The following is a 142,195-nucleotide window of genomic DNA, read 5'->3' as shown; positions in this document are numbered from 1 at the left end:
AACAGACCCGACCTTAATGTTCTCTGTCCACTCAGCTGGGGCTGCCCTGTGATGCCTCCACTCTCTTCCTGCCCCTTCAATTCCAGGGAGTAGAGGCCTCAGGCTGTTCTGGCTGAAGCGAGCCAGACACATGGGACCGGATCACCATCTCTGAGACAAGAGCAAACTGGTCTAAGGCCGCATTTTCAGAAAGCTACTTTGGGGCACACCCAGCAATGCTCAAGTGTTGCTCCTGGTTCAGCCCTCAGGAATCACTTCTGGTAGGGCTCGGGGGACCATATAGGATGCTGGGGCATTGAGCCTAGGTTGGCTGCATGCATGACAAGTGTTCTACCTGCTGTTCCAACTATCCAGTCCCAAATCTACTTTCTTTACATGAACATCCCTCACCCCCTACAAACCAAATTGTACCTAAAACCACTGTATGAGTCATTTCAGTGTCCCTGGGGGAGGTCTGGCCCACTTCGGGAAACATTAGTTAGAAGACCAAAAGCATGACACTCCTCTGCACAGGAGGGATCAAGGTCAGGGGGGCGCCTGGAGACCAGACCAGCAAGACTGGTGTCTGGGGCTGGTAGGTCACCTGTGGGGCAATGAAGGAAATAAAGGCAGCTCCCTGCTTATTGAATGGTGCCGTCCATTCTCTCAGTCACTCTCTCAATCACTCATGGCCGCTTGTGGTTCTTGTTTTTGTTTTGTTTTGGGGCCACACCTGACTCAGCACTCAGAAATTACTACTGGCAGGCTCAGGGGATCAATAGGAAGCCAGGGATAGAACCCAAGTCAACTGCTTGCAAGGCAAATGCCCTAACTGCTGTGCCCCTCGTGTCTGTTTTATAGACAAGAAAACTGAGGCTGAGAAGACAATGCACAGAGTGATTATGTATGGCAGAACCTTGGGGCCCTCTGATGCTGCTGCCCTGGAGGTGTCTGGTCAGGGCCTACAGGCTGCTGCAGGGAGAAGTGCCTACATGCCAAGGCCAGGAAGCTGCCAGGGGTGCCCCCCTCCTTCCTGGCACCCTTCCCTCTGGGAACTCCTTCTGGTTGACTCTTTCCAAGCACTTAATTACAGCAGGAGATTACTTACCTGAAATGTCCACTACCTGGCCTAGACCAGATTAATGGAATTTCTAGAGTCTGGACATCTTAACTCAAATGAGCACAATCACAGCGGAAAAAAGGCTTTTAGCTCATTATATGTATTTGCACAATTACAATTCAATCCTTTAAGCTGGCCAACATGCCCCCAAATATGAAACCAGCAAGTATCTATCCCAGCTCTGATGTAAGGCAGACAAAGAAACCTTTCCCCACCCTGGAGGCCTGAGCTGGTCTGCCCCCATGTGCACAGGCATGATGCTGCTGTCATGAATGGATTCAGAATACATGTGGTTAGGAGCTATTGCTGAGGCTGGTGCACTTGCAGGAGGCCTGAGCACTGCTGGATGTGTGCCCACCCAAGCCATAAACAAACAAACAAACAAACAAATAAACACACAAGATCCCAGAGAGAGGGGCCGGGCGGTGGCGCTAGAGGTAAGGTGCCTGCCTTACCTGCGCTAGCCTTGGACGGACCGCGGTTCGATCCCCCGGCATCCCATATGGTCCCCCAAGCCAGGAGCGACTTTGGAGCGCATAGCCAGGAGTAACCCCTGAGCATCATCGGGCGTGGCCCAAAAACCAAAAAAAAAAAAAAAAAAAAAAAAAGATCCCAGAGAGATACAGCAGATAGGCTGCTGACCTCGCACACAGCTGGCCTACGTTCAATCCCCAGCATCCCATATGATCCCCTGAGTCCCGCCAAGAGTGATCCCCGAACACAGAGCCAGGAATAACCCCCGAGCACTGCCAGGTGTGGCCCCAAATCCTCTCCCTGCTGAATGCACCCAGGTTTGTTGATAGTTAAAAGGCTGGAGCACCTGTCTGCACACACAAGAGACCAAGTTTGATCTTTAGGCTCCCTAAGCACTGTGGGTGTGGCCCCAAAACCAAAATAAGAAGCAAAATAAAGGGCCCGGAGAGATAGCACAGCGGCGTTTGCCTTGCAAGCAGCCGATCCAGGACCAAAGGTGGTTGGTTCGAATCCCGGTGTCCCATAGGGTCCCCCGTACCTGCCAGGAGCTATTTCTGAGCAGACAGCCAGGAGGAACCCCTGAGCATCGCCGGGTGTGCCCCCCCCCCAAAAAAAGAAGCAAAATAAAAATAAAGAAAAAGAGACCAAGCAGGTCGAACACAACATGCATTTGCCCAGTTTGCAACCTTGTGTCTGGTCTGATCTCTACTTTCACAGCTTGTGCCCTAGCCTCTGAGGCTGGAGGTCAGACACACACCCTCAGTGGTGGAACTCCTCCTTCTCTTCCTCCTCCTCCTCCTTCATTTTTGGGCCACATCTGGCAGTGCCCAGGGGTTAGTCCTGGATCTGCACTCAGAAATTGCTCCTGGCAGGCCCGGGGGACCATATGGGATGCCAGGGATTGAACCCAAGTCCATCCCAGATCAGACGCAAGCAACTACCCTACCACTGTGCTATTGCTCTGGTCCCTACCCCTCTTGACCCTGTCCAGTTCCAGCCTGGACAGCACAAGTCCTCTCCCTGCCTCCCCTCCTTCCTGTTCCTCCCTGTTCCCCCACCCCAATCCCGGGGAGCTGCAGGTGTGTTTGCGTGATAGGCTGCTTCTAGAACAGTTGTGAGTCACCTCTATGCTCACTTCACTATGGAGGGAATAAATGCTGCCTGTTTAGAATTGTACCCCAGGCTTGGGAGGTGGGGCCAGTCACTTTCTGAGGCCCCCTAGGATGGTGCCTTGGCTGGCACCAGCCTGAAAAACTGGCAATGGTTGGTTTCGAAGCTAGACTCCCTGTGGGCATGGCTGGGGCATGGAGTTAGTTCAGCATGTTTGCTCAGATGTAACATTGAAAACCCAATGCAAGAACTTCTATATTAAAACGTCCCTGCTCCCAGTCTACAAGTTTAACAGGCATGATTCATGCCCTGTAGCAGCTGGCACCTCTCCCCATCACCCTCCATCCCTAACCAAGGTGGAGGCGCTTAGCTCAGGTAGGCTTGAGATTAAAGCCATACTTGCAGTCATCCTGTTCCCTAAAAGTAGGGAGTTGCAGAGAAGCTGCTTGCTGGACATCTGCTGGGTGCCAGTTCCGGTTACCTCCCCTTCTCTTCCTCTTTCACCGAGGAGGCTGGTGTCAGCAGCTTTACTGTTTGAGGTGAGAGTGACTTGGCCATACCTGTTGCCAGGCTCACCAGGGCTGAGGTAGCACTGGCAGAGAGGGGTTCTGGACCTCGCTTTCAGCTGCCCTCCTGCCTTTCTCCCGAACCTCCCCTCCAGAGCAAAATGTTCTGGCAAGGGTGGTACTGGGGTAGCACGAGGCTACCCAGTGTCAGAGGAGGAAGGAGCTATGGGGAAAAGTGGGGGGGGACACTTGGGGAGCTTGTTTTCATGTCGGACCCCCCCAGACTAGGCATTCTTCCAAATTCTATCTTTACTATTTTTACTATTTTCCCAAAGTCCCTTCTTAGTCTCTTTTAATTAGGGAGGAGGGTTTGGCTCACACCCCGCTGTGCTTGAGCCCCTACCTACCCCAGTTCGCTCCTTTGGTGCTTGGGGGGCATTTATGCTGGGGTTCAGGATCCAATTGTTCAAATTAGGGTGTACCACGTACAAGTAGATACCTAATCCCTGCATTCTCTCCCCGATTGATGTTTTCTGTACATGTGGGCCGCGGTCTCTATCTGTAGCAAACAGAAACTTGTTTCTTTGTTGGGTCCTGGCTGGAGCAGTCACATCTGGGAAGAGCCCAGATAGGTGTGGGCTAGCTGGGAGATTGGGGTCAAACCTCCTGCTTCCTCCTCATGCCAGGGGTATGGTTCTCCCCGCATTGAGTGTGGTACTACGATCTCTCCAGGGATGGTGGTCCACGAAGTCCTCCCTAGAACTCTGCGGGGCAGGGATGCTTATCATCAGATTTGATCAGGGAACAACAGGTGGATGGTGGGCAGCCAGATCTAGATGTGATGGGAGCAGAGATGTGCTAAGTGTCCAGCCCCAGAGGCTGTGCTCAGGGTCGAGTCCTGGGTCTTTTTGTTTTTAGTCTTTAGAATCCTGGACAGTACTCAGGGCTTACCTGTGCTCAGGGATCACTCCTGAAAGTGCTCATGGGAACCTCCGTGGTGCTGGAATCAAACTGAGGTTGGCCGTATGCAAGGCCAGCACCTTAAACCCTACACTGTCTCTCCCACCCAGAGGTCCTGGGTTTGATCCTGGTACTGCACATAAAAGTTTAAGTCCTGGCAGTTTTACTGGCTTGCTGCTGCTGTGAAGTATGCCCTGATTGTCCTAGGCTGCTCCAAACAGCCCTCTCCCTAGGTTCTGTTGAACACAAGTCCTAATCCAGCCTCCAATTCTTGCCGCTCTCCCCAGAGCATGCAGGTTCCCAGGAAGAGAAGAAAGTCCCATAGAAACTGTAGAGCTGTAGAGGATCTGGATGCCACCTAGTTTGCTTCGTCTTCTGTCCTATGGATAAGGGATGGGGTAGGGGGAGGGCAAATAGGACCCCAAATTCCTCATTCCAGTGCACACTCTTCTGCCGCCACTGATTTTCAAAGCAGTGTGGTCTTAGGAGATGTTACCAAGAGAGAACCAGCTAGGCCCCTTCTCATCCTCACTGCCTTTAACCCTCAACCCACGTGGGCTGAACATTCCCAGAACCTCCATTCTTCACAACCATTCAAAAAAAAATGGGGAGGGAGGACAGATTGGGGTGGGTGAGCCATTGACTTAAACGTTTAAATTAGCCTCACTTTAGTGAAAGCTGGGTGTCAGGATAAATCCATTCCTACAGTGTCATATATCTTTTCCTGAGTGGGAAGTTGGTGAATAAATGAATGCTCTTCATATATTATTATGTCCTGACACAGCCAGGCAGGGAGCTCGGCCCAGTGATTAACGAGCAGGCCTTGGCTAACCAGCCAGAGGTTGGGCTGTTGACCGAGGGCCTGTGTGTGAGACTCAGATAACTGAGGCTACTCCTTCCTCTGGCCAGCTCTCTGTCCTCTCCGTAGTCACTGTCCTCTCTTCTGGGAACTTGAAGTGACATCTGTGTCACTCAGGGTCTTCTGTAGAGCCCGTGTTGTGTTCTTAGATCAGAAAGTATCTGGAGGGCCAGAGAGATGGCTCAGTGGGCTGAGTCAGGCTTTGCACATAGGAGGCCTTGGTCTGATTCTCAGCACTACAAGGGCCCCCTGAGCAATCCTGGGTCTGGCCAAAACATTTAAAATACAAAAAAAACAAAAACAAAAACAAAAAACTTTGGGTTTGTGCAGGCCACAATATCCCTGTTGACCAGTGAGGAAACTGAGGCACAGAGCTAGAAAGGGATAGCCATAAATCCTGGGCTTGTACCCAGCCTCCACCCAAATGGTATATACCCCCAACTCAGGTCTGCCCTTCTCTGAGATGATGTGTCTCTGTGTCGGGATTGATGGTGTCTCCCGACCAGAGCCAAGCCCCTGGACAGACCCCAAGAAGATCTGTCTCGGGAGCTAAATAAATCTCTGCCTCAGACCCAGAGGGAGCTTGAGAACCAAAGCCTCCTGGAAGAGGTGCTCCTGAGCCAGAAACTCTGGTAGGGAATAGGGTGGGGTGTGGTCTAGGAGGACAGCTGGGGGCCTGGCATCTGCCCTGGCAAGGTACTGTATCACCCCTTCCAGGGTGCAGGAGCCCTGCCTGCCCCCAAGCCAAGGGCTGAAGGCTAGATAGGTACACCTAAATTGCAAAAATGTTTTAGTAGAATGTGTGCAAGGAGACTGTGTGGGGCAGGGAAGCCCCGGTGGAGGTCAGTGAGCACGGTTGCGCCAACCTGTGTGTCTGAGTCCACATGTGCGCACTTGAGAGGTGCTCTGCAAACATGTGTGTGAGGTCATGGTGCTCAGCAAATGTGTGTGTGACCATGGGTGTGGCTGGTCACCCTATGTATATGTGTGTAACCGTGTGATCAATAATCTGTGTGCCTGTGTGACCTTGTGTGTGACGGATATGTGGATGTGTGACCTTGTTTCTATGCATGTGACCATGGGCGAGTGTACATTCATGATGATTCTGGTACTGTGTACGTGAAAGGGGAGAGACAGACATGCCTCCACTCCTCACTCCTATGTTTCTTGTAGCCCCATGTAGCTTGCATGGACCATAGGGGTCCTTTGCTGTCCCCACAACAGGACACTCTTTGGGGTGCCAGGACCTCAATGCCCTTGGGATTACGGATCTTTCTTTCTCACACACATACTGATCTACTCCCTAGACAGGAGGCTACTTCCCCAACTCTGACCAGAGCTGAGCCAGAAACCTCCGCCATGTTGTGGGGGCAAGGCGAAGAAACAACCTCAGACATACTTGCTCTCTGTGTGTTTGCTTCTGATTGAAAGCTGCTCACCTTGGGGCCAGAGTTAGAGCACAGCTGGAGAGTGTTGCCTTGCATGTAGCTAACCCACATTCATTCCCTGTTATCTCATATGGTCTCCTGAGCATTTTGAGGAGTGATTCCTGAGTACAGAGCCAGGAGTAAGCCCTGATATTGCTGGTGTGAACATCCCTCACTTCGGGCACTGAAGCCTCATCCCTCCTTTCTTCCTAGGTAACTTGACCTTACCTGCAAGACCCCGCCCATTCCTGGGAGGGGTCTTGGAAAAGGTAGATAAGGCCTTTGACCCAGGGGATTATTCTCTCGCTCGCCTTTTGGTCTTTGGCCAGCATGGAGGTCAAAGGAAAGATGGCTGACAGGAGTTAAGACGCAGGGCTAGCTAAGAATGGCTGAGTGCTTGAAAGGTTATGATACAGGCCACACTTGTGGTGGATAGGGTATGAATGAAGCTGATACTTCCTGATGCCTGTCTCTGGATGAGTTTGATTCCGCCGTTCACCTAAGCCTGGGACCCGCAAGCTGAATGGGGATTGCGGAGCCACGTGGCCTGGGGTGGCAGAGAAATCCACCTCCATCCTTCTCAATCCAGCACCATCGCTAATTATTTAATTCTACAGGGCACCCTAACTGGGAGTCTGCAGTTCAGTGCCAGGAAGGGTGAAGGGGCAGGTCTGGGAGCACATTTGGGGGAGGGATGTGTGTGAATGCCCTGATGGAAAACAGAGGCCTCCATCCATGTCCTACTGGCCCAGGGCAGGCTTCTGCAGAAGCCCAAATGCTTCTAACACACAGCCTGTCTGCAGTCTCACTACCACTTGGGGCTCCAATTCACAGAAAAGGAGTTGGGGAGGATCCCAAGGTTCCCTGAGCTCCTGTCTTCTTCTGGAGTCACCCCCCCACTAGGGCTGGGAGGGGACCTAACCTCTGAGGGGACTGCAAGAAATGGGGGCAACTTGGAGGCTCCCTTGGCAAACCCCTCCACAGGAGCCCAGCATGTGCCCATGCTGGGCTGCTGCCCACAGAGCGTGCCAGAGCTGGCTGGGTGGTGCGGGCTGTGGCCCCATCCCAGGGAGGCGGGTGTGCCTAATGAATTAATTCATGTTGGCAGACCACTTGGAGATCTAGGCTGAAAGGTGCTCGATACATGCAAATCAGAGTGATTGTTATTGCCCGTAATTACTATCTGCTGGAGAAATGATGCAGAAGCGAACTGCGCCTGGGCCAGTGCAGGACCCTGCCAGAAACGCTCCTCCATAGCAGTGGGTCTCTCCCACTCCCTCCTACTCCTATTTACTCCCTCTTCCTCTTCCCTCCTTCCTCTCTTCTCCCTCCTCCTTTTTTCTTCCCTCCCTCCTCCTTCCTTTCTCCCTCCTTTTTCCTTCCACTATCTTTCTTTCTTCCTCCTTCCTTTGTTTCTCCCTCTCACCTTTCGCTTCCCTCCTGCTCTTATTTCCTCTTGCCTCCTTTCTTCCCCTTTCTTTCTCTCTCCTTCCTCCTTCCTTTTCCCTCCTTCCTTACTCCCTTCCTCTTTACTCTTCCTTCATTTTTCCTCTTCCATTCGCTCCCTCCTTTCCCTGACTCCTTCCCTCATTCCTCTCACCTTCCTACCACCCCTCCTCTTCCCTTACTTTCTATTGCCATTATTTCTTCCCTCACCTTCTTTCTCCCATGTCCTCCTTCCTTCTACCCATCTGATCCTTCCACCCTCACTCCCTCATCTCCCTCTTTTTTTTTCTTGGTTTTTTGGGCCACACCCGGCGGTGCTCAGGGGTTACTCCTGGCTGTCTGCTCAGAAATAGCTCCTCTCCTGGCAGGCACGGGGGACCATATGGGACACCGGGATTCAAACCAACCACCTTTGGTCCTGGATCAGCTGCTTGCAAGGCAAATGCCACTGTGCTATCTCTCCGGGCCCCCTCATCTCCCTCTTTCCCTTCTTCCCTTCCTCCTCCCTCCCATTTCTTCTCTCCTCCCCCTCCTTTCCTTCCTCATTCCTTTCTCCTCTGCCCTTTTTTTCCCATGCCCCCTTATTTCCTCCCTCCCTCATCCCTTCCTTATCCTCTCTCTCACCCCTCCATCCATCACTCCCTCTTCCTTCCTTTCTCCTCCCTTCTCCCTCTCCCCTATCTCAATTTGGGGCCCCTCACCTGCACTGTTGCATCAATTCCTTCTTTGTCTCCACTCTCGCTGTTTGGAGAAGGAAGCCATTGGCTAGCAGCCCCCACACCATGCTAGAAGTGTGATCTAGAAAATTTAGGAGATCTAGAAGGGATCTAGAAGAAGCCTCATTACCCTTCTATTAAATAGCAGAGGATTCCTGGTGTCCCAGGCAAAGGTTACACCTGGGAAGGTGCCCAGGGCTCTTGGTAAGGTGCTTCCATCGTCATTTCTGCAACCACGGGGCTGTGCACCTGGTGGTGTCCCTCCCCATCGGACTGTTACAGTGTGGTTCTGTGTGCTTGTCTAGATGTGAGTCCCTCAGTAGTGGAGCCTGCACCAGGCCGAGTATGTGCCTTATGTTGGTGCTCAGACCCAGCAACCCACATAGATTCTCTTCCTCAGACTCCCAACCAGCTTCCTCTGTCTTTCTTGCTCTCTAGTCTTGGGCTTCTTCCAGCCCCAGCAAGAACCACGCCCAGATTCAGCACCACGGGCAGTGCCGTGCACAGGCTTCTGCTGGTGCTGGATTTGGAAGGAAATTCTGAGGCTGTGAGAGGCTCGGAGAATCCTCTGGGGGCACATCTGACCTTAGAGCTGCCTGAGCCTGGCCTCCAGCCACAGTGTCCCCCCCTGCAACACATGTTCTTGTGTGTCAGCAAACACTCACCCAGCCTGTAATGGGGGAGATGGAGGTCCCCACTGTCCATCCTCAGCATGGTCACAATAGAGCTGGAATGGCAGATATTTCAGAGCTGCTTGCTGATTTTGTGGGGACTCTGCCAGGCACTCCCCAGAGGAAAGGTAGAAGACATCTCTTCAGAAGAGACAGCAAGGTTCCTTATGCCCCCTGCCAAAAACACGAGATGGCCGAGTGCCTGGAGCGGCAAAAAGGAAACAGTCTGGTCACCCAAGAGGAGACAAGCATGTACTTCCGTCTGTGCTGGGAGCCTATCCAGTGGGGCCGAGAGGGCCTAGGTAGGGCCAATGCCCTGTGGAGAGTTGACCTCTCCCTTGACATGGCGGGATCCTGCCCAGCCAGCACAGTGCACCCACCTCCTTACCAGGGCTGACTGGTCTCATCTGCATGTCACCACAGGCAGGCAAGCATGTAGCTTTTGCGCCTGAGCCCTGGGCCTATTATTTGCCCAATCCATCAGCAAGCAGGGGTCAGAGCCCCGGAGCTCAGCGGGGGGAGGCAGGTGAGAGCAGCCCCTCTCTGCCCATCAACTGGCACTGCTGCCAGCTGCCTGTGCATGTTTGCCGGACACCATATCTTTAGGATAATGAAGCAGTGTCCTTGCTGAGGGGAGGATGACTTCTGCTAAAGAGCTCTGTCGCCTGCATGGAGACACAGTCTTGGCTGTGGAGCTCAGGGATGGCTATGTGAGAGCCAGAGGGGCAGGTGGTTCACTATGAGGGGACAGCAGGAGAATAGGAGGGGCAAGGGCCATTGGATGAAGCCTCAGTGGTGCTGGCCCTTGGCCTCGTGCTCCCTTTGGGTGGAGGGCAAAGGCCTAGCGAACAATGGTTTGGTGGCCGTGTGGCTTAGGATCTTGTCCCCAGCCCTGCCCTGGTCTCTTAGAAGGAAGGTTTCTCTCCTGGGACTCTGGTGGTTGTATAGTCAGTTACTGGCTTCATTTGACAAGTAAGTCCTGGTGGTGGTAATTCCAGAATTCTATTTAGTCATCAGTGCCAGAGATTGAAGTCTGGGCCTCACACAGGCAAGGCAGTGCTTCATCACGACATCACATCCCAGTCCCTCTAAGGTTTTCTGAAGTCCTCATGCTTGACAGGAAAAATATGGAACTGTGCTACTCTTCTGGTCCCAAGTGGGCCAAGGTGAGGGGGCTGAAATGAAAAGACCCAAACCACTGCCCCCTCTTTCAGGAAGCCTTCCAGGGAGGCTTTCCTTCCCTCACAGCCCCCCTGACTTCCACAGTGCCACTTCCAGGGCATTCTCTGGCCCCTCTCCCATACCGCCCACTGTCACAAGTCTTGTCATCTCGGTCATCCTGCGTGTAGGTCTCTACGGACTGTTTCTCACTGTTCTTGTATCCATGACTCACCGACTGTGTAGGTGACGTGGGGGACATCATGGGCATTACTTCTTCTTGTACGGGCCACCGACAGACCCCATTCCAAGTGTTCTTCCCGCTTCCTTCCCTGCTGGACCTGAGATGGAGCTGCATCCCTTTGACAGGGTGGGAAATCAAATCTCAGGGCTTGGCATGGAGGCGGCAGCAACATGCTCAGGCCAGCTAAGGCTAAGGGTCACTGCTGGCATGAGAGCCCTGGGTGTGACACCTGTCTAGTGCAGAAAGGAGTGGCTTTGATGGATGGAGGGGACTTTGCCTGTGTAGCACTTGGCTCCCGACAACTACTTTGTGAATGGAAAACCAGGATCAGGGGCAAAGCTGTCAGGTGTCTGGTGTCTGGCTCCCAGGAGGGCGGAGGCTGTACGCCTGCCCGCCCAGGAAACCCAGTGGCAGTAGTTTCCAAGCTGGAAAGGCTCCCCCGGTGTGGAACCGGAAGAGGGGTTTGGGAGGGAGGTGCTGGAACTGGGGAGAAGAGGCGCAGGCGGGGAGGAGGCTGGTTCGCAGCTGGGGCCCTGACACCCACTTGGTGTGGAGCATGTGCGTGTGTGCGCACATGTGGGCGGGTGTGTGTGTGTAAAACAAATAACTGGAAAATGGATTTAATTATAAGGCACTTTTAATAGCTATTTATATTTAATCCTGCTAATTCTGTGTCTGGTGTAGCCAAACTGCTATTCGATGCCTCTTACTCATTTGCAAGTGAGAGTGGAAGGGGGAGAGAGAAAGACAGCACCCAGGAGGTTGGGGTTGGCCAGGAAGAAAAGGTTGGGGAAACTGCTTTGGGGAGCACCACCCCCTTTCTCTTCTCCACCTTTGAGGATGGTGGAGAGCTCAGCCTCAGGGTCACAGGCCAAGTTCAAATCCAGGTCCAAGCATTGTCTTCACTTCCTGCCGACTAATGCTTGTTCGTTGCCTTCCTAGCCCCCATCCCACCCCAGGCTGGCTGCTTCTCTGGCTTTCAACCTCTCTAAATGCTCCCAGAATGCCCTGCGTTCATTGGCACAGCAGAAGTGATTGGCTAACTCACTTGACCAATAAGTGACAGGCTCCTGTCCCCTTTCCAGATGGCTCTTTGTGATGATGCTGGGAATCAAGGCATGGAGAGTGAGTCGAAGGTGGGTTGGGATGGACTGTGGCAGAATTCCAGAGGTACTACGATAGCCTAACTGGACAGTGAGGTGGCCTGAACAGAGGCTCTGAAAGTAGATGAAGAGAGGTGCCCCTGGGGAGGGGCCCCAGAACTGGCCTGCCCAGGTAAGGTACATCATGAATATAGCTTTGGACAACCTGGGTCAGGGGACAGGAAGGTGGATTCCACCTATTCTGTGCTGTAGGGACCCTCACTGGCTTCTGCTTTCTCTCTGGATTCTGAGACCAGAATAGGGAGCTGAGAGAGAAGACGGAGGGAGGAATTGTGGGAGGGGTCTCCCTGGACCCAGCCTGGCTATGCCTCCTGTGAGCAGGTTGAGGTGTGCTGGAGTGGGCAGGTGGTGTGTGTGTGTGTGTGTGTGTGTGTGTGTGTGTGTGTGTGTGTGTGTGTGCCTGCGTGCGCTTGCATTTGTGTGTTGCGTGTGTATCTGTGCTTGCCCTGTCCTGCTTCAGTCCAGAACTGGGGCAGGGGGCTGTAACCGTGTCCTGGAATAGTGCTATTGGGAGTACAAGAAACTCAGTGGCCTCCTCCACCTGTTCCTTCTGTGTTCTCCTGGCTCAGGGAGCTCAGGGCCTTGGCTGCTAGGCTCAGCAGGAAGTCAGGATGGGTGGACATCCTCCCTGAGGGGCTTCCTCTAGGTGGCTCATAGCATTCCTGAGGAGTTTTTTTTGAGATGGGTATTATGCATGGGGAAATTGAGGCCCAGAGAGATTAAGGGATGTGACTAGAATTTTAGTTTTTTTTTTCTTAGCAGTGAGTTCTGCTGTCCAAGGGTGGCTGAGAAGAGCACTGGGTATAGAGTGGATAGGTACTGCCCATGGGACAGCACAGCTCCCTGTGTAGTCCTGGAGGGTCTCTTACCCTATTCCCTATGCTCATACCCACGGGCAAAACTCCTATCTGAGACCCTTCAGGGTGATGGAGCCAGGTAGGCTGCCACTCTCTAGCTTGTGGGGAGAAGAGGTTGGCTCTGGTCTTGACTACACCTGAGTTCCAGTACTGGCACAGGGCTGGAGAGATAGTAGAGGGGTTAAAGCACTTGCCTTGCACAAAGCTGGTCCAGGTTCCATCCCCAGCATCCCATATAGTTCCTTGATTCTCACCAGGAATGATCCCTGAGCAATGAACCAGTATTAGGCCCTGAGCACAGCCAGGTATGGCCACCAAACAAACATAAAAAAAAAAAAAAAAGCAGAACCGATCCTTGCAGATCTTGGGCCAGCCATCAAGCCACTTGACCCTGACAACCTGACAGAGTAGCTGATGTCATCAACAAGTACATCTGCCCTTAGCAGGTGCAGAGCTCCTACCCCACTTCCTCTGTGACTGACAGTGTGTGTTCTCCCTGGGATATTTCCACCTCAGCAGGAAGCTGGAATCCCTGTGAACCCAGCATGGAACTATGCTTCCCTGTCATGGTGACATTCTCGTGGTGGCCGCAGAGGGGAGAGGCTGGTATGGGGTAAACGCCTTGTTAACTTGATTGAGGGATTTGTTTCCAGCTTCCTCAAAGCCCGGAAGTGACTGGTGCTCTGATATGTGTGAGGCACTGGAGAGCCTGACCCTGGCTCTTTGGCACGCCAGTGGTCCCTGAATAATGATTGATGAGTAGGAGCACAGGAGCCTGATTAACCTGAGAGGGAAGAGGGAGATGTCAGGGACGCATCTTTGCTGTCCTTTACACCGACATCAGGACTGCCCGTCGTGGCCATGTTGTAGGAATAGAGGAAAGGAAGGACAGATGGACTTCCGGCTCTGGAGGTGTGGTTCTGATTGGGAAGAGGAGGGTATGAAGGAGCCTCAGAGATGTATAGCCTGAGGGTAGGACCATCTGGCTTCTAGTCTTGTTTCTTACTTGACCTTACTTAAGTCCCTGCTGACTCCAGGCCTCAGTCTTCCCATCTGGCCAATGGGAGTGTTGTCCTGGGTCAACTCCCCAGTGCATTCCTTTTCCATCCCTGGCTCAGAGAAAGTTTGCAGAAGGGGCTGATCCTGGGTCCTTGTGGGGTGGGAGGGGGTTCCTCATGCTGGCTAGGGGTGGGCTGCAGATATATGTGCTGCCAGATGCTGAGGCCGGCACATTCATTTAGCATCTTTAAGATGGATACACCCCCCCAGTTCACCTGGCGCCTGAGCCTCGGGATTTATTTCTTCCTGAATGGTACCATCCATCATGTTAGCGCTGCTGCCAGCCGCACGGCGGGCTTTTGCCGGATCCTCTGCAGGCTAGAGGGGCTTATTATCGTGCAGGCAGGTTCCCTACCCCTATGCCTGACTGCCCTTTACCCACTGGATCTCTCCTCTGGGTCTGCCTGGTCCCCAGCCAGGCTTTAGGGTGAGAGGCTGAGCAATCGGCTCTGGCTCCTGAAGGAGTTGTTCACACTGGGTCAGGCCCTGAAAGGCAGATGGAGAGAAGGGTGGTTGCCTTCAGCATTGGCGAGGAGTGGGAGACCAGGACATAAATCAGAGAGCTCCTCCCTGCTGCACCTGTCACTCAGGGAGGCCGTTACTGCCATCCACATCTCGGCCGCCCAGCTTGTTCTCTGCTCTTATCCTTTTAGTGGAGTCTGGGGGGCATATTGCAGACTCTCCACTGTCCTCAGGCAGCTCAGAGGTTTTCAATGGCCCCACATGGGTCTTTGTCAACACGGACCCCTATGTTCATCTCTGCTAGCGGCATGTGATTGTGGCAGATTCTGTCCCTAACCCGCTTAATGATCTCGGACAGGTCACTATCTTTTTTGAACCTAATACTCCTCAGTCCTAAAAGGGGTCACAGGTTTCATTGTGGAAAGTGCATTTGAGATGGTCTCATAGAATGAATAGAAATTGGGTGAGTAGGGGTCAGGTATGCTTGCCTTGCACATGGCCAACCTGATCTGACCTCAGGCATCCCCTATGGTCTCCCAAACTCCACCAAGAGTGATCCCTGGTGCAGAGCCAGGAGAACCCCCATAGCATCACTAGGTGTGGCTCAAAAAAAAAACACAAACAATAAAAGAAATAAGTTGAGTGGGTAGAGACAGGTTGGGGTGATTCTAGATTATAGTGGGGCCCTTGGTTGTTATTTATTTGTTTTGGAGACCACACTTGGTGGTGCTAAGGGATTGTTCTTGGCAGTGTTTGGGGTATACAGGGTACCAAGGATTGAACCGGGATGGCTGCATGAAAAACAAGCACCTTATCCACTTCTCTCTCTGTCTCTCTCTGACTCTATCTCTCTCTCTCCCCACCCCCTTGGAGTGGGACCCTGGGAACCCACTCAGGGTTTCTTGATAATGGTACAATGATTAAGAGACTGAACTCTGGAAATCCCCATTTGTGAATCTCAGTTGCGTCATATTTGCTGTGTGGCCTTGGGCAAAGCACCAAGCCTCTTTATGTCATGATACTCACCTCAAGTGTGCTCCTTCTTAAACGTACATGTAGTTAGTAGAACAATGCTGAGTACCAGTAACTGTTTAAGAATGATCTGATAATGTTATTTTTATTGAGGCTCAGAGAGACTAGGGTAGAGAACCATTATTTCGAAGGTAGGAGTATCCAGCCATGGTCTCTATTACTGTATACCTCTTCTTTCCTCCCAACTGGCACATTTCTGATGTCCCAATCAAAACCTGGAGGTCTCCATGGAGATGATGGTTGAGGTGCTGTTCCTGATGTGTTCTTGTCTGTCTCACTCATTAGAGTCCATGGGGTCTGGTGGAACTCTCAGGAAAAGAGCTGTAGAGATACTTCAGTGTTTGCCCTGTACATGTGAGGTTCTGGATTTTATATGCAGGATCCCATATATGCATAAATCTCAAGAATATTTTACTGGCCGGAGAGATAAATGGAGGTTAAAGCTCAGGCTGCACAGTCTCTCAGAACTGCAGGGCCCTTGCAACAAGGAATCCTTGGACTTCCATCTTGAACTGCTGGTCTGGTGAGCTGAGAGTCCCTAGGAGGGGTCTCTGGGCTCCTGAATACATTTTAAGATACCGCCCACCAGAATACCCCTCAAACTGTCCCCTATTACAGAGCCAGGAGTAGCTGTTGGCCTCAAACTCTAAGTAATGCTGGCTGACGGGGTCACTGTCCTCTCTATGCCTAGCTGCCCCCCAGCTCTATGTCCAGAGCTCCAGTTTCTCTCACCATTTCTGAGCCTGTTTGGCTCTCCTTCATCAGCACCCCTTCTGTCCCTGAGCTCACACCCTACTCCCTGCCATGCAGCTCTCCTCAGTGCTGTATGATCCCTTCGCTTATACCAATCCTCACCTTTGCTCAAGAAGATGAGAGTAACTGGGACTCAAGTCTTGCCCCCACTTTATATTGAACTAGAACTGAGTTGTCATGGGTTCTGGGAGGAGGCACAGGGAGGAGACCATTTCCCTGACCCACCAGGTCTCAGCTTTGTCTTCAGTGGAGGGGCAAAAACTGTCTGTCCATGCACGCTGGGCTCTGTCTGAAGCTGGGAACTCTGACAAGCCCAGCACCTGCTATGCATTCAGGAGACCCAGGTTTGCTTGCACACACAGAAGGGTCCTCTGAGCATCAGTAGGCGCCCTAGGAGGGATACAGTCAGGTTGGAGCCAGGATCAGTATCCTCTCCTCTTGGCTGTCTGCTCTGTCCTGTTGGCGGGGGGCAAAGATTTCCCTTCCGCAGGATGTGGTCCTGGGCTCTCTGGCCCTGCTAAAGGGGTACATTTGGCTGATGCCTGGGGGATTCTGGGATGGGGGCTCCCAAACCCCCAGCATGGGATTCCCATGGGAAGGCTGGGAAGATGAGGAAGACAGATAGGTGAGTTGGCCAGTATGGCTGAGGCAGCAGAGAATAGGGGAGACCTTTGCTCCCCAGCTCCCCACAGTTCCCAAAACCAGAGAGTCAGGGGTGGCTGGGCCACAGGACTCACCTGGGTGTCAAGATAGTTCTCCTTCTCCCACAGAACACCTTGGATACAAGCTGGTAGTAGGTTTGCCCCCTGTGTCTGGGACTCCTAATCTCTTTGGGCACCCTCAGCAGGTGCCTACTTTGTTGTGGTTATTTGATGTAGGCAGGTCCCACATTTTACTGGTTGGGTGTCAGGGTCATTCATTAGTGATTCAGGGCTTTCACTCAGGGGCCATGTGAGGTCATGTGAATCTCATACACTCACCCCTATGAGATGCCTGCTACTGTCCCCCGAGGTGAGAGCATGTGATTGATGTGCCCAGTGGCCGCATTCTGGCTGCACCCCAATCCCTCTGCCCCTTGCTATGGCCCCCTTAGCAACCTAAACCCTACCCTTTTCTCAGTCTCTCCTCTCTGGGTTTCCAGAACCCTGTGTCTGCACATCCTGGGTGGAGCTCTCTGCTCTCACCCCTCCCGTGCCCGAAGCGCTTGTAGCCTGGGGAAACTGAGGTTGGAAGCCACTTGCCCGTGCAGCACGAGTTTGGATGAGCTCTTTCCAGCAGTGGGGGTGCGAAGGAGAATCACTGGCCATGGTGTGTCTGTGGGGCTTAGATCCTGCTTCCAGTACAGCTCTGAGGGGCCCTAGAACTTGGGATGCTTACTCGGGCCTTCCCTGCTGTGCCTTTGGCCCAAAGGAGCTGTGGGCAGGTTATTGTACCTCCCAGGAAAATAACAAACAAGAGATGGGGATATCCCAGGGGTCCCTGATGCAGCCTCTTAGGAAAATGAGCCTTAAAGGTTCATTCTTGGTGGACTGACCCATGGCTCTGGGAGGTCAGGGGGCACAAAGTAGGCAGAGGGGCCCTGTGGGGGCTGGAAGGCCTAGCAGACCCTCAGAGACCCAGGCCCAGGCTCCTGTCACCACCTTTCCCCTCCTGTCCTCCTGGTGTGGCAGCTCCGACTTCTGGTCGTGAGCTCCTAGGGAGTGGGGAGGCAGGGGGCTTCAGCCCAGGACTGCTCAAGGATCCCACAGAGCTGCTCTTTGAGTCCCAGTTTTCCCCTTTTCAGCTTGACTTATCAAGGATTGAGTGCCTTAGGGGTTCTCAGTCCTGTCCTGCACATCTGTCCCTGCTCTCTTGGGTGTCCCCACAATGTTGGAATGTCTGTTTACTTAGAGCTCAGCTCTGGGTCTTCTAGAAATCTTCTAGTGTGACCCTCAGCCAGCCCTGGTATCCCCATGTCCCTGTCTTCCTGTCCTTCGTTCTCCTGCATCTACACAAGAGTCTGGCACAGCCCCGACAACTGTGGCCTGCCCATGTATGGGCAGCTGGATGGACTAGCCCAGTGACACTGCTGGGCTGAGGGGGACTTGGAGACAGAGATCAGGCTCAGAGAGACCTACAATGACAGATTGAGACTCCCAGAACAGGTGTGCAGGGAGAGCCCGGCCTGGGTGGGCAGTAAGCTCCTAAGTGCAGACCCTCCTCAGCATTCCTGGAGCCCTCAAGACTCCCCCGGCAGGTTCATACTTGTCTCTTCGAATCCTGCTGCTTCAAAGGCACCTCCTCAGGGAAGCCTTCCTAGATATGAGTCTGTACTCCTAGCCCCCTCGCCCCATCACCTTCCCTTAAAGCCTCCCCCCTTAAAGCCTCCTCCCTTCCTGGTACGAGGAAGTCCTGAATTGTTCCCCAGCTCACATCTACACCAATCATGGCCATAGTAGCCCTGGTAGCCTCTCAGCACCCCTGGAGCTGAGCATTGAGCACTGAACTTCCTGCCTCCATAGTCAGGCCAAAGTAACCCCTGAGGCCTGCTTAGGGGGACCCCCAAAGAGCCCACCCCTGTGTGAGCACTGTCCACCAAGCTAAGGCCATTTAGGGCAGGAGGTTAAGGGCTTGGTTGCCCCTTGGTCCCACGCTGGACCTGAGCCGGTGCAGAGCCTGGGAGCTGCAGGCAGGAGCGCTCGGGGCTAGCAGGGGGTTACAAGGCCAGACCCCACTGGAGACTGGTCCCTTTGTGCATCATTAGACAGCGCTTTATACAAAGCTTCTCCAGCAGCGCCTGGGTGGGTGGGCCAGCCCCAAAGCTGGCAGAACCCACAGGCTGGGCCAACTGTCAGCCTGAGGGGGCTCTGGGGAGCGGGGACAGCCATGGCTTGTGGCCGCAGGAGCGGGGCGATTGGTGGATCTAGCCCTGACCTCAACGAAATTATTTTTAAAGCCTGCAAGAGAAAAGGGATATTTTTAACCTTTGTTCCATCCAGGCATCCCAAGGGAGAAAGGCAGAGGGAGGAGGCAGAGGGATTGCTGAGGGAGGGGCTGGGGCAGGGCTGGCGTGGGGAGCCGAGGGGAGTGGTCCCGGACAACTCTGAGAATCACCTTGATTTCCTTTTTGCTTTTTTCCTTTCTGTCCCCAGCCCTTTTGCCTTTTTCAAAAGCTGCAAACAGCATGAGGGACAGTGGAGTTCATTATATCGAGTTATCTCCTTCGTTTCAGGCAAAGATCAATCTTCCGAGTCTTGTAGCTCCGACGGGGGGAAGGGAGGAGAAGAAAATGGGAGGCGAAGGGAAAAAACTTGCTGGACCAATTTCCGCTGGCTAACACGATTACTTGGCTGCCTGGCAGCAGCACCAGCTGTTAGCAGGCATCCTGGCTCCTCCACCTGCCACACTCGCTCGCTCCATTTGCTGGCTGCCCCTCAAGGCTAGCTCCTGAATGGGGCTGGTCAGAGGGTGTAAGAGGCCAGACACCTCCCTCCGGGTCAGGCGGTTAGAGCTCCGTTCCTGGGGATGCCTCGGGCCTGCTGCTCCCAGGGCTCAGTGTTGAGGTTCCCCAGGCCTCGTTTTGGTCTGTTCCCACCTCCCTGGTGCTGTGCACAGGGGAATAAGAGCATAGACTTAGGAGTCTGATCTAGCTAGCCCTGAGCATTCCTTCCTTCCTCTATTCATACCTTCAGTCATTCATCCTCCCTCCCTTCGTTCCTTCCACTAATATTCACACGCTGTAAAACTGCCTTGCATGGCCTGGCCATTTCTTGCTTTGTAGAGTTTATGATGAGGAGAGCAGCGAGATCAGGCCCACTAGAAAGACAGAGAAGGCGCTGGAACACTGGAGCGAGAGTGAGAGAGGATGGAGGAAGTGCCACGGATTGGGGGAAGATGGGTAGTGTGGAGAGAGCACTCTGAGCAGAGTGCTGACCTCGACGAGCAGCAGGTAGGATCCAGACTTGAGTCCTGCACTGCAGAATCCAGGCCCCACCCTTGCTCCAGCATCTTTCTGGCTGCTGAGAGGGGGATCTTGTTTGTACCTAAATCTGGTCACTGTGTGATTTGGGGGCCCCAGTGTAAGCTGGGAGCCCAGTGAGGCAGACGGCCACTGCAGCTGGGGGACAAATCAGCTGGGGGGTGAAGGTAAACTTTGGGCTATGTTTTGGTTGTCCAACTAACAGGGTTTGTTAATGCTTTTGGGTGTTAGGAGAGAAAGGAGCCGAGGCTGAGGGAGATGTAATTTTGGGGATAAAAATGAAGAGTTCTGCTTTGGACAGTCTGTTAGATGAGCAAGTAGAGATGACAAATAGGCTGAAGATCTGCACAGCTGGGCTCAGGAGAGGGGATGGGGAGATACTGGGGGCACAGCTGGAATGCAAAGCCGCAGGATCCCATGAGACTGGCCAAGGGGGTGTAGATTGGAGAGAAAAGAACCCCTCTTGCCACAAGATGTTTGGAGCAGTAGCTGGAGGTGGGAAACAGTTGTGGGGTGTATGTCTGCTGGGTCACATGGAGCAAGGAGGCAAGACGACAGTCTCGTTGAGTACAGGGACCAGCCAGCCTGGAATTTGGGAGAATACGTTCCTATGGGCAGTTTTGTGGAGTGGTGAGTGCTGAAGCTCGACTGGGCTGGAATGGAGATGCTTGAGAAGCTGCGATGCTTGAGTTTTGCTAAGAGAACCTGACTTTGGAGCCAGGAGGTAATGAAAAGACTGAGCACACATAGGAGACCTGAATTTGATCCCCAATCTGCGTGGCCCTCTGAGCACTCCTGAGCACCACCGCTAGGAGCAAGCCCCAGGTGGATGTGGTCACCCCCCTTAAAAACCAAAATAAAACCGAGGTTGCCTCCTTACACTGCAGAAGAGATGGGAGCAGAAAAATGCAAGGACACTGCTCATTCAGAACCTTCCCCCTGGACTATGGGATTTTTGTTTGTTTGTTTTTGTTTTGGGGCCACACCAGCACCTACCTGGCTGTGCTCAGGGATCACTCCTGATGGGCTTAGGGGACCATATAACTGTCGAGGATCAACCCCTGGTGGGCTGTGCAGGGAAAGTGCCCTATCCACTACTTTATCACAATATTCACACTGTTTTCCTTCTGTGTGACCCCAGACACTGAATTTTATCTCTGCAGTTTCAAATCTGCAAGCTGGTGCCTTTACTAGGCCAGATGCACAGTAGGTGCTTTGGACACGGAATTGTTCTTACATGTTTCCAGACATTGGTAGGTAGACTCGTGGAGGACAGTTTGGCTGTGAGCATCTGTATGTACGGTCGGGAACCTTGGAGCAGCTTTTGGGGCATAGGGAATGCACCCAGAGATAGGGTTGTTTTTCTAGGCATCTTTGAAGTAAACTGGATCCCCTCTGTGCTCATCTTGGGAGGGGTCTGTCTGAGTGTGTGACTCCATGTGGGGTGCCCTCGTGCAGTGCTCTTTGTGTCCTCAGCCAGTCTCCCCTGCTGGTGTTTCTACAGAACTGGGCCAGCTACAGCAGCCGCAACCGGGCTTGTTAGGAGAATTAAATGAGCTCTTACATAAAGTGCTCAGCCCAGCATGGGACACAGGGAGGGCTGTGATCTTTACATGTGGGTGGGGAAGGTCTCCAACATAGCCTGCTAAGTGAAAAACGCAATGCAGCAGCACTGAGACCGTGTCCCTGTGGGTGCTTGCACTCACATCTGCAGCCGCATGCCATACCAAGGGGTAGGGACAGCCGGGAGAGGACACTCACTCTACAGACAATGTGATTGGAGCACGTTCTTGGTTAGTAGGACAAACAGTATGTAAAAATGAACATTTAGATGTCACCTCCTCCAGGAAGTTTTCCAAGACACCAGCCCACAGCCTGCTTCCATCAGCTCTTCTTAGTGATTAAGAGCCAACTCTCCTGTTGTGGCTTTGAGTCAGCAGCGTGTGCGTGTGCATCTGTGGATGTGCGTGGTCCTTTCAGTTACCAAACGGATTCCTTGAGAGCATGGGTGTGTACTTTGCAGGGCTGAGCACATGGAGACTTGTGGTTCGTGTGTGTGTGTGTGTGTGTGTGTGTGTGTGTGTGTGTGTGTGTGTGTGTGTGGTTTTTGGGTCTCACCCGGCAGTGCTCAGGAGTTACTCCTGGCTCCATGCTCAGAAATTGCTCCTGACAAGCACGGGGGACCATATGGGACGCTGGGATTCAAACCGATGACCTTCTGCATGAAAGGCAAACACCTTCCCTCCATGCTATCTCTCTGGCCCGAGACTTGTGGTTCTTTTTTTTTTTTTTTTGGTTTTTGGGCCACACCCGGTAATGCTCAGGGGTTACTCCTGGCTATGTGCTCAGAAGTTGCTCCTGGCTTGGGGGACCATATGGGACACCGGAGGATCGAACCGCGGTCCGTCCTAGGCTAGCGCAGGCAAGGCAGGCACCTTACCTTTAGCGCCACCGCCCGGCCCCGAGACTTGTGGTTCTTAAATGAGTCCTCGCATCACTGTCCTGGGAGCTGGCAGGAGATGCCAGTCTTCGGAACGTGTGTATGTGTGTGTGTGTGTGTGTGTGTGTGTGTGTGTGTGTGTGTGTGTGTGTGTTTATTGCTGGGGAAAACAGGGCAGTTCGAGGTCACAGGGTCTTGCTCTGACCAGCCTGCTCAGGCTCACGCTGTGCACCAGTGACAAAGCCTGGGTGACTCAGGTCTAGTCTTAGTCCAGGGGGAAAGGGCCGGCTGGAGGCTGCCTGCTGGCCTAGGGGAATTTTCATCACTGCGTTTCAGGGCAAGAATCCTTTTGGGGGTGCAGGGCAGCTAGCTACTCTGTTAGGTGTGAGTGAGCCCCTTGGAGCCCCAATGAGCTGGAAGTCAGCCTCATGAGCCTCCTGGAGAGCTTGTTCCCCCTATGAACAGCCAGAACTGGGGCTGCCTCAGCTTCATCTGGTCCTGGCTGCTCCAGAGGCTGGGGGAGGGAGATTGAGTAGGGCCTGTCTGTCCTCTTTCTCCTCCCTCTGTCTTTCCTCTAACTGTCCCCTCTATCTCTTTGCAGGGGTCCCTGCAAAGAGTGCCCTACAGGCTGGTGCCCAGTGAGGTAAGAAGCCAGAGTCTGGTTAGTGGGAAGGTGGGGCTGTGGGAGGGGACGCAGGGGTCAGGGACTGTGTGGTCTGCACAGCCTTCTCTCTGCCACCCTTTCCTCCTCCATTTATGCCAGTACTGAGTCTCAGAATGAGGAAATTCAGGAGGAAAGAGGTTGAGTCCTGATCCGCTGGCTTCAGGGCTGTGGTTGGGAGGTGGTCCCAGGAGCGGTTTCAGGGTACCTGCGGTGCTTGCCCAGGTACCAGGTAGAAGTGAGATGCAGGGATCCTGGAGATACCTCAAAAAGGAGTTGCTGGGACCACTCAGTGAAGGAGGGCCCGCCCGTTGTGGGGGTCTGGCCTGAGTGGTCTTAGTGGCCTGGTTGTATGCTGTGATGTCTGAGCACTCAGGGGAACACTGGAGATTGGACTCACAGAGGGACTGCCAGGATGGGGGCTCGCATCTTGGGACTCAGACCTCCCCACCCGCCCCCACTTCCCTCCCGGCTTCCTGGTGTCTCCTCGGACTCCAGCTCAGGCTCTGAGGAGTTTTGCTGAGTGGGTGATTTCAGGGAGGGCTTCTGGCTTTAATTTGGCGTCAGGGGGCCCAAGTGTGTCTGCTGAGTCAGCCTCGCCTCCGTGCTCAGGAGGGAGCAGGAGGGTGTGAAGTGGGGGAGGTGGCAGCCTGCCCCCCCCCAAGCCTTTTGCTGCAGTAGCAGCAGCACTGGCCCCCCGTGGGGTGGGAGGGGAGCAGCATGAGTCGGGGCTGTTTTCCCCTCTGCCCCCAGCACCACAGAGAGCAGGGCTGAGAGTCTGTCTTCCATTCAGCAGTTTGTCACTGCTTCTCCTACTGTTGTATGCAGTGTGGAGAAGGCCCAGGAAGGACTGAGTCTGCCATGCAGTCAGGAGCAGGTTAACTCACATCTCAGTTACTTTGCCACAAGGGCTCAATCCCTGATATATATGGCTGTGTTTGGGTGAGACAAACCATTCAGAAGAGTCCACAGCATTCTGAGGGCCTGAACTGTACAGCTCTTGGCAACGCAGAGGCTTCTGCCAAGGCTAGCATAGTCTTCCTGCCACGCTAGTCATGAGGAATTGTACCTAGTGAACCCAATCTAGGCAGACTTCTTGGAGGTGGGAGTGCTCATTTTTATTAATTTGCCATAGTTGATCACCTCTTTCAAGTCTCTAGGAAGCTTTATCTTTTGCAGTTAATTAGCTCATTTATTTTATCTATACCCCATGAGAAGGAGCTGTTGGTCCCCTTCCTACAGGTGGAGTCCCAGAGACAGAGAGGTAGGGAAAGACCCTGATGATTGAGGTGGGATTCATCACAGATCCCACCTCCAACCTTAAGTGACACTGTAACCCAGTCCATGTCCTCACACTGCACATTGCTCCCAAGTTGTGGGTCTCCCAAAGAGAGGGACATGAAGCAAACCATAGACTTGGCCATCTTGTCACCGGGCCTGTCTCCAGAACTTGGATTCTGCCTGGAGAGCAGTCACATCCAGGGGCTGAGCGCTGGGCTCTCACCTTGGTGGGCATGGCTATCTGGAAAAGTGCTTGGTTGGCAGGGTTCTGTGGTGGAACTCTGTGGCAAATACTGCAGGTTCCTTTCCAGGCCCAGCCTCTTGCTTGGACTTGCCCTTCCCACCTTATGTGTCTGCATGCTCCAAGCCTCTGTTCAGCCCTGTCCCTTTGCAAGCCCCACAGTCACTGCCCTTCACAGCCTCCCCAGCCTGTTATCCTGGGCAGGTGACATTAGGCTTAAGGCAGGGCTCATGTCCCAGGCACAGCTGGAACAGGAGCTCCCACTGCTGCAGGCTGAGTGCTGCATCCAGCTGTGGAGGCCCCAGATAACCTTTGGAGTAGAAGGAAAATGTGCTAGGGGGACTCTGTGCTAGGGATGAGGTGTGGTCAGCAAGGGGAGGAGAGTGTGGGCAGGACTGGTCTTGATCTGAGAGCCTCCAGGGAGCACCTACTGCTCTCTCCAGCCTCATTGTTAGGGTCCCCAGGACTGATCCCCAAGATGCAGCCCCAAGTATGGCTGCCCTGTCTTTGAACCAACAGATCAGGAGCTGGTGTCTTACTCTCTGATTAGGAACTTCATTTTCAACTTTATTACTTATTTTAATTTTAGGGCACACCTGGCAATGCCTGGGGTTCTACTCATGACTCTATGCTTGAGGTCACACCCAGGGATAGAACCTGGGGCTTCTGCATGCAAAGCCTACCTATCTTGGGCACATTGAGCTGGTTCTCCTGCTTAGGTTTTCAACGGAAACAGAATCTCTACTTCTGACATCACTCTATTTCGTTGGGTTTCTCTATAAACAAGGGATCCTCCCTGCCACTCCCCACCACCCCCCGTGACTTCTCCCAAGTCATCCAGTCCTGGACATTTCTGTGCTACTAGGAGTTGGCTTAGCTGAAGAGCTGAGGCCTGTATCCCCCCCACCCCCCAGCAGCATCACTCACTGCTGGAGTGCCAGGTGACTCTGAGCCCCTCTCCTAGCTTCTCTGTGCTTCATTCTCCTCCCATAGGAAATGCACATGAGAATTGCTTCCTCTGAGGGATTCTGGGAAGATGGGGTGAGGGAAACATGAGAAAACCTTCAACACAGCTTGGCATATGGCAGTGTGTCCTGGGGTTGCCAGACATGGGGCAGAGAGATGACCCTAGCCCTGCACTTGACCCGGATCACTGGGGGGCTTTGTTTCCAGCTGGGGTGTCATATGGAACACTCCTCTCCTCTTTTTTGCTGGGGCTTTCTTGGTAACCAGATTTGTGTGAATATCTGTGAGAACCTCAGCCTTGGGCAAATCCAGGTCCAGAACCTTCCAGCCAGCTGGAAGCCCTGTTTTCTTGCCTGGTAAAGGAAGCCTGAGTGTAACACTCACGGTCCAGGGCAGTTAGAGAAAGGTACTCTGCATGCCCAGCTGCTGAGGACTCATGTCTGCCAGGGTGTGTGTGTGTGTGTGTGTGTGTGTGTGTGTGTGTGTGTGTGTGTGTGTGTGTGTGTGTCAGTGTAGCACGAGGCCAAAGTCAAGAGGGATGGCCCTTCACCTGTTTGCACTCCTCACCTGCTCCCTCATCATTAGTCCTGGGCTTTTCACAGTCATGCATGTGCAGGTACAGCTTTGCTTTGTTCTTGTCATTTCCTATAGTGTTAACTCTATGTTTATGTCCCCTGTTTCCATCAACTGTGAGAGCTATTCAGGACTAAAGTAGACATAGGGGCTGGTGACATAATACAGGGTAAGAGACCTGGCATGTGACCAACCCTTTGAATTCTGATACTATTTGCTCCCCTTAGCACCACTGGGAGTGACCCCCAAGCACAGTGTGTAGTAACCCCTTAGCACCACAGAGTGTGACCCAACTCGTGCTCCCAGCAAAATGACATGATCCAGGGCTGGGAAACAGTGTGTAACAGGAGGAAGGTGCTCAGGGAATACTCAGGGCCTGATACATGGCTGAATATGGGGCCTCGTGCTCCCAGTTGGACAGAATGGAAAGGGAAATGCAGCCAGGCTGGTCATTGTCCCTGGGATCAAAGCAGCAGGGTCCTGATAAGAGGGTCTCCCAGTGGGTGGAGGCACTAGACCTGGCAGATTTCCCTCAGGTGTCCAGCTGGGTCACAGCATGGGGCAAGTAGCTAACATAGGGTCCACATGGGGTGGACATCTGGAGAGTGGGATCTGTTGAGGGATCGATCCGCAGTGGGAAAGGGTGTCCCAGAGCTGGGGCTTAATCTTGCTGGGCCACTTTGTCAACTCTATCCTTCAGCATAGGTGGGTATCCTGGGAAAAGTCCTTCAGAGATCATGTCTTTTACTCTATAGATGGGGAAACTGAGGTTCAGGGAAGTTGAATACCTACTGTGTGTCTGGTATTTTGTACCTGCCATTCATGCTCCTTCCTGTGCCTCTTTGTTGTGGATGAGGAAACAGGGACTCAGCTAGGACTCATCCAAGACCAGTGACTTGCCTGGGATCACACAGCGTGGAGCTAAGGAACTTGGACCAGGTTTGCTGGGCCTCAGAGCCAGGAGGGCAAGTGCTGTGGTTCCCTCTCAATCTGGGCTGACCAGTGGACAGGGGGGGAAGGTTCTCATCTGTCCAGCTTCCCTGTACCCCACAGAAGTGCAGGCTTTGGGGAAGAGGATTCAGACTTGGTCTAACCAGTTCCAGCATGCTGAGGTGGTGCTGGAGCAAAGGGCAAGATTGTCTGGCTAGGACACTATGGATTCCTGGTATTACACGTTCTCCTGAGTACTGGCGGGGTGATCTGAGATAGATAGAGAGAGATCTACAGAGAGAGACAGAGAGATAAGGAGACAGAAAGAGGCAGAGATGCTAGAGGTCACTCAGCTAGAGGGAGTGGATGAAGTGGGGTTCCATTAGCTTTATGTAGACCCTGCGCTGATGCCAACTCAAGGTCCCACCCTGGAAGTGGAGCTGAGACTTAGGTCCTCCTCTGGCCATCACCAGCTGGACTGTGTCTCACACAGGAGCAGGCTTGGGGTCAGGCCTCCTCAGACAGGCTGTGGGAGCCCTAAAATGTTCCTTTCACAGAAGGCCTGGCTAAACCAGGGCAGGGAGGGGATATCCTGTGGTCATCTTGCATTTTGCTGGCAATTGGTCAGGAAAGACATTTGAGGGGATGCCTCTTTTTCCCCCAGAGTAGAACTGGGTTGGAGAAATATTCACGTGAGTCTTTGGATCATATTGGTTTTTGTTTTTGTTTTTTTGGTTTTTGGGTCACTCCCAGCAGTGCTCTGGGGTCACTCCTGGCTCTACGCTCAGGAATCGCCCCTGGCAGGCACGGGCACCATATGGGATGCCGGGATCTGAACCACTGTCTTTCTGGACGCAAGGCAAACGCCTTCCCTCCATGTTGTCTCTCCGGCCCCTGGATAATATTGGATCCAATTCCCGAGTTACTAGAATTTGTATACCTGGAGATTTCTCCCTTCTCAGGTAAGTGAACTGCTGGGATTCTTCCCAGGTATTCTGCCGAGTACCCCTCTGACCACAGATGCTTCTATGTTTGATGCTGGCTCTGTGTTGGATGCTGTCTGTGTTTTGGCGTCCTGGCCAGGAAATCATTTCCAGAGCTAATGTCATGGAACCTTCCCCGTATGTTTTCTTTGAGGAGTCTTAGAAATTCTAATTTGGGGCTGGAGTAATATTACAGCAAGTAGGGGCATTGGCTTTGCGCACAGCTGACCCAGGTTTGCTTCCCACATCCTATTTGGTCCACCAGGAAAAATTCCTGAGTGCAGAGCCAAGAGTAACCCCTGAGTATTGCCGGCTATGGCCCCCAAACCAAAAAAGAATTAGGATCTGGGCCCGGAGAGATAGCACTGTGGCGTTTGCCTTGCAAGCAGCCAATCCAGGACCAAAGGTGGTTGGTTCCAATCCCGGTGTCCCATAGGGTCCCCCGTGCCTGCCAGGAGCTATTTCTGAGCAGACAGCCAGGAGTAACCCCCGAGCATCGCCGGGTGTGACCCAAAAACCAAAAAAAAAAGAATTAGGATCTTAGGTTTAGACACTGAATCCCTGATGAGTGAATTGGGGGTAGGGTGTGAGCCAGGATGCAGCTTTATGCTCCTGAGAGGGGTTATCCGGAAATGGAATATGGGTGATTGAGTCACAGGCTTGTGCTCATTCACAGGCTCTGTTCTTTATGCTCTATCCTGGGTCTCGAAGAACATAAATTTCCCTCTCCCATCAGGCATTGCTGAAATCTGGCCCTGAGTCCTCCGCTCCCCACCCATTATGCAAGTAGGATGGGCAGACCCCAGCGAGGGGTGACACTGCCCAAATGCAGACTTCTGCTCTTCCTGTGGTGGGACAGTGCCTGTCCACTCAGGAGTCCAGAGAAAGGACTGCCGGCCTACAGTGCATCCCTCATTCTGCAGTGAGAGGCAGTCTCAGTTGAGTCAGTCTGTGCATCGTCTGGGCTAAAACCCACCCTCTCCTAAAATGGAATTTAAACACTGGGAAAATAAGGTTTTACATCTGGTCAGGAGCTGGGCCCAAGGTAGGGCCAGCAGTGGCATGTGGAACTGGCCTTCTCCCTCTGGCATACTGGAGTAGTGTTCTTACATCCTGGCTCTCCTGGTCCTGGCAGATGTAGGCACTGGACTAGGCACTCTGTGCTCCTTGTGTGACTGAGTTGGGCCTAGGCCCTCCCTGAGGCTTCAGTTTTTCTATCTGTGAAATGATCATCACTCTCTTCTCTTGGGGGACTTTATTTGAGGGGAGGACCACAGCCAGCAGTAATCAGGGCAACTCCTGGCAGTGCTGGAGGACTATGTGGTGTGGAGGACCAGATTTAGAGTTGTATGCAAAGCCTATGTCCCGGCCTATGTACCCTATGCCCTATGTAGAGGACAATGTTGAGGGTTGTTGCAAGTCCTTCTGTGGGGCGTCCGTTGTGCCAAGAGTCCTGAATAGTTATTGCCAGAGGTTGCTCTCAAGTAGGAAAATGGAATTTCCCATGTCCACAGTCCATCCAATGCCCTGTGTCTATTTAGTTCTAGACAGGAAATCAGCACAAAGCTAAACTCGGGGCTGGCACATCCAGAGCAGCTTTCCCCAGGCAAGAGGAATAGACAGACACAGGCCACGTGCTCCTAACTGAGCTTGGCAATGTCCCTGGGGCCACAGGGAGGGCAGGGAGGAGCCAGGCCTCTCTCTCGAACTTTGAGGGAGGCTAGTGCCTAGGATGACCTAGTCTTGGTAAGCAAGACTCGTCCTTGCGGTGGGCTTGGCACACTCTGCCTGGATGAAAGGTCAGGAACAGACAAACCAGCCCAAGCTGGTGAGGCTGGATTTCTAGCCTAGGGGGTGCCCTTGGGTGCTCCATGACTCTGGAAATTTGTGGTTGCTTCTCATTATGCAAAGGGTCCTGGTGCCACACCTTATCTGGGTCTACGCCAGGCGAGTATGATGGCGGCACAGGCGCAGAGAGGTGAGCTTGGGCGTGGCCCTGATGCTAACCAGCTGGTGATACCAACAGCTAGTCTGCTTCAGTTTCCCCCTCTGTAGCACAGATTCAGCTGGGCACATTTATTTGATACGAATCATTTGGCATGCTAACGGGGCTGAGGTGCCCACCGAATCTGGAATGCCTTGAGCCTGGTTTTTTGAGTAGCCAGCTTAGGCCTAGAGGCCATCTGGGGTCCTGCTTTCCTGCCCTCTTCCTGCTCTGCCCTGGACCCCACAAATGGTCCAGTGCAGGGGATCATGGGTGAGCAGCTGTGCGTGTGTGCACAAGGATGAGCTGAGATCAGTGGGACCTGGAGGGGTCGTGCTGCCCCAGACCCCTAGCTCCTGCCCAGGGGCTGTGAGTGGGAGCTCTAGGGTGCCCGCTATATATAGCGGTGCAGACACGTACCCTGGCTATTTCTGTGTCCTTCCTCCTACTGAGGCAGGGGGAGGGGAGAGAAAGTAGTCCATCTAAAAATATAACCCGGGGAAAATATCACAGTGCCTGAGCCCCAGCCGAGACTGTCTCCTTCTCTCGCCTCCGCCCCCGCACCTCGACTTACCTCACAGCCGCCTCGGCTCCTTTTGGAGCAGTAGGGATGCTGCTGCCGCCCCCACCCATGGGGGGCCGGCTGGGCTTGCCCCCGCTTCACAGGTGTAGGAGCCAGACCTCGGAAGGTCTGTTCCTTCTGGGGGTGAAGGGCTGTGGCAAGGCTGACTCTGAACTGGGCCAGGGTTAGGGTTAGGCCTGCTGGCCTGCTTCTCCACACGGGCTCAGGATGTGGCCCCACAGTGACATTGACCCTCTGTGCCTCAGTTTCCCCAACTTCTCTGAGGAGTGACACTGCTGCCCTGGAAGGTAGTGCTAAGGATGAAGGTGGGGACAACCCAGCATCTGTACCTCAGAAGCGCTTAGGAAATGAGCCCTGAGAGTCAACTCCCTCCACTTTTATCGTGGTAGGGCCCAGGCCCAGCCCACTTTGGCCCTGTCTTCCCTAATCCAGTGTCCCCTCAGTCCAGTTTTTGGAGGCTTTTTGGGTACAATATAGTTTATGGGCTACAGAGATGGCTCAAGGAGGCAGTACCTGTCTGGGCTGAGACCCCAAGTTTACTGCATGTACCCCAAATACATTTGCATGTGGCCTGGTGGCCTCCAGTGTCACTGGTTCATGTCCTACTGATCTCTGTTGGCAGTGGTCCTGAACCCCTATGTGGCCCCACCTCTCAGCCCCCAACACTGCTGGGTATGGCCTCTGAATAAAAACTAAGAAGAAATTGGGTCAAAGAGATAGCACAGTGGGTAAGGCATTTGCCTTGCACGTGACCAACCTGGGTTCGATCCCTGGCATCCCATTTGGTCCCCCAAGCCCACTAGGAGTGAACACTGGCAGATGTGGCCCCCAAAACCAACCCCAAAAGCCAGTAGAAGGAAAGAGAAGGAAGAGACCTCGCCCCCCTAGGAGAGTCCCTCTTCCCTTGCCGCTCTCCCAGCTTTGTCAGGACCTGGTGAGGTTACTATGTCCCTGCCTAATACAGGACATAGGGCAGGCAGAAGGAGAACTGCCCGCGAATGTTTAGCACTGCTCAGGTCACTGTCTGTGACGCACACATTCCACCTGACCACCCTTAGTGCTCATGGAGGTGGGCTGGGGGAGTTGGTAGGGTTCATTACCAGCCTCCCTGATTTTGTTTTTGTTTTCTTTTCCACACTTGGAATTGCTTAGGGGTCAATGTAGTGGTTCTCAGGGGATCCTGTGATTTTGGGAATGGGACTCAGGCATCCTGCGAGCAGAACCTGAGCTCAATCCTTTGAGCTCTCTCATGGGGGTATGAAACTCCAAGAGCAGCAACCCTGGTCCTAGCATCATAGCTGGCAGCTGAATGTCCTGAGACTGAGACTGTCACATCCTCTGGGCTTCTAGGACCTTTCTTCTGTGAAGGCTCAGTACCCTCCCCCCCCCAACACACCCCAATTGTCCTTTCCTGGTGCTTCACTTCACTGCCATCAGTTTCAGAATCGTTTTGGGGTTCAGTTTTGGGACCACACCCAGTAATGCTCAGGGCTTACTCCTGATTCTCTGCTAATGAATCACTCCTAGAAGAGCTTAGGGGTCCATGGGGGTGACAGGGATTGAACTTGTGTCAGTTGTGCACAGACTCCTTTTTGTGTGTGTGTGTGATTTTTGGGTCACACCCGGCACTGCTCAGGGGTTATTCCTTGCTCCAGGCTCAGAAATTGTTCCTGGCAGGCACGGGGGACGCCGGGATTTGAACCGATGACCTCTTACATGAAAGGCAAACGCCTTACCTCTATGCTATCTCTCCGGCCCCTGTGCACAGGCTCTTTATCTGCTGTGCTATCTCTCTGGTTCCCTGTCTCTGAATCTTGCTTTCTTGTGGCTCCCAGGTTTTGGGAGCTGGGTGTAGGCTACTTGGAGGAGTCTTGTGTGAAGGTTGGTGTAGAATATAAATCCCTACAAAGGTGGGGCAAGTCTTTTAAGCCCCACATTCTTACCAATGAACATTGGTCCCCGTGTAGACTGGCCTCCTGGTAGCTGCTGCTCCAGTCACCCGTGGTAGTTATGACCATGTATGGCAGGCGTATGGGTTCTTCAGAAAATCATGACCATAATGTCTTTGTCACATGTGCAAAATCAAATGTGACTTGACATTAATTCACTCTCCCGAGTACCCTGGTGGGAAGAGTTAGCATTGTTGTTGAGAGGTGGGCCACCTCTTATACTAGTAGGTCACCCAATTGTACCCAGCTGCAAGGGAACAAGAAGAGCTTTGCACAGCTCATCTGGCTACTAAGGCCATGCAGGCCCTCTGTGTACTACGAGTCAAGGTGAGCCTGACCCCCTGGGTATCCCCTGAGAGTGTCCAAATGCTGTGGGTCCCAGGGGACCCTAAGAGTATTTCACGGCAGCGGGTTAGCTTCTGGCCCTTGGCAATACTCAATATGGCTGGAAGCTCCACTTGGCACAAATGGGCATAAGCACAGCCTGGGAGGCCAGTTAGTCTGGTGGGGGCACACTCTAGCCCAGCCAGGTCAGCCCTGAGCCTCACCAGGGCATTAGCAAGCCATTACCCCACGCTGATAACACAATTTGCCACTCCTATTTAAGATATATTTAAAAACAACAACAACAAGCACCTTTTCAGAGAGGAAACAGCAGCTGGTGGGGTGAAATCTATTCGTGGTGTCACCTACGCATGCGTTATCCGGCAGGTGTTTAGGATGGGGGGGGGGGAGCAGCAGCCTTTCCCTCAGTGGGAACACGTAGGTGCTCTGAGCAGATCCACTTGAGCGGCTCCAGCCATGCAGGGCGAGAGAACAGAGTCCTGAAGCTCTGGAAGGAGCAGAGAAAGTGCCTGCAACAGGCCGCCCATTTCACAGATGGAGAAGCTGCTGCCCCATGCCAGGGAGGGGTGATGAACTTCCACACTCTGAGATTCAGCCCCCCCCCCCAGACTGAAAGTCAGACATTACCCATGCAAGCTGCTCTGCGTTTCTTTCTTCCTCAGTCCATGATGTCTCCAGACTTGTCTAGTTCACTCTGCTCTCAGCTTCTCAATGCCTCTCTCTGGATCTTGGTGTTTCTCTCTGCAGAATGGAGTAAGGGCGGAAAAGAAATCCCCGGGACAGGGACTTGCAGAGCTTCAGAGCTCCCTGACAGTCCCCTCATTTCCTCCTTGTAACGTCTTCAGCAAGCATGGATTCCAGACTGTGCCAGCTCCCAGCGGGTGACCTGGACTGGGCTCCTTTTTCCCTCTCCACCTCCTTTCCTTCCTCCACTGATCCTTCCCTGTGTATTCAGTACTAAGCACTGTGGAGGACACTAGGAACTCCACAGCCAAAGGAGTACAAGAAAATGATCTGATAAAGGATCAAAGGTCTGGCTGTTTCTGAGAAGCTCTGGTGGAACAGAGAAGTTTAAAGTAGGATGAGGAATCATGAGGTCAGAGTGATAGTACAATGGGTAGGACGTTTGCCTTGCATGCAGCCTACCTGGGTTTGATCCTTAGCATCCCATATCAGAAGCATATCAGAAGAATTTCTTTTTGTTATTGTTGTTGTTGTTTGGGGGCCACACCCAGGGATTACTCATGGCTCTGCACTCAGAAGTTGCTCCTGGCCAGCTCGGGGACCATATGGGATGCAGGGAATTGAACCCAGATCCATTCTAGGTCAGCTGCATGCAAAGTAAATGCCCTACCACTGTGCTATCTCTCTGGCCCCATCAGAAGTAATTTCTGAGTGCAGAGCCAGGAATACCCCCTGAGCATAATTAGAGAGATCAAGGAGGCCTGAAACCATAAGATATATAAAACAACACGTAGGTAAGACACTCTAGGACATTGAAACTAAAGGCATCTTCAAGGAAGAAACAGCACTCTCCTAATAAGTTGAAGCAGAGATACAGAAATGGGACTCTATTAAGTTGAGAAGCTTCTATACCTCAAAGGAAATAATGCCTAGGATACAAAAGCCACCCACGGAATGGGAGAAGCTATAGCCCATCAGATAAGGGGCTAATATCTAAGATATACAAGGTACTGACAGAACTTAACAAGAAAAAAACATCTAACCCCATCAAAAAATGGGTAGAAGAAATGAACAGAAACTTTGTAAAAGAAGAAATACAAATGGTCAAAAGCAGGGAGATGTAAATCAAAACAACAATGAGGAACCACCTCACACCACAGACACTGACACACATCACAAAGAACAAGAACAATCAGTGCTAGTGGGGATGTGGGAAGGAGGGAACTCTCATTCACTGCTGATGGGAATGCCATCTAGTCCAGCCCTTATGGAAAACAATATGGAGATTCCTCAAAAAAAAAAAACTGGAAATTAACCTCCCATTTGATCCAGCTATACCACTTCTAGGGCTATACTCTAGGAACACAAAAATCCAATACAAAAAATCCCTTCCTCACATCTATATTCATCGCAGCACTTTTTACAATAGTCAGACTCTGGAAACAACCAAGATGCCCTTCAACAGATGAATGGCTAAAGAAACTGTGGTACATATACAAAAAGAAACGTTATGCAGCTGTCAGGAGAGATGAAGTCATGAAATTTTCCTATACATGGATGTACATGGAATCTATTATGCTGAGTAAAATTAGTCAGAGGGAGAGAGACACACACAGAATAGTCTCAGTCATCTATGGGTTTTAAGAAAAATAAAGACATTGAAATAATAATAATAAATAAATAATAATAAATAATAATAATAAAGACATTGAAACAATTCCCAGAGATGAGGGCCGGAAGGATTGGCTCAAGTTATGCAGCTCGTCACAAAGAGTGGTGAGTGTAGTTAGAGAAATAACTACGCTGAGAACTGTCCTAACAATGTCAGTGAGTGAGGGATGTAGAAAGCCTGTCTTGGGTACAGGCAGGGTGTGGGGAAGGAAAGAGACGGGGGAATTGGTGATGGGAAGGTTGCACAATGAAGGGGGGTGTTCTTGTTATGACTGGAACCCAACTACAATTATGTTTGTAATCACGGTGTTTAAATAAAGAGATTATTTAATAAAAAAAAAAAAGAGAGAGGTCAAGGAGACTAGGAGGAGGGATGGGTCAGCAGGCTGAGGGAATGGCTAGTATAAAGGCCCTGTGCTTGGAGATGAATGGAACAAGAAAAAGGAAGGGTGGTTGTAATGGAGCAAACTCAGGGAGGCATTAGAGATGTCCGGAAGGCCATCTTCGTGGGCCATGAGGGACAGTTGAACATTAAAATTGTTGGCATGAGTCTATTTCCAGCTGGATGGGGGAAATGGCCAGGACTGAATGAACAGTGGGGCAGAGAGATGCTTAGGGTGTGAATGTAAGCATCAAGACACCAGGGACTGGTATAAGAGTGAGAGGCCAGGGTCTGGGGCACCCAGGACTGTGCCCTTCTCATTATTCACTTCAGGCCTGCTAAGTCTGCATGTGTGCCAGGTGGAGGGATGGAGAGAATGGACTCTAGGGTGCCTCATCCTAAGGATAGGGCAGGGGAGAGGAGGAAGTGGAGGCATTCTGTGAATGGGGCCCTTCCTGGTGTATAAAGCCACGCACGGGGCAGGTCAGGGGGCAGGGAAGCTTCACATGCAGCTGGGGTGGGAGCCTGGGGGACACCCCGGTCCTGGCTCAGAGCCCGGGGAGGAGGGGTGCTGGAGGGCCAGGGTGCTGGCAGGGCACGGCTGCTCTGACTCATGACTGATCGTGGCAGCTGCAACTTTAGGGGGAGAAGTATTCGTGGGTCAGGCTGGTGCTCCTCAATTGGGATCATTATGTTAATGAAAATGCTTTCTTTATAGCAGTTCTGCTTAATAAAAACAGTTGCACTGTTCTCTTTAAATACGCTAACCTTCTGCTGCACCACCAAGGAGGCCCGTTCTTAGCAATTTATGCTTCTTCACGCAGATTCCAACAGGCGACCTGTGGGGCAAGCCTGGTGGTGAGCACTGGGCTGGCAGGCCTGTGGGCTGGATGTAGGGCATGTGCAGGAGGCACCAGCAGGTCTCAGGACTGGCCCCTGGGGACAGGGAAGGATGGGTGCCTGCTGCTGAGTCCGCGGGAGAACCAAGCACCACTTAGACTTATTACTGTTTACTCTGCAAAGCAAGGGGGTCATTAATGAGTTCCCAATGATGGAAAAGCGCAAGTGGAGAAAGAAAGGTTGGGGTGGGGGAGGTTCTGGCACTGAGTGGTGAACCAGAGGCACCCCCACTGGGTGGGTGGAAGCTGGGCAGAAAGGAGCAGGGCAGGACCCCTAATAAAGTGGGGGGTGTTAATAGGAGGGCATGAGAGTGGAGTGAGTGGGAGACAAGAAGGCAAGAAGGGGGCAAGGTCAGGGGACACCATCTCTCATTCTCAGGGGGCCCTCCCTGTGGCTTCTGTTTTTCACTACTGCCTGACTTCAAGACAGATCCCAGCCCCAAGTGTCATTTATATGTGTGTAAGAGTGTTTGTGTGTATGTGTGAGGGTGTTTATACATATTCCATGTGTGTGAGATGGATAGGTTATATGTGTAGTTTTATGTGATTCTATATGCTAGAATGTGTGCCTCTTTGGACACATACATGTGCAATTATGTGAGCATATGTGTGTAATTATGTGGGAGGTAGGAGCATAGATCCATATGCATGTGTTCGTTGGTGCACACATTTGGTTTTGTTTCTGTTTGGGGGCCACATGCCTCAGTGCTCAGAACTTACTCCTGGCTCTCTACTCAGGGAGCACTCATGGTGGAATATGGCGGACCGTATATGGTGTCTGAGAATTCAACCTGGGTCAACTACACTACATGTAAAACCATATTCCTTTATGATCTCTCTAGCTCCGTGTACATATGTTTGGTATGTGTGGATATTTGTGGGAGAATGTGAGCAAATGTGAGGTACTGTATTTCAGTTCCTGGGCGGATAAGAACCTTAGCACAGGGCCAGAGTGATAGCGTATCTGTTATGCAACAGATGCATTGCGTGCCTCAATGTGAGTCATTGGTGGACACAGTGCTTGGGGGGGCCTGGACCAAGGCCTGTCCTGAGATGTCACCACGGTATCTGGCAGAGGGAGGTGTGAGGGTCTGTGTGCCCCCAGAAGTAGGTGATGGGTGGGGACCCCTGCAGGAGGGTTGAACAGCACCAGCTCTCATTTGTGTGAGCATGATCTGGCCTTGGCCCAGTTGATCCACCAGCCCATGTGAGTGGGGAGCAGGTAGCCTGCCCTGTGTGAAGCCAGCTCAGGCCCTACACTCAATGCAGAACCAAGCCCCAAAGTACAGTGGGGGTGAAGGGGTTAGGGCCTGTCTTCCTTGGCTCCTCCCCTGTAAACCCCATCATGCTTGAGTCTGGGAAGTCAGCCAGGCCCCGCCTGCCCATCCAGGTCTCCTCCCACCTTGTCTGCCTGTTAGCTGGACCTTGTAGGGAAACATACGCTGACTGAGAATGAGTTTTCGAAGGCGGGTCCTCCCTGAGTATCAGGAAAGTGGAGCCAGGCTGGGACAGCCCTTCTGGGCATGGCACCCCCTCGCCTCAGCAGACACGGCTGACAGCTGACTCCGGCGTGCAAGGAGCGGCCCCACAGATCAGCTGGGACCCCGGTCTGCTGCCCCCCCTTCTGTCTGCCTAGGGGCTGCCCCCCTCTCACCTCTCCTGTATTTACGTGTCTGTTTTATGATTTCAATTTTTAATGCCTCCGCTCTTTGAAGACGCTTAATGCTTTCGAGTGGAACATTTCCTTCCAGGACCTGAGCGCAGATTGAGGACAGAGCAATAAATCAACTAATAACTGGAACCTCATTTTCTGCTCCATGGCGGGGAATTAACCCCTGCCTGGCTGCTCGGCTCTCCCTGGCGAGTGGGCAGGTCCGGAGCTGCACGCTGGACTCGGCTTTGCCCCTGACTCCCTCCTCTCCCACCCTCTCCTCTTGTGTGTCTCTCACTCTCACCTTTGTTTCCCTTCTGTCTCCTCATCTTTATTTCTGTCTAAATAGAGCGAATGTCTGGAGCTGGGAATTATGGAAAGGACCCTGAAGAGTGTGAGAAAGCATTTGTTGGGAACTTTGGTGCTGACCCAGTTTTACCCCCAGCTGGCTGTAAGACCCAGGCAATGTGTCCAGCCTTGTCCGAGCCCCAGGTCAACTCTGCAGAGGAATCGTAGGCAGAAGGAAGTAGGACTTGGTTTAGCATGCGGGATGGGCTCGAGCAAAGATGGATTGTATCCGAAGCTCCCGCCTTCTCATCTGTTGTGGCATGGCCTTGGATAAATCACTTAACCTCTCTGGACCTCAGTTCCCCCATCTGTAAAGCAGGTTAAAAAGTGCCTCCGTGGGAGCTTTCTTGTGCGGATTAAATGAGTTATTTGCCTAGGAAGCACCTGGGTCCTAGCAAGTGCTTCTCAATGCCTGCCATCATTCTATATTTGGGGGTGCACACTCCTCCCTTGTGCTTACCTCCCCCACCATGGACCCGGAGACACTGGGGGTGCAGCAGGTACCCCTATCCAGGCAATCCCCACCTCTGTGTACCACAGTCTTTAAGTGTGGAGGAGCCTTGCATATGTGAGCAGTCAGGAGCGCAGGAGGAGGCTATGTCAATTCTAGACCTTGGCTAGATAGAGTGGAGGTGGACATGTACTCAGCTATAGCTGATTGCAGCTGTTTGCATTGAGTTGTTCAGAAGAACATGGGGCAGGCGACAGGGGACAGTCTTTTTCCTAGGCTCTTACTACACATTGATCTCTTATAGCGCCTGTCTTTTTGAGAGAGGAGGAGCTAGCTGAGCTCAGAACTGTCGGGGGAAGGGTAGGATTTACACATGTGTCTATTTGACCCTGAAACTCTGCAAGACCGGAGAAGGGTCATTGATGTAAGCCTATCCTTCCAAATGTCCAGCTATGCTTACATACCTCTGGGGACAGGGAGCTTACTATCTGTCAGGCTGCATTTTCCATATGGTCGCACACTAACAATAGTCTGAAGGCTGAGCCAAACCCAGACATCACTCCTCAGCCTCACCATGCCCTGCCCTGGTGCTGTAGGAAGCGCCCACAAGAGCAGGTGGCACTATTTCCTCCCACTGCCACTGATGGGTAGACTGGGCTACACTGCACCCTGCCTGTGACCAGGGCCACCTGATCAGGCAGCCTGGACCATGCTCCTCCATCAAGCCCAGAGACAAGGTCTCAGATGGCAGGACCACCCGGCTTGGGGGAAGGGCCGAGCACTGGGCCGAGTGTGTGGCCTCTAGAGGCTTTAACAGATGACTCCACTAGGGTGTAATTTCAGCACATTACAGCTGATGTCTTCTTGGGGCCATAAAGCATCGACCATTACCACTGGAAGCAGCTCCCAGAGAGGCAGGAAACGATCATGTATGGAGTCATCTGGTGTCAGTTACTGTTTGGGGGTGTGGGGTGCATGGGTATTTATAGACAAGCACAGGCAGGGGACCCGGGCCATCCCGGTTCCACTCCCATGGGCCAGGGAAAAGGCTGCTGCCCAACTGTGTCCCCACACAGCCATGAAACTCTGCATTGGCCACCTAACCGCCATCTATCACCCCACTGCCCATCAGTCAACTTCATTGCCCATCTGTCCCCCTCACTGCCCACCTAACTTCACTTCCTGTCTTTCCCTCTCAATAGCCATCTATCCCCCACTTCCAATCTATCACTGCCCATCTGTCCCTCTCACTGTCCACCTATTTCCTACCCCCCTTCTGCCCATTTCCCCCAAGCATTTATTTCCTCCCCTCCCTCAATGGTCCACCCTTCAATAGTCTCAGTGTAAACATGGGGATGGAGAGAGATGGAGATGGACTCAAGATGGAGCCTGACTAGAAGGGGGAGGTGGAGGACAAGAGGCTACCTGAGCCCTGTGTTGTATCTTGAGTTAGGGGGAGTTTCTGGGTTAGGTGGGCTAGGCCACACTGTACCCTGCCTGTGACCACGACCACCTGATCAGCATGGACCATGCTCCTTCATCAGGCCAGAGACAAGGTCTCAGATGGCAGGATCACCTGGTCTGTGGGGAGAGCTGAGCAGTGAGCAGAGTGGCTCCTTGGGAAAAGGCCTTTGAACAAGGTTGCTCATTGGTGGCAAGGTTCTGGGGCAGGTGCTTGGGCAAAGCTGGGCGGAGCTGGGCATGTCCAGGGAGAGCAAGGAAAGCCAGGGAAGTTCAAGAGGAAGGGGGGTGTCAGCTGGTCGGTGTAGATGGAGATGTGAAAGAGGCCCTCATGGACCAGGCAGAGGGAGCGTGTGAGGGCTGAGCCCAGACCCAGTGGGCTGAGGGGACTTCCTGACTTCCTGGAAGTTCTGTTCTCTCTGATGACGAGAAATGGAGGGGTGTGGCCAGACAGAGAGGAGCAGGAAATCTCCACAGATAGTGGAAGCACTTCAGGGACCCTTTCCCTGCAGCTGTCCTCAGCGGTGAGATTAGTGAGATGGAGCCCCACACCAGCCAGGCTGTGGACCTGAGCACCACTCACACAGGCTTTGCTCAGACCTGCCCGTGTGTGTGATCTCATGGCTTTGTACGCACCATTCTGTGTGGTTTGCTTGTATGCATGAGTGTAGCCACTGCTGCAAGCCAGACCCAGAATGCCCACTCCTGCCCACCCCCTGCGGAACTCCCTGAACCCCTCTTTCACTCTCTCCACCAGACCCTACTTAGCACGACTCTATGGCCCTTTCTCTCTATTGCCGGTTATTCCATGAGTGTAGACTATTTATTCACACAGTCTGGATCCTTTTGTGATTTGGGGGTTAACTCAATGTACTTGAAGGAGGGAAGCTAACAGGACACTGGTGTTCAGGGTTGATTCTGTGAGGCGTGCAGGATCTTGGTTGGGTGAATCTGCTTGCCTTTCCCAAGAGAGGCTGACTGAGGGCTTCCAGTCTCTCTTTTGTGCATATGAAGGCTGGCAGGCCTCTTGTCACTCCAAGCCCTTTCCTGGCCATGTGTAGTATCTTCTCCCTGCACCCCTAGTCCAAGCAACTGTAAAGGGTTTAGGCCATCCCTTGATCCCATCATCTGCCCACACAGAAGCGCCAACTTCCAGTGGTCTTCATCTGTCTGAGGGTCCCCATGGGGTGATAGAAGCTAGCAGGGGCTCCTCATGCGGATACTCCCTTTATCCTTTTTGATGGGCTCCCGGGGCCATCTTGGTGCCCCTAAGTTTTCAGCATTTGGACATACCAATAGCATCATGGGAGCCTGACACAGCTGGTCCCTGAGGGCTGTGTGCCAGTGAAAGGAGAGAGATGGGGGGGGGTTCTGCTTGACTGAGGAGGTCCCTGCAGAGAGAGGTCTGTCTTGACCCTCTGTGCCAGGCTGTGCCCATCCTCCTGGCCATGGTCTGCCATCACCACCCCACAGTCACTCCAGGTACTTTTCGCCTCTCAGTGGTGCTGACCTCAAATAGGAGCGGAAATGAGAAGAGAGGCCTATGTTTGGACGCAGCAGGCCTCTCACAGGAAGCAGCAGCCATCAGGTGGACTTCCGACTGGGTGGCCTCAGGGACAGGACTGAGAAGAGCTGACCGGAAGAGCCAGTTTGGAGGGAGATTAACTCAGATGCCTCTATACAAGGATGAGCCCACATGGGCATGAACACTGACACCAGCACACACTAATCCATCATGATGACAGTAGGGCTGCAGAGATTGTAGTATGGGCAGGGTGCCTGTCTTGCACAGAGCCGATCGTGCACAGAGTTTTATCCCTGGTATCCCAACCTCACCAGGAGTAACTGTAGAGAGACAGCCATTGAGCATGGAGCCAGGAATAAGCCATGAGCACAGCCAGATCTGTCCCAAAAATAATAATAATAAAAAAGAAAAAATCAGTAAAAAAAAGATGATGCCTAGACCTAGTTCTCCTCAGGTCTAGGGCTGGTCTCTGTGGAGACTGGTCACAGCAGTCAGTGATGGGACCTCATATGTGAATGGATCAAGGCAGCCTGGTTGTCTAAGTCAAGTCTCTTGGGGCCTCTTTGCACCCCCACTTCCTCTGAGCTCCAGGGCTTTCTTCCTCTCTCGGGTTCTTGTAGTCAAGCACCAAGGCTGACATCACCTGGGCTGGGTCTGATGTCAGCACCTCTAACTAGGAATTCGTGCATAGCATCCAGGTTCCTGAGGGAACCCTCCCCCCATGGAACAGGTGTTAGGGAGGCACATGAAAGGTGGTGACACTGTCTCTATTTGTGGCTTTGGCTATGCTGCATGAAAGCCTTGCTGGGACCAGCCGGCTCTCTGGAGATGGAACTGGTGCACAAGGTCCCCTTCGAGCTTCATCTGCATCTGTCCTGGGGGGTGGGGTGCAGAGCTTACATCTTTTTTTTTTGGTTTTTGGTTTTTGGGTCACACCTGGCAGTGCTCAGGGCTTCCTCCTGGCTCTATGCTCAGAAATTGCTCCTGGCAGGCTCAGGGAACCACACGGGAAGCCGGGATTCGAACCACCGGCCTTCTACATGCAAGGCAAACACTCTACCTGCATGCCATCTCTCCGGCCCCCAGAGCTTACTTCTTATCCAGGTGCTCCCTGCAATCTCCTTTTACTTTTTTTGGGGGGGCAGACCCAGATGTGCATGGGGAACCCTCTATAGTGCCAGGGATTAAATCTGGATCTGCTATGTAGAAGGCAAGTGCCTTCCCTGCTGTACCATCTCTCTGGTCCCAATTTCTTCCCTTTTTCCTTTAGATTGAAATCAGAGGGGGAGGCAGTGGGAGCTGGTGCTGCTTTTTTCTTGTGCTGTGTGACACCATACTAACAGCTGTGCCAGGAGCTGGGAGATCCTTGCAGCTGGGGCATCAGGGGAAGCCGGGGGTGTGGACCTTGGGAGGCTGCAGGGGAAGTCTCTGCCTCTGAGTGTTATTTGTGTCTGCACATTCACCCATGCATTTGCTTGTGTGTACATGTGTATGTGTGTGCCAGTGTGAGTGGGTATACATATGTGGGGATGTGTGAGTGTGTTTACGAGTGTGAGGTGTGCTTGTACAAGTTGCCTTGTGATTTACTCTTAGGGTGGCAGTGGTCCAGTACAGAGAGGTCTGGGGACTGCTAAGTGGGCAGCCTGCACACTGTGGGAGCAGAGAAGTGAGGGAGGGAACAGGGGAGTCTGGGTAGCGCAGGTCTGTTCCAGGGTCCAACTCCCCCTGGGCACTGGGAAGAGTGATCTCTGGGGTGCCTCTATCTAGACATAGACTCTCTATCAGGGCCTGGACACCCATGCTGTAAATTGGGGACCTGAAGGGAAGGGCACTGGTGCCAAGGCACATGGGAGGTTAGTTAGCATGGGGGGGGCCAATCAACCCCAGGATCCAACCAATCGCTGCCCAGACACCGTGATGCTCCTCCTGGGAAAGATAACTTCAGACTGGGTCCTCTGTGGATCCAAGGGCTGTGTTTGAACACAGCTTTCCAGGCAGGAGCCAACCTGGTTTTCCTGGGCCCGAGATTTGCCCCAGCCCCAAGTGGACTTGTTCTAGCTCTGGCCTGAGCTCTTATGCCTTCTTCATCTACCCTTACTCCACCACTCTCCTTCCAATCCCAGGCCACTATCAATTTCCTGTTGCCAACAGGAGGTGGCCATCTCCTTGGGGCAGAGGTGGGGCAGGGAAGACCCTCCACATCTCTTTCGTCTTAATCTTCATGAACTGCCTAGTGAAATGCCCTCCAAACCCTCCAAAGCTCCTTCTGCCTCTACTGTCTCCTCAGCCACTAGAGTAAGATTCTGAGGTGTGAGTTCAGCTTTGGTGTCTCATTTAGGTCCACAGGCAGGGTGACAACCCTAGCCTACTTCCCGTCAAGTGGGATTTGGGGGAGTTGATTGAATCACATCTGACAATGCTCCCGGCTACTCTTCTTTTTTGTGTTGGGGCCACACCCAGTGGTGCTCAGGGGTAACTTCTGACATGGGTCATTCCTAATGGTGCTTCAGGGATTGTGCCATATGTTGTGCCAGGGATTGAACTGGGACCCATTGTGAGCAATGGCCATACTTTATCCCTGTTCAGGAACTGCCCGAGACTGCTCGGGCTTGCTCTCTGCAATACTGGGAGTCCCTCACTGCTGTGCTCTCTTTAGTCCCATGTGACCTCTGTCCAGAGTCTGTGACTTTCGATGCACAATGCAGGAGACACAGAGATAATGACACCGCTTGCCTCCTTTCTCTCTCACCTTGGCTGCTCCCCTGAAGCCTGGTTTCTGGGAAGGTAGCCCTGAGGGCTGACAGTGTGATGTGTAAACCCCACTTCCCACAGCACCTGCACCTCTAGCGTGGAGAGTTGCTCATGGTCGCCGGGTAACCTCCAACCTTGCTACCTTGAACCTGGCTCTGGAACTTCCCTTCCTCACCCTGACTGCTACTCAGGACTGGCCATTTGGAGAAGCTGGAAATGTCAGGAAAATACTCAGATCTTGGCATTGGCAGCATTTCCACCTGCCACCCTGGCTACAGTTGGCCCCAGGCCCAGCTACACACTGTTCTCTGAGGGGTTCTCTCTCTGTCAGGCCTTCCTCCACCTTGAATCTCAGGGTATGTTCTCCAACAGAGCCTGTCCATAGGTTGTACCTGAATTATGTTAACATTCTTACTACTGCTACTACTAACTACTACAAAAGATAGTAATAATAAAAGGTAGTAACAGAGCAGATCCATTCCACATTAGAACCAAGTAAAGCCCCCAGAGAAAGCCATCTCTCTCTGAAGCCTGCCAATGTTTGCCCTTTTTCCCATCAGAGATGCGTCTGCTATTTCTTTTTATTCCTTCTTTTGTAAGGTCGTTTTGTTTTTAGGCACTCAGGGCTTACTCCTGGCTCTCTGCTTAGAAATCATTCCTGGCAGTACTCAGGGACTATAGGGGTTGCGAGGAATTGAATCCAGGTTAACTGAGATCCCTAGCTGCTATGTTCTTTCTCCAGCCCTGAGGCCCCGTTTCTGATCTGACTTCTGCCCCCACCTCTAGAGCCTCCATTCCTCTCCTGACCTGCCACCTCTTCCATCTTTGGATTTTACCAGAGCTGTGCATCCCTTTCTTTCTCCCAGCAGAACCCTGTGCTGCAGTGTATTTTCCTGGACAGCATCTCTGGGTCTCAGTTTTCTCTTCTTTGTGGGGTCCAGGATAAAGTTAGGAACATGGACCCATGACAAGTTCTTGTTGAATGATTGCACTCAGCAAGACATTTATTTCTAGGCCATCCACTCACCGGCCACATTTGAGTCATTGTTGAGCTGCGTGTGGATGAGCTCCCTCTCCCTTCCACCTTCTCATATGGATTCAGCCCTACAGATGCTGCTGATTGCTGCCCCTCTCTGGCCCCACCAGCTCTCTCTTGGCCACGACTTTGGTGCTTATTTGGATTGTCTTCTTCAGTGTGATCCATTCTCTGCCCATGGCAACCACAAAGAGGCACAAATCAGGCCCTGACACTCCCCCACTTAAAGCTTTTCCAGACTCCTGATGGCCTGGGGATAAGCGCTAAGGGCCTTCTGTCGCAGAGTCTCTGGGAACAACTCACTCTCGGCCCTGCCCTTGTGTTTGTCCCAGGCCCTGGCTCCTGCCTGCAACTGCCCTTCCTGAGGCTTTCCAACCCAGCTTCTTTCGGTTGCAAATCACTTCCCTGCAATCTTCTCTGATCCCTGCCACTGGATCTGATGCCCAGATCCAGACCAGTCTTCTTCCCTGCCCCTTTGGTCTGACTTTCTCCTACTTGGGTGGCCTCTCATCTCCCCCATGAACCTCTCCCTACCAGCTCTCTGATGCTGAGCTCTGGGCATGAGCACCTCAGCTCACAGGAAGAGTAGAGTGTTTGCCATCCAGCATGGGGGGGTCCTGCTGAATTCTTTGGGCATACGTTGGGAGTGGCAGCAGGCCGACCTCTACCAGTTTGGGAGAGGCGGGACTTCCTCTCTAAGTATTCAACTGTGCTATGGCCCTGGGGGTCCTCAGCTAAGCCCTTCTAGTCCTGTGGGGCCCTGCCCAACAGCAGCCATATGTGCTATAGGGAGAGGTTCTATTGTGGTCTGGGGAGCTGTTCCAGGATGAGGCTAGCATGGGGATCCTGAGGGCAGAGTTCGAGGTTTGGAGCACCTCCCTGCCTGGCTTTTAGGTCTGTGACCCTGTTTCCCACCAACTTGGGCTATTGTCCCCTTGTTTCCATCCTCTGTAGCCCCACTCCTTCCTCTGATATTTTTCTGGGCCAAAGCAGCACTATAGGGTCAGCACTGTACTGAGATCCCTCCATACTCCTCCTCCTGCCTGCCATTGCCCCAAAGCCCTGCCAAGGTGTAGGCACCTGTAGGAGGAGAGATCCCTGGAGTAGGCGAGACCAATGAATAGGGGACTTCATGCCAGTTACCTCTTGCAGCTAAGGGGATATTCAGAGTACCCCCCCCAATAGAAAAAGGTGTCCAAAGACTCTGACTTGATGGAGAGGTAGTACAGAAGAGAAGGGGGTTGCTTTGCATGCATCCAATCCAGGTTAGATCCTTGGTACCAAATATGGTCCCGGGAGCCCGAGTAGGAGTGATCCCTAAGCAAAGCTCCAGACATAAGCCCTGAGTTCCCCTGAGTATGGCTCAACCCTCCCCCAAATAAAAAGATCAAAGTCTTCATGTCTTGTTCAGGGCCACACCACTGTCCTCGAGGCATTACCAGACCCCACCCCTGGCCTGGCATTCTTTCTGGTCCAGAAAAATAGGGAGTTGTGGGGAGTCTGGAAGAGAGGCTAGGTGCATAAGCCAGTGTCCTCCAGCTTCTGTGATGGGGCAGTGCCCCCCTCGGGCAGGTCCTATTCTTCCCTGTGCCCAAGGAGGCTGGTCCTTCGAGGAGCTCTTGCAATCAGGCTCCTCCCAGAGGCGGGCAATGCCTTTCCTGAGGATAATTCCCCATTAGACAAAGATATTTAGCCTAATAGAAGCCGACAGATCATTCAGGGCTGTAATGTACTCTTGCTTCGAGCATTTAGTTTCCCAGGCTCCAACTGGCGGATGAAAGGCTCTGCGTCCCACCACTCCCCCCCACGACCTCCCCCGTGACCTTGACGGTAGTTTCTCCCACCTACCCCCCTTCCCTGACCTTCCTCTACCAACTTCCTCCTGTTTCCCTTTCTCTTTCTTTAGGGAAACAAAGCATTTTCTTAAATATTTAGTAGAAAGACTGCTGCGTAAACTGGAACAGAGCTTGAGCTTAATTGCTTGAAGGATCCAGAGCCCATAGATCTCCCAGAACACTTTTCTGCCACTTGCAGCCCTTAGGGGTGCTGTACAGGCAGGTGGTGTTTTCCTGCTCCATCTGCCTCCTTCCGGCCCCAGGGCGGACCCACAGGCCCCTGCAGTGCCGAGGGCTCCCAGGACAGGGGCTGTGCCTTCATTGCAGGCGGCAGCAGGGGCACTGAGAGAGCCACCTCCTGGTCCCAACAGAATCCACTGATCAGTTTCTATTCTGCTGTTAGTCTAGTCCCTGCCACAACACCCCTACCCCACACCAGGGTAGTATGGGAGAGTGAGGGTCTCTGCACCGGCCCATCCTAGGTTCCAGCTCCTCACCACCAAATTACAAACTCCTCTTTCATTTTACTGCTGTGCACCGGGGCCAGTTTCAGAGTTTCCTGGAACCTTTGCCTCCCCTCCTATCCCAGTACCCTAGAACCTGCGGGTTTAGGATGTGCTGTGTTGAGAAATGGTGCTGGCAGACCTCAGCTCCTCCTCCATGTGTGTGTTTCCTGACTCTCCCGAGGACCCCCCCCCCCCCACACACACACAAACCGTTCCTCTCTGCAGGAAAGGGAAGTGTCAGGAGAGGATCTGAGCCCAGGATGGGCCTGAGATAAGGAAGGAACCCTGTTTGAGGGGCCCTACCCCCTGGATTGTCTCTGCAATGCAACGCCTGTCCCCTCCGCCATGTGACTTGTGAATTAAGAGGCACTGTGAGCTGGAGCTGGTCTTATTCCCTCTCTGGAGCTCAGTTTCCTCATTTGTGGAATGGAACCTGTCATCCTGCCCTGTGTCCCTGTGTGAGGTAGTAACAATGACTTTTGTTCAGGCTGCTGGCTCTCCTTCACTCTGTAATACCCATCGGTCTGCACCATCTAGCCCCGATTCATATTCTGAGAGATGAAGGAAACCCAGGTTAAAGCACCAACCCCAGTCCAGTTCCCAGGCCTCAACTTGAATGTCCCCAGGGATAGGAAACTCACTACTCCTCAAGCTAAGCTGAGATCTGACCTTGCTGTGCTTTCTGACCTCACAGCTGTGTCCTGGCGGGTCCTCCAGGAGACAGGAGATTTGGGAACTGGTTCCAGGCCCTTATCTTCCTAATGACACCTTTGGAACTGTTCTTCTGCATTGCTATCCGACTGTCTGGGGTGTAGCATGCCCCCCCCAGGCTGCTCTTCTCTGGCCACTCTCTGCTGCTATACCAGAGCCACTCCTGGGACTTGCCAGCTTCTGGCCAGCTTCTTGTCTCCTTGGGTCCACTCTGAGGACAAGAGAAGAGGTCTTTTTGTTTGTTTGTTTGTTTGTTTGCTTTTGGGTCACACCCAATGATGCTCAGGAGTTTACTCCTGACTCTGCACTCAGGAATCACATGTGGTGGTGCTGGGAGGACATATGGAATGCCAGGGTCAGTCCAAGTTGGCTGCATGCAAGGTATGTACCCTACCTACAGTTCATCTGGCCCACGTGGAAAGTTTATGGGGGAGGTCCCTGCCTGCCTAATGGGCCCCTTTCTGAAGCTCAGGGTGGACCTGCCATCGGGGCTCCATCCTGACCTCTGCCAAAAAATAACTCTAGGTCAGGGATTAGTGTCCACTTTGACCCTGGTCTTGTATGTGGCTACCAGCCTCAGTGTGGCCCAGCCCCTGGCTTTCTGCCCCACCCCTGGACTGAAGGGAAGAACTGAGGCTGGGGAGAGGACCTGCCTGCACCACTGCTGGGGGAGTGCCTAGGATGCTCTATGGGGATGATCTGGACAGTGTGGCCCCATAGTTTATGTTAGTGGAAGGACGCTTACTCGGTGGGCCCCACTGAGCTGAGTCTTTTTCTTTTTCTTTTTCTTTCTTTCTTTCTTTCTTTCTTTCTTTCTTTCTTTCTTTCTTTCTTTCTTTCTTTCTTTCTTTCTTTCTTTCTTTTCTTTCTTTCTTTTCTTTCTTTCTTTCTTTCTTTCTTTCTTTCTTTCTTTCTTTCTTTCTTTCTTCCTTCCTTCCTTGCTTCCGTCCTTTTTATTCCTTCCTTCCTTCCTTCCTTTCTGTGTTTCTTTCTTTCTTTCTTTCTTTCTTTCTTTCTTTCTTTCTTTCTTTCTTTCTTTCTTTCTTTCTTTCTTTCTTTCTTTCTTTCTTTCTTTCTTTCTTTCTTTCTCTTTCTTTCTTTCTTTCTTTCTTTCTTTCTTTCTTTCTTTCTTTCTTTCTTTCTTTCTTTCTTTCTTTCTTTCTTTCTTTCTTTCTTTCTTTCTTTCTTTCTTTCTTTCTTTCTTTCTTTCTTTCTTTCTTTCTTTCTTTCTTTCTTTCCCTCCTGTCTCCCTGCCTCCCTGTCTCTTCCTTCCTTTTTTCTTTTTTTCCTTTTTTTTCTTTTCTTTTTTGGCTCTGTGCTCAGGGGACCATATGTGGTCAAGGATCAAGCCCTGATTGTGTGTAAGGCAAATATCTTCTCCACTGAGCTATCTCTCTGAGTTCTCTCTACACACACACACACACACACACACACACACACACACACACACACACACACACACACACACACACACACTTTCAAAACCAAAGGGGAAGGATACTAATATTGTTGAAGTTTGGCTCCTGCCATCTCTGTTTCCCAGCTTGCTGCTTAGGCGATAAGGCAGCTGAACCTTGGGAAACAAAGAAGCTGGCCAAGGCAGAGCTTGTTCCCAAACTCGGATGTCTCTCCCTCCAACTCCAGCTTTTCCCAGACATGTCCTCTTTCCCCAGCACCCCTCATTGCATGTCAGGCTTGAACTTTCTCCCCTAAGGACGTGGAGGTGGGGGTGTCATGCCCTGTCCTGGTGATGTGTATAATCTTGGCTCCCATCCCCTGGACACTCTGTTTTCAGGACCAAGAGTAGGCATGAAGAAGACAGATGTAGGGGTCAGAGAGATAGCACAGCAGTAGGGTTTTTGCCTTGCATGTGCTCGACCCAGGATGGACCTGGGTTTGATTCCTGACCACATATATGGTCCCACAAGCCTGCCAGGAGTGATTTCTAAGCACAGAGCTAGGAGTAACTCTTGAGTGCTGCCAGGTGCAGCCCAAAAACCAAAAACCAAAGCCAAAACACCTCCCCCAAGAAAAGACATATGTAGCCTAAGCCCTGGGCAGGATGTCAGACATGAGTGTGGTGGGGGTTGCCATTTTTCTTGGTGATGTCTAGTAGTTATTACTAATGTGGGAGGTGTCATGGGAATCCACTACAGTGGGTGTCTATGGTAGAAAGTGCTGGAACCAACCTAACTCCTTTCTCTGCCCCATCCCTTCCTCTCTCCATCAGCCAATTATTCTGGCTCTCTCACTCCTGCTGTCTTCTCACTCAGAGTACCTGGAATGCTGTGCCCACACCTCCTTCGAGATATCTGGCCTGCTGGCTGCCTCTGAGAAATCAAACTGCTTCCCCCACTGCTCTGTACTCCCTCCTGCTCTAGGGCACACTCACATCTTACATCTTGGTGTAGGTTCAGGCATGATCTCATGGATGGTCTTCCGGATACACCTGCAGGCAACCCCCTCACACAGGACCAACCTGGATGGTGATGATGATGATGATGATGGTGTGTGTGTGTGTGCGTGTGCATGCTATGCCCTGGGACAGGGTTTCTGGGGGTGGCAATGGGGATGGGAGTAAAGCATCCCACGTGCAAAGTCTAGGTCAGTCCACTGAACTATCTCTCCATCCCCAGTCCCTGGGCTTGATGTCATATCTGCATGTGTAACTTTTTGTAATTACTTTGTGTCTTTATTTTAGTCTCTGTACTCCCTCCACCTGGGGAATTCTGCATCAGTCTATCTTGTGTCTCACTGGGCCCTGCTCTCTATAATACAGAAAGCCTAAGGGCCAGGGGAAGCTGCTTGCTTTGCACACAGTCAACCTGAGTTTCATCCTGTAGCCATAGCATTCCCCGACACCGTCAGGCGTGCTTTCTGAGCACAGAGCCAGGTGTAAGTCCTGAGCACAGCTGGGTGTGGCCTTCCCCTTAAAACGAAACATGCAAAACAACAACAACACAACAAAACACCACAAAGCATATATAGTAACTGTGTATTACTTATTTGGTGAATTAAAATAATAGAAATATGTAAAGGATAAATAGTTGTGCTTATACAATTGTGGCTAGAGTGGAATATGTAATGTGTGTGTGTGTGTGTGAGAGAGAGAGAGAGAGAGAGAGAGAGAGAGAGAGAGAGAGAGAGAGAGAGAGAGAGAGAGAGAGAGATGGAAATCTTCTGCTCTTTCAATGACAAGTGTAAGGGTCTGAGACTGCAGCTCTGTAAGTATGGGAGACACATTTGTACACAGGTATGCATACCTGGACATGTGACTCTTCTCAAGCCCTCTCTGGTCTTTTATCTTTTGGGTCTTCATCACTACACCTGTAGAATCGGGCTGCCTGGGGCAGGAAGCCATGGCTGAGTGTTGCAGCCTGCCCTGTGCCCTGCAGCACTATGATGAGGGTACAAGGAGGTGTTTATTGAAGTCCAGCCCCATGCAGGACAGCCAGGCCGCTGCCTTCCAAAGTGAGGCTCTCATGCAGGCAGGAGGGAGAGATACAGGTCAGAAAATTGGCAGGAGAGCCAAGAGAAAGATCTTGCTGGCAGGAGGTAAATTCCATTCCTAGTCAGACCTTGGCTGCATTGGTACATTGGTAACTGTGATACAATGTTTTTTGAGAGAGAGAGAGAGAGAGAGAGAGAGAGAGAGAGAGAGAGAGAGAGGGAGGGAGAGAGAGAGAGAGAGTATACGTGCATGCTTGTATTTCTAATTTGTCTTTTTTTTATAACTTTATTTATTTATTGGGTTTTGGGCCACACCCAGTGGTCCTCAGGGGTTACTCTTGGCTCTGCACTCAGAAAGCATCCCTGGCAGGTTGGGGGACCATATGGGTTGCCGGGAATTGAACCGGGTCCCTCTTGGGTTGGCTATATGCAAGGCAAATGCCCTACCGCTGTGCTATCTCTCCGGTCCTGTACTTCTAATTTGATGCAGTGGTTTTTGTTTTGTTTTGTTTTTTCACTTTTTCCTATCTCTTACTACAAAAAGGAATCTTATTAAATCAAAAAGGATACCTCTCTCTGTATTTTCACTGCTCCAAGGCAGCAGCCTTTTCTTCCTGGAAAGAAAATACTAGAACCTTGTAGAGCCTTGCAGAATATGTGAGGAGCTGAAGTGACCCTTAACCTTAGGCCACCTACTTTACCACTTTCCTTCTTTCCTTATCCCCCAAATAAGGGTTTAATAATGTCATCTTTTCGTTGAATTACATAAGTCAATATTTGCAAAGCACTTAAAAAGGTGCTGGACCCTGGCTTTCACTGAAGAAATCAAATGAGTGTGGCTTCTCTCCTCTATACTTGAATTTGTGCCGAGTTCTGCAAACTGTACCCCATTACCCCATTAGTCTTCAGTGTGGGACTGAAGGTGTGAGTGAGCTCATCGGACAGAGGGCCTTGAAATCACAGCAGACCAGCTACTTCATGCATGCTTGCTCACCGTTTTTCGAGAGGTATTCTTCCATATCACTACTAACTCCATGCCTTTTAAATGACTGTATAATATTTCATTATGCATAGGTGTCCTGAACAGAGGCAATCTGTTATCTCTATAATGAGATATTGGGGCAGGTGTTTTTTATTTAGCTATTTAATTTTAGAAATAATCCCATAGGGAAGGAGCAGTTCTGTGCCAGAGCACTTTCTTACAGGTGGTTGGTATCCTTGGCAACCTCAGGAACATGTCAACACATGCTTTGCTGGGGACTGGGCATTACTGAGTTATGGATCAGTAATTACGGATCAGTCACAGGGGCTGAGATAAGAGAACCTGAACCCCTGTCCCAAAAGCATCAGCCTAAGTAGTGGGACAGCAGGATATTCAGAGAGAGGGGAGAGTGTGATAATACAGAGCATGATGGGAGAGTGCGATGGTATTGGCTGAGTCTTATGGGTCTAAGCATTGTGCACTGCTGAGAGTTGGGATCAGGAACTAGGAGCTAGTTCTGCCCTGTCCCTCTTGCTGCGTGAACCTAAGTATACCTCTTCTCACCTTGTAGCTGCATTTTTTCTGGGTAAGATGGCCAGGGGTGGGCAGGAACTGGTCCAGAGTGATGCTGCCTGGTGGGGCAGGGCAGCCACACATGTCTCTTTAGATTTAAGTTTCAATTAACTAGCTACAATTAAGCTCTGTTTCTAGGACTACCATCTACATTTCAGTACCCACACATGACAAGCGCTTGCCTCAGAGCAGCATCCAAGTGTGTGAAAGGTCCATCACTGCAGTGGGTAGTCCAGGGAATACGCATCTTCCCCGTCTCAGGGCATTTGCAGGGAGAAATCCACACCACTGTTTTTCCCCCCAAGTCCCAGTTTGGCTCAGCAAGGAGTAGGAGGAGTGTTGGGCCCCAGCTGGGATGGTGCCCAAGGGAGGTTGGTAGGAAAGAGAGTCAGGGGTCTCCAGACAGATGAGCGCTGGAGGCGTGTTACTTCCTACACATCTGAGAACCACTCTGATCCCTGGGCGGTCGGGATCCTTCTAGGCCCTCAGAAGCTGGGGCTGAAACTTGTATCTGCACAGCTTAGTTCCAGACACCCTAGGGAGGAACTCTCAGAAGTGAGTACGCCACCCTGAGTGGGGAGCAGTGCCCCGCCCAGCCCTCCCAACACCACACACACACACACACACACACACACACACACACACACACACACACATACACACAAACACACGCACACACACAATAGTCAGTGAATTCATTTTGCATCTGCCCCCCCCCCACCTTCCCCACCTGAGGCAGAGCTTCTAAACCTGCTTCTCTGCAGCCCCATGCCCATGGTGGGAGGGCCCTGAGGGGAGGGAGGGGCCGTCTAAGGTATGAGGTGCCAGCTCACCTCTGAGTCTCACCTTTGCTTGGATGTAACCCTATCTGCCCCAGGACTATGCTGATTACTCCTGTTTCTCCTGTTTTCTAGGGTTTCCACCGCTATGTCCTGGCTGCCTTGAGCCTGTGGGGCCACACTGCCACACTGCCTCCCACCCACACCCCGGTCAGGGTCAGGGGCCCTACTGGACCCCTGGCTCAGCTCCTCGGTCTTCTCATCACTCACCTGGTCAGCCCAGGCTGAGATCACTCGCCAGCTTCTGGCCTCTGCAGGACACAGCAATCACGGTAGGTGGCATCGTCTGCTTGGTTCCTGGGAAGGCTGTGGCCTCTTGAGCACAGCCACCCTCCAAATAGCTAGGACAGAATCCAGCCAATCAAAAGTCCTCATGCAAGTTCTTATAATTATTTGGTTTGGTTTGGGAACCATGCCTATGCTCTGGTTTAGGGACCATGCTGATTTTTAGGGTTGCTCCTGGCTCTGTGCTCAGGGGGTCACTCCTAGTGGGGCTCAGGGCATGTATTTGCAGTGCCACGGTTTGAATTTGGGTCGGCCATATGCAAGGCATCCCACTGCACCATCTCTCTGGCCCTCCATACAAATTAGACAAAAATGTATCTGAGAATCAAAGTGAGGGTTCCAGCCCAGGCACAGATTGGGCTTTTGGAGAACTCTGCCAGTTCCGAGCTGAGTGAGAAGATAGCTTAGAAAAGAAGTAACAAGCGTTTCTGCCACATATAACATGGCGGACACAGCACAGCCTGTCCTAGCAGGTGGCTGCTTTGTGCTTGGTGGTTCTAGGTTCTATAATGCCCATGGATTGAAGCAGGTGGACTATCAGGGTAGCCAAAGTGTTACAACGCTGCTTCTGCAGGATATGCTTGGGGGTCAGGGATTCCCTTCAGATCCCCTCATCTCTGCCTGCTGCTAGGTGCAGAGGCACGCACTGTTCCCATCCTTCCTGACCCACACCCTGGCTGTGCCGCGTGACTTCACGGAAGTCAGATTTAGACTCTCGCTCTTTCAAGGAGCCTCAGCTTTCTCGAAGCTTACTAGATCAGGGTGGGGCAACCCCAGGTGCAGTTTCAGGCCTTAGCACCTTTCTGAACGAAGGTCTGTCAGGGGCACTTCAGGCAGCACCTACAATCAGACCAGTTAAATGTTGCCATCACCTCCAGAGTGTCCAGAGGTGCCCAAGACTGCAGGCAGGGCTTGGTCCAGAGATTTAAACTAGAGGACCAGACCAGAATTCTGTTTGTATTCCTTGGCTTCTCTTTCTCCATGATGGCTCCACTCCCTGGTGTCTTGGGATATTGTCCTTCCGTGCTGTTTGGAAGGTGGAGGATATAAGAAAATCTGCTTTTCTGGGCCCGGAGAGATAGCATAGCAGTGTTTGCCTTGCAAGCAGCCAATCCAGGACCAAAGGTGGTTAGTTCGAATCCCGGTGTCCCATATGGTCCCCCGTGCCTGCCAGGAGCTATTTCTGAGCAGATAGCCAGGAGTAACCCCTGAGCACCACCGGGAGTGGCCCAAAAACCAAAAAAAAAAAAAAAAAAAAAAAAAAAGAAAAGAAAAGAAAAGAAAAAAAAAGAAAAAAGAAAATCTGCTTTTCTGACAGAACAAAGTGCTAGAGTTACCTTTTAGACCTGTATGTGGTATGTGGGTTCCTTGATGGGATCCTTAGGGTGTGGGGGGACATGAGCTGAGAGTTGGGGCATCCTTCCCCAGCCATAGGATCAGGAATGGGCCCTGGATGAAAGTACAGCGGGGATGGTGTTTGCCTTGCATGTGGCCAACCCAGGTTCAATCCCTGGCACCATTTATGATCCTCTGAGCTTGCCATGATTGATCTCTGAGTGCAGAGCCAGGAGTAAGCCCTGAGTATCTTTGCTGTAGCCCCCAAACAAACAAACAAAAGAACAGAAAAGAAGGGAGTCTGTTTTCTAAAGGAAATTTGGGGACCTGCTGCCAGGAAGACCTCTCAACTGGGTGTATATACGTGTATAGATAGAATATTCCAGTGTCTGAAAGCTTGAAGTCTGTCCTAGATGGATATTGACATGCAATATGTCCTTAAGCAAGGCTCTATCTCTCCCTGAGCTCTGTCTTCTGGCCTGATGCTCATCCTCACCTGGGAAGGTGCTGTGTGAACAATCTGAAGCGGCACTTAGAAAGCACTGGCTGGTGCTCTGTGAGGCCTGGTCTCCTTCACCTTCCCTCTGCACAAGCTTAGGACAGGTCCATGTCCTCATGTGGAAGGAGTTGCAGTCACGGAGTCAGAAACAGAGGCTGGCTAGGTAAGGTCTGTGGGAGTGGGGTGGGGGGAACTCAGGACCAGGGAGGCAGCACAGACATTGAGACTGGGGAGTGATAGGTTCAGAAAGGGGCTAATAAGGTCTCACTGCAGAATTAGCACTGGGGGGGGGGGGGGGGAGACTGGAAAGATCGTCCAGCAGGTAGGGCACTCGCCTTGCAGCTGCAGATCCAGGTTTGGTTCCCCTACAATCCTATATGGTCCTCTGAACATCACTAAGTTTCTGATTCCTGAGTGCAGAGCCAGGAATAAACCCTGAGCATCACCACATGTGGCCAAAAACAATAATAACAAACCAGAATTAGCCCTTGAAAGTAGGAAGCTTTACCACACACATCCATCAGGCATTCATGGGACCCACTTCTAGGATCATGGGTAGAGGGTGATTCTCTGAAGAGAGTACTTCAACCAGTGAGCTGCAGCAGCAGTGAGGATGGGGGTGCAGCTTGGTGGGGCGCAACCGTCAAGACAGGGAGGCCAGAATCCAGGCCTCAATTACTACCTCTGCCCCTCTCACCCAGTCAGCAAGCTGTTACTCATTCCTCGGTTGCCCTTTGCCCTTCTCTGTGCCTCCCCTATCTCTCTCCTTCCTTCTCTCCCCAAGCAGTGGTCTGGCAGTCCCTCTTTGTGACTCTCTATCCCCCATCCCTTCCCCACATTCTTCTTCTCCAGGACCCCTCCACTTACTGCTCTGCTTCCTGACCCCCCCTCCTTTCACAGGTAGGGACTGGGGAGTCTGCAGAGCATCTCCTTGGCAATGCTCTTGGTGCCCCGCCTGTTGGGAAGCTCAGCAGAGGCTTAGGCCCGTTTCTGCTCAGTGCTCAGGGTGCTGTGGCTTGAGGCTTGCTCGGCCTGGACTCTTCTCTAGCTGCGTCTTCTCTCCCATCTCCCCCTTGTTCTGATTTCTCTCTCTCTTTTTCCAGCCTGTGCTATTCTCAGCAGCCCCAAACTGTTTTTAGAAGGAGAAGGGATAAATAGCCAAATTGGGCCGTAAATGAAGCATTCACTGATGACATCAAATGCTGTCCCTTCCCTTCCTGGGGACAGCTTGGGTGGGTCTCCCCCAAGCCCAAAGCTAAGGCTGTGCTCATAGGGGCCCCCCAGGCTTCTGGCTGGTGCCCACCCAGGGGCCAACACTGGCTTTGTTCCACTAGCCTCCCTCTTCCCCCTCCCCATCTTATCAGAAGCTAATGAAGGAGGCTGGAAACCCAATCCTCTGGTAATTAAATTTACTTAACGGGTATTCAAGTGGAGTAATGAGAAGTTTAATGCAGTGATTAGATTCTTCTTTAATTAATTAAAATGAGAACCTTGTGTCTTGCCAGCAAACCGACCTGACCCTCTGCCTGAGAGGAGCCGGCTGGGACAGTGGGCACTGAGGGGCATGTGGGCCCCTTCCATGATCCTGCCATGGTTAGGAGTAAGCCCTCCCCGGATGCCTGCTCAGCTGGTCTCTGGTTCAGCTCTCATCAGCCTGGCAGACCTGTGCAGCCCGGGCCAGCCCAGTACCTCCGTAGTCTTTGCTTAGTTTGCTTCTAAAAACTGGGGTGGCCAGAGAGAGGGGGTCGATATGCAGGTTCAAGTACCAAGAAGCATCATGGGGGCACAATCATACCCTCAGCTACACTCCACCAGGCTTGGAGCATCTGGGCGAACAGAGGGGGTACACAGCCAAGAAATCTGAGCTCATCGCAAACAAGTTGTCCCCACTTGGAGATGCTTCTGTGCCAGAAGGCTGCCCATCCTTGCTGTGTTTTTGAGGAGCTTAGGGGTGCGCTGGGCTCAGGAGGTGGCTGGGGCAAAGAAAGATGAATGACATTAGATATATATGGTACTGAAGGTACCATCTGAAGGTGCTAGGCTACAGGCTGCAATGTTGAGTCCTAGAATACCTGGGACTGGGGTTACTATTTTCAGAGCAATGGGCCTGGGGAGGATCCTGAGTCAATCACAGTGGACAGGGAAAGATTCCTGCATTCACCCTACTCTACTGAGCCCGATCCCAGACAGACAAAACTGAGATCCCGATCACCCTGAACCCGGATCCCTGACAGAAGAAACTGGGGTCCTGGTTCACCTGATCCCTGATTCCTAATCCCAGACAGAAGGAACCAAGGTCCTGACCCTTCCTGACCCCAGCTTTGTCCTCCATTTGTCTACCTCCATGCCCAGCCTTGCAGCCCGTGGACAGAACTTCTGGGCCAAGAACCTCCTGGTCTTTTGTGTGTGTGTGTGTGTGTGTGTGTGTGTGTTTTGGGTCACACCTAGTAGTTCTCAGGGGTTACTCCTGGCTCCATGCTCAGAAATTGCTCCTGGCAGACACGGGGGACCATATGGGACGCCGGGATTCGAACCGATGACCTTCTGCATGAAAGACAAACACCTTTCCTTGATGCTATCTCTCCGGCCCCAGAACCTCCTGGTCTTGGCCCAGATGAGTCACGATGGTTCTAGAGTGGCCTGGATGCATCACAGTGATTCCCTCCCACAGGGCTGGCTGGCAGGGAGACGGCAGATGAGCAAGGACAGTACTGGAGGGGAAGGCCATGAACATTTGCACTTAGAACTGACCATTGGTATAGGGGTGGAGAGGTGGAGGGGAAAAGAAACAGCATGAGGGGTTGGTGGATAATAGGCTTGAATCCTTCTCCCGAAGGAGCTAGCCTCATCCTCAGCTTCTGGTGAGCAGAAGCACTCAGCTGGCTCTGGGCTAATGGCAGCATTTCTGAGGAAGCGTTTCATCCTGGGATGGTGGAGTTTACCAAGCCCCTAACTCTATGCAATGTGTGTGTGGGTATGGGGGGGGGCTGTCTGGCTTGCCATCAGGTCAGCACACCATAGAGTGGGCTAGCCCTGGAGGTTGGGAAGGAACCCCTTTTTCTCTTCTCCATGTTCTTTACCCCTGTAGAGAATCGGTCTGGAATGGGTGGGGGTCCAGGTGCAGCTCAGATGCTCAGAGTGAGGAGGCCTAAAGTGGGGAGGGGACCAGCCCTCAGGAGGAGGCTCTTCTGCTTCTTTACCCCACTCCTTTCTGGCTCCTCCCCTCTGAGTTTTGCTCCACAGGATCCTTCTGCCACCCCCCGCCCTTTCTCAATGGAGACCATCCTGCTGCTCTCCCCTCCCTAGTGGGGAAATCTGAGGCAGGTGGTGTGGCTCTGCCCCTCACCTCTCTTTCAGCTGAAGCACAGGATCGGACTCCTCGGGAGGCCTGGGTCCAGTTCGTGTGTCCCTGACAGGCCACTCTGGCCACCTCACTCAGCCCTTTCAACGTGTGGGGAGGTGACTAGGAAGTAGGCTAAACCACAGCCTCCCCCTCAGGACAGCCCCCACCATGCCTGGGGAGATCGACCTCCCTCTGTTTCTCTCCAGGAAACACCCCCTCCCTCCATGCACGACTCCCCCACCCAACCCCACGCAGCTCCTGTCACTTCCCCACTCGCCTGTGCTCCTGCCAAAACCAGTGACTTCCCCACACGCACCTCCTCCCCACCTCCAGTCCTGCTCAAGCTGTTCCAGCCTGGGGTTCTCCTCCCCAGTGCCATCTGCCTGCTCCCCTGCATCTTGCCAGGCGGGATACACATGCCCCTTCCTTCAGGAAGACCCTCGGCTGTGCTACCTGCATTGTCAGGCCTGTCGCTCGCTGTCTGAGTAGTGGCCTGCAGTCTCTTACCAGGCTTTCCTCTGGCTCTCGTGAGGGAGGATCAGCTCCTCCCCTGTGTGTGACCCCCACACCCCAACTGGTTACTCAGGGCCTGGCTGGAGAGGCTGTATCTTCTCAACTCTGCTGTCCTTGGGGAACCCCAGGTCTGCTGGCTCCTTACAGCATCATCCAATGTGCACCTCACTCTCACCGGCTCCTGATAAGCTCAGTTTGTCCTATACCTCCCTGGGCACACTTCTGAGCTGTCTGGGTTCTGGGTGGGTGGACCCTTGTCTGGGGCTTCACAGGTGCAGGTCCTGAGGGGATGCTGAACATTAACCTGGTGAAGGACTCACTGATTCTTGCCTGGGTGACTTTGGCAAGTAATTAATCTCTCTGTGCCTACTTCCTCATCAACAGTGCAGGACTTCTTAAACTTATTTCATTAACCACCTTTCTTGCCCAAGAAATGAGGGTAGCCGGAAACACCTGGGATTCTCCATACAGTTTTTATAAACTTTATTTTGGCTGTGGCACCATCAGAAATCTTTTACTATGTTAGACTTTTCACATACCCCACACTCAGTCATAGGTCCCCATGGGGGGCCATAGTTCAAGGACTCATCCTGAGGGGGTTGCTGTAAGGGTCAAACCAGATTCTGTAAAGTACAACTTGTAGCTTCTCCCCAGACTTGGGGTATCCCTATGTGTAGCTTCCTCCTTTTCAAGGAGGGGAGAGTTGAGTGAAGGAAGTGTGGGGCACCAGATGCAGGGTGGGTATCCCAAAGGTACCAGCTCATAAGCAACACTGCAAAGAAAATAACCCAAAGGCAAAAAAGAAGGATATTCCAGGCAGAGGGACTAGTGAGGACAAAGGCACAGAGGTCACCTGTGTGATGTGAAAGGAGAAAGGTGCTGAAACTTAAGGGAGCATCAGCAAGTGGAGACCCCAAATGAGTCTCAAAGGTCCTCGTCACTGCATCAACTCTGGGAGCCAGAGTCAGAAAAGGCATTTTTTCCTATTTTTGTTTGTGTTTTTTGTTTTGTTTTGTTTTTGTTTTTGTTTTTTTGGGCCACACCCGGCGGTGCTCAGGAGTGACTCCTGGCTGTCTGCTCAGAAATAGCTCCTGGCAGGCATGGGGGACCCTATGGGACACCGGGATTCGAACCAACCACCTTTGGTCCTGGATTGGCTGCTTGCAAGGCAAACGCCACTGTGCTATCTCTCCGGGCCCAAACATCTAAACTCTTTTTTTTGTTTGTTTTTATTTTTTGGGTCAGGGGTTCCTCCTGGCTCCAGGCTCAGAAATTGCTCCTGGCAGGCACGGGGGACTATATGGGGCGCCGGGATTCGAACCGATGACCTTCTGCATGAAAGGCAAACACCTTACCTCTATGCTATCTCTCCGGCCCCACTTGTTTGTGTTTTTTAGTTTGTTTGTTTTTGGACATACTCAGTAATGCTCAGGGGTTACTTATGGCTCAGCATTCAGAAATGATCCTGGAGGTACTCAGGGGACCTTATGGAGTGCCGGGTTGATTGCATGCAAGGCAAGTGCCCTACCCGATGTACTACTGCTCCAGTCCCAAGGACACATTTTTCTCTTTGAACAGAAAAGCAGGCAGTTGCTCATGCGGGAGAGGAGAAACGCTATCGAAGCGTGTTCTGTTCGGTTGGAAAGTTCCTTGTTTGTCCTTAAACCTCCTTCTGCCAAGGTCCCACTGTTGTCTGCCTGCTGTGTCTGCTCCCAGAACTTGCCTCAAGCTTCACCAGCCTATTTGTTGTAGATCATTAAAAGAAGAGGGCGTCATATCGGGTGTCTCCCCCTCTGCACCCGCTGTCAAGGTCAGACAGACAGAGCCCATGCTTTCCTTATAATCGGTGCCTAATACTCCATTGTGCGCAGTGAGTGTGGTGAATAGAACCATCCTGGGCTGACTGAAGTCTGAGCTGGCTGCCATATTTTGCTCTTGCGCAGGAAGCTTCAGTGCACGCTCTTACATGCGTATCTTATCGACACGTTGTCAGCATTTTTGCAGGAGAGATGCTGGGTGTGGGGCTGCCAGGGATTAGGGTGCATTACACTGCTCTTTTTCAAAGGGGAAAGGTACCTGTTCCTACCCCAGGTTCTAAGAGGGGGCATTTCTCCCAGCCTCCTTCCAGGTGCTTACAGTCCATTCCCACTTCCTGCACTGTGGGTCCACTATCTCTGCCCTTTATCGACTTTTCTTCCCTTTTTTTCTTCTCCTTCTGCGTCTTGGGAGTTCTGTTAGGAAGTCTGAAACTTGCCTGTTACAGGTGATGAAAATATTCTCACCAGTTTACCAGTTTATCTTTTTAGTATGGTTTATGGCGTCTTTAGCCACAGAGACACTTTAGGGCTTTGTTTAGTCCAATCTGCCAGATTAGGGCTGGAGAAATAGTACAGCAAGTAACAAAGCACTTCCCTTGCACGTGGCTGACTAGGTTCAGTCCTCGGCATCCCATATGTTCCCCAGCATACCACCAGAAGTAATTCCCGAGTGCAGAGCCAGGAGTAAGTCCTGAGCACCACCAAAAACCCAAACCAAAGCAAATCTATGAGACTTCTCAGAGCTTTTGAGTTCCAAGTCCTACTTGGACAGGCTGGCTAGAGGTTTCAGGGGTAAGATTAAAATGGTGGTGGGCATCATATTTCTGACCTCTCATGTGGAGGGGACTATGGCCAGCAATTAGAAAGCAGCGAGACCCTTAGGCCAGAGCAGGGGAGAAGAGAAAGTGAGAAGAAAAGAGAAGAAGGTGGACTTTGAGGCATATTTTGGAGTTGGTTGCCCGTGTGCTAGAATATGAGGGAACAGAGCTCTGCCTGGAGAATTGGCTCAGGATCAAGGTGGCTGATGTCCCTAACACCTGAACTGGGGCAGGATGAGGAAGGAAAGTGCGTGCATGTGGGTGCTCACTGTGGTGAGACACAGACACTTATGAACATGTATGCATGTGCCCAGGCATGCCAGAAGAGTCAGACATGGTTCATATGGTTGGGTTTATGCGGGGCCAAGAGGGACTTCCTCTTGCTGAACTTTTTGGATCCTACCAAGTGTCAAATGCATGCATGTCACACAAGCACATGCGCTAATTTTCACAGCTATAAAGCATGTTGTTTTTTTGTTTTTTGGTTTTTGGGTCACACCCAGCAGCGCTCAGGGGTTACTCCTGGCTCTATACTCAGAAATTGCCCCTGGCAGACTCGGGGGACCATATGGGATGCCGGGATTTGAACCATCGTCCTTCTGCATGAAAGGCAAACGCCTTACCTCCATGCTATTTCTCCAGCCCCTAAAGTAGGTTTTAGAGACAAGCTATAGTACTTGGAGAGCTTGAGGACATAGGGATGGAAGGAAGATTCTTCTGCCAGAGGCTGGTAGAGAGAATTCCAGCCTCTCATTCATTTCCAACTCTGGGTGAGTTTTGTCCAGGTTCCTTAGGGTGAGTAGCTGGGGCCAGGTACTTGGGTCTTGAAGACAAATTATTCTACCTCCAGATGCCTCCATTTCCCTAGCCTGAGAATCCAACCACAACGGGTAGGTGATGTGCTCAGTTCATGGGGTTCTGTCTATGGAGGTGGTGAGAACTCAGAAACTATACCCTCCCACACGTCACACAGAACCCAAATCTCTACTTTCTCCTGCTACTGCTCTCCTCTCCCCCACTTCCCAGCTCACACTCCCACCAGAAAAGCTTCTTCCAACATTTGCCTTTATCTCTTTGTCCTCTGCTCAGTTCCCAACTCCTGGCAGGTAGTAAGTTAAAGTTCAATCAGTCAACCCCACACCGTTCGCTCAGAGAGAAATGGTGCTTGCTGCATTTGGACGGCTGTGGAGGGAGAGAGTTTGCCAGGAAACTCAGGCATTCACTGCAGCAGGGCCTGGGCCTCTAAGAACAGACCTGAACATCCAAATCTAAGACTCTTTTGCCCCAAGTGAGCAATTTTCAGCATGCAGCTGACCCTGGCCCAGTGTACTCTCCCCTCATACAGGTCCCTGGACCTCACTGAATCCCAGATGTTTCCGGCTACCCTCATACAGTTCCCTGGACTTTCTGTGTGTTCCAGCTGCAAAGTTTTCCTTCAGGAAGCTGAAGCTGTGTGTGTGGTACTCTCCTGGCACTGTGCCTCTTCCTGGGCATCTAAGCACACCCTGGGCCAGGAGCTGGTCAGGACCCCCGGGTGCAAGCTGACGAGCTGAGTAAAAACTCAGTTCCACACCCAGTCACAAAGATGTCTTCTGCCAAAGAGCTGACTGGAACCTCCAAAGGCATTTCGGATTTCTCATGGTCAGAATAAATTTGTGAGTAAATCAATCCTCAAGACCAAAGAGAGGAGCCTCTATTGCCTGCTTCTTTGTTGGAATTTCTCTTCCGTCACTCTGTATTAATCGCATCCTTTTGTTCTGGACTGAAATGATGACAGAATCTACTTATGTTTTTTCCTGGGCAATGGGACACACAGTTGTAGTGTCTGCCCCAGGACTCTGAGAGGGCTGTGTTGTGTTTTTTATTTGGCTATTCTTTAGAAACCTGGGAATGGTGCCTCCATGCTTGCCTTTGTCCCAGTGCTTCTTCACTTACAACTCCCAGCCTGCCTCAGACCTACGTATCCTCCCCAGCAGACCACAGGAACCCACAGAAGCCTGAGCAGAGCCACAGTTTACAGCTCACCTGACTCAACTTCAAAAATGGTGGAGCATCTGGATGCAGGGAGACATGCATGCAGACACTGAAAAGGCTTTTGTTCATGGAGGGGGGCACACTTGATGATGCTCAGGGTCATTCTTGGCAGTGTTCTGGAAACCATGGGGTGCTAGAAATTGTGCCCAGGACTTCCCAAATGTAGAGCCTGGGCCAGAGTGATAATACAGTAGGTAGGACATTTGCTTGAGAAAGATGACCCAGGTTGAAAAGGACACCACATATGGTCCCTGAGCCCTATCAGGAATAATCCCTGAGTGCAGAACCAAGGATAAATTTTGTTTGTTTGTTTTTGGGCAACACACACAGTGCTCAGGGGTTACCCCTGGCTCTTTGCTCAGAAATCACTCCTGGCAGGCACAAGGGAACATGTGGGATTCCGGGTCCTGGGTCGGCTGCTTGCAAGGCAAACGCCCTACCTCTGTGCTATCTCTCAGGCCACAGAAGAATAAGTTTTGAACATTGCTAGGTGTGGTCCCCAAACACAACAAAAAACAACAGTAAGTGAATAAAACCTATGCTCCAGCTGACTGAAGCCTCTCTCTCTCTGGCCTCCAAAACTAACCCCCAACTCCATGCTGGTACTGAACTCAGTTTTCATTGCAGGAAAGGTATGTACTTACCAGCTGAGTTGCATTCCCTGTCCCAAGAAACTTCCTAATTGCCTCAAAGAAATGAAATTGCTCCCACTGAGGGGTTCAGAGGAGGAAGGTCAGTGTTAACCACTGTAGGCAGATCTTGGTGAGAAAAAAGTGAGAGGTCTTGGTACTTGAGCAGTAGTACAGCAGGTAGGGCACTTGACTGGCTCTTAGCAGACCCATGTTTGAGCCCCAGCATTCCATATGGTCCTCTGAAACTTGCCAGGAGTGATCCCGAGCACAGAACCAGGAGTGAGCCCTGAGCGCCACTGGTGTGGCCCCCAAACTAAACAAATTTAAAAAGAAAATAAAGAAAAGAAGGAACAAGGAAAGGTTTCAGGGTCATTTACAGGCCTGTCTGAACACCCATGGGCTCTCCCTCTGACCCTGTGTCCTCTGTCTTGTCCTAGAATGCACAGACAGTTAAGGGGGCCATTGCCCCCATAGAATGCCGGCAAGTTTTGCATATAAGACAGCAATGGCTAGCAACTGCTTGTCAGCCTGCTTTTCCCTCCAGTGATCCATTCATGGCAGACGAATGAGGGTCTGAGCAATTTGCAAAAGGTTCCAGCCTATGTTTTAAGACAAGATTAGGGCCAACTCTGTCCTAGAGCTGCCCCACTGCATTCATTCACATGGGCACAGGGGCTGTAGAGCCTGGCACCTCCAGTGAAGTCCCAACAAAGCCTAGTTTTGTTTTATTCCTATATACCTTTAAACCACATACAGCAAGCCATGAGCCAACCCAGGAATTCTGTTAGGTATACCAGGCAGAACAAGACAGCAAGAACCTCCACCCCTGTTCTTGGCCTTCATCCCTATCCGCACTCCTTGAGACCTTCACTTTTTGGGAAGTGATCCAAGGTGAGGTTGAGGCTTGCTCTGGGATCTGTTCCTATCAGCATCTTCACCCCATACAGAAGGCTTCCCCACAGGACCAGCCTTAAACGTTATCTACAAGCATCACCAATGTAGGGACAAGATCTTGACATAGGAATTGGAAGGCACAGTAGTTTCTCTCTGGCACTCTGGCCATGGAGACCTGAAGGCCAGGGGCAGATGTGATTAAAGATCACTGTAGCATGTGACTCTCAGGGTTTTGTCTTTCCGGGACTGAAGCGACTCCTCCTTTCCTGCCAGGTGACCACATGCTCCACACTTCCTTCTGCTTCTGTTTTCTCTTGGATAAAGTGGGGCTGTTGAGAGTGCCTCTCCCGGGGCGATTGTGAGAGTGAAGTACTCAGAACAGTCTGTAAATGCTCATTCTTACCCTCATTATCATCACCAGTATTATGATTAACCTCACCAATATCATTATCATCACCAGATACACTTTTAGGCATTAGGGGTCTCTGCTCTCACCGGGGCTGGGGGAAAGAGAAAAGAAACCAATCACTTAATTGAGAAGATAATTTCAGACACTGATAAAACAGCAAAGCAGGTCCATTGGAAGATCATCCCTCATGAGTAGCCAGTAGGGAAAAGCCAATTTAACATGACAGTGAGAAATCTCCGTGGATCTGTTACATCAGCGTGCACGCAACTGACAATGCCAAGTGCTGATGTGGAGTCAGAGCTACCGGAACTGCCACACTCTGCCGGTGGGCATGAACCATGGGCCAGGCACTTAGGGAAACAGAAGTGCAGTAACTTAAAAAGGTAAAAATAGGACAAGAGAGATGGATGGCAGGTAAGACCTTGCACGCAGCCAACCAGAGCTTGATCCTTTACACTGCATTTTGTTCCCTAAGCAATGCCAGAAGTGATCCCTGGACAGAGTCAGGAATAGGCCTTGAGCACTGCTGGTATGGCTCACAAGTAAAAAAACAAAAACAAAACAAGACAATAGAGTAAAATTATCCGTAATCCCATCATCCTTAGAGAACCATTATTAAGGTTCCTGTGCATACAATCAAACAAACAGTTGAGGAGCCAGAGCAATAGCACAATGGTAGAGTTTTTGCCTTGCACACAGCCAATCTGGGACGAGTCCAGGGTTCTATCACTGGCATCACATATGGTCCCCTGAACCTGACAGAAGTGATTTCTGAGTGCAGAGCCAGGAGTAACCTCTGAGTGCCACTGAGAGTGGCCCAAAACAAAACAAAGCAAAACAAAACAAAACCAACAAACCCAAACAGTTGATCTGGCTAGTAAGATAGTGTAGTCCTTAAGGCACTTACTTGACTTGCATGTAGCTGTCCAAGGTTTGATCCCCAGCATTTGGTTCCCTACACAATGCCAGGAGTGATCCCTGAGCATCTCTGAGTGTGGCCCAAAAACCAAAAAGGGGGGAAAGGAGTTTAAATTACAACTCAGCCATCCTGCTGTGGGTGTTTACCCAAGAGAGACCAAACCTTGCATTTACAAGAAAACCAGTAGCGAATATTTTTAGTGCTTTTATGCATAATACCCCTCCTTTTCAAAACTGGAAAGAATCCAAATGTCCCTCAACTGATGAATGAACAAACAGTATTCAGCAATAAAGAATAAAGTTCTGATCCAGGAAACATGGCAGGCAATCTGAGAGGCGATGCACCATGCAGACAAAGTTAGACTCAAAGGCGGTGAACAGACAATTCTATTTTCAGGACATTCTTCTAAGCAACACTATGACTACAACCCGAAGAAGACCCAGAGCAGATTCTTGGTTGTTAGGAACACAGACTGTGCAGAGCTGATGAGAAAGAAACAGCACATGGAGATTTGGAAGTTGATAGAATTGTTCTTAGGACTGGAGTACTGAGAGTAGGGTGCTTGCCTTGCTGGCATCTGACCAAGTTTAATCCCAGCATCCTATATGGTCACCTGAGCACCATCAGGAATCATTCCTGAGTGTAGAGCCAGGAGTAAACCCTGAGCACCGACAGATATGCCCCCACCCCCCCAAAAAAAGGATTGTTTCTATTTTAGTTTCTTCTCTCTTTTTTTCTGGGAGTACCAAGCTTAGTGGTGCTGGCTGAAAGTGGGGCGGAGGGGTACATGTGGTGCCAGGGAGAGAACCCAGAGCTTGTCACATGCCAAGCTTGTGCTTTCACACTTGAACCTCATGCCTGGCCCTACTCCTTGTAATGAATGATTTTAGTAGTGATTACATGACTATACGCAGCTGTCAAAATTCACAGGCTGCACTAAAAAGGGTAAATCTTACTGTAGGTAAATTACACCTCAATTAACCTAACTGGGAGAAAAGCTCTCTGCGGGATTGTTGAAGCAGGGAAAATCAGAGACAAGCCAGCCATTGGGACGATGTGACAAGTGAGGTGGGCCCTGCTCAGCGGTCAGGGAAGACTTTCTGAGGAGGTGTCTAGGGTTAGCTGAGAGGGCTGGGCCAGGGTGGAGGTAGAGGTGCGGACAGAGAGTGGCAGGGTGAATGTGGGGCAGGCTCTGAGGGTGGGCAAGCTCTGGGCATGATGCATATACTCCTGGGGGGTCTTTGATAGACCTGTGAAGGTGGCAGAGTGTCCACAGAATGACAGAGGATGAGACAGCAGCTTGTGGTATATGAATGGGTGGATACATGGATAGGAAGATGGATGAAAGAATGGAAAGAAACACAAGTGAGTGGCTGGCCAGCCTGAGATGGAACTGGGGCTGGGGCTAGGTGGGAGACAGTTCTTAGGCCTTTGATCAAAGGTGTTGTGATTCAGGGGAAGAACCAGACAAGTGGAATAGGGGTGGTGGGAGTGAGAAAGTGTGAGGGAAGCTTCCTGAAAGTTGGGGACAGGCTTGGTATGCAACAATGGGAACCTTGGGAGAATGGGGCGGAGATGCCCATTTGAATACATGTGTGCACGTGTGTGTGTGATTATGTGTGTTCATGTGAATCTGTGTGCGCATGCTTGTGTATGCACAAGCCTGTGTGAATCGTGAGTCTGTATGTGAATACATGTGCGGGAGTTGTACACTCACATGGGAGTGAATAAGCACGTGAGTGTGCTTAAGTATATAAGTAGAAGTGAGCCTGACCCAGGGAGACAGTATGAAGAGGTTTATACGCCTGAGGTTGAAGTCTGTCTGACTGAGCATGCCAGGGGGCTGGTGACTGCAATGGGGGTCACAGAAAGGTGGGAGAGTCTGTGTACTGGGCTGTGCCTGGGGAGCAGAGGCCATATATCCACACTTACTTTTCTCTTCTCCCCCACAGTGCATGCTGTCACCGTGGCCAACTGGCTGTTGCTCCCCAGGCCCGCAGAGGCCACTGTCTTTGCCTTCTGCCATCATCTGACCCAGGTAGGAGAGTGGGACAAGACTCCTTGCCTTATATCTTCCTGCTAGACAGGTAGCTGGGAGGGGGGCAGGCAACCCCCATAAATACAGCCCTAGAGTGCCAGAGTGAGGGCACTGTGGGGCTTGAAAGCCTGAGCCACAGCTGGCATCCTGGGAGAGTTCCCAGAAGAGGCTTGTGGTATCCACCCTTCCCAGTAGGTATTGGGGCCAGGCTGTCCTTTCTCCAGCTGGTCCTTTCACTGGTTGCTACAAGCTGGCAGGTCCTGTGGGCTCGCATCTGCTCCCATCTTCGGACCACAGTGGGCTTGCCTTTGGGCTTATTCTTGTTCCTCTGCCTCTTACATCTGTGCTTTCTGGGTGTTTGAAAGGGATATTTCTGGTTTGATTCTGGCATTCCAAGTGAAATTTTCTGCTTGGGGTCACATGATGGGGACAGGGTTTGCCTTTCTGAGAAAAGTTAAGTACAGGATTCCATTACGCTTGAAATTCAGACAAATGATAAACTGATTCTTAACTATTCACAGCCAGTAGTTCATCCATTTTTGTTGAGCCCTTCAGAGGCTGAGCCTCACTGCCCTATTCTTCTGACTAGTAGCCTCTGGACCCTCTGGGGCCTCCGTGTGCATGCAGGACTGTGTTCAGAGGCCAGAGCCCAGGCACTCTTCAGACAGTAGAGGGATTTTCTCTCGCCTCCCAATCTGCATCTCATAGGCAAACCTATGGCATGCATAGGTGAAAGCCTTGCAGCTGGCACGCAGGAAGGTCCACAGTTAAGATATGCGGCGTGGAAAAAAAAGATGTGGTGCAGCGGGAGGTGAGTGTGCCAGTGTCTGCTTTGCAGCTCACCAGGCAACAGGGCCGGACTGGCCATTGGGAGGACCGGGCCTTGTGCGGCAGTTTGGGCACTCGGGCTCAAAAAGGTTAGCCATCACTGTGCTGTCCCTGGGACAGAGACATAGAAGAGTGCCCTGGGTGTCTTCACCAAGCCCCCTGTCCCAGGCTCTCTAGCAGCGAGTCCATGCGAAGCAGGTCACAGTGCTGTTGCTATGAGCAGAGTCGTGAGACAGGCATGGGGCTGTGAAGGAAACAGGAATAGAAAGTGGTTTCAGGGGTGTGGAACTCAGCAAGCTTGCTGGGGCTGGCAGGCTGTGGGGTTGGCATGGTAAGAAAGCCGGATAATGGAGGCCTTGGGATGTCCTATATCTGTATCTTACAATATCATGGAGTTTTGGGAAAAGCTTTTCCCCTGAAACAAAGACATTTCTCTGGTAACTAAGGTGGCAAATCTGTCATGTCACAACCTCTCTCTCTACCTATCTACAAGTATTTACCAGTTAAACCTCCTTGGCATCTCTTCCTCTCAGGTCTCATCTCTGTAACTCATGCCATGTCTAGTGGACCTTGAATAACATGGTTAGAAAAGGACAGGTTCTCGTAGATGAGGAGAGGGTGTTTTCTCATCTTCAGACACCAACCTCATAGACTTCTACACAGTGGTGTGTTGAATTTAAGGATTTAGAACCTGTGGTAGGCCAGCTGTAAGTTCTGTGCAGATTTTCCACTGCAAGGGAGATAGGGGTCAGCTGTTCATCTGCCTACTCTCTAGATATGTCCAGACCTTCTCCTGTACAGTTGCTGCATAGTTTAAAGGAAAAATCATGATAAACTGGAGAGATGGTACAGTGAGACTTACCAAAATAGCTCAGTTGGGAGAATAGTAAATCATATATAGTGCAATGGGTAGGTTGCACATGTCCAACCTGAGTTCAATCCCTGCCATTCCAGTACCATCAGGAGTGATTCCAACAGGTGTGCAGAATCAGGAATAAGCCCTGAGCATTGCCAGGTATGACCCCCCAACAAAACAACAAAAAAGTAAATAAATAAAGGGAATAACATGAGGCATGCTAATTATTTAGTTCACTTGAATTTTCTTTTTTTTTTTCTTTTTTTTTTTTCTTTTGGTTTTTGGGCCACACCCGGCAGTGCTCAGGGGTTACTCCTGGCTGTCTGCTCAGAAATAGCTCCTGGCAGACATGGAGGACCCTATGGGACACCGGGATTCGAACCAACCACCTTTGGTCCTGGATCGGCTGCTTGCAAGGCAAACGCCACTGTGCTATCTCTCCGGGCCCTCACTTGAATTTTCACGAAGCACTATATCACGTAGGTTAATGGTCTTTAGCTACCAATTTATAGACTAGTGCCCATCTGCAGGTGTAGAAAGGTTGACAAGCCACTGATCTCCTATTGCAGTTATAACATGAAAAGTTTGAAAAAGCTGGCAAGATCATTTGAGAATTCCTCTCCTTTCCTATCTGTTGTTTGAACAGTCTGTGAATTCATTGTCCATACCTTTCCTGTTGGAGGCTGCCACCATTGTTTTGGTGTTTGGCTCTTTCTAACCCTCACTCCGGGAACCTCCCAGTATGTCCTTCTATGTGCTTTGTGTTCTGAGCCCTTCAGGAGCTTTTCTGGAACTGAGCTGCCAGGCCAGAGGCCCCACACTGAGCAGATGATCAGGCCTTATCTGTGTGCCCACCGTGACCTCCCGAAGATTGCTCTGACTTACCCAACCCAGGAGGCCTGCGGGGGAGCCCTCCTTCCCTACCAGCCAGCCATGGCCATTATCCTTCACATCTCTCCCTGCTGGCCTGAGAGGCAAAGCAGATTTTATTTTCTGTTTCCTTGCTCTCTTGTGAGGTTGAGCATATTCGTGAATGCTTGTTGACCATTTCAATTTCTTCATTTGTGAATTGCCTGTTCACATCATGCCCTTGGCTTAGGTCCTTTCCTATTCATGTGCCCATTCATTCCAGTGAGCATTTATTGAGCACCTGCCATGTGTGGGCACTGTACATTTAGGGACCTAACACTGAGCAAAACTGACAAAAAAAGACCTGCTCTCTGCAACGTGCACTTTAATGGGGACTAGACAGCCAAGGAGAAATGGGGTCGTGAAATATATCAAGTGTCTGAGAGATGAGTGCTAAGGGAAAATCAGAGCCAGTGGGCAGCTGGGAAATGGTGGGCTCATTGGAATGGGAGACCGGAAGGCCTAAGATCCCTGAGAGACACACTGCAGTTGAAGCTGATAGGGAGTAAGAAGGTTGGCTCCATAGAATGAGGGGAACCCCAAATCTGGAGCAGGGTTGGGGGAGTTAGAGCCCAGTAGAAGGTAAAAGTGGGGTGACTGAAAGAGAGGAAGGAAGGGGAGGGTAGCCAGAGAGGTAGTGAGAGCCACAGCAAATGGGCCTGCAGATGCGGCTTTTATTCAGGAGAGAGTGGCAGCTGCTGAGGCTGTGAAGGGCTGTGTTAGGAATTTTTTTTTGGGGGGGGTCACACCTGGCAGCACTCAAGGGCTACTCCTGGCTCTACACTCAGAAATTGTCCCCAGCAGGCTCAGGGGACCATATGGGACGCCAGGATTCAAACCACTGACCTTCTGCATGCAAGGCAAACACCTTAATGCTGTGTTATCTCTCCGGCCCCTGTGTTAGGATTTGAGCTGTATGCAATGAGTGACTCTGGCCACTGTGAAAGGGCCAAGGCACATGCAGGGAATCTGCTGAAAGTAGTTGTAACTGTCCTGAGACTAGAAAGAGGCTTGGTAGCAGGAGATCTGAGGCAACAGGAAGCTGTGGATGCTCCTGAGTGGGCTCATGGGCGAGTCAATGAGATTTGCTGACACACTGGGCAAAGGTCTATACTTAAGGACATTTGGGCTACCCCAGGACATTTCTTTGGGCTCTATTTGCAGTACTGATGACCATTATGGTACACAAAGAACTCAAAGTTTCTTCAAAGACTCTCATACCACTCAGGGGCCCACCCTTATGACCTCAGCTAACTGCTCAAATACCGTCCTATCTAGGGTCAGAATTCAGCCTCTGAAGTTGGAGACCATGAACGTTTAGCTTAGGGCCAAAGTGATAGTACATCAGAGAGAGTGCTCGCCTTACATGTGGCCAACTTAGATTTGGTCCCCAGCATACCATATGGTCTCCAGAACACCACCAGGAGTAAGTCCACTGCCAGGAGTGATCCCTAAGACAGGAGTAAGCCCTGAGCACCTCCATGTATGGCCTATAAAATCCCCCAAATAAATAAATAAATAAATAAATAAATAAATAAATAAATGTTTAAATGGGTACTGTTTTGTGGTAACTTCTGTGTTAAACCTGTGAGACAAGACTTCTCAGAACTGAAGCTGGATTGAGGCCAGAGGGATAGCACAGCAGCAGGGCATTTGCCTTGCACACAGCTGACCCGGGAAGGACCCCACTTGATTCCCAGCATCCCATATTATCCCCTGAGCCTGCCAGGAGTGATTTCTGAGTGCAGAGCCAGAAGCCTGAGTGCCACTGGGTGTGGCCCAAAAACAAAAACAAAACAAAACAAAACAAGAGCTAAAGCTGGATAGTGCAGTGTGTGGGACATTTGCTTTGCAGCTGGCTGACCCAGGTTCCATCTCCAATATCCCATATGATCCTCTGAGTATAGGGTCAGTTGTGATTCCTGAGCACAGAGCCAGAAGCACCACCAGCACACTGCAAGGTATAACCTAAAACCCCTAAAAAAGTTAAGTCCAAATAAGGACTTCATGGGCCATAGAAACAGCACAGTGGTAGGGCATTTGCTGTGTACGTGGTCAACCCAGCAATGGACCCGGGTTTGATCCCTGGCATCCCATATGATCCTCCCTGACTAGTAACCCCCTGAGTGCAGCTGCTGGGTATTTGTGGCCCAAAACAATCAAATAAATAAATAAAGGACTTCAAGGGGCAGAAGCGATGGCGTGGTGGGAAGGCTTTGCACACAGCTGACCCAGGACTAATGTGGTTCGATACCCCCGTGTCCCATATGGTCCCCAAGTCAGGAGCGATTTCTGAGTGCATAGCCAGGAGTGACCCCTGGCCAATTCAAAAAACAAAAAGGGCTTCAAGAATTTGAAAAGAAGTCCTGGGTGGGGAAGTCTGTGGGATGAAGGGAGAAGGGGGAGGGACAGGGGATTTGGTGGAAGGGAGAAGAAGAGCTTAACTGTGATCTCATGGTGGGGCTCAGAGCAACAGGAAAATGGGGGAGGGCTTTGTTTTCAAAGTTATTCAGCCCCATGGTGTGACTTGAGTTGGCCTCACCTGCTTCTCATGTGCGAGGCCCTGAGTTTAGCCTCTGACACCACCCACATTTTTACTGCATGTAAATCTGACTCTGGGATGGTGTGTGCATGTACATGCTAAAACCTCAGAAACAAAGGGAAAGGGAGAAGTTCTTAAGGACTTTTAAAGGTCTTGTGTCTAGCATGTGGTAGATCCTACTTTTAGTTCCCACACTGTGTGTTGTGACCTCCCCAAAAACATGTATGTGAGAGGTCCCACGCCATGGGCAGAATGAAGGGTTTACAGATGACTGCAGGAGGCTACAGTTCAAGGGACAGTACTGGGCTAGGGATACACCTGGAAGGTCTTCTGTATAAAGTGTCATTTCAAGCCTCACGAATGGGTCAAAGGTGGGAAAGAGACCAAAGTGCATCCTCTGGAGGGGGCTCTCAGGTAGAACTTGGGAGACTCAAAGCAGGAAGAACATGGGGCTTGGTAGAAGCAGTCATGAAGAAGAATGGGGTAGCACTATGCACCCCATTCTAGGGATGTTCTAGACACAAGTGTGCAGAGACTGAGCATCTATCAGGCATGGTCTGGAATACTCATAGTAACCCCAGTTTCAGGGTGAGGTGTGTGCGTGACATGCATCTCATTGATTTGTAAGAGGACCTTGCTTTATAAGCAGTAAAGTGATTTAACTCTTTATCATAGGTTATAATCATTTTGCCAAAATTTTGGGTTTTCTTTGGGTTATTTACATCTGTCATTTATACAACCCTGTACTTGCTTGGAATTGTCCATGTCCAAGTCTGTTCCTCTCTCCCATTATTTAATTTTTTTTTATTATAGCACAGTGGTATACCCAGTTCTTCATAATACAGTTGTTTCTGGCATTAAATGTTCCAGCACCAGTCCCAGTGCTGGTTACCAGTGAAACCTTACCTCCACCAGTGTTCCCACTTTGCCATTAACCACCTCAGCCTACCTCCTTGCAGGCACAAATTGCTTGGTACAATACAAGGACAAATGGAATCATAAAAATTTATCAATAGGGCCCGGAGAGATAGCACAGCGGTGTTTGCCTTGCAAGCAGGCGATCCAGGACCAAAGGTGGTTGGTTCGAATCCCGGTGTCCCATAGGGTCCCCCGTGCCTGCCAGGAGCTATTTCTGAGCAGACAGCCAGAAGTAACCCCTGAGCACTGCCGGGTGTGGCCAAAAAACAAAAAAAAATTATCAATAAAAGTCATTTTGTGATCAGTGTTACATCTTGCAATGGTGTGACTAATGTCATTGAGGATTTAAGGGGCTGGTTGGTGCTAGTTGTGTTCTTGTTTAAGTTTATTGTGTTTGGTGGTTTTCTATGTAAGTTCCCATAAGAGTTGCTGTCATCATATTGGGCTGACACTACTCTGAAATTTGGAGGTGTCAAAGAGCTGCATCTGTGGCTTCTTAGTCCAGGAGCTACGGAGCTAGAATGACTCGGTGACTTGGCAATTTTGATCAAGTTCAGTTGTGGAGCTGGAACGTATCTATGTCAGAGAGTGTTGGGTATGACTACAGGCTGCTGTGCCTTCAGGCAGAAAGGAAAATCTCCCCGCCCCTATTCTGAGAAGGTCCAGAGTTGTCAACCTGGACCAATCTACCTTGGAAGATTCATCATGTTCTTTTTCCTCCTCTTTTTTCCATCATGTCCCTCTTTACTTTAGAGTTTCTAGTCTTACCCGAGGCCAGACCTTGAACATGTCTTCCTATATTGTTTTCTCTTGCTGTGGGTGTTTCCAGATCTCTCTAGCTCATCTGCACACTTTGACATGAGTGCTGTGAGGTGGGTTTGCTTTCTGCCCAACTTGTCAGTTGATTGTGTTGTTTATTAAGTAAGCTTTCCTTTTCCGACATTTCTTCTCTGCTAAATGTCGCCCTAGTCATGTACATATCCTGGTCTCGCTGTTCAGAACTGTTGATCTTAGCTTGGGGAGCAACTTAGGCCATTAAGAGAATAGACTGAATGATAGATTGGGGGTGGGGGCTGTGTGTGAACAGACTAGAGCAAGGATGCTGACACAGTTCCTTCTGTGAAGAAGAGAAGCAAATGCAAATGAGAGGTGCCCCAATATTGAGGTCTCCAGTGTACCATAGGCTGGTGTTCCCCATTTCCTTTTGGCATATGAGAAGTCTGGACATAGAGATTTCAGCACATCTCCAGTAGTGCCTCATCGTGGCTGGTAGAGCTGAGACCAGAAAGCAGGTCTTGCTCCTTTCATTTGCTCTTTGTGCTTGCTAGGGAGGACTCCTGGCACCAAGTACTTCCAGCCACATCACTTGCCTGTCTGAGCTGTTTGGTTGGTGTTTGGTTGGGTTCTGAAGGTTTCTCTGCTCTTCCCAGAGTAACTCCAAGTACCAAAATCCTCCTACCTAGAGTCACACTTTAACTTTACAGCTCCCATCTTAATTATCAGTTAACACTTCTACAGGATTAGCTGGCAGCCAGCTGAGGACACTGAATGGGGCCTGTGGGTAAAAATGCAGCAATTCAGAGCCATCTTGGGCCTTCCTGAGGGGCTGTGGAAAGAAGCAGCATGGGCGGGGGAAGGGGGAGAGGTACCACCACTGCCCACCCCACCCCCCAGTCTAGACATAGACTGGGTTTTCTCAGGAAGAGCTGGGATTCAACAACTCCTAAACAGCCAGCTCCCACACACTAGAGGAGGCTCCATAGCTGCCTGGGCTCCACTGTCAGCAACCAGAAGCCATCTCAGCCATACCGCCTGGCCCTAACACCCACAGTCAAGAGCTGTACTGTGAGGTGGTGAGACAGCTAGAGGCGAGTGAGAGAGGAAAGAGAGGAGGCGTCTCAAAAAACAGGCCAGCTGCTGCAGTGCACCCTGCTGTCCCATTTGGTCCAAGACTGTCCCTGTTTAAAGCCCAGGGATGTTGGTCATCAGACCTGAAATCCCTGTTTGAGGCTTGGCCATTGGCCCTAGCCACTAGGGGTCAGTCTGGGCCTCCCAGACACAGGGTGTGGCTATTCCAGATATCATGGGACCACTCTGCAGTTCCTAGGCATGTCCAGATGAAACAAGAGCCTCACAGCTGGAGCTGACCTGTCTTTAGGGGTCGCAGAAGAGTTGAGGCCATACCCGACAGGCCAGTCCCCCTGTGGTGCCCCTCTCTCTCAGTCTGCAACCCCCTCCTTAGTTATATTCCAGGCGGAGAAGTTTGGCCTTCCTTTCCTCCTCTACCTACCTCCTCCCCCGTCCTAACTTGCATATGACCTTGAACTTGAGCCTCGTGGCCTCACAGGGGCTGAACTCAGCCTCATGGCCAGGTTTGGAAAGGGAGGCTTGGCATGCTGGAACAGCTCATGGGGTACTGTGGTCAGATCTGTGACCATTGTGGTCTGTCCCTGGGGACAAGAGGCAATTCACAAATCTCACCTTCCTGCCACTCTGGTGGGAGGGATATTGGGGTCCCCCGTCAAAGATGTGATTTGATTGGGTTTTGTTTCATTTATTTTTATCCTTATTTACTGTTGGTTCCAGGGCCAAAAGTCCAAAAGGATGGTCCTCAGGGCTTATTCCTGGATCGGTACTCTGGGCTCAAGGAACCATATTGGGTGCCAGGGATCAAATGTAGGGCAGCTGTATGTAAGGGAAACACTCTAGTTTAATTGAATTTAGTGAATGGTGCTAATTTTATTTACATACCATAAAACTCATCATTTAAAAATGTATAATTCAGGCACCAGAGCGAAAGTACTATCAGTAGGGCATTTGCTTTGCATTGGATTGCCCTGGGTTCAATTCAGCATCTCATATAGTCTCCTGAACCTGCCAGAAAGAATTTCTGAGGGCAGAGCCTGGACTAAGCTCTGAGCACCACCTGATGTGGCACCAAAACAAAACAAAAAATTTTCTTTAAAAAATAAACACTTCAGTCTAGTGTTGATCCCATGACAGTATGCTCCAAGGACGGAGAAACCCCATATCTCTTAGGCCAAGTGAATTCCTTTTCGAATGACCCCAATATTTACTGTGCCAGGGCAGGAGGGAAAAAATAAAAATACAAAAAGCACAAAACCTTGGTTATTATCTATATATTTTTTACCTCCATTTATTATTGTTGTTATTATTTTTATTCACCTATCTATTTTGGTCGATTTCTCTGTTTGGGAGTGATTATTGAAACTGTCCCCAACCATACTTATATTTTCTCTTCCTTTCTTTTCTTTCGTTATGTGCTATGCCATGTTTCTCATTTCAAGACCATGGTGTGTTTTTTTTGTTTGTTTGTTTTTGCTTGTTTTGCTTTTTGTTGTTTGTTTGTTTGCCTGTTTTTTTTTGTTTGTTTTTTTTTTTGTGGTGCTTATCGATACAGCTCAAGCCCTCACTAGATATTTGACACTTCTTTTGGTACTGGTGGAGTGTTTCACCTTCTTTTTCTCCATCTCTCAAATCGATGATGAGAGCCTCTAGAAGGATTCCGCCCAGTTTCGGGGTATTAGATCCTTACCCCAGTTTATTACTTTTCTCTTTTTCAAACAAAACCACGCAACTTGAACTAGCTAGTCCTGCCTCCAGTTAGAGGGGGAACTAAGGGAGGCATCAAGACCAAACAGGTGCAAGACTACTAAGTTGTGGGTTAGATAAAGAGGGGACCACATATTCAAGCCGACCTGGGATGAGGGAAGAGGAAATGGGAGGTAGGACAGAAATGGAGGTGTAGGGAGGACAATTTGGTGATGGGAATCCCCCCTGATTTTATGTAAATATGTACCTAAAATATTATTGTCAACACTATGTAAACCATTATGATCAAAATAAAAATTAAAAAAAAAATAAACACTTCAGTGTCTTTTGTTTGTTTGTTTGGTTGGTTGGTTGGTTTACATTCCATACCTGGCAGTACTCAGGGCTTATTCTTGGCTCTGCACTCAGAAATCACTCCTGGCAGGCACAGAGGTGGGGGTGGGGGCATATGGAATGTTAGGAATCAAACCAGGTCATCTACGTGCAAGGCAGGTGCCCTATCTGCTGTGCTATCATTCCAGCCCCCCGTGTCTTTTAAGTGCATTTCCAAGATTAAGCAACCATCGGCACTACCTAATTCCAGAGTATTTTTATCACCCCAACAGGAAACCCCATTAGCCTTCCTGTCGCGGTGGCCCCCGCTCTGCCACTTCTAATCCTCTTGTCTCTTTGGATCTGCCTACTTGGCTCCTGTCCTATAAATGGGATCACACACTAGGCAGCTTTTGTCTCCAAATTCTTTCAATGAGTGTGTTCTCAGGGTTCATTCACGGGCTAGCACGTGTCCCCAGCTCTTCGTTTCTGCTTGTGGCAGGACGATATTTCCTCGTGTGCCTCTCGCACATTTGTTATCCCTCTGTTCTCAGAGCTTTGAGTTGTTTTTAACCTTGCAGCCCTCATGAATAGTGCTGCAGAGAAACACTAGTCCAAGGGTCTTTGGGGACATTGCGTTTCTGGTCCTCTTGGGTTTGTTGCCACAACTGGGATTGCTGAAGCGAACCCAAAGTGTTTGTCTCCAATGACGCCGATCTCTACTTCCTAAGTCCTGCCCACTCCTTGCTGTCCTCTCTTTGCCCCTTTTCTCACTGTCATTTTCTCACTGGTACCTACTGACTTCTGCATGTTCATACCCTGACTGAAGATCTGTGCTGGAGGGAAATGTTGTGGTTGTCAGAGTCAGAGATGACTTCTGACCCTGGAGAAGGATGGAAGTTCCAAGGGCTTCTTGGAGGAGGTATATCTGCATTTAGCTTAGGCTGCATGGACGACTTCTAGGGCAAGAGGAACTGTGTTCTGGTGGGAGGCAAATGCAGGGACCTGAGACCCTTCTATTCTTCCCTACCCTAATAGGGGGTCAGGGGAACCCTGAGACCCTCTCCCTTCTTCTGGTGCCTAAATCTCCCATCCTGCTCCTGCCTTGCCTCTGTTATTCCATCAGGGGCTTTGTCAACAGCTCAATGGACTGGCAAGAAGGAGGAAAGTGAGGAAGAAGGAAAATCCCAGTAGCTTTATGCTCCTGAGAGGCTGGAGTGAGTATGATGCTTTGGTCCTTCCGTAGCTGAGGCTGGTAAGGTCTGAGGTCCCAAGCAAGAGGTGACCTGAAGCTAGGGCACTCCAGGTCCCAGAGTGGGGCCCATTTTTCCCTCCTTCAGGGCCAGATGTAAGGCAGAATGGGCCCGCCAGGCCCGGAACGAGAGCTGCAGGCCCATCCTCCCAGCTTTCTGCTCTGTTAGCTAATGGGTAATTATAGCCTGAGATGCACAGTGGCGAAGAAGGGATTTTCTGTGAAGCAAAATCTCCCGTGAAATATTCAGGCCATGCTGGGCTTTACTCCCCAGCTGCCTCATCGCTGCCGCTCGGCTTGGCCCTGGCTTGAGAGCCTGCATGCACATGGAAGGCCACCCAGGGGGGGTTTATTTCCTTCTCAGCAGGGAGAGGTTTCAGTGTATAGGGAAGAGCCCTGGCTTGGGGCCTGTGTTGCTGCATGCATATGAGTGCACCATGCTTGCTGGGTTCTCGTCTCTGCTCACTCACTAACGGTCACGCACACTAATACTGCCATTTTAGTACTTTTTGTGCAGCTGTCTGAAGGTATTGCTCCTTTCTTCCCCATTCTCTGATCTTGTGGGTCCACAGACCACCCTCTTTGAGGGTGCACATGGACAAGGTTTGGGATATCTGTTGAGAGTCCTGAAGATAGACTTGGGGCTCAGGGTCACCAGTTTGCAGCCCAACAGCTCCACATCTGGGTCCAGCTTTGCTCTCTCCTCTCTGGCTTTTAGTTTAGTTTGATTTTCACCAATTTTGGAGTACTTGAGGGGATGTGGGACCAGAAGTGGGAAGCATATTTGCTTCTGAAAGTCACTGAATTGGACCTTGCCCATCCATCTCTGGTTTCCCCCATCCACCCGCCTCCTCCTGCCCTTTGCGAAGCCCTGGCTGGTGCTTGTGCCAATGAGCATCCCATTATCTTCTCCATGCGGTAGATGGCATGCATGACTGGGATGGCCACACTCACTTGGCACTTGAGGAAACTGAGGCCAGAGAGACGGAAGGCATGCTGGCAGTTCCTGGAAGAACCAGGGTTGAGTGGCCTTTTGATGCCAGGCAAGAGCCAGCTGCAGGACTGCCTTCCCACACCTGGAGCCCTGCTATCTCACTACCCCCCACTCTTCGAGAGAGACATCCCCAGGGCTCTTTCATCTCCAGATCCACAGGCCTGGAGGAGGCAGGAGGCGATCCTATTGGCTTTGCCATTGATATTTCCTGATTGTGGCTGTAATTAGCAATTCTTCCATGGAGAGGCTCAGTCTGGCAGACAAATGGAGACACATCGGCTTATTAATGTCAGCCGTTAATGTCACACTGACAAGGCTGGTGAGGGGTGGCCGGGTGGTGGGAGACAGAGAAGCCGGGCTAACAGAAGGTTGATGGCCTCCCCTCCTCCCAAATGCAGTCCCCAGAGCCCCTTCATGCTGTGATCCTGGCAAGGTTCACATTCCAAGAAGCCTCCTCCACCCCATTCACCAGGGTTCCATGGGCTTAAGAGTGATCTCAGACTGGATCCTGAATTCCCTGAGTTCTCTTGGATAACCCTGTCCTCCTCAAGGGAGAATGCCTGGGACCCCTGCTTCAGGGCTGTACCCCTCCCTTCCTCCAGCCTCACCTTACAGAACCCACACATGCCCCATCTCAGTGGCCATTCCAAGTTGCAGGCTGCAACAAGAGGCCTAGGCCTGTCCTGTCATGTCAACTGTGTCCATTATACACCCAGGGCTTCCCTGTTCTAGAGCTTTCTGAGCTCCACTGGGTGTTCTCTGGTCAACATCCCCTGCCCTGGTTGACAGAGTGCCCTTCTCAGGTAGCTTTGACTGGCCCTCTCCCAGTCCCCTGAGTACCAGCCTGTCTGTTTGACCGTCCACTTCCATCTCAGCACCAGACCAGTCTCAGCAGCAGTTCCTGTTTCTCAAGTGCTAGTGCTTATTTGGAGCCAGGGATTGGCTGGCGGCTGGCAGTCTTTCATCCTCATAACAACCTGATGGGCTAGAAAGGGTCTTATGTCCTGTTTCACACACAAATGAGAAGGTAGGGGAGGAGTTTAAGCTAGTTCCTAAGGTAGCAGGTTGCTGAGGGGACTCATGGAAATGCCTCGGCTCCCTGCATCCTGCTCAGCAGTGCCCTACACCCACATTTCTTTTCTGCCCATCCTCCCTTCAACACTGAGCTCTTGTCTCTGGGGTCCAGGCACTGAGGCTGGGGTACTCTCTAGAATATTTTGTGCCCCACATTCCTCAATATTTGCTTTGTAATCCTGATGTGGCTTCCCTCTCTCCTCCTCTGGTGCAACCCCCTGACCCCCAGGCAGTACCCAGGGACTATGGACATTGTCTAGAAAGGGGTATCAGGTTAATCCTGGGGCTCTTCCCTCACAGCCAGACCTTGTGCTCCAGCTCCCAGAAGCAAGGTCAAGCCGGGGTTTTCAGGTCATCACCCTTGTTGTCAAGAGCATATTTGAGTTTTAGGGATGGGACATGGATTTGGGATTTGGGGAGGATTTTTAACCCCATTTCCCAGAGCTTTTAGCAAAGCCTTCTCCCTGCAGGATGCTCTCTCTCTCTCTCTCTCTCTCTCTCTCTCTCTCTCTCTCTCTCTCTCTCTCTCTCTCTCTCTCCCCCTCTCCCTCTCCCTCTCTCTCCCTTCCTCCTCCTCCTTCCTTCTCTCTTTCTCTGTATGTTGTGTGTGTGTGTGTGTGTGTGTGTGAGAGAGAGAGAGAGAGAGAGAGAGAGAGAGAGAGAGAGAGAGAGAGAGAGAGAGAGAGAGAGAGAGAGAGAGAGAGAATCTGGGTCAGTCTCCCAGGGAAGGTTCTGAAGCTCGGCAGCAGCTCCACACTTGCCCCATCTGAGCATAGAGCTGTGAACTCCAGCTGAGCCCCAGGGCCTGGGTCTGCCCTCATGCCACCACCCCACCCCACCCAGTACCCCCCAGCCTGTGGGAGCTGCCTGAACCCTTTCCAGGTGCCACACTGAGCCTGTGTCTCCCTGACTCAGGCCATGCAGGCTCCTCTTTTTCAGCCTTTGGGGGCAGAGAGAGGAGTTTGTTCTGGGAGCTGAGGCCTGGGGCAACAACCCTGGGTAGAGAAGGGGAGCCCAAGGTAGGGTTCAGGCTCAGGGTAGACCCCCAAGATGGGAGTTAGGAGACTGCTTCAGGGACAAAGCCCCAAAGCCATCTTTCTCCCTCCAATCTACCTCCAGAAAGGTCTGATCCAGGCTCAGCCTTGCCTCTCTGGACGCCTAACATGGAGGCTGGTTGGGGACTAATAGTCTCAGTCCCACTGCTCAGGTCTTCAGCCCAGCTAAGAAGGTGTGGGTGGGGCCGGAGAGATAGCATGGAGGTAAGGCGTTTGCCTCTCATGCAGGAGGTCATCGGTTCGAATCCCGGCGTCCCATATATGGTCCTCCCGTGCCTGCCAGGAGCAATTTCTGAGCCTGGAGCCAGGAATAACCCCTGAGCACTGCCGGGTGTGACCCAAAAACCACAAAAAAAAAAAAAAAAAAAAAAAAAAAAAAAAAAAAAGAAGGTGTGGGTGTCCCCCTAGAATGGGATGCTGGAAGACTGTATCTCTAGTCTTATTTAGTGTGTGCCCCACCACCCCCAAGACCTCTTTCTCTCCGCTAAGCTTCAGATTCATGCTCACCTCCAGGGCCACTGATCTCAGAGCAAGGTGAACAGGGCCACAAGCTGGTCCGGATTTTGTGTGCCCTCATTTTCACTATGGTATGAGTGACCTCTCTAGCCCATGGGATTTGGACTTGGACTAGAGAGCATTATATAAATACCAGCAATAACTTGCATTGCTAGTGCGCAAGCTTTTCTGTGTTCACACTGTGGATGGAAAATGTCATTTCATAAACCCATGAACCCCTGTGACTTTCTTATTGGAAGATAAGGGAAAACTCTTGAAGGCTGGGTGGAGATGGAAGGGGCAGAGGGGCGCAAGAGGCAAGTGCTTCTCAGTGGCCATCCCCCGGCCCCTCTGATTGTTTGCACTGAAGACAATGGGGGTCACCCTGGAGAATGAGGGAGGCACTGAGGCCCCTGGTGGTGGAGCTAATCATCTCATTGATTCCCTCTCCCCCTCCCCCTTGTCCTGGAAGGATTCTGGCTAGGCAGTGCCCCTCCACTCCCAGATTTTGGCACACCCCTCATAAAGACCATTGGTGCTGGGGCCACGAGGATGGAGCCCTTTATGATGCTGAACCTCACCATATCCTGCCACATTTGACAGAGCAGCTGCCAGGCTTTCATGGCCTCATGCTGTGTAAAATAAAAATCCATGAGTTGTGAGATCATGCTGTGTTTCTAACCCTTTAGGCAGATGGGTCTCCAGAAGCAGGGTAGCAGCAAAGAAATAATAAGCCAAGCCAGTCAGCAAAGAGCCATGAAGCCAGTCTGCTTTCCCCCTCGACTTCTCTCTGCCTCAGCCAAAAGCCTGAACTGACTTTTCTTTATTATCCCAGAACAAAATCCACCAGGACAGGGCAAGGCAGAGAGACCCAGGTAGACTTTTACATATCAAACGAGAGATTTATGGGGAAATAGGAAGATGGGAAAATGCCTTTGTTTTGGGTTAATAGTTGGATGTCATCTTATAATTCCACCCTTTCTGCTTAAAACAAAACAAAACAAAACAAAACAAAAAAGTGAGAAAAGTTACAAGAGTTTTGTTCTTCTTTTCTCCACCAGAGGTGGAAATCTCAGATCAGAACTTATAAAAAGTGGTTGTCTTTTTGCATAGGCACAGTAAAAGTTGGCTGTAATAGTGTCAAAGTTTAAATTGTATACATCATTCTCAAAACAATCAGCTTTTTCTATATCTTTGTATTATACATATCACAAAATTTTTTCATAGACTTCTCTTGAATACAAACATTGGAATCTTTTTTTCAGATACACTTAATTTGAAAATTTTTAAATATTCTTATACGAAGCACTGTAATACAGGTATAGAAAGAACATCTGAGTTACTTTTCATAAACTTCCCTAAACAAAATCACAAGAACATTTCTGCAAATATATACATATATATAGTTTGAAATTAAGTTTGCTAAACATTTTTTTTGGTTTTTTTTTTTTTTGGTTTTTTTTTCTTTTTTGGCTTTGGGGTCATACCCGGCAGCACTCAGGGGTTACTCTCCTGGCTCTACGCTCAGAAATTGCTCCTGGCAAGCTCAGGGGACCATATGGGATGCCAGAATTTGAACCACTGACCTTCTGCATGAAAGGCAAACGTCTTACCTCCATGCTATCTCTCTGGCCCTGTGCTAAACATTCTTTTTATTTTATTTTTTTTACATTCTTATAATGAGCATTGTAATAAAAATCTTTAGTATCCAAGTTTCTTTTCCATCAACTTCTTTTTATTTAATATAAATTCTTTATTTAAGCACCATGATTACCAACATGATTGTAGTTGGGTTTTAGTCATAAACAGAACACCCCGCCCCTTAACCAGTGCAACATTCCCACCACCAATGCCTCCCCTCTCTCCTCCCATCCCCTGCCTGTATTTGAGACAGGCATTTTACTAGTTTGTTTTTTGTTTTTTTGGGTTTTGGGCCTCACCCAGTAACTCTCAGGGGTTCCTCCTGGCTATGCGCTCAGAAGTTGCTCCTGGCTTGGGGGACCATATGGGTCGCCGGGGGATCGAACCGCGGTCTGTTCAAGGCTAGCGCAGGCAAGGCAGGCACCTTACCTCTAGCGCCACTGCCCGGCCCCTAGTTATTTTTTTAAGTTTAGTAAGCTGGTTTTTTTTCTTTCTTTCATAAAGGGTGTGTTAAAAAATACAGTAGTAATAGTGTGAGAGTGGCAACTGCCATTGTTTGCATAGGCCCAGCAAAATATGAGGAAAATAGAAAAGAAAAGCCTTGGCCTAATTACAAGGAGGCTTCACCCCGGAAGTTATCTGGCATAAGACTGACTCTGGGCTCCAGGCATACCAGGCTGCTCAACCCCTGAGTCATTCTTCGTGGTCCCGGTGAAACTTCTTCGCACATTAGCTGTTGTTGGTATCAGGTTCCTGTAGTTAAAGATTCTGGTTTCTGTGCACTTCCTTCATTGAAGTCAGGCTGATGTGGAGCATCCTCTAGTTTTACCTCACCATTAGATGTAGAGAGATCTGCCCTGCAAGCAGGTTGTTGCTGTTGTTAAGTCATCTGGGTGTTAATAAAACACTCTTTGGAGTAAGTCAATGCCAGAGCAGTGGTAGGGTCTTCCCTGGTAGAGGTCTGCTTCCTGATAATGTTATAGACAGTTATGGTTGTTTCCATAGATGGTATCTATGGTTCAAGGGTGTATGGGCAATGCCCATTCTTCTGAGGCCAGAGCCAAGTCATTCTGCCAATGTTCAGGGTATAAGGCCTAACTGCATTACAAAATTTGTGTTCCTATCTCTATTAGATAAGAACTTGTTTGCATATGTAATATTTTCCCATTTTAATGCGCCTATGCAAAAGAGGAATAATGCCACAAGGTAGTATGGGTGCACCTGGGGACCGAGGGAACAAGTCCAACATTCCCTGTAACTTGGTTCTAACATGAATTCTAAACAGAGAGACTCTTCTACCAGAATTCCTTATTGAAAAGATACCAAAGGGGGGAAAAACCAGTGGGCATAATTGTCACTATGTAAGAGGGTATTCAAAAAGAGTTATAGATGTTAAGGGAATGCATCAAAGATATACAAAGGAGCTACACATGTCCCTTTTACATCTTTAGAAATAGTCGGGGGCGAAGGGCGTTCAATCCAGGACCTCACTTTGATCTGTGATTTGGCCATCTGGATTCTACAAACAAATCTCAGCAGTCCCATATCATGAAATGTCTTTGAGTGGGGGCTTCTCAGAAACTGAGTATGGTAGCAAGCACAGGTACATCGTGAAGGAAGGTGGAGGATAGGAGGCCTCTGAGAGTAGATTAATAGGAGCGAGTATTGGTTTCTTCTCAGGCTGAGAGTCTATTTTTTCACTTTAGGATTTGGTTGGCAGCTGGCTTGAGTGAGGATAATGATCTGCTTCATGAGGAGCCAAGAACTGAGGGTAAAAACGGTTAAATGTGGGGTAATAGGCAGTGGAGGTGAAAGTAAAGAACTAGAAATGAGCCTGTAAGGTGATGAGTCAATGGGGGAAGGAAAGTATACAACATAGACATTCTGTATATTGTAAATATAAATGAAACCCCATGATATCCTATTAAACTATCCATACTATATGCGTGGGGGTGTTAGTCCCACGCGGTTTGAGAATGAACACTGGTGAGAAGGAAAGTTGCCAGCGACTTCCCCAAGACAGCCCTACTTGTGCAGGGTGGGGGTTGGGGAAAGCCTGGGGTTCCCTGGCACCCACCTCGCTGGCCAATGCAAATAGGGTCAAGAGATTAACCTAGAAGAAAGTTAATTTTTGGAGGTGACCCAGGCACAGGGGGTCCTAAAAGCAGCTTCTCCTCAGTTGGACATTGGCTGGGCATGGTTTCTCCATTTCAACCTTCTGTGGTTGGCTGCTAAAGTCACCTGGGGTGGAAAGGCCTTTGGTACTTGGGTGGAGGGACCTGCTCATCTTTCTGCTGTTGGTTCCCCGCAAATGGAGCTTTTTCTTTGGCTTCTACCCCATCCATTAGCGACCTCGATAAGCTGGTGCAGGTTAGGGGACCAAGGTCCTTGCACAAAGCACCTTTGACAGAAGAAAGGTGGTGGTCCTCAGCTTCTGGGACACTGCTCAGAGTCTACAGTTTTCTTCCCTTCACTGCTTGCTTCTGTCCTACCTTAAGGGGCCTCTGCCACTTTCAGAACAGGAGCCATATGCGCCAATGTTCCGGTGAAGGGCACTTCACACTCAGTTCAGTTCAAGGAAGCCGTGCTCGTCATTATCTACCAGAGGGTCAAATAACTCTCCATCATTGGAGTCTTCTTGGGTCTCTGGTCCTGGGTCACTGTCCAAGCACCAGTTGTAAAATAAAAAACCATGAATTGTGAGATCACCCCACACACCATGATTCTAACCCCTTAGACGATGGGTATGCAGAAACAGGGTGGTGGCGAAGAATAGTAAGCCAAGCCAGTCAGGAAAGAGCCATGAAGCCTATCTATTCTTCACCTCGATGTCTCTCTGCCTTAGCCGAAAGCCAGACTGACTTTTCTTTATTATCCCAGAGCAAAATCCATCAGGGCAGGGGAGGGCAGTGTGATCCCAGGTGAGCTTTTACATATTAAAGGAGAGATTTATGGGAAATAGAAAGATAGGAAACACCTTTTTTGGGGGGTTAATAGCTGGATGTCATCGTACAGTGCTGGACTCTGCTGCCAGCCCCAAAGTTCTACTGCTGGTTATGACTTTGCAGAAAAATGAGACCGGAGGGAATGGGAACAAATCAGGATTCATTTTGTAGGTGACAAAACCAAGATTCAGAGAAGTAACAGCTGGATTCTCCTATCCATGAGGAGGGAACATTTTCTTCTCTGCCACATGGTCCCTTTCCCTGGATACTGCCTGTCAGAAAGGCTAGTGGGTTCTCCTGGGTTACTACCCTCACCCAACCCCAGCCCCTCATCCTCTCCCTCCTGCCTGCTATCCAGACTGTTCAGTGAGTGATCAGTCACTCCCTTTAGTGGCTCCTAGCCAGACAGCCACCACACTCTGTGGTCACTCCCATGGCCTCCTCGGTAGTGCCCACTCATCTCACCCTGCGGCAGGCATCCAGTCGATCCCACTCTCCCTCCCACAGCCCCTGTGCAGCCGGAAGCAGCGCAGCTCCCTCTGTGCAGTCTCCAGCCAAGCACATCTCAGTGGAGGCCTCCGTTTGAGGGAGGCTAGTCAGCTGGCCTCAAGGAGCTTGTAGAACAGAGATGGGAAGCAGACAGGGTAGTTGCTGAGATACAGGCTTTAAAGTGTTGAGACTTTGAAACGCATTTGGGTGGAGTACAGACTGCAGCACAGACCCACTTCTTCCAGTGGCAAATCGGGGAAGAAATTTCAGAGGAAGTGGCATTTGGGTTGGGCCCTTGGGGATGACCAGAGGCCTCCATGTTGGGAGTCAGTGTAGTGGTAGATGATGTTGTGCAGGTGGCAAGAAGTACAGACAGGTTGGGAGTTACGCTTTCTTAGTTGCAAATCTGACCTGATCAAGGCCTTTGCTTATTCCCTCTAATTGCCCCGAGTGAGTGCCCTTGGGCTGAAGCCTCCCAGTTAGCTTCAGTAAATTCCAGTTTCTGCCAGAATGTGGCTCTACCCTGGGCCTGGACCCTCAGCCTCCACATTTTCTTCCTTACAATGTAATCTTTGGCCTCCTGCTCCCTGAACACAGTCTCTGGTGCTCCCTCCTTTCCTTCCCGTCTCACAAGGCTGTTTCTGTCCCCGTCCCACCCTTCACTCTGGTGAAGGTTTCAGGACAGGACTCAAGGCACCCTGCTGGCTGGCATGCGCTCTGCAGGGTAGGTGGCCTTTCCAAGGTACAAACTGTGTATTGGGACAGTCTCGACATAGCAGCCTAATGATTGGGCCTCTTGACTTTCCCACTCTCCTTTGAGGGAAGACAGGATCATCTGGGATTCATCTCTTTGATCAGCTGTTCTCTACCCCGACCAAACATAGATCAAGTCTATCTGTAGGAACAACAGTGGCTGTTGATCCTCAGCTAGTCTGTGCTGAGTGAACAAATAAGCGAATTAACGAATGAAAGGTGATCATGGTATCAGACCTGGTTAAGTCTGTCTTCCTCACTGGCCTCAGTTTCCCAATTGGACATGGGAGTCAATGCCTCCAGTTAGAGCAAGCTAGAGTGGAGGACTGTGTGCTGGGCTCCTGGGAGCAGAGCTGGTGGTCATCTGGCAGACAGGAGTGGGGCAGGATGTCACAAGAGGTCCCCGATGTCCCTCCATCACCTGAGGGCCATTTCTGGGCTAGGCCCAGGGCTGGGGGTGTCTGGAGTGATGGCTCTGACTGCCAAACCTCAATCCCCTCCCACTCCTGGGAAGCAGATGGCCTGAGCTTGGGCGGGCGGCAGAGACAGGGACTGGCATTTGTGTATATGTGTGGTTTTTTCAAAATCTGACACATTTTTGTCACGTCTTAGTGCATCAGAACAGTAAAGGAGGCGGGAGTGTGAAGAATGTTTTAACTCGCAACTTGGTAACAGTTCCAATTTTTCCAGGCCTCCTCCCCCTCCCCCAAGCCCCTGTGGTGGAGTCTCAAAGCCCATCTGCTCCTGAATCCATATTCCCTGCCTGCATTTATCCCTCCATTCATCCATCTATCCATCCACCCGTTTATCCATCCAGCCATCCTTCCAAATATCCATCCACCCACCCACCTACATCCACTCTATCCATATTTACACACACACATATATATATATATATCCATCCATCCATAGATCCATCCATCCATCCATCCATCCACACATCCATTTATACATCTATCCCTGTGTCCACACATATGCACTCCATCTATTTATACATCAATCCACATATCTATCCATCTATTATATATTCCATATATCCATTCATCCAAATATCTACCCAACCATCCATCCATTCATTTATATATTATCCCCAATACATATATTCACCCACCCTCCATAAGTCATCCACCCACCCATCTATTCATCCATATAGTCCATATATCATCTATCTATATATCCATTTACCCATGAGTACCTATATCTATCCATGTGTATATACATATACAATACATACATGCATATATACGCCATACATCTATCCATCCATCTATAATTCATCCATTTCTGTATCCATTTATCATCTGTATTCTCCCTTCCTCTCTCCCTCCATCCTACTAGTGCATTGATAGGGAGAATGAAAAGAAGCAGCTTCAGAGTTTATATTTGTCTGCTTCTGGGCCTAGTTTAATCTCAGATCTTCTGTGTAATCTTGTACAGTTCTTTTCTTTTCCCTTTCTGGGCCCCATTTTGAGCCCCTTAATGATAGGCCTATGACTTTTTTGGGTCACACCCCATGGTGCTCAGGCATTATTCCTGGCTCTGTGCTCAGAAATTGCCCCTGACAGGCTCGAGGGACTATATGGGATGCTGGGATTTGAACCACCATCCGTCCTAGGTTGTCTGCATGCAAGGCAAACACCCTCTCTCTGTGCTATCTCTCTGGCCCCAGATATATGACTTTTGAGGTTCGTTGACTCTAATACTCATAGAACTATTTGGGGAGAGAGGTCAGAAGTGGGGAGAATTCAGAAGGGATAAAGACACTATAAAGTTTTGGCTTCGGAACATCCAGAGAGAAGGATTCCAAGATGGCAGAAGGGAACTGCACTTATGAAGCCAAACGAAGTGGGTCTCAACCTCCACTCTCCTTGGGTCTTGTTGCTCATCCTTCATCCCAGTGACTATACCATGTAGACCACTCAAGTGCTTCTCTGATGACCCAGGAACGACAGGGGTCTGGGAGGAGGGAGAAGAACCTGTTTGCTCTTCTGTCTCGGGACTTGAGGAGAAAGACCAAATGGGGGCCAGGAAGATTTCTTCTTAGTCACCTGTCCTGTTGTCCCACGCCTACCTGCCACCATTTCCATTTTATCAGAGACAGAAATGCCAGGAGTCGGAGGCTGAAGCTATAGCACAGCAGGTAGGGCATGTGCCTTGTACACAACTGGCATCAGTTCAATCCCCGGCATCCCATATGGTCCCCTGAGCCTGCCAGGAGTGATTTCTGAGTGCAGAGCCAGAAGTAACTCCTTTGCCCCAAACAAAATACAAAACAGAAAAAAAAAAAAAAAAAAAAAAAAGGAATTCCAGGTCGCTACAGCAGGTGGTAGTCATGGTCATGAAGGGCCAGTGTCTCCAGGGCTCAGACATGGCTCCCTCAGTCCACAACTCAGGAACCAGGGAAGCCTGTCACCTGTGTAGTGGCCTGGTAAGGAGCAAGTCAGATTGCTGGTGCTCCCAGGCAAAGGCGCCTCTTTCTATCCAAGTCCCTCTCCGAAGTTCAGGACATGTATAGGGGACAGAGGAAGGGAGAAGCAGGTGGAGCCTGCATTTTACCAACCCACTCTGTTCCACCATTACTTAGGAAGAGGAAACAAAGCTCAAGAATTGTGCCCACTGACAACAGTCCCGGAAGCCCCTGGTTCTGGCCCTTACCTCCTCACCTCCTAAGTGCTGGATGGCATCCCTCCTACCCCCTTGCCCCCCCCCCCATGAGAGTCCCTGCAGGAGGTGATGTTGGATGAGTGTGCAGGAGGATGGGCTCTATCCAGGATAGCCAAAGCACCCCACACAGCCCCTAAGGCACCCAGGCCTGGACCCCTGGGACAGAGTCAGCGCCATTGGAAGGAGACCATCTGGGCTCCGGGAAGCTGGTGGGGAGGAGCTGGGTTGCCATGGGAACCTGTGCTGGCATTTCCTCTTTGGGGAGGCTGAAGCATACTTTGCAGGCAGTGTGGGCTTCTTGAATCCCATTTCTTGGTGTTTTTTTAGGAAGGGAAAAAGGGCAGGGGAAGGGGGTGGTAAAAGGCAAGCAGGGAGGGAGACAGTGAGAGGGAGCAGGCGATGGCTCTCAGGATTCCAGAGAACTAATGGGGGACTTGAGTCTCTCACACACACACACACACACACACACACACACACACACACACACACACACACACACACACACGCAGCTCAGTTCAGGACTAAAGGAGGGTGTGATGTGACCTCAGACCCTTGGCACAGACTTGGCTAAGCTTTACCTTTTAAAACATTATCATCCTGGCACTGGAGCAAGAATACAATGTGTATAAGGCACTTGCCTCACATGTGGTCAACCCAGGTTAAATCCCTGGCATACTATATGGTCCCCTAATCACCTCCAGGTCCTGTGTGAAGAGCCAGGAATAATTCCTGAGCATTGCTGGGTGTGGCCCCAAAACAAAACAAAACAAAATAAAATAAAACATACCATCCTGGGCTCTGTGTAAAGAGCTTGTGAGACCCTTGGGAACTCCCCTTTGTAGCTGTCCCCTGAGGTTACTCCCTATGGGCAATGAGGGGATGGAGGACCTGGCCATGATCCCAGGATCCGGGCCAGAGTCAGTTCTTCCGGGAGTACCTATGGCTGAGCCTGGCCACCCAGAGACAGGAAAGCTTGAAAGTAGCAGGGGAGCAGTGGGGTGAGGTAGGACCTGGTCCCACCCATCCCTATGGGCAGGAAGAGATGTGGGATGCCGAGGACACTGGCTTAGGGGCACCAGTATCTCCTGTAAGATGATACCGAGACCTGGCTTAAGGTGGGAATGCTGAGTGGGGCGGGAGAGCTGCCACTGTGTGTTCACATGGGACACTACCAAGGCCATTCTAGCAGATGAGCCAAGCAGGCACCATCCTTGCCCTGACAATACGATGGTAACAGGACTCTAGTCTTGTTTTGTGCCAGTTGGTTTCCTGCCTTACTTGCTCTTCTGGGGCCCTTAGTCCCTTGGGAAGACCGTTGTCTCTGGCTGCAATTCCAAGTTTGCCCTCTAGTCCTGGTGGGTCCCAATAGGCACCAAGGCCTGGCTGTGGCAACAGCAGAATTCAGGTCCCTGGAATCTGCAGCCTCTTGGGGCTCTGAGCTTGAGCAAGTTCCTCTCTCTCCTTGTCCCTCGGTCTCCCCCAGTTAAGGGAGTGACCTGAGGCCCTGCGTCCATCTCTGACTTGAAGGCTCTGAGAGCCTTTTTACCAACAGTATCTCCCACTCCCCAGAGTGAGGAGGCCGGAACTGCAGTGAAGGCTTTGCCCCATGCCCCCTGCCCCTGTCCTGCACCCTCTGGGCCCTTCCTTATCAGAGGAAGACAGCAAGCACTTCATCAGGAAGGACCAGTGGGTGTGACAGAGGCATGTCACTAAAGGGAGCCTCACTGGTTACACTCCAGACTGCCTGTGATCTGAACCCTAGTGTCTGCCTCTTCCCTAGGTCCACCTTATATTCTGCCTTTGATCACCAAAGGGCTGGAGAAATCCAGGAGGACTCCCAGGTTAAAGGATAATTAAAGCTGGGTCCTGAACTGCTTAGTAGGGCAGCAGGTGGGATGGGGTAGAGTGGTGGTTCCGCCCCCCCCCCCAATCCCATGAAGCACAGTAGGAACCACAGTTGGCAGCATCTAGAGTGCGTGTGAGTGACAGACATCACCTGGAGGATATATTGACAGGGGGAAATGTGGTTTCCGTCTTCTGGCAATACACACACACAAATGTGCGCACATACGTACACACACACACACACACACACACACACACACACACACACCACCCCTTCCCCCACCACCGCTGCAGATGAGATGGTGGGGAAGATGCAAGAGCTGTCGACTGGGACTTCACAGTGCAGAGAATGTGCTGGAAAGCCCAGAGAGGATTCGAGTCCCCTGGGACTCTGCAGAGGTGGGTGTGGGGATCCCTCCTCCTCAGCAAATCAATATTAGCTACAGGAATCGGAGGAGTAACTCTTTGGGGTCCATCATGAAGCACTTTGGCAAACACACTCACCTACCTGGGTCCTGGCAGTGGCCAGAGTGGGAGTTCCTACTTGGGTTTCCAGATTCACAGAAGAGGCGACATAGTTCCCAGTCATGGTGGTTCCTGTCTTGTGGTGTCTGATGAAGCTAGGTGTGAGCTGCATTTCCTGAGTCCCCCAGGCCTTCTAAGGTGCTGTCCTGATTTGGAAAAAACAGGTTTCTGGCATGAATGAGAAGTAGGATCTAGATTCCTTGTCTCTGTGGCTTCTTCAGGGCTTCTTCTAGGGGTATTCTAAGGTCATCCTGGCATAGAGTTCAGTTCAGGATCCCCAGATCCCAAACCCCAAATGACTTAAGACCCTTTCACCCCAGATTCAAGGCCCTGAACAGAACAACTAGTTTCTGGGTGGAAGGGGCTGGCCTTGAATATGTTACTGTCCATTGAGATTCTCTCAGCCTGCCTGTGCTATCTGGAGATGGCTAGAGAGTATTCACATGGGCATCAGCACCATTGCTCATTAGGTCCTGTTAGAGAAACCCGAACCCCACCTAGTGCCTTCTGGGCAGACAGGGACCACTTGGTAGATCTGGGCTTTCCTCTTTGGGAAGGAACCCTTCCCACTTTCTCCAGATTTGGGCAGCCTTAAGATGCCCTGGGCCAATTAAGATTCTCTTGGCTTCTTGGCCCACTATGCCTTCATTTGCATTTTGAGGTGGTGTTCGTTTTTCTCTCCTGCTTTAGCATTTTCAGTGCCTGCCTGCAAATGATCAGAGAGGCATCAGCAGTCTCCTTGGAGCTTTCGTGGTGTTTTCTGAATACTCCTCACCCAGTGCTCTGACATTTATTCATTCCAAGATAGGAGCCAAGGAGCCATGGTGAAAAGGGGGCAATCCCCCAGCTCCCTTCTCATAATGGGGGGATGCTCCCTCAATCCACTTCACCCTCTCCAAGAGCAGCCTCTGTAACATGTTTAAATGTCTGAATCTGGGGCCGGGCGGTGGCGCTAGAGGTAAGGTGCCTGCCTTACCTAGCCTTGCCTGCGCTAGCCTTGGATGGACAGTGGTTCGATCCCCCGGTTTCCCATATGGTCCCCCAAGCCAGGAGCGACTTCTGAGCGCATAGCCAGGAGTAACCCCTGAGCGTCACTGGGTGTGGCCCAAAAACAAAAAACAAAAAAAAAAAGTCTGAATCTGCTTGCTACTTGGATCTTTTGGGGTATTTTGCCACCACCTTGTCTGCATGCCTGAGCCCCAACTTCCTAGCCCATTATAGTCAAATTCGTTCACTACAGGCTGGTCTGTCCAGGGCCTACTTCTCTCTCGTGGCACAAACTCATGATTGACTTGGGTGTGTTACCGGCTGTGCCCTGTCCAGCCCAGTACCCAGACCCTCCTTGCTCTCACCCCAACTCTAAATCCTTGTGTGAGCTTTCCCTGACACACTCCCTCATGATTGATAATAACCCTTCAACCTCCACTGCTGACCTGACGCTTCATATTCAGCAGCAAGTTCCAAACCCTGGCTGACCCATCTCCTTCTCTAGGTAACTCCATTGCGTCCCCTTTCTGCTATGGTCACTGGAGCAGGAAGACCAGGGGTCCAGGACTGGAACCTTACCAGACAGGACTCAGCCCCACCTCCTGGCTCTTTTGGACTCCCTGTCACCCGTGTCACCCCCGTTGAATTTGTCCCCACTCAGCCCAGACAAACCTGCCGCGTCCAGACTGCCCCCTGCTGGATGCCTAAGGTTGCTATGGCGACCAGCTGCCTGTCTTCCCTGCATGGAAAAAAATCGAAAAATAACAGCGAAGATTGTTTTATTCTGTGTCCCACCTGGGAGCCGTTTAAGCCTCCCCATTTCTTTTGACACGTAATAATTTTTTTTTTTGCTTTTAAGATTATCCTGAAATCTCACTTCCTCCTCTTCCCCCTCATTTCAAACCTCTGTGACGGAGCCTCTGAGGAGCCTCGGCTCTCAGAAAGAGACAACAGGCATGTGTGTGTGGCAGCCACAGGCTCTCCCAACACGACCACAATCAAATGGGCCTCCCAGGCCTTGCCACTCAACAGCAAGACCTGAGGGTGGCCAGCCCCCCCCCCCCAACAGAGCACACCCCTTCATAGTTGGCAAAACCCTTTCATGGCCTGTCTCGCATGGCAGCACCTTGTCCTGGGAGTAGACTGCCTGGGATTTCCTGCACACTTATCAGTGGCCGGCTGGCTGGAACTAACTTCCTGACTTGGGGCCTTTCTTCTATGGCTGATAGATGAGAGAGAGAGGAAGAGAGAGAGAGAGACAGAGAGAGAGAGAGACAGACAGACAGAGACAGAGAGAGACAGAGAGACAGAGAGAGGAGAGAGAAAAGAGAGAGAAGAGAGAGAGAAGAGAGAGAGGAGAGAGAGAAGAGAGAGAGGAGAGAGGAGAGAGAGAGAAAGAAAGAGAGAGGAGAGAGAAGAGAGAGAAAAGAGAGAGAAGAGAGAGGAGAGAGAGAAGAGAGAGAGAAGAGAGAGAGGAGAGAGAGAAGAGAGAGAGAGACTTTCCAAAGCCCCTCATTGCCATCCAGGTTCCCTTGGTTTCTGATTTCCAGCTTCTTCAGCCAGCTGTAGCCCCAGTAAACCAGCTATCTGCCCTGTCCCAACCACCATAGTCCCTGCTCTCAGATGCTTTCAGCAGCTTCTTCCCATCACAAAGTCTTCACTCCTTTCCATGTGGTGGCGCTGGGATTTTACTGTTGGGTGGAATATTGCAAATAATCCCTCTTTTGGTCCATCTATCTCTGATGGCTGGCCCCATCACAGGGTGCACCCTTAAGCCTTGAAAATGAGCTAAATGCATGCATTGCCCTTGACCACACCCAGGCATCTTCCAGTTGCCCAGACAATCTTCCCATAACCCTTTGCCACATATACTCAAAACTTAGGAACCATTGCACAGGCCACACATTAGCCTAGAACATTCCCAGGGACACAGACATGAATGTTGTGAAGAAATCCCATTTCCATAGGACAGACACGAGGGTGAGGATTTGCAGAAAGCACTGACCACTTCACTCAATTCCTCACACACTCTGTTGAGGGGCTGAGGAAAACTTCACTTGGTTTGAACTTGGACTGCACAGATTGGTGGCCAGCATCACTCTCTGCCTTATGGGGAATATGTGCAGGATTTTGGGGGCCATATGGAGCATATGTGCAGGATTACACTCCTTCCTATGGTCCCTTGGGGTCATCTGGCAGCAGGAGCAACTGGAAGCCCAGAGGACAGGGGCCTCCTGAGGTCTCCAGCCCTGAGTGCCCTTCCCATGCTCTTGGGAGACCTTGTCCAAGCCCACCTGAATCCAACCAGGGTGTGGCTTGGCTCATCTCTCCCATTTATATAGAGGTCTCTGATGCTGAGTCCACCTTGATTTGGGGCTTAGGAATTCGAGAGGGCTCATGGTCAGGACAGCTCATAACACCGTTGACCTGCTGTTTAATGCTCTCTTGAGAGGATAAATTGACATGAGAGGAAGCCCTGGCTTGGGATGAGAATTTTGTTTGCTTCTTTGGGCCACACCCAGCGTTTCTCGGGGCTTACTCTTGGCTCTGTACTCAGGGTACCCTCCTGCTGGGGCTGTGGGTTGTATAGCCTGGGAGCAACCTAGGCCAGTTGCAGGCTAAACAAGTTCCCTACCAGCTGTACTATTGCTCCAGCCCTTTGGGATGAGAAGATAGATAAAAGAGGATTCAAATTCCACTCCCTAGACTGTAGGAACAGGGAGGGAGTGGCTGGCAGAGTGGTCTTACATATGCTTACATGGATGGAACTTGCTACTTGGATCATTTGGGGTATTTTGCCACCACCTTCACCTTTTTCTTCTTTTGTACACCTGGCGGGGTGGCCTTGGGTCAGTGTCTTTTCTTCCTGGAGCCTCAACTTACCCTCTGTAAGACCTGTTTCCTGGTTCATTGCATGTGAAACACTGGGCAAAACACCTGGCACCAGCAAGTGCTCCCAAGGCACTATAATGCTTCTCATTCTGAGCCATCTTAGGGCTCAATCTCCTTATCTCTAGAATGGGGTTAAGGATGATACCAAGGGACCCCCGCTATCACCCTATACTAAGCCCCCCCCCCACACCGCTTATCATCACCTCCTTTCTCCCAGCTCCATTCCATCACAATGTTTTTCCCAGACACCCCAGAACTGAGCTCAATGAGGGAAGAGAAGAGGAGGCAAGGGATTAAGTATCCCACCATCCCTCTGCCAGTTAACAATGGCGGCGTAAGTGTTCAAGAGGAGGGGAATCTGCAAAGTAGTCAAAAAATTGTTTCCTCCATGGCTCCAGCAGCCCAGCTGTTCCGGTTCAGCAAAATTGCTGAGGACTGAAAATGAAATCAAGGAACAATGATAGAAAGACACAAAGAAAGAGGGAGGGGAGAGGAAGGAAGGAAGGAAGGGCCTGGAGGGCCATGCAGAGAAGGTGAGGTTTGCACAGGGCCCGCCCTGGCTGCAATCAGATGTTCATCCAGGCTGCCGTTGACCCAGCTCCTGCTCATAGCTACCAGCCTCCTGCACGGCTGCTAAAGCAGGGTTCTGAGCCCTGTGAGTGGAAGAGTCCTCCCTTCATTTGACATTAGTTCTGTCTTTCTCCTCAGCCTTGGGGAAACATTGAGGCCCTTGACCCTTTAGAAATGGTGGCACTTGGGACAGGGTTGGGGTGGGGTGGGAGCTTCAAAGGGCTTCTAGGGATGTAACCCCTGAGCACTTTAGCTCAGGGGCACTTTCGGCATTCCTGTCTCTGCAGCAACACAACTGTGGATCTAAGCACTGAGATACCCATCTGGGGATGGGCCCCAGGACTCCTGAACATTGTTTGAAAGTTCATCACCCCAAATTATAAAGACGTGGAAGCATTTAAGCAGGGGGTGAAAAACTGGCCTTCGTGCTGGGAAGGGAGAACTAGAAGAAATTATAGCCTTCCACTGGGCAAGACTGATCTAGCCACTCCCTCCTGCTCTAACTAGGTCTGAACCTTGGTGCCCACTATTCCTTCTTCCTGGGGTGCCCACACTTCACTCTACATGGCAGGATCTTATCACTCCTACAAGGATGGCCTTCTACAAGCAGATCCCCCCCTAGGACTTCCTCCCTCCATTTCCCTGCTTCAATCAGCCTACTTTGTGTCAGACCCTCTCCTGAGCTGGGCTTCCCTCTTCCCTGTCCTGTGTACATTCTGCCTTCTAGAATCTTCTGTCTGGGTCAGGTTAGCCAAGAGTTAGAGCCTGCCTTTAGGACCTTGGCCCCACCTATGTACATACTTCTACCAAGGGACCACTAGGGAGACCACCCCCCCCAGGTAAAATAGGAGGTTAGATCAGGTGAGTGCTGGGTCCCCAGAACACCCACCTCACTGTCTCCACAGTACCCCTCTCCTCACCAGCCTGAACCATGTCTCCCACCAGGCTCTGTCTCTCCCATCACTATGACCACAGGCAAGTTAGTCTGCCTTTAGGTCCTCCCTATAAAATAGGGACATCAGGCTAAGAGGGATGGCTCAGAGGGCTGGGAGATGTCTCTGCATATGGGAGCCCTGTGTTCCATCTCTGACCTTGCTTGGCATCCAGAGTACTGGCCATTGCCCCCAAACCAGAATATGTTAAGAAGTTAGTAAAAAGGGGTCACTGCCATACCTTGTGATAGCAGCTAAGGGTGGGGAATAGCTGTCCCTTGACTATCAGATCTGTGGTCCATGCATGGAGTAAGGTTGGCTGAATATGACATGTTGCATGGACTCCCAGCATCTGGGGCTCCATCTCTGGGCCTGCTTCTAGAGTTGCATGTCCTCTCATTATCAGGGGCTCAGAGCCCCTGCAGACCCCACTCTTCCTGGGATGCCCAAGGTTAGGCCAGTGTGGAGTAGAGGCCATGATGGGGGGAAAATGGATTAATGCCAACAGACAGGTCAAGGGAGATAGGTTGCAAGGAGATGGGGTGCACGGGGACGGGGTGTGGGAGATGGTATGCAGGGAGTTGGGGTATAAGGAGATGGAGTATGGGGAGAAGGATCATGGGGAGAAGAAGGCTCAAGGACATGGGGTATGAGGGATGGGGCTTGGGGAGATGGGTGCAGGAAGATGGGGTATGGAGAGACAGGAACAGGGAGAAAGGGATGGGAAACAGGATGCAAGGAGATGCAGTTTGGGGAGACTTTACAGAGGTGGGACTGGCTATGTGTCCCCACCCCTATAAGAAGCAGAGAGACCTGAATGCCTGCCCTCACCCATCTGTTCCCCTGTGCTAGCACATGGCCCCAGGTGCCCCATCCACACCATGCTCCTCTTCGACTCAGAGTGGGGGCTCAGAGGGAGGTTGTCTGATCCAGGAAATGTGCCCCACCTTCACATCCTTATCTCTAGGGGAGACAGTGCTGGTCCAGGTGCAGAGGGGGAAACTGAGGCCTGTCCATGTTCCCACTCATCCCTGGGACACACCTCATGCCAGGCAGAAGTGGTCTAGGGCCTCCTGGATCCCTGGGGGTGTATAAGGGGCACTGGGGCCATATGCTCTAGTGTTGTCCCCACCCCCAGAGGCCATCCATACCCCAACAAGGGCAGTTTAGCAGGGGGTGTGGAGTTGAGCCTCTTCAGCTCCCATCTGCATGCTGGCCCCAGCCTTTTTCAGAGTGGGGCCGGAGCTCCTCTGTGGGGGCCAGTCAGATGTGTGGGGGCTCCCTGAGTGCAGGCGGATAGCGGACTGTCCTGCAGCATCCCCGCGTGCGTCACCGAGCAGCCTGCCCGGAGATGGGGGGCGAGCTTGTGGGCCTGAGTTTGTTCACGACGAAGCGTCCCACACTGCAGACATTAGCTGGCATTTATCTTTAGCCACGAGCTGTTTCTGCACCCCACCCCTGGCAAGGGAACAAATGGGAGCCAGCCACAGGAAGTGGGGTTACCCAGTCCTCTCCTGCGCTGGATGCTGGGACTGACTCAGGACAGACAGTGAGAAAGGGAGGGGACACTCACTCAGTTCAACCATGTGTGCCACAGTGTCTGTACTGGGGACTCCTGTTCTCTGAGCTGTGACGTGTGATGGTGCAGGCAGGGAGGCCAGGGCTCCATCCTGGACAGGCCAGTCCTGTGAAAAGGGGGACCTGCTGAAAAGTGACCTGGGCATTTAAAGGGGCCCACAAACCTGTGAGTCATGGGAAGATTTTCTGTGGGCACACCAGGCTTAGCTCTCCCACCTGCCGGGCAGGGCGCCCCAGCAGCATAGGTATTTCTGGCTGCTTTTCACACCCAGCAAGGGGTGTGAACAGAGAGGTGTGTTCCTGTGCCAGCTTGAAGGTGGGGGTGCCCCCCAGCTCCGTGGACTGGGCCCTGCCAGAACTCTTGCCCTCTGGTAGCCTGCCTGAAGCAAGTGCACACTTCCCAATGAGGTGTTCCCTTCTCCCTGACCCCCTACCTCTAGCCACAGGCTCCACTGCTCTGGACTTCTCTGGGGGGCTCACTTGCCCATTGGAGCTGGTTTTCTCCTTTAGGACTATGCACAGGTAGAAGGACCTTGCCTGGCATACCTTTGGTGGTAGCACTGATGCTTGGTCGACTCTGGGACCCAGTGCCTACCCCTGATTGCCCGGAGTCATCTTCCTGGTGCCAACCACATATCAAGGGGTAAGGGAACAGCCTGATGGGCTTCAGATGTGTTGTCTCAAGTGAGCGATGCCTTCCCTGCTGCTCCTGCTGAGGTGCTGAACGATGGGGGTGAGGGATAGTGCCATTGGAGGGGATGGGAACCCTTTCTTTTGGTGCCCAAGTGCTGTGTGGCCTTAGACAGCTACAATACTGCTCTGTGCATCTGCAAAGTCAGTATAGACAGAGGAGCACAGGATAAGAGAAAGAGGTACTGAGGTTTCCCAGGGAGAGGCCCAGTCCAAAGCCCAGCTCTGACAACTTTTCCAGAAGCCTCATAGAACTTATGTCTTCCTTGACCTGTCCAGAGGCTGGGAAGGGATGGTCCAGCCCTCCAACTGCCTGCCCCAGGAAATGAGCACCCTCTGAGGACTGGATGCCTCCCCTGATCTTGTGCTGCCCTCAGCAAAGCTGAGTCCCCCGATGGGCACCTGCAAGTGGCCAAGTCCAGCTGCATATTCCCCCGTTTACAAGGGAGATTCTCACAGGCTGCGGACCCCCAGCCTGAGAGTGAAACTCCAGCTCTTCAGTGCCAGGGGTCCAAATTCCAGCTTCCCCAGCTCTCCCTCCAAGTCTCTATTCTCCTTCCTAAGAGCTATCCCTGGGGTGACTCTGGCTCCACCCCTCACCTCTGCTCTGTGTGAGGAATCCTGAGGCATGCCAAGCCCTGGGGCAGACACTCCTCAGTGTGTCCACTTCCTTCACCTGTGCAGGGCTAGGGTCCTAATGGAGTGGAAACAGGGTCTGGCAAAGAAAAGCTTATTAGGCCGATCTCATCAGGGACCCCTCTGATATTGGGGTAAAGGAGGGAAGTGGAAGGAGTCCCCTCTTGCATGAAGTATGCCAAGGGCATCTCAGATAAGTGTTCCTAAGCCCTGACCTGATCCCCAAAACTGGGCCTGGTCACTCCAAGCAGCATGAATGGAAAAGCAGCTCAAAGAGGGCCAGTGGCAAACTTCATCACACAGCCTGCAGGGGCTATTGCTGGTTGCTCCTCAGATGACTGGGACCCTACACTCAGCATTGGCACCTCCCTTTCCCATGGTGGTAAGAGTGGGGTGGACAGGCAAAGGTGGCCCCTTCTTTAGTCCTCGAGAACTGCTTATGAGAAGAACATAATTTCTGCTTTCTTCTTCATCTTCAGTCATCTATGGGCATATTAGCAGCCAGGCAGCAACCCCGAGTCCATGCCAGACAGAATGGCTCCAGCCAGGGGCCTCAGCCAGGGTCCCCCATCCTTTAATAAGGAGGCACCTTTGTTTTTGCTCATAATGACATTTTGTGGTTGTTTGGACGCCTCTGCTCTTTCTGCCTCTGAAAAGGGGCTTGGTGTGCCCAATAGGGCTGTGCCTGTGTGGAGACCCAGCTGGTAGCTGAAGCCTTTGTGGGAGAGGTGGCAGCCTCTGCCACCCCACCCCCTGGCAACCTCTCAGGCCACCCTAGCCCTCCTTTGGCACCCTGGACTAGACTTTGCACCCTTTCTTCTCTCCCACTCGCCCCAGCAGGCTGACTCTTACTCACCCTGTGCATCACAGCTCCACCATCCCCACCTCCTGGCTATCTGTTCTGCATACACCACCCCCTCCTCCCTCCCCTTAGCCCGCATCACACCACTGCCTACGTGTCCTGCACACTAGGCCTGAGCGCTCTGAGGATGCAGTGAGCTGGAGCTAGTGTTTGCTGAGTGAGTGAGTGAATGAATGAATGAATGAATGAAGTGGAAGGAGGGCATCTCCCTGACTCACACCTGCAGGAACCCTACTCGCACCTGGGAAAGCCTGCCCAGCTCCTCCAGACTCTGCTGAGCTAAGTTGGGGCATCTCAGCCTGAGAGCAGTGGGGCTGGTGCTCTACTTCTACTCCCCAGAACTATGTAAAGGGAGGCCTGGATGAAGGGAGGGTGAATCCTGACCAAGTGGCTCGCTTCTTCCCCTTCTTGAGGGGAGGGGGCTCCAGCAGTGTTATCTTTACTAGGGAGCAATCACTTATCAATTCCTGGATCATTCCTCAATGTCACCCAGTCTGTGAATGGGTGTCTGTCACCCAGTATCTGTGAGTGAAGCAGACAGAAAATGCATATTCCAGTCGTGCTAAATTGAATCTCTTAGACACACCCCTCTGCCACAGAGCTTGGATTTTAGTCTTCCTTACTCTGTCGCTCTCCCCAAGCTTGACTCAGAGTTTGACTTGACTCAGACTCTGCACAGAGTTTCTATATAATCATCAAACCTCCAGAGCATTTGAACGCAAGCTTCTTAAGGAACAGGGGTGGGTGTCTGCCAGGACAGAGCAGGAGGCAGCAAGCCAGAGACACACTCTGGACACTTCCTGAGAACCTCATGCCTTGGGATCCTACTTCGTAAAAAAAAAAGAGAGAGAGAGAGAGAGAGTTGTGACTGGGGCTGGAGAGCTAATTCAGCACATAGGGTATTTGCCTGTATGTACCCGACCTAGGTTTGATCTCCGGCATTCCATATGCCTCCCCTGAGCACTATCAGGAGTGATTCCTGAGTGCAGAGCCAGTAGAAAACCCTGAGCACTGCCAGATGTGGCCCAACATCCCCAAAAGAAAACTAGGGGAATAGAGGGCATTCCACAGTGCATGGGGAAGATTAGTGCTCCTGCTCTTTGTGAGTGCTCAGAAGGAGGGGGTCCCCTCAGGGGCTCCCCTTCCTCCTTTCAACCCCAGGAACTGGTGTGATATATGTATAGTGGAGAGTTAGGGGCTTGTTCTTGAACCTCCTGTAACCACCCAGCAAGCATCCCTCAGGACTCTCAGCAGGCATAGGTCACTGTAAAGGCGCTGATGTTACTTGTCTGCCCTGGCTGTGTTCCCTTTTGGTTCCTACACTCTGATCAGCAGTCACTCCCTTTCTCCAAGGTGGGGACATTCAGTGCCTGACTGAGGAGGTGCTGGCATATTCCTTCCATGGATGCCTTCTCCCCAGGGAATGGACCTCGGAGGGCACTGCTGGGCCAGAGCACCTCACGTCATCACCCTGCTAGTGCAGAGGGTCCCAGTGAGTATGGCTCAGTGTCCTCTTTTTAAAAGCAAAATCAGGGGCTGTAGCAATAGTACAATGGGCAGAGCATTTGCCTTCCATGCAACCAACTTGAATTCGATCCTCAGTATTCTATATAGTCCCTCTAGCCCTACCTAGAGTGATCCCTGAAATTAGAGCCAGGAGTCAGCCCTGAGCACAGCCTACCAACTTAAAAAAGAAAGCAAAATCACAATTTGTTCCCTAGAAACCTACTATTCTTTGGTTTTGTTTTGGGGCCACATGCAGTGAGACTCAGGTTACTCCAGGCTGTGTATTCAGAGGACCATATGGGATGCTGGACATGAAACTCAAATCATCCTCCTGCAGGCAACTGTTTTACACGCTGTCCTATTAGTCCTGCCCCTCTACCTTCTTTTAAGCAAACAGATGTATCCCCAGATGCACTCGAGGATCTTTCCACACGCAGACAACACACCAGATCATTCCAGAATTGCCCACTTTGGGAAACACCACAGGCTGACCACCAAGTTCTGTGTCACTTTTTACTCTAAGTGGCCACAAGCACCTGCCCATACCAGCGTAGCCTTGCATCAGGCTGGAAGACATCAGGCTGGTGTGCTTTGTTTTTTGTTTTTTGTTTTTTTTTTGTTTGTTTCCTTTTGTTTTGGGGCCACACTCGGTGGTGCTCAGGGGTTACTCCTGGCTATCTGCTCAGAAATAGCTCCTGGCAGGCACGGGGCACCATATGGGATGCCGGGATTCGAACCACCACCTTAGGTCCTGGGTTGGCTGCTTGCAAGGCAAATGCCACTGTGCTATTTCTCCGGCCCCAGTGCTTTTGATAGAATACAGAATCTCACATAGGATGACATGCCCTGTATTATAGAGCCACACCTGCTGGCCCCAAAAGAAATTCTTCTGCCCATTTTACAAACAGAATGCACACTAATCATTGCTACCTCTCAGCAACTTAAAACCATAAAGATTTCTGACCTCATAGTTTCTCTGAGTCAAGAATCCAGGTGAGGGGCCGGCGAGGTGGCGCTAGAGGTAAGGTGTCTGCCTTGCAAGCGCTAGCCAAGGAAAGGACCACGGTTCGATCCCCCAGTGTCCCATATGGTCCCCCCAAGCCAGGGGCAATTTCTGAGCGCCTAGTCAGGAGTAACCCCTGAGCATCTAATGGGTGTGGCCCGAAAAACCAAAAAAAAAAAAAAAATCCAGGTGAGGCTTAGCTGGGTGCTGCTGGAGAGCAAGGTCTTAATCAAAGGGCTAGCCTTCTCCTGGTGGGGACCTGGAGAGCTTGTCCCTGCCTTTCTGGGAGAACAGGCTTAGAAAGGTGAAATGATTTACCCAGGGCCACAGAGGTCGGAAGCCGACACACACCAGAGAACCAGTTAAAAGAGAACTCCCAGGTTTGGCTCAGAGGCTGCTCACCTGAGCCACCAGTCTGCCTTTGACGTGAGTTAATAACCAGCTCCGATTTAAGTGAATAAACAAAGTCTTCAGCACAACCAAACTCAAGACAAGTACTTAATGAATGAATTGGCTAATAGCACTGTCTGTTTGCACACATTAACTGGAGTTCCCTCTGACATGATCCATGGGGACAGCCCAGCCCAGGCTTTGGGGAGAAGTTGCTCTGACAGACCCAGGGCCCAATCCCTCACACTGAGTGCTTTTTTAACATTGGCTTTTTTGACTCAAAGTAGTCACTTGGGCATTGTGGTGTGTGTGTGTGTGTGTGTGTGTGTGTGTGTGTGTGTGTGTGTGTGTGTGTGTGTGTGTGTTGGACCACACCCAGCAATGCTCAGGGGTTACTTCTAACTCTGTGCTCAGGATTTACTTCTGGTGGTGCTCAGGACACTACATGGAATGCCGGGATTAAACCCGCATCAGCCGTGTACAAAGGAAGTGTCCTACCCACTGTACTATTGCTTTCACCTCATATGTGCGTGTTTTAAAGAGTTTGCATTCCCTGTGCACTTTATTTTTGGAGGCGGTTCCCAAACAGTGCTCAGGGAGTCTAGAGTTGAAGGCAAGGCCCTAAGCATGCAGCGCTGCTTGGGCCCTAGACACCACCTAAACGATTACTTGGTGCTGGGGACTACCCAGGTGACTCTGGCAATGTTTGGGGCCAGGGTCGTATCTCATGATGCTCAAGGAGCCATGCAGTGCCAGGGATTAAGCCAGGGTCAATGCATGAAAAGATGCATCTTAACCCCTGTGTTATCTCTTTGGTCCCTTCTCATATTCTTAGAGTGGGCTAAAGAACATATGGGACCCCAGAGGGATGTGGGTATTGGCAACTCCTTTCCCCATCTAGCCCCAGACATAACTGTGTTTATTGGGCCAGCACCCTGCTCAGCAGGGCTATAGAGTAAGGCTGTGTTGGGGCTACATCCAGCCAGAGCCTCATCTCTCTGCCAGGATCCCCCAATCCCACCCCATTCTCAGTGCATTTCCAAATTGTAGGGTTGTTTCTAGAGAAGTTAATGTCAGGTGGCTGGAACATTTCCAATGCAGGCATGGGTTACCACGCCCTGGAGGAGGAGATGTGAGAGTGAAAGCTCCCAGAGTATCCCTGCCCCCGTCCAGCCTGGCCCCTTCTTCTGGGGAGTTCATTAATTAGTACTCCTGACTCACAGGTTTTAGTTGAGTTTGATTTTCACACAGCAGACTTTCTAGAATCAGGGCTCTGTGTTCTCTGCAGAATCTGGAAGGCCTCCAGATTCACGCCTGCCTTAGGGATGCTTCATTCTTAGGAGATGAGCTTCTGGTCCAACCTCATCAGCATGAGAATGAAAAGAGATCCGGGAGAGAGGTCCCTGAAAAGAGGGAGCCAGGAGAACCAGAAGCAGAGAACACCCATCACTGTGATACAAGAATCATAGACATACTTGCTTTTATCAAGCACCTACTGTGTGCCAAGAAGCACCAAGTGGTGCTTATACAATAGGTGGTGGTGTCTATTTCATGCCATGATGCTCCTGTTGTGCCCACCTCACAGAGGAGGAAACTGAGACTCTAAGGAAACTGTTGATGGTACAGGCTGGCATTGGGCTGAACTTCCCATAGCCTCTTTCTTCCCACAGTGGGGATTCCTCCATATCTGCCAGCGCATTCCAGCCACAGCCACTGGGCAGAGCCGTCCCCAGCCACGTCATGGGGGGCCAAGGCTGAGTTATCTCTGTTCTAACAAGGTGCCTCTTCTGCCTGATGCCATCTTGGGGAGTGGAAGGATATGGCACCTCTGGGCACCTGATAGGACGTGGGGAAGGGTTTGGTGGTACAGCCAGGCCCTTGTCCTGACCAGAGCAGAAGTCCACCTCCTGCTGGGCCACGCCAATGCCCCCGTTCCTCACCCCTCCACAGCAGCACCAGCGCAAGGCTCTGACCTATGGATTTTCTGCCACTTCTTACTCCTCTTCACTCCAGCCGCAGAGCCTCCAGGACTTCATTATACCAGTGGCCTCAGTGACCCCGGCAAGGAGGATAGGGAGAGCTGGGGGTGGTGGTGGGAAACTGCAGGGCTTCTGGAAGTGCCCCTAACCCTTTCCCTGCTTCTGGACTTTAACCTTCTAGAAACATGAGGCTCCTTCCAGGCTTTGTTCCACTCTCCCAACAGTCTAGGCAGGGTTTGGAGGTCTGAGTTTTCTTTTTTGGTTGGTTGGTTGGTTTTGGCCACACTGAGTCGTGCTCAGAGCTTTTCTCCTGGCTCTATGCTCAAGACTTAATTCCTGGCAGAGCTTGGCATAGCCCTGTACTGTTTCACTGACCCAAACCCTGATTTTTTTTTACCCATACACCGCTGGGGGGATGTTTGTCCAGTCAAAGGACTTCTCCCCCAGCAAGATCATATAGCAAGTGGATGAGAATGGAGACACAACTCTAGGGAGTTCAGGAGGACACGGGCCCTGATCTACAGGGCCCATCTCCAACTGTCTGTCTCCCCACCCTGCTCCCATTAAACCTCTAGCACAGCCTCCACCTGCCTCCTGGTTCTTGGTCTCCATTTTTCTTGCTAATTAGAGGTTTCAGCCATGACTCCACTGTCCCAACCATTTTAGAGCTGTCATTAATTTCAAGTGTCTTCAGAAATAATCATCGTCGTAAAACATCGCGCTGCTGGGATGCAGGCAGGCAGGCCAGGCTGCGTGCATCTTCCCGAGCACCCCCATCTCTCAGGGAGCCACTGACTCCTAGACTGGGGGAGTGGGAAAGCCTGTGACATCAACGCCCAGAGCTGCCTCCTAGACCAGACTGTGATGCTGGGCAAGGTTAAAGCCCTCCAGAGCCTTCGTTTTCTCATCTGTACAATGGGTCAAAACAAGGATCTGGGGGCCGGAGAGATAGCATGGAGGTAGGGTGTTTGCCTTGCTTCCAGAAGGATGGTGGTTCAAATCCTGACATCCCATAGGGTCCCCCGAGCCTGCCAGGAGCGATTTCTGAGTGTAGAGCCAGGAGGAATCCCTGAGCGCTGCCGAGTGTGACCCAAAGACCAAAAATAACAAACAAACAAACAAACAAACCAACCAAGGACCTGGACGTGAAGTAAAGCATGTGATGGGGCTTAGAGACTGGTTTATGGCGGGACCCCGTAGGTTCAGGGACCAGGCGGTCCTCCAGCCTCCCCTTAACACACTCTTGGGGAGCAGCTGGCGGCCCTTTCTTCCAGCCTCCAACTCCTGCCCACTGCGACCCGCACAGTTGTCATTCTGCGTGCAGCCAGGCTTCGGCGCCTAGGGTGAGACACGCAGTCTGAGCACCGTGCGGGGAGGGAACCCAACCCTCGCCTCTGAGGCCATTTCCATCGAGGCAGGGGAAACTGGAGTGGAACCGTCTTGTTGGCTCGTGCAAAGCCGTGGCACCCAGGACGGGGCCAGCCGGGCCGGAGACCGGCCAGGACCAGGCTTGGCACCAGGAGAAGGCTTGGGCCCGGGCTCGCCCCCATTGCTCCGCCGAGATCAGTGAGGCAGGCAGGCGGGCGGCAGGTGAGTCGGGGGCGGAGATGCGGGTGGCCGCGCGCGCCTGCGTCAGTCCCGCACCAGGAATAGCCCCCGACCCGCCCCCGCCCCGCTGCGGGTCTGCGCGCCCGCCCGTGCCCGGCGAGCGTCTATTCCTGGCGGGCTGGTGGGAGGAGGCGGCGCGGGAGGGCGGGCGCTCGCCGCAACTCAGCGACAGCCGGCCTGGGGGCGCGGCAGAGCCGGGGAGGGGGGCCAGGGGCCACCCCGCTTCCCCACCCACCCACCTGTCACTGCTGTGCCAAGCCCTGGCCCCCGGTTGGCTTGCTCACATCCAAAGGCCTCTTCCCGGCTTTATTAGCTGAGTGACCGCGGGCAAGTTGGCAACCCTCTCTGAGCCTGGGGGGGTTCCTTCTGGGGTACTGGAGAAAGAAACGGCTCCTTCTCTCGGAGTGGCACGACTTGCTTCTTGCAGCCGCACCTGCGGGGCAGGGATCGCGCTAGGCCAGGATGAGGATGGACACAGACAGCGAGGACACGAGCCGATTCTCCAGGTAGGAAAGCTCAGAGCAACGGTGTGTCCAGGCTCGACGTGTGGCCGCAGCAGGGCGTCCAGGCCCCCGCTTCGGGCTGTGCGCCTAAGGGGAGAAAAGTTGAGCTTTGGACGACGGTAGACAGTGTGTGACTCGGTGTTGGCCACGAATGCCAGCCAGGCAGGCTCTGCGAAGTGACTGGGCAGGATCTGGGGTCCGTCCCGGGGACTCCGAAGCCTTGGGGGTAGTCGTGTCACCGCCTCTGGCCAGTCCCTGGTCAGTCCTCACCAGGCAGAGCTTTATATCCTTCTGGACCCCAGAGAAGGGCTGTGCGCCTGGGTAGCCAGCTCAGGCCCCTGCTGCTGCTGCTCGGGGGGCGTCAGCAATCAGATGATTGGGACCAGACTAGCTAGTGAAGGGACACGGGCGTGCAGAGCAGGTGCCCTGGCCCCTCTCCCGTTCTCCGACGGCCCGGGAAGAGGAACCTCGGAGCCCGGCCTCCTGGGCCAGGATTCCCTCGGGAACCGGGCGAGAACCGGGCTTCAAGGAGGCTCTGCGCTGCCCTCTGCCGAGCGCCCGCTGCAGTGCTTGCGGCCAGGGCGAGCGAGCAGGGTGCCCGGCGACTGCCCTCTGCTGGGCCTGGGAGGCCAGCTGGGCGGGCACCCGGGCTGCGAAGCCCGGGGCTGGACCTTGCGCGCGGGGCCCGGCCGCGGGGCCAAGCGAGCGGGGCTGCCTTGCCGTCCGAGGCGCCTCCCTCTCTATGGGCGTCGACTAAGTCTTCGGGGGGCCGCGAGCCCGACCCTTCCCACGCCACGCCGTCCTCCAAACAACCCTGGCGGGGCGAGTGTCCCGTCCTCCGGGCGCTGCGCAAGGCACGGACGCGGTTGGGCAGCGTTGCGCGCTGGCTGCACACGCAGGTGGCCACACGGGGCAGCGCGCACACACCCAGGGGCATCGCGGGGCTCTCTTCTCCGAGGCCACCGGGGTCCGGCGGGATTGGCCGGGATTGCACCTGTTCTTCCTTCCCTCCCCGAAGCCCCGGTCTCGGAGGGGCGCGGCTGTCACTGAGCCGGGCAGCGGGGCCCCTCGGCGCGGCGTCGTGCGCGTGGCGCGCTCCGAAGTCACCAGCACCCCAAAAGGAGCCGGGGCCCCCCTTCCTTTCCTTTCCCTTCCCTTCCTGGCCGTGGCGGCCGCGCCTGTCCTCCCCCGCCCGCCGCGCGCTCCTCCCTCCCCGCTCCTCCGCGCCTCCCTCTCCTCTCCTCTCCTCTCCTCTCCTCCCCGCGCCGCGGCAGAGCGCGGAGCCCGGGCGGGAGCCGGCGCGGGAGCCGGTGCGGGCGGGCGGGTGGCCACAGCGCAGGGCAGGCGGGCGCGGCGGCCAGCGGCGGGTCCTGCTCGCGGTCCGGGCGGGGGGCGCGCCGAGGGCCCCTCTCCCGGCCCGGGCTCCAGCACTATGCGCGGCCGCTGCCCGGCGTCTCCAGCCCCGGCTCCGCGGCGCAGCGCGCCCGGCCTCGACCCCGACCCCGGACCCAGCGGCTCCAGGCCGGCCCGGGGCGCAGAGCCAGGCTCGCGGGGTTCGCGCCGCGCGCCCTGAGCGCCAGCCCCGGCCCGCTGCAGCCCGGCCGGCTTGGCGGACGATTCCTCCGGCTGGACTGGACACCGCTGGGCAGGGCAGGGGCAGAGGCCCGCGGGGAGACATGCGATTGGGGGCCCGGGCGAGCGGACGGACGGCGCGCCCGAGATGCAGGTGAGCCCGCAGCCGTGGCCCGGCCCGGCGCCCCCCAGTCCCTCCTGTCCCTCGAAGGGGTCTAGCCCCGGATCGCCCCGACTGCGGGACTGAAGCGCCTTCCCTGCCCATTCGTTCCTCCTACCCCGGCAAACCCCAGGGCGGCTGGTTGCAGCCCCCGGCACCGTGCAGGGACACCCCCGCCCCACCCCACCCGCGTTTCGGTCCTGCCTGTCCTCTCTCCGCCTCCCATTCTGGGCAGCGGCGCCCTGGAGGAGGAGCCCCAGCCCGGCGCGGGCGGCCGCCGCTCTCCCTACACCCCAGAATCGCCACCGGCCAGCCAGCCCTCCGTCCTCCCAGCCCTCGCCCTGGGCCCCAGCCTGGATGCGGCGCTGGGACCAGATCCGCAGGCTCCAGCCTGGACCTCCCCTCCCCCGACTAGGAACTGCCCCGTCCGGCTCCCGGGAAGGTAGGGGAGATGAGATGCCAGGGGCCGGGCTTGAGGTGGACCCCAGGACCCTTGAGAGCCGCCCCTTTGTCTTCAGCACCGGCTCCTCGCCTCCCCCTGCCCCACTTTTCATTTGGAGGCAGAGCTGGTGGGAGCCCTGAGCGGAGCCGGAGGTGAGGAGGGACCCTCCTGCTCTGCCCCCTCAGGTAGGCTTGGGCTCCCTGCGCCCCTTGGCACCCCTCCCCGCCTGCCTTGTTCCTCCAGGTGGGCCAGCCCGGAGGAGGGGTGCGGCGGGCTGGGGCAGTCCTTGGCCATCCCCTTAAGGGGCTCTTCTTTGTTCTCCAGGTCCAGGGTCGGGCAGGGGTGGGGTGGGTGGAGGGATATAGAGCAGGGGGTGTCAGAACCATCTGGGCGAGCCCCTTCCGTCCCTGCCAGTGCAGCCCCCACCCCACCCCAGCTCTTTGCCTAGCTAGGCAGCTGGGGTGCGGCCCCTACCACCTGCTCAGCCCTGCCCATCCCTGTGCCCAGCAACCCCGCTGGCCCTGCCTCCTGTGCCCTGAGCAATGTCCAGGGCACCCTGCTGGCAGCCAGCCCAGGGCTAGCCCACTTCCACATGCTGGAGGGCTGCTGGAGGGAAGAGGGGCCAGGGGCTCTCAGACCCTTTGTCCTTGTGGAGGCTGGAGCCTAGCCTACACCCTCCCAAAGGGGAAAGGGGAGCCGAGATGGGGCTGGTGGTCTATTGCAGACCCCCATCGCCACCTTCCTGCTTCCTACCTGCAGCCAGAGATCGGGGAGGGTTCCTGGGAACCCCAGTAGCAGCACTCACTGCTTAGCAGGGGTCCTCTTCTCTCTGTACCCCCACCACCAATTTATGTGTGAATTGGGTTTTGGGTAGCACCCTCAGTACCTGGCCTATTGTGAATTCCAAATCCAGGAAGCCGGTTTATTGGGGGGAGGGGTGGTGTGTGTGTGTGTGTGTGTGTGTGTGTGTGTGTGTGTGTGTGTGTGTGTGTGTGTGTGTACCTATGATGGGGGACATAGAGAGCCCATCCCAGGAAAGAAGTCCTTCCAGCTTCTGGACCTCAGCCTCTTGACACCCATCTTTCCTGTATTGGGTATGGCTTCCTAAAACTCGGAAGTCCAGAGAGACAACGCACCCCCTCCCCCCCCCACCCCCGCCAATTGTGAGCGTGGGTTGTGGCTGAGCAGAAAGCCAGATGGACTCCCAGTGCCAGCATGTCCAGTAGGCACCCTCTGGGGCCTCCCAAATGGCTGGAGAATGGTGCCAGGGACTGGGGAGCAGTCCTGCTTAGGAATAGGGCCAGGTCCCCTGAAGGCAAGGGCCGAGGTGGGGATTTGAAGAGATGGGTCAGCAGGTCTTGGATGGCCAGGTGGGACTATGTGGGTCTGGACCCTGTTTGCTGGCTGAGGCTCCTTATCCACTGGTCCTCTGATGCCTGTGGAAGATGGAAGATTGGTGGCCTAGTGAGCCCCTCTTCATAGATCCCTACTGTTGCTCTCTTTTCTGTTCCCACCAGTCCCTCTGTGGAACCACCTAGTCCCTGACTTGGTCCACATCCATATCCAGTGGCCCTATCCTCTCTGCCCCCTTTCCCAGCCCCTCCTTCAGAAAGTCTCTCTGACTGCCCAACCTTCTTCTCCTCCTGGCCCCACAGCAAAGAAGCACCAGTTTGCTCCTACTGTTGGGCCCATCTAGTTATTCATATGTTTATTCTACACATCTTGGAACTCTACTGCCCACTCAGTCCAGGCTAGGCTCTCCTAGAGCTTTCTGAGATTGCCTTAAACACCCCAGGAAATCCTCTTCTCATCCCTGCCTGGCCTGGTGCTGTGGGTGGGTGGGGGGCTCTTGCTGGAAGGGTTGCAGCAGCTGGTGATGAGGTCCTCCTAGAGAAGTCTGTCCTCAACAGATGGGGTGGGGAGGACCAGATCAGGGGACTCGGTGGACACCTGGGCACTTAGAGAATGATGTGACTTGTTCTTTGGGGTGAGGCGGCCTGTGTACAATAGGAAGAGTGAGCCTAGGGTCTGGAAGGAATAGAGTAGACGCTAATAGACCCAGAACCTAGAAGGGAATCCCAGAATGAGGGTCTTCTCTTTGTAGAAGAGGTGTGGGTGGGAAAGTGCTTTACCAAAAACAACAGCATTTGCTGTTGATGTGTATACTACGAATGAATGAACGATGAATGAATGAACGATGAATAAAGAACGGCTGTCTCTGGGTTCTGTGGGCCCAGCCACCAGTCTCCTCCTCTGTGTGCTCTGCCTTAATATGCGCATGTTAAGAGACGATGCAGAGTAAGTCAAGAAATGCTCACTACCCAGGGGTACTAGCCGACATATTTAGCCTTCTCATGAAAGATGGTACAGAGACTTGGATTCATAGCTAAGAAACCAAGAGCTCTCGAGGGAGAATAACTTGTCCACATCCCCCAGCTTACAGGTATGGGGCTTGGTCTGTGATACCTTCTTGTCCTGGGGCTCTTGCTCACTGATCCTGGCCTGTCAATTAATTAAAATATTTAGAATTAATCATTAGATCACAAGCACTGTCACCTGAATACTAGCACTCTAATAGTGCTGTATATCTTCCTCCCCTTCCCTGACCTCTTTATCTATAGTGTTAGACAAACACTATCTTAAACTATCAATTTGCCAGTCCCTTGCCTTTTTAAAAAAAAAATGGAATATTTAAATATGCATGTATTTTTTTTTTTCGGTTTTTGGGCCACACCCGGCAGTGCTTAGGGGTCACTCCTGACTGTCTGCTCAGAAATAGCTCCTGGCAGGCACGGGGGACCACATGGGACACCGGGATTCGAACCAACCACCTTTGGTCCTGGATTGGCTGCTTGCAAGGCAAACGCCTCTGTGCTATCTCTCCGGGCCTGCATGTATATTTTTTGTTTAGGTATTTTTTCTGAACTCGAATATAAAGACCATCACTGTTTATTTTGTTTTGGGCCATACCTAGCAGTGCTCAGGACTTACTCCTGGCTCTGCACTGGTGGACTCTGGGGACCAAATGGAATGCTGCATGCAAGGCAAGCACCCTACCTTCTGTACTCTCCAGATCCAATGTTCTTTATAAACAAACACACAATGTAGGCAAGTGTTTTCCCTCTTCAACATCATATTCTTATGCTTTATCTCTACTGTTGTGATAGTAGATATAGTTTATTTATGTTCATTATAGTTCATTATTCATCAGTGAAAATTGATGTTACCTGCATAGGGGAGAGGGACTGCTTTTGTTCAGGGGTATGTGGGCCCTCTCTCTTCCCTGTCTTATAAGTAGCAATACTGCCCCCCCCCATGCCTTCCTGTCTCCTGGAACAATATGCTAAGCGGCTCCAGGCTAAGAGCTGCTTGACACTGTGAGCAGAATTACTGGGCTGTAGGACCTATTTCTGTATAGGAAAAGCTCCCAAGTTTAGATTAGTTCATGCAGTCTCTGATGAAGATGACCATCCTAATCACCCCCTACCCTTGTCCTCACTCCGTATTGTCTAATTGCATTTTAATTTTTTTAATATTTGCTTATTGAATGAGTAAAATTGTGTTTCCCTGTGTCCTTGATTTACAATTCTGGAATTCGGGGTTTGTAGTGTATTAAATTGGGCTTGAGATGGATAGCAGCAAGTGGTTAACAAGCTCGTTAAGGGATGGTCTGTACCTCAGTTTCCCCAGTTGTGAGCTCTGAGCTCAAGATAGGCAGTCAGGGAAAGCAATCAGGGAAGACAGTCAGGGAGGGCTCTTCCAAGAAGAAGATACTAAAGGGCAGCAAAGGTGCCATGAGGCCCTGCACAATTAGAGCAAAGGGAACCTCAGGGGTTCTGTTTTAACCCGAAATTGAGAAGGGAAGGGACTGCATGATCCCAACTTGGGAGCTAGAGAGAATCTAAAACCCCATTTCTTTTTTGCTGTTTCGTTTTTGCTTTTGTTTTTGTTTTTTGAGGGACCATACCCCGTGATGCTCACAAGTAATTTCTGACTCTGAACATAAGGATCACTCCTATATCCAGGTACAATATTGGGTACTGGGGGTCGAACCAGGGTCCCCCTCTGTGTGAGGTAAGCACCCTACCCACTGTCCTTTCGCTCCAGCTGGGAAAACCCATCTCTAAACCCTGCACCTGGGTGAGGGCTTGACATTGGTGAGTGGGGGGGACGAAGGAAATGGATGTTTGTTTCTCCTTCATTACTACCTCCCTGGAGCCATGGCGCTGGTGTAATAATAATGCCTGTTTCATGAGTCCTCCAGTTTTTGTTGCCCAGTGAGGAAGGGGTAGTTGGGAGGTAACCCCTGAGTAATGGAAGCCCTGCCACGTATAGCCCCACCATGTAAAGCCCCTCACACACACAAGCCCCTCCCACACGGAGGCCCCTCCCACTCGAGGTTCCTCTCCAGCACTCCCCTAAAGAGTTTGCTGCCCGGGACCAGCCCATTCAATCCAAGCGAGCCTGGTGTGCCAGTGATTCTGTACTGCTTCTGCCCAGGCCTGGGTCCCTGGAGCTGGTTAGAGACGAGGCACGGGGCTGGCAGAATAATTATGCCTATTTCATGTGACATCCAAATTGATTGCCGCCAGGGTGACATTACCAGGGCATTGTTCCTCGTCTCCAACCTCTTATTATATGTTATTAGGTTGTGTGGTGTGTGTGTGTTTTTCTATTTTTTTCCCATTTCGGGGAATTAATCTCTCTCTGCCACCTCCTCTGCTTCTTTCAAGCAAAGATGTGGGCTGGCCAGTAGGCTTCCTCCATCTGAGCCAGCCCTCAGCACGGGACGGTGGGTGCCTGGGGTGGGGAGGGGAGATCCGGCCCTCTGAGTCTTCTTACTTGGATGCACGATTAGGGTCTTAAAGTGTCTTAAAGCTAAGAGGGGTTGTTATGGGATGCATCCCAGCAGATGCTCTTCCTGCTATGGCCCTGATACGGATCCATGGACCTTTCATTTGTGATGGACTGTTCATTCCTTATCTGCCATTGGAAACCATGCTCATCTTCTCTTTAATGTCTTGCGCTGGCTCCCATCAGGGGTCTTGGCTATGCCCCTGGACCTACACTGCAGCCACTGCCCCTCTGTCTTGACAACCCCCTAAGGTAGAGGTTGGTAGCTCTACTGCTGTCCCGAAAACCTGGGCTTCTCACGATGGTGCAGCTGGGTGCTGGACAATGGCTCTGAGCAGAGTACTGCATCTGTGTTTAGTTCCCTTAGTGCTGAGGCTGATACCAGGTTGGAAGGATGAACTTTGGCAAGACACTGGTACTAACTTAACTGAGGTGCGAGGGCTTTGAACCACCAGGAGCAGCAGGAGGCAACTATTAGTGTTTATAGTTTGCCTGTCCATGTTATAAATAACTCACCGAACCTTGGTTTGTGATATTGAAGGGGAATGGGGGAGATATTTTTACATCTTTTCTCCTTTTTTGAAACCAAAATAACCCAAACCCTCATCATCCAATGACCCACCATGGCATAGACCTGGGGACAGGAGGTGGCTGCAGTCAGTTGCTAGGGGACCTTAAAGGGGGAGTCTGTTGCTCTGGTGCCTTAATTTCTTCCCCAGCTTCATGATAGTTTGGCCATCGACCTAGGGCAGAAGAGTTCAACCCCAGAACCTCAGTTATATGGGATTATAGGGAAGTAGGTAAGGCTGGCTACCTGCTCTATTCCAGCTGAATGTCCTTCCTTTTCCTTGACCTTCCTGACCTGCCCCCTCCCAGAAAACCTCTTGTCTCTCGGGCCTGTCATAGAGACACCCTGCAAGAGAGGTCTTCCCCTATCAAGGATGGATGCTGTGATCCCCTGTAAGGTAAAGACAAAGCACTTCATGTTGGAGTTAACTTTGCATTTTCTGGGTGACCTTGAGCAAGTCACAGAGCCCCTTGATGACCTTGACTCACTGATGGAATCCTCTGATGATTCCATGTTTCCACCTGCAAAAAGTAGCCAGCACCTCAGTGAATATGTTGGGCTGGGGTGTTTACGGGGAGGTGTTGCTTGGGAAGTATGCCCCCTAGCCCCCCAGTATTGGTAGCCACATTGTATTAATGAGTCTTCGCCCCTAAATCCCACATGAATCCCACCACTATCTCTGCTTCCCTCTCCTCCTCTGTGGCCTTGGGAAGGGGGTACTTCCAGCCTCCAAAGCCTGAGCTGCCTCCCAGGCAGTGGATCCCTGAGGGGAAGCAGTTGGGAGGGGCCTCCAGGGACTACAGGAAAGGGGAAGGGCCTAGAGGGAGCTGTGTGCAGGTTGTCTGGCTCCTCAGCAGGGCCACTGACCTAGGAGGTGCAGGCTCAGAGGCCCATTCTTGGCACCGAGAACCTGAGTTGGCATCTTGAGTTACCTCAGGAAATGGGAAGAGGGCCCGGAGAGATAGCACAGCGGCGTTTGCCTTGCAAGCAGTCAATCCAGCACCAAAGGTGGTTGGTTCGAATTCCGGTGTCCCATATGGTCCCCGGTGCCTGCCAGGAGCTATTTCTGAGCAGACAGCCAGGAGTAACCCCTGAGCACCGCCGGGTGTGGCCCAAAAACAAAAACAAAAACAAAAAAAAAAAGGAAATGGGAAGAGAGATGTGAAATATACACTTCACTTGAGACTGCCCCCCCACCACCACATCAGCACTGACCTACCCTTACTTAGATCTGGGATGGCTCCAGAGTAAGTAGGGGTGCTCTCAACTGTGGCAACAGGGAAACCCTCAAATTTGGGGTCCCTCCCACCAACCAGAGAGCCATTTCCTCACTCTGGCCTAGAACTACCTAGAGAAAGGGGGTCAGGGTCAAAGACTTCCCTGAGGGCACAGAGCCAGCTGTGTCTGTTTGTGGGGTGCCCTTCCATCACACGAGCTGCCCCTGACTCTGGCCATTCTGCCCTCCCCCAATCCAGGCTTGCCTTTCAAGTCTCTGACAATTAAAATTCATAATGGATCCCACAAATGGCCCTGCTGCGGGCTGGCCGGAAGGCTGGCATCTCCTGAAATGACCTGTGTTCTGGAGGGAGTCAGGGGTGTGTCCCTCTCAGGTACTGGGGAACTGCTGCTTGCCTGGTGGCTACCCTACAAACATGGGCTCCATGGTACTCCAGCCCCGTATGGCCCCGTGAACACTGTGGGGAGAGAGAGGCTGGAGCTTGCCAATGAGCCGGAGATATAGTGGGCACTGGCACCCACACTCACATGCACCCACACACTAACCCTAACCCTAACACACACACACGTGCTCATCCCCAGAGACCCAGCAGCTCTTTGCCAGAACCCAGAGTGGGAGGAAAATGAAAAATCACACATGAAGAGGACATGACCTCAATTTTCTTCCAGGTTGATTTTTCTCTCTCCGTGGGGGGCAACTGCAGGAAGGAGCAGGAGAAGCAGACAGGCACAGAGACAGGGACAGAGGCTGGCCCCCTGGCTCACTGGCAGGCTTTCTCCTGCTGGACCCCAACTCTCGGGCTCTCCTGTGCTGACCCACATCCTCTCTAGGTGGAGGGCAGCCTTCATCCTGCCAGTTTAGCAGCCTGTGAGCCCTTAGCAGCCATTCACACCTCAGCAGCTGGAATTAGCCCTGCAGAGCAGAAGGAGGGACTTTAAAGGGAGCCCAGGGCCAGACCTTGGAGAGAAATCTCAGACATTTCCCTAGTCCTGTGATCTGCCTACCTCCCAGGAAAAGCTCCCCATTTGGCCTGTGGTATGTTTACTCTGGGCACATTCCCTCCTTTTCCACAGAGACCCTGGACCAGGCCTGGAGCACTCTATGGGTCATTCCATGAGTGTCTGAGGCAGGAGATGGGGGGTTTCCCATTAAGGGCTTACTTTAGAGCCCCCAATCTGTAGGCTGCAGCAGGAAGAAAATGAGCTCTAGCCGGGTAAGAAGGGAGGAAACAGTGTACCTGTAGTGAAGGACTCAGAAGAGAGACCCCTCTTTTCTGAGGACTGATAAGGTCTGTGGGGGGTGGGGGGGATATTAAAAGGGATTCTAAAGGTCTAGTGGGGTCTCCAGGTATGGGGCAGGTGGCTATGGGAGATAGGTCCTGTAGCAAGTCAGCCCCTGAAGAGGTTGTCTGATGGTGGGATGGAGAATGAGGCCTTTTTCTTCCAGCTCGGAGCATGCGTCTGCCACCCTGTCAAGCCCACGGTTCTGAGGTGAAACGGCGGGTAAACAGCTCGCAGACAGTCAGGCTCGTGGAAATATTCGCTGTATTCGGTGGACAAGACTGAAGTCCCAAGACTCAGCTTCAGTTCCAGCCAAAAAGCCCTGGCCTTCCACAGACCCTTGTTTTTATTCCCCAGAATCAGGTACCACCCAATGGTGGGATCAGATACCAACCAATGGTGGAAGCAGAATCAGGTCCTACCCTAGGGTGGGGGCAGAATGCCAGGTCACACCCTAGGGTAGGGCACAATCACCAATCAGTTTAGAGTGAGTAACATAGTAATCCCCTAAAATATTTACATACACAACAGGTCCTAGCTGGACAGCCACCCTGGCCTTTTAGTGTTTTCTAGAACTTTCTAGAGCTTTTTAGTTGGGTCTCTTTCCTCCCTCCACCCCTGCCATATGGCCAGAGCACCTCTGTGTTCTAGTGTCTCCATGAGTAGGTAGGCTTGCTGCTAACACGATTCTTTCATGAGTGAAATCTAGTGACCTCATGTCCTGGAGCTGAAGATTAAGAAGTTAGGGAGAAGCTGAGACTTGCGGTCAGGGCAGGTTACCACAACCCCAGCTTTGCCTAGTGAGCTGGCTTCCTTTCCTTTCTAAAGAAGCAACCCCCTTGTGGTGGGAGCAGGGTGGGGCAGGAGAACAAAGTCTTGCCCAGGGCTTCCTCCACCTACCTCTTACCTCCTAGTGCATGATCCTTTCCTCCCTTCTCAGGCTTGATTTGGTGAAGTCGGGCAGCCCCTTTCACTGCCTCCTGCTGCACACCCAAGGAATGATGTGTTTTGGATGTACAGGGTATCAGGACAGAATAACCCTTGGGGCCATTTCAGGTCATCTGATGGGACCTGAAGGCTTTGGGTCATAGAGCAGAGGATGCAGGTCCCCGGCCTATACAGTGGTACCTCCAGGTCGTGTTGGCCTGCCTGTATGTGTCGGGGATCCCTGCAGTCCCTGAGTGCTGAATGGGAACACCGTGAAATATTGATACCGGGAACCTAAATTAAGCCAATCTTAAGCTAGCCTTTCCTCTGTGCAGGATTCAGGGAGAGACTGCAGAGGCAGCTGTGGCAGCAGGTTTGGGGGGGGGGGTGGATTCCATTTCTTTGAGCCAGGAAAAGCTTTGTTGGGTTTGGGGCTTCCCTGAAACTCTCTAAGCATGACTCCCTTCCTCAGCCTGGAGCCTTCCCTGCAACCCCCCTGCCCTGTGTGGCTATGTGCCAGGCTGGATGTGTCTATGCAAGAGACATCTTCTTGCTTTATTGTGGGCCACTGCAAGGCAAACAACTGGCAGGTGCTGCTGCACTCTGCTGCCTCCTAGTTCACCAACACTCTGGGGTGTCTTGCGCACTCACAACTCGGCCCCTCTGGCTCCACCCGCCTCCAGCAAGCCGGTCCTCAACACCATTTTCCTCTCCAGGTCCCGGCCCTGTGCCCGATTACTTATTGATCATCTGTCAGGATGTTTGCTTTCTGGGGGCTGCTGAAGTGTGGGTGATTGTGGAAAATGGCCTTGGGGTGGGGAGCAGGGTCTGGAGAGAGCATGGGAAGGGCTGGGCAAGAGTGGACTCTGGGGATAACAGAGCTGTACAAATTCCAGAATGTGTCAGCAGCTCCAGTTACTCACTTAGCCCATCCACACGAGGGCAGACAGAAAACTCTAGGGCACTGCAAAGTGAGTGACATCCCTGGAACCCGACAGATTGACTCTGGGCCCTAGTCCTACCCTCTCTGCTCCCAGCCTCAGTCTGGCCAGCCCCAGCCCCCTGCCTGAGCAGGGGAGTGTGGGTGAGCCGACGCCCACTGGAGGGCAGAGTGGAGCAGATGTGGGGCAGAAGGGTCTGAGTTGAGGGGAGCCTCAGCTGTCCTCCCTTTCTGCAGGGAGCCCCCTTGTGGCTGAGTATGGGGTGTGTGGAGGGGCCGCGTGCCCAAGGCTGTGCTGAGGACCTTAGGATGAATCTTTGACTCCCCAGCGACAAGGGGGGCTGCACAGAAAGAACCTCGGGACTGGCTGGTTCAGCCTCTGGAACTCAGGGGTACCCTGTGACCTGGGCAGTCTCACATTGGAGGGTGGATGGAAGTGGGAAAGGCAGCTGGGGGAACTCAGGCTCCATGTGCCCCTGAATTCACTCCTGTTATTTTCACTGTCACCACCACCCAAGTCCACTCGCCCTTCCCAGCCTCAGTGCCCCACATAGACAAGCACCCCTCCAGGATGCCGGGCTGCACCCCCAGTTAAACCTGCAGCTTCACAGAACTGGATGCCAATGTGGGGCTGGCTCAGTAATGAGCACACTTCCTAGTGGGAGCCCAGAGGACACTCAGCATCAGTTATCCCTGAAAGGTGGCGCTCCCGGGAAGGGGAATCCCAGGAGGAAAGACATGCAGAATCCAAGCCTGATGGGCCTACTGGTCTGCAGCTGCAAGTGGGTGTGGGAGGGAACGATATACCCGAGGAAGCGCCAGTAGAAAGCTGAGGGGTGGGACACACGGCAGCCTTCTATGCCCTGACAAACAGGATGGACATCGGGCCAGGTGCTCTGCTAGCTGATCCGAGTAAACTTACCCTTTTTTTTGGTCCCCTTTGATTCCCTCTGAGCCCAAAGGCTCCAGCGCATCAAAACCACTTCTTCCCTGATGAGCACCAGGGGAAGCTGAGGATCTCAGAGTGTGCAGAGTGGGCTGTGGGATGCACAGTGTTGCCAGCAGAACTTCCAATGTGATGATGGTGGGCCGAGACTTGGTTTCTCTGAGGTTTCTCTGAGGTGCTTCTGTCCCTTCCATGAGCCACCTCTGTCCCAGGGACATTGGAAAAGGACAGGCATGAAGCAGCACAGGGGAGCAGAAGAGTCTGAGATTTGAGACAGCATGTGCTGTCCAACCCTCATTTCTCTGTCTGTGTCAGGGACACCTCGGTGGGGCAGGACTGGGGTGGGTACCTCCAGGTTGTCCTCTCACTGGCTTCTGTGCTATGCTTGCTCCTGCTGCAGGTGAGCGAGAGGATGCTGGCGGGCGGTGCGAGGAGCATGCCCAGCCCCCTCCTGGCCTGCTGGCAGCCCATTCTCCTGCTGGTGCTGGGCTCCGTGCTGTCAGGCTCGGCCACCGGCTGCCCGCCCCGCTGTGAGTGCTCCGCACAGGACCGTGCCGTGCTGTGCCACCGCAAGCGCTTCATGGCTGTGCCCGAGGGCATCCCCACCGAGACCCGCCTGCTGGATCTGGGCAAGAACCGCATCAAAACCCTCAACCAGGACGAGTTCGCCAGCTTCCCGCACCTGGAGGAGCTGGAGCTCAACGAGAACATCGTGAGCGCCGTGGAGCCGGGGGCCTTCAATAACCTCTTCAACCTGCGGACGCTGGGGCTCCGCAGCAACCGCCTCAAGCTCATCCCTTTGGGCGTCTTCACTGGCCTCAGCAACCTGACCAAGCTGGACATCAGCGAGAACAAGATCGTCATCCTGCTGGACTACATGTTCCAGGACCTGTACAACCTCAAGTCGCTGGAGGTGGGCGACAACGACCTGGTCTACATCTCCCACCGAGCCTTCAGCGGCCTCAACAGTCTGGAGCAGCTGACGCTGGAGAAATGCAACCTGACGTCCATCCCCACCGAGGCGCTGTCCCACCTGCACGGCCTCATCGTGCTCAGGCTGCGGCACCTCAACATCAACGCCATCAGGGACTACTCCTTCAAGAGGCTCTACCGGCTAAAGGTCCTGGAGATCTCCCACTGGCCCTACCTGGACACCATGACCTCCAACTGCCTCTACGGCCTCAACCTGACCTCCCTGTCCATCACCCACTGCAACCTGACGGCCGTGCCCTACCTGGCCGTGCGCCACCTGGTCTACCTGCGCTTCCTCAACCTCTCCTACAACCCCATCAGCACCATCGAGGGCTCCATGCTGCATGAGCTGCTGCGGCTGCAGGAGATCCAGCTGGTGGGCGGGCAGCTGGCCGTGGTGGAGCCCTATGCCTTCCGCGGCCTCAACTACCTGCGGGTGCTCAACGTCTCGGGCAACCAGCTGACCACGCTCGAGGAGTCGGCCTTCCACTCGGTGGGCAACCTGGAGACGCTCATCCTGGACTCCAACCCGCTGGCCTGCGACTGCCGTCTCCTGTGGGTATTCCGGCGCCGCTGGAGACTCAACTTCAACAGGCAGCAGCCCACCTGTGCCACGCCCGAGTTTGTGCAGGGGAAGGAGTTCAAGGACTTCCCCGACGTGCTGCTGCCCAACTACTTCACCTGCCGCCGCGCCCGCATCAGGGACCGCAAGGCCCAGCAGGTCTTCGTGGACGAGGGCCACACCGTGCAGTTTGTGTGCCGGGCGGACGGCGACCCGCCTCCTGCCATCCTCTGGCTGTCGCCCCGCAAGCACCTGGTGTCGGCCAAGAGCAACGGCCGCCTGACCGTCTTCCCCGACGGCACGCTGGAAGTGCGCTACGCACAGGTGCAGGACAACGGCACGTACCTGTGCATCGCGGCCAACGCAGGTGGCAACGACTCCATGCCCGCCCACCTGCATGTCCGCAGCTACTCGCCCGACTGGCCGCACCAGCCCAACAAGACCTTCGCCTTCATCTCCAACCAGCCGGGCGAGGGGGAGGCCAACAGCACCCGCGCCACCGTGCCTTTCCCCTTCGACATCAAGACCCTCATCATCGCCACCACCATGGGCTTCATCTCCTTCCTGGGCGTCGTCCTCTTCTGCCTGGTGCTGCTGTTCCTCTGGAGCCGGGGCAAAGGCAACACGAAGCACAACATCGAGATCGAGTACGTGCCCCGCAAGTCGGACGCAGGCATCACTTCTGCCGATGCTCCCCGCAAATTCAACATGAAGATGATCTGAGCGTGGGCAGGCCGGGGGGCGAGGGTGGCGGCCAGTGCAGGGGCCTGGCTGCCGTCTGCCGGCCTCCGGCCCCCTCCACAAGACTCCTTTTCTCCCCACCCTACCTACACAGTTCTCTGCTGCCCGCACTGGCCCTCGCCAACTGCCCTCTGTTACCAGGACCTCGGAATCCGGTCAGGCCTGGGGACCCCAACTGCACTGGGCGTGTACGTTGAGAGACTGGAGTTGGAAGCCGACGTGTGGACAGGCACATGGCACAGTCAATAATTCGGTTAAAAAAGTTACGAACTTCCTCTGTAACTTGGGTTTCAATAATTATGGATTTTTATGAAAACTTGAAATAATAAAAAGAGAAAAAAACTATTTCCTATAGCTAGTCAGAATGCAAACTTCTGAAGTCCTGATTGCTCCAGGGCCCTCTTCCAACTCAATTTCTTGTTTTTCTCTTCCTCCTCCTCCTCCTCCTCTTCCTCCTTTCTCTTCTCTTCCCCTGTGGGGGAGGGACCACTCAGGAAAACAGGAAGGAGGTGCCCTCCACTCCCCTGCTCATCCCCCTGCCAGGGCAGCCACCAGGAGCAGGCGGGCAGCGGGTCTGGGCCGGCTGCAGCTGGCTGTTTGCAGGGAGCTGGGGAGACCACAGGGCTGCCGAAAGGGCAGGGCCTGGCCGAGTGTGGCTGGAGACTGGACAGGGGCTGGCAGCCTCCTGGAGGGGCGGTCAGTGGAGAGAGTCGGGCCCAAGGCAGGCCCAGCTCTGCTGCTGACCTGCTGTGGAGCATCTCTGGGCCTCCTCTCCACATCTGCTCCCTGCCCTGCCTACCTCACAGGGCTGTTGTGAGGGACTGATGAGATGATGTATGTGAAACACTTTGTAACCTGTAAAGCTCTGTGCACATGTGTGAGTGACTGCACTCATTATGGTCATTATTCACCGCAGGGGTCTGGGCTCTGGAGGGAATGTGAGGGTGGGGGCTCTACCCGTGGGTCAGGCCTGGGGAGGGCTGGCGCTAGGGTCTTCCAGAGACTACTTCCAGGAGAGCCACGAGGAGTGTGGCTATCATCATAGCTGGGCAGACTGAACTCGACCGCTCAAGAGTCCCCATGCTAGAATACCTGCCAGCTCTACCCTGGGGCCCCCAGCAGATGTCCCTGTGGCTTTGGCCTGGCCCTGTCCCAGGACCAAGGTGCCCAGCTCCCTCCCGATCCTTCCATGGCATTTATCCAGCTCCCTCTGCCTGCCACCTACCTTGGAGCATGCCCTGTTTTGGGGATGCTGGAGGCAATGCTGGAGGTGCCCAGACCCAGATCATAACACCAGCCCTGTCCCCATTGTCTGTCCGCCTGGCTGCTTCCTGAGTCTTCCTGGGCTTGGAGCTGGGCTCCTGCTGCATATGAATGGAACAGAAGGTCCCATGATGGCCTCTTTCCCATCCTGCCTTTTGCACCAAACCCAGACAGCCTGGAGTAATGCAACCATTCAGATGTGGGAAGCACCGAGGTGACCTCATAAATACATGGTCCTGGGAAGAAGCTGAGAAAATCACTCACCCCCACTTTGGTGGGGCAGGGAGGGGCTCAGGAACCTTGGTGTCCTTCCCTCTGTCCCTCTGCCCCTGAAACTATAATCCAATGGTCTCCAATAAGAAGGAGAAAGAAGGGCCCGGAGAGATAGCACAGCGTCGTTTGCCTTGCAAGCAGCCAATCCAGGACCTAAGGTGGTTGGTTCAAATCCCGGTGTCCCATAGGGTCCCCCGTGCCTGCCAGGAGCTATTTCTGAGCAGACAGCCAGGAGTAACCCCTGAGCACCGCCGGGTATGACCCAAAAAAAAAAAAAAAAGAAGGAGAAAGAAGCCTTGGGTGCCGGCACCCATAGGCACAGACTTAACCAAATCTACAAGGGATACAGCAAGAACCTCCAATATGTAGTTTTCCACTCAGAGCTCCTCCCAGGGTGCACCCCCGTCTCAGGAAGGATGCTGGCTAGGAGATCCATCTGTCCATCCTCCATTCATCAGCTTGACTTCCAACTGTGCAATCTGTCCCCAATGTCTGAGCCAGTCCACCCTCACCCCCGCTGACCACCATGCAAAACTGTCCCTGAGTGTGGAGAGCCGCAAGCTCTCTACATTGTTTTTAGCTTCCAGAAGAAACAGGCTTCTCTCTTCATTGGGTTCTGAGACCTGGGAGGGAAAAGATTGATGTTCCCAGCAACCCAGATAGGCTCTCTCCAAGGATAATGCTGAGGTTTGAGTTCAGGTAAAAGTTTGAGTCCCTGTTCCAGTACTGTCTGGTACCACACTTAACTACTCTGAGCCTTGACCTACTCATCTGACCAGTGGTCTTACTGCTGTAGCTGGCACTCAGGAAGCCCTGAAGGCAGGTATCATGCCTGGTTCTTGCACAGATGCCCCAGCACAGAATCTGCAATTCACATGATGTATCAGTGTCTGTACCAGAGCCTGAGAGGCCAGCCACACTGAACCCCACACTGCCCATCTCTAGCTGGTGCTGCTCAGAGCCACGCCTGGAGAGACCGACCTGGCAAGGGTGTATGGTAGAGAGTTCCATAGGCACAGTGAGTCCTGGGGCACGTGTGGTCTGTACACCAGAGGCCAGAAACACTAAGGTTTCATAGGAACATCAAGAGCCTGCCCACTGTCTTGGAGAGACCCAAGCTCTCCATACCAAAAGGTTAGGCTTAACTCGGTGGTGCTTGAGGCTTCACCATGCTGTGCAAACTTATGTGCCCCGTTTATTCTGGCTGAAGGTGGAAAACTGGACCCCCAGGAAAATTCAAGGGCATGAGGAAGTTTAGGTAGTTTTCACAGGAGTGGGTTCAGGGGGCTGTGAATGTGCAGAGCTAGGAAGCTGGTTTGGCCCAATCAAGGAGTCTGGGTGCTGGGCAGAGGTGAAGCTGGGGAAGTTTCTATTGCTCCTTCTTGCAGGGGTGAGACAGGGTCCTCCACTGCAGAAGCAGGCAATGCACTCACTCTCTGAGCCTTCCCTTTTTTAGGGAAGAAGACTTGGAAAGTAAGGCTAAAGGGGCCTCTTGGCCACTCTGATAAGGAGATGGGCGGGGTGTAGGTGTTGCCTGTAGTCTGGTGTACTAAATGCTGGGAACACAAACCTAGAAGTGATCTGGGAAGGGTGGACATCCTTCATGGCCACCCATTCCACACAGCCCCAGTGTTTCTTGCTGGATCCTCCTATTCTACCTCCTCCTTCTCTGTTCTCTTCCCTTCTTAGCCTGGGCCCAAGCTACTAAAATGGGGGAGGCAAGAAATAAAATCCTGGGGCCAGAGAGATAACATGGAGGTAAGCATTTGTCTTGCATGTAGAAGAATGGTAGTTTGAATCCCAGCATCCCATATAGTCCCCCGAGCCTGCCAGGAGCGATTTCTGAGCATGGAGCCCGGAGTAACCCCTGCGTGCTGCCAGGTGTGACCCAAAAACCAAAAAAAGAAAAAAAAAAAGAAAAAAAATCTTGTGAACCCAACCTACCTCCCAGAGACCAAGGTCACTATTCACCTTAAAGAGAAAAACATAGTATGGGGGTAAGGCATTTGCTTGGCATGTAGTTCACCCCAATTCCCAACATAAAATTAACCCTAGAAATGCAATTGGGAATCACCAATTGACAAGCAAGTGGGCCCAAGGAGGGCAGACAGGAAGTGAGTATTCAAGGAGGCAGCAGGACCCCTGTCACCCCAGCAAACTCCTCCAGCTCAGACGAGGGAAACTACTAGTGTCACACATGGCAGTCAAGTCAGTCATAGAGACTGGCGAGTAGACTTGAGAGTCAATGTGGCTTTGGATACCAGGTCCAGTGCACCATGGGTGCTGCATGGGGTATAGAAATGACCATGAGGTCACACTAACAACAGGGGTATGCTGGTAGACTCAGGAACTCAGGGGGAGAGGGGACACAATAGCTCTGAGAAACTGGAGTAGATGCCATGCTGTCTCATACCCATCTCTCAGCAGTGAGGGGAAACTCAGGAATGTACTCTTGGCCCTAGCTCTCTCTTTCCAGGATAAAGTAGCTGGGCCTGGGACCTGGAGGACAAGGCAGTGACTTGTGTATATTTAAGAGGCCACCAGGAGAAGAGGTCAGAAAAGTCCTAGAGACTCTAGCATGTCCTCGGAATCTAGAATCTTTTAGGGTCTTAAGTCAGTGGTATCTGAGGTAGGGACCAGTGTAGGCCCAGTGACTTACCACACCTTCCAGAACTTTGTTCCACTTTTGCTATATCTTTTCCTAGATGGAATCCTAATAACCAGTCTGCTGGCATAAACTTCACCCACCTCTCCACCCTATTGCAACCTGCCTACTGTCTCTGTATATCAGTTCTGCTAGAAACACTTCATTCCCAGAGAGAAAGAGCAAATGGACAGTTTTCCAGCCAACAGATTGGTTGCCTATGCCCTTGTCCAATCAACCGAAGCCAAGGAACTTCCAACTCAAGTTTGGCCAAGATGGTGCTGAAAGGGCTATCGTGATCTCCCCCTACATAACTCTCCACTTCTCAAATGGTGTGGTGTAAAGCAACCAGATTAGTGTCACCAGTTTTGCCTCCTGAACAGAGTTTTATAAGGACAGCTCATCTCTGCTCCCCATGGTATCGACCCAGGAGAAGCAATATGGAGCTGAAAAGCTTCAGGGGGCTTCCCTCTGGGGTGAGACTCCTCCTGGCTGCACGGCAGACTCACTGAACTGTGGCAGTTCCACACTTCAAGATGACCAAGTCAAAATTCTCAGTCTGGGAAGAGCGAGAAGGCTCGAAGAACTATAGCAAATGCTTTGTGCCAGGGGCCTGAGTTCCATCTCCAGCAGCACTTGTTTCCCAGACACCACTAGGAATGAGCACTGAGATGAGAGCACTGCCAGAGGCTAACAAACACCAATAACAAATACATAAAACTTTTCTCTGCCTCCTGGGCCCCACTTAGGAATCCCATGGCTTCGTGTTGGCTGTATCGAATTGGTTGAAGTAAGTCATAGGTCAGCCTATATTGCAGGGGAAGGTGAACCCCAACTCAGTGACAGGTGCTTCCAAGTCACGTGACTGAAGAGCAGAAGAAACCTACCAGCTTGCACATAGGCCTCTAGTTTATTCAAGAGTGTGAGACTTAGTGATGGTGTTTGGCTGACTGTAGGTATAAAATGGGCATTGGCCCATGCCTGCCAGGAGCTATTTCTGAGCAGACAGCCTGAGCAACGCCAGGTGAGGCCCAAAAACCAAAAAAGAAACAACAAAAATCAAAAACAAAAACAAAACATGGGCATTGGGGAGCTGGAAAAAGAACAGTCGCTAGTAGGGTACTTGCCTTGCACATGAACAAACTGAATTTTGTCCCTGGCATTCCTTATGAGTCCCAAGGACTGATGACTGAGTACAGAGCCAGGAATAATCCCTGAGCATTACTGGGTGTAGCATCCAAATTTTCCCCCCAAAGAGCCAGAACTTGGACCCAGTTTGTGGAACTCCTGGGGCAATGTCCTCCCAGCAAAGAAAGGGACATTCATAATAGTAAAGGCTATTCCCACCATGTTCTGTTACCAAGAGACGGTTCTTGGTGATAATGCTGGCTCCCTCCTCCAGGGTGTAGAAAGACATCACCTGGCCCCCCTCCCCACAAGCTACACTCAGGCTTTTCTCTGAAGTGGGCATGGCTATGTTACCTCCTTTGAAGGGATGGGGGTGAGGCAGAGATAGAAGGAGCTGTGGCCCTGGTAGGGTAGCCCCCTCAGCCCTGAGTACCCTGGCAGGGGAGGGTGGCTGACATCCGTGTATGATGCTCCAGGGCCAGAAGCCCTCTCCAGCCCTGGCTTCTGCTGAGCACCAAGAGGACACTGGCAGCATCTGAGGCCAGAATGGCCCTGGGGAGAGTGGTCTACCCTGCGTGCTCTGAATGGATGCCCTTAAGAGCCTGAACAACTAGGGTTCCACCTAACCCAGCACCATTGTCAAGCTTAGTGACGCTGGCCACTGGGAAAGCTTGGGTGAGGCTTTGAGGGACCAAGGCTGCCCCAGACACTTCCCCTCTCAGCTCTATCATGCTGTAGTCCTCATGCTCACCTAGTGCTGGCTGAACCCAGCAGGAGTCAGGGCCTGTCTTCCTGTCCTGGCTGCTCCCTGCCATGGAGTTGGCCACCCTGCTATTATTTTAGGAGATTGGAGCACACAGAAACAGAGACTTAAAGAAATCAGGTGGAGAGTTGGAAGGAACCTGGCATCCAGGGTCAGTACCCAGCACAGATCATGATCAGCCTGTCCTGCTCTCCTTCTGATGAGGAGGAAAGCAGGGCAGTCTCAGAGGGACTGCTCCATAGCCCGGGATGGCACAGCTGAGTGCAGCAACAGCACAACTGACATTTTGCAGGAAACTAAGGTTGAGAGAGGCGTGGCTGGCACAGTGACACAAAACAAGACTCAGTTGTAGCACCAGCTTGTGGCCTGGGGTTGGGTGAGTGAGGGCTCAGGGAGACAACCCCAGGGGTACCCAGAAAATGTTTTAATGGGAAACACATGGGCAGGTAGGCCAGAGGGGCTTGAGCCAGGGAAGGAGTAGCTGGGTAGGGAGGTGGAGACCTGACTTTGCTTCATGAGCAGCAGACAGTTACATAGCTTGTTAAAAATACGGTGTCATCATCGGTGTTTGCCTTGCAAGCAGCCGATCCAGGACCTAAGGTGGTTGGTTCGAATCCCGGTGTCCCACATGGTCCCCCGTGCCTGCCAGGAGCTATTTCTGAGCAGACAGCCAGGAATAACCCCTGAGTACTGCCGGGTGTGGCCCAAAAACCAAAAAAAAACAAAACAAAAACAAAAAAAATATGGTGTCGTGGGGCCAGAGAGATAGCATGGAGGCAAGGTGTTTGCCTTACCTGCAGAAGGACGGTGGTTCCAATCCCAGCATCCCATATGGTTCCCTGAGGCTTCCAGGAGCGATTTCTGAGTGTAGAGCCAGGAGTAACCTCTGATCACTGCAGGTGTGACCCAAAAACAAAAAAAAAAATGGTGTCGTAAAGAGGAGATGGGCATTGAGCCCAGCCCACTGGTTGCCTGCTCCTCGCTCTCCTCAGACATGCCAAGGGCACAACGGGCAGAGCAGAGCAGGGTGGGAGGGATGTGTGACCTTCCTTCTATTGCCCAGGTTGGGATGGCTCCTTCTGGGTGTCTGTCCTCAGCACTACATATGGAGAAGACATGCTTTTGTCTTGGGGACATCTTACCTCTGTACCCAAGCATTTGTGGCTAACCTTCTGCCAGACCCAAGAAGACGATGTGGGCTGTCTCCTCTCTTAGCTCCAGCCTTCAAAAGTGTCTGCCCCATTTTCCTGATTCCACATGGCTGCTAAAGTGATGCCTCCTAGATCTCTGGAGGAAAGCTGCCATTCAACAACCAGCCAGCTCCATGGACCGAGCACAGGCTTTTCATGCAGCTGGCCTGGATTCGAACCCTGGCACTACTTGGTGCTCTGAGAACTGCTTGGAGTAGACACTACACACCACTGCATATGATCCCCCCAAAAGAGTGACATTTACCATTCAGCCCTGAACCCCTTCCATGATCAGGATGATTTGGATTCAAGTGTCATCCTGGCCATCTGTTGCAGAGCCCTGGCCACCTCTGGTCCAGTCCACCCTCCCTAGGTGCTGCTGTCTGCAGCAGAAAAGCCAGTCCCCACTGTCCCAGCCCAGCCTTTGTGCAAGCCCAGACCACACTAGGTCTGGGGTTTTCCTGCAATAATCCTCAGGGATGGCCTGTCTCTTGCCCCTGGGTATAAGTCCCCGTCCCTCTCAGTTGTGACTGGGGTTAGACAGATGAGTCCCAGAGATCAGCTAGGGAGACTGGTTCAGGTGGAGCAGAAGTAGCATCTTCCTCATGACTGAAACTGGCCACTGGCTGGCACCTGGCTGGCCCAGAGCCAAGAGACCAGCTATTGCTTTTCTTGGTGGGGCAGCTGGAAGGGACAGAGATGCTTCATGGCTGATGAGTCCTTGTAGTGGTCTGAGAGGCAGAAGAGACTGTTGCAAGTATGGGTGGGTAAGAGGACTGTTCCTGGGGAAGTTAAGAGCTGGGAAGGTCAGGGTAGCCCACGCATACACGTGAGCCTGTGTCAGGAAAACACAGTCCACACACACATGAGTCCACACACACACACACACACACCTACAGGGACAGCCTCTGGGAACCCTTCTAGAACCTGCCTACAGACCTGCCACGGGCCAATGAGTGTGAGCCAAGCGCTGTCTCCTAGGCAACTGGCCAGCAGGATGGCTGGGAGGGTCAGCAGGTGTGGCCACAGAGACCCCCCACTCAGACTCTGCATGCTCAGTCTCCTCCTCACAGGACTAGAAGGCATGGCAGAGAGCTGCCTCTGAGACCACAAGCACGTGAAGTCAAGAATTAACCAGGGGACATTCTGACCAAAGATGCAAGCATGCCCTCCTAGCAGGCTGTTCAGGAAATGGAAACCTGGCCCCAAGTGTCCTCTGGGCATCTCTGGCTTGTCTCCCCTCAGAAGTTCTGCATGGCTGCCCTAGGCTTCCTTCCCTTCTGGCATATACCCAAGCTTTCCCCCAGACCTCCCAACAGGTTTCCTCTGGTCTGGTCAGGATGGGGCCATCTCCCTTTCTCTCCCTGGCCACTCACTCACATGTGTGTGCTCATTGCTGTCTGTGGTTCATGATGTAGGTCACTTTCCATCCAACTTTACCTCCATATCCCTTTTCCAAATCAACCCCAAGTGCCAACACTGGGCACTTGGTAAGACCATACCTTGAGTATTTGAATCATATTGAAACACTAGGCAAGCCAAGAAGTGGCCTGGAGGTCTGAGATGGGGTTAGAGTATGACTGCTAGAGCCAGGCTACTGGTGTCTGGCTCTGTAATGTGTCTATGTTGGGGACTTTGAGCAAACTTGTGAGGATATCACTAGTGAGGATGAAATTAGATCACATCTGCAAAGCACTGAGAATGGTATCTGGCACAGACCAGGAACAGCCCTTCTTACCATTATTATTCTTATGGATTTTCCATTCTCTACAAAGCCACCTTGCTCTCACAGCTCCCATCTCCCATTCTTCAATTGATGGCTCTCATAGCAATCATAGAGCTTTGCTCCAGGCAACTGGCCAAGGCTGAGCAGTGGTGGTTTGTCCCTGACAGGTAATCAGTCCTGTTCTACTCCCAAGGTGCCCTGTCCAAGAGGAAGACACATCCCTTCAATGTAGAAATTAGAGTCCTTCTTTACATGACTGAAACCCAAACACAATCATGTATGTAATCAAGGTGTTTAAATAAAATAAAATAAAATAAAAAAGAAGAAAGAAATTAGAGTCCAAGAGATAGCACAGTCGACAGGGCTTGACTTTTAAGAGGCTATGACTTGGTCCATGGCACCATATGGTGCCCTGAGCCCCACCAGGTGTGATCCTGAATGTAGAGCCAGGAATAAGACCTGAGCACTGCTGAGTGTAAGAAGGAAAAAGAATGGATAAATAGAGAAAGCGAGACAGATAGAAGAAAAGAAAGATAGAAACAAAGCAAGAAAGAAAGAAAGAAAGAAAGAAAGAAAGAAAGAAAGAAAGAAAGAAAGAAAGAAAGAAAGAAAGAAAGAAAGAAAGAAAGAAAGAAAGAAGAAGAAAGAAAGAAAGAAAGAAAGAAAGAAAGAAAGAAAGAAAGAAAGAAGAAAGAAAGAAAGAAGAGAAAGAAAGAGAGAAAGAAAGAGAGAGAAAGAGAGAGAGAAAGAAGAGAGAGAAAGAAGAGAGAAAGAAAGAAAGAAAGAAAGAAAGAAAGAAAGAAAGAAGAAGAAAGAAAGAAAGAAAGAAAGAAATAAATAAATAAAGAAAGAAAGAAAGAAAGAGAAAGAAAGAAAGAAAAGAGTGAGAAAGAAAGAAAGAAAGAAAGAAAGAAAGAAAGAAAGAAAGAAAGAAAGAAAGAAAGAAAGAAAAAGAAAAGAGGGAGAGAGGAAGAAAAAGGGAGGAAAATGAGTGAGGAATGAAGGGAGAAAGAAAAAAGAAAGGAAGGAAGAGAGAAAGGGAGGGAGGGGGGGAGGAAGGAGGACTGACAGAAGGAAAGAAAGGAGGGAAGGAAGAAAAAGTCCAGGGGTTACCTGGTCATTATTTTCTTACAGTCGGACAAGCCATAGTGTCCCTTCATCATCCATACCCCAATCACACTGTTGCATTTATCTGGGGGGCCTCTGTCTTGCTATCCTGAATCTTGAGGCATCCCTCTCCCTCAGGCCCACTCTTAGCCTGATTCAGCCATTAGTCCCTGACAGCTCCCAGCTCAGTGGTGTTCTCTCCCTGCCAGCCCTCTTGGAAATGGAGCCTTAAGTCTTGCTATGGAGCAATGATTTTCAATAGCTGGCCCATGGACTCATCCATGCCAATCTACAAAATCTTCTTGTCGATCTGTGAAATGTTACTGCCACTTCACATTTACCAGTATGCCTGGAGAAACCTACATTTTATAATATTAGATTTTAAAATGATGGCACTGGAGCAATAATATAGTGGCTAGGGCATTTGCCTTGAAAGCAGCCAATCTGGGTTTGATCCTCAGTATCCCATATTGTTCTATGGGCCCTGCCAGGAGTTATTTCTGAATGCGGAGTCAGGAATAAGCTCTGAGCACTGTTGGGTGTGATGCACCTGACCCAAAGAATATACAAAACACTTATAAATAGGAGCTGGAGCGGTGGTGCAGCGCTAGGGCATTTGCCTTGCGAGTGTCTGACCTAGAATGGACCAAGGTTTGATTCTCCGGTGTCCCATAATATCCCCAAGCCAGGAGCAATTTCTGAGCGCATAGCCAGGAGTAACCCCTGAGCATCAATGGGTGTGCCCCCACCAAACAAAACAAAACAAAACAAAAAATCAGAAAAAAAAACTTATTGATAATAGCTTTTATTTTTAATTTGATTAACTCCATTTTTACTGGTCTGCAGGTATAAAGGTTTAAAACTTGAGAGATGGGCCCGGAGAGATATAGCACAGTGGCGTTTGCCTTGCAAGCAGCAGATCCAGGACCAAAGGTGGTTGGTTCGAATCCCAGTGTCCCATATGGTCCCCCGTGCCTGCCAGGAGCTATTTCTGAGCAGACAGCCAAGAGTAACCGCTGAGCATCACTGGGTATGGCCCAAAAACAAAACAAAAACAAACAAACAAACAAACAAACAAAAAAACGAAAAAAAAAAACCCACTAAAACTTGAGAGATACACATACCATCCTCAACACTGAGCATCCACCACCACCAGTCTAGGCTCTCAGGAAGAGTTTCCTTAGCCAAAATTTAGCGTCTGGAGGAGGATAGGAAGAGAGAGCTCTAGCAGACAATCACTCAAACGATCTTCACCTTAAAACTGATCAGAATCCTGCAGGGTTGCTGAGGACGAAGGCAGGAGGGATAGGTGTGGGCTCTACGGTTCATAAAGAGCTGCTCCCTGTGTGACAACAGTGACCATGACAATGAGAGTAATCACAACTCTCAGCTTCCCCACAGGGCCTGCTAGAGACCAGGGCTCCTCAGCTGCTTGCCTTCTAGTGGTCAACGCCGCCCACGGCCTGCCCCTGCTCAAGGGGGGAGGATGAGCAGCAGCCCCCAAACCCTTATCTCAGCAAGCCTTCCACTCTGGCCTGCTTTGCATAATTGGCTTCCAGTGAGATCTGTTGGAAGTGATTTGGCACAGCCGGTTTCCGTCTCTGGTCCACGCTAATGAGCCAGGCGCCCTGGGCGCGCCTCTGCAGGACTGAAACAGGGATAATCAGTCCCCTCACAGGGCTGTGGGAAAACCAGGGCTCAATGCTCAAGGACCATACCTGCTGGGGGGCTCCCATCCCAGGGAAGATCATGCAGCTGCAAAGCAGGCTAGGGCATAAAGGGCTCTTGGGGCATACACGTCACTTCTCAGTACCACCTGTACCTTAAACCAACAGAAAGCCATTGAAAGGTGATCTTTAGGGATCCAGGGGCAAACAGTGCCTGTCTTGTCAGAGTGAGACCATCCCTGGTGTCACAACTGCGTGCCCAGTGAGAGCCCAGGGTCACTGCTAGCTGGGGTGCCTGCAGCTTCAGCCTACTGTATGGCTTCTGAGCTGTAGCTAGAAGAGCAAGAGCTGCCACTAAAGATGTGGGAGCATGGCTAAGTGTGGGACCCCCTTTGAGCACATGTGTTAGCACCTCCATAAAAACTGGTGAGGCTACAAGCAAAGTGCACATGAGTTCCTTAACCAAAGAATGAGCCCTAGGGCCACAACTCAATCACCCACGCCTGACCCTGCCATCAAAGCAACAGACACAGAGCCAAGAGAATAGATGCTTGCCTGGCATCTGGCCTACCTTAGTTCAAAGTCTCACCACCATGCGGTCCCCAGAGCACTGCTGCAGGTCTCTCCTGAGCACAGAGCCAGGATTAGGCCCTGAGCACAGCTACATATAGCTTGCTCCTCCTCTGAAGCCTCATCCCTCCATTCTCCCTAGGTAACTTGACCTTACCAGCAAGACTCCGCCCATTCCTGGGAGGGGTCTTGGAAAAGGTAGATAAGGTTTTGACCAGAGGGGATGAGGGCTCTTTTGGTCTTTTGCCAGCATGGAGGTCAAAGGGAAGATGGCTGAAAGGAGTTAAGATGCAGGGCTAGCTAAGAATGGCTGAATGCTTAACAGGTTATGATATAGGCCACACATGTGGTGGATATGGCGTGAATAAAATTGATGCTTCCTGAAGCCTGCCTGTGAGTGAGTTCAATACCCGTCGCTTTCCTGGACCCCAGACCCGCCGGTTGATGGGGGATGAAGCCACGTGGCCATGGCCTAAGAATAAAGGCCTTCATCCTTCACCATCCACCACCATCATTAATTATTTAATTCTACACTCCTCCACCAAGATAACAAGAAAGGGAAGGGCAAAGTTCTCTAACAAGGTCAACTCAAGAGCACTCACCCCCACCCTCGCTGCAGTGAGAGTGCTCCCTTCTGCTGACCATTCAGGGGCACCCTGCCTTTGGGCACCTTAAAAGGAGAGTCAAGATTTCCTCTGTAGCTCTGTCAGCCTCAATCGCAAATCCCAAAGGAGACATTAATGGGTAAGGAGTGGGCCAGCACCCACCCTTAACCATTCAATTGAGGCTTTGCGTGGAGGCCACAGGAGTCCTCCTCTCTGGGGTTATGAGCAGGCTGTCAGCCCAGGCTGCATGCAGAAGTCACCTGGGTATGCTCTGAAGTCCTGTTACACGAACCCACTGCCAGATCTCTATTCATCATCTGAGGAGCAGCCTGAAAAACAAGCATTGCCAGGACACATAGCACCAAAGCTCATCACATTGGTGGTACTGTCTTATGGCCTGTCTAATCATATTGCAAGCCTTGTGAGTGGGTCATTTTGCATGGCCTGAGTCAGTGATCCCTAAGATAGCTCTGAGGTCAGATGCAATTAGGATCAATATTCTAGGATCAGAGAGATCATACAGCAGGTAAGACACTTACCTTGCACTCAGTGGACTGTGGTTTGATTCCTGGATTCCTGGAACCATATATGGTCCCTTGGGCCCCTGAGCATAGAGCCAAGTATAAGCCCTGGGTGTAGCCACCCCCAAACAACAAACAAACAGAAGAATCCCCATTTCCAGAGTGGATACTTAAGGGAGGGGAGTGCTTTGCTGATTCCTAGTTGTTTCTGAGAGGGGCTTCTCCAGTGCTCCCTGTGTGTCAATCATGTAGACCTGATGATTCGATGCTTGGGTTCAGTTATGTGCTTCAGTCTGATGGTGCTGGAGCTCAGGGGCTATGTTGAGTTAAGAATGGAACATGAGGTCTTACATGTGCTCCATCTCTTTAATTTGTTTTTGAGCTATACTCAGAAATTACTCCTGGTTCTGTGCTCAGGGATCACTCCTGAAAAGGCTCAGGGGACCATATAGGGTGCCAGGGATCGGATTTGGATTGCCCTAGTCCTGATTGCATTGTTGATCTATGGGTTGTTGGGTTTTTTTTTTTTTTTTTCTTTTAATCACGTCAGTTCTAGGGTCATTCTCTGACTTAGGGCCTGTTTCAAGAGTTTTCCCCTTTTCCACACAGAAGTGCCCTTTGAACGTAAAGCCTAGCGACGACATTTGAAGATGGCACAATTGCATACTGAACTGTTCTAAGATGAAAACCACTTCCTTTACCGTGAGAAAAAAAAATGTGCTTTCTCTGTCCCCACTTTGCTGTGTGCTCCATTCTCCTTCCTCATCTCTGCCAACCAATTTCCTCCATGTGCACTGAGCTGAGCCTCTGCAGGACCCAGCCCAGCATAACCTGGCAAAGTCAGATCCTTGCAGCGGGAACTTCATCCCTGCCATGGAAAACAAGGACCCCTCCTTGTCGGCCAAATGCTGGCCACTACCTTTGGCATGCTGGTGTGTGAGGAAGGCTACTTCCAATGAGTTTCGGCAAAGCTGCCCTTACTCCGTGACAGCTTATTCTGCAGCAAGTTAATTCGAGGGTGGGCATCTCGACCAGAGGGTTGGCTGCTGCTGCCAGTGGTGTCTGGTATCTGGCGAGGAGGGTCAGGCTGGGCAGCTCCGACTCTCGTCCCCGAGGCAGCAGCTGCAGGCCTGCTTTGCATCCTGTCCAGGTATCTCCCGTAAATAAACATGGACGCTTTCGATATCATGTTAATTTCACAGGCCGCTGCTCGGCTGACAGGTTCCACACTCGGCCCGAGCCTCTTGTCAGTTTTATGCCTACAGCCTTGCTTGCAGGCTGCCCATCGTCCAGACATGAAAACAGATGCTTCAGAAGACCCCGTGAAGTGACAAGGGACACCTGGGTGCCGAGGTGGAGCAAGGGATGGGGAGGAAGTGAAGCAGCCCTGGCCAGGGCCCTAAAGTTGAGCAGGGAACTGGGCTTACTTAGAACAGGGCTTGTTTGTCAAGCCTGCTTTGCTGACTCAGGTTTTGTGTCGGTGTAGTGGGATAAATACTAGAACACTGCAGTCTTTGGGACATTGAGGTTCCTGGGCAAATGTGTGTGTG

The 142,195-nt window shown here is 51.9% G+C and overlaps 1 protein-coding gene across 2 annotated transcripts; it reads left to right on the top strand.

Moving 5' to 3' along the window:
• The first annotated feature begins 54,774 nt into the window (after window positions 1-54,774).
• LINGO1 (leucine rich repeat and Ig domain containing 1) lies at window positions 54,775-127,248 on the top strand. Of its 2 annotated transcripts, XM_049777860.1 has the most exons (3): window positions 54,775-54,917; window positions 70,096-70,181; window positions 125,314-127,248. In XM_049777860.1, the coding sequence occupies exon 3, from the start codon at window positions 125,326-125,328 to the stop codon at window positions 127,168-127,170; it is 1,845 nt and encodes a 614-aa protein (XP_049633817.1). In that variant the 5' UTR covers window positions 54,775-54,917; window positions 70,096-70,181; window positions 125,314-125,325; the 3' UTR covers window positions 127,171-127,248. The 2 variants fall into 2 exon arrangements, with proteins under 2 accessions (XP_049633817.1, XP_049633816.1); XM_049777859.1 differs by lacking the exons at window positions 54,775-54,917; window positions 70,096-70,181 and adding an exon at window positions 113,625-113,713.
• Window positions 127,249-142,195: the final 14,947 nt, after the last annotated feature.

The sequence above is a fragment of the Suncus etruscus genome, chromosome 1 (genome assembly GCF_024139225.1).
Source record: "Suncus etruscus isolate mSunEtr1 chromosome 1, mSunEtr1.pri.cur, whole genome shotgun sequence".
NCBI lineage: Eukaryota > Metazoa > Chordata > Mammalia > Eulipotyphla > Soricidae > Suncus > Suncus etruscus.
The sequence above is the reverse complement of the archived record's forward strand: the minus strand, read 5'-3'. Positions and strand labels throughout refer to the sequence as shown.